General features: G+C 46.6%; 8 protein-coding genes across 12 annotated transcripts in view; 5 read left to right on the forward strand and 3 right to left on the reverse strand.

Annotated features, from left to right (window-relative positions):
• Window positions 1-9,203, forward strand: part of Serping1 (serpin family G member 1) — a 13,521-nt gene extending 4,318 nt beyond the window's left edge. Inside the window, exons 3-7 of the mRNA XM_042676326.1 lie at window positions 797-931; window positions 1,752-1,955; window positions 2,177-2,313; window positions 4,580-4,799; window positions 8,690-9,203. Of these exons, the coding sequence (XP_042532260.1) occupies window positions 797-931; window positions 1,752-1,955; window positions 2,177-2,313; window positions 4,580-4,799; window positions 8,690-8,943 (950 nt within the window). The 3' untranslated portion in view covers window positions 8,944-9,203. The remainder of the gene's footprint in view (window positions 1-796; window positions 932-1,751; window positions 1,956-2,176; window positions 2,314-4,579; window positions 4,800-8,689) is intronic.
• Window positions 9,204-23,378: 14,175 nt separating this feature from the next.
• On the reverse strand, window positions 23,379-34,801 carry Ypel4 (yippee like 4). Of its 3 annotated transcripts, XR_006147021.1 has the most exons (6): window positions 34,550-34,801; window positions 31,786-32,110; window positions 31,568-31,611; window positions 30,587-30,695; window positions 29,448-30,386; window positions 23,379-23,390 (listed from the first exon to the last, which is right to left on the reverse strand). XR_006147021.1 is itself a non-coding variant. In XM_042676646.1 (5 exons), exons 2-5 carry the CDS (start codon window positions 31,924-31,926, stop codon window positions 30,297-30,299), a joined length of 384 nt encoding a protein of 127 aa, XP_042532580.1. In that variant the 5' UTR covers window positions 31,927-31,970; window positions 34,550-34,801; the 3' UTR covers window positions 29,334-30,296. The 3 variants fall into 3 exon arrangements, 2 of the variants coding, with proteins under 2 accessions (XP_042532580.1, XP_042532579.1); XM_042676646.1 differs by lacking the exon at window positions 23,379-23,390 and having other exon boundaries at window positions 29,334-30,386; window positions 31,786-31,970; XM_042676645.1 differs by lacking the exon at window positions 23,379-23,390 and having other exon boundaries at window positions 29,334-30,386.
• Window positions 34,802-38,957: 4,156 nt separating this feature from the next.
• Window positions 38,958-43,274, forward strand: Clp1 (cleavage factor polyribonucleotide kinase subunit 1). Its single transcript, XM_042675959.1, has 3 exons — window positions 38,958-39,041; window positions 40,560-41,187; window positions 42,296-43,274. Exons 2-3 carry the CDS (start codon window positions 40,582-40,584, stop codon window positions 42,965-42,967), a joined length of 1,278 nt encoding a protein of 425 aa, XP_042531893.1. The 5' UTR covers window positions 38,958-39,041; window positions 40,560-40,581; the 3' UTR covers window positions 42,968-43,274.
• Window positions 43,275-47,376: 4,102 nt separating this feature from the next.
• Window positions 47,377-73,837, forward strand: Zdhhc5 (zinc finger DHHC-type palmitoyltransferase 5). Of its 2 annotated transcripts, none has more exons than XM_042676176.1 (13): window positions 47,377-47,678; window positions 49,447-49,566; window positions 51,213-52,375; window positions 61,237-61,358; window positions 64,023-64,180; window positions 65,396-65,568; window positions 65,719-65,821; window positions 67,882-67,973; window positions 68,633-68,777; window positions 69,184-69,307; window positions 69,950-70,062; window positions 70,980-71,839; window positions 72,461-73,837. In XM_042676176.1, exons 3-13 carry the CDS (start codon window positions 52,272-52,274, stop codon window positions 72,624-72,626), a joined length of 2,160 nt encoding a protein of 719 aa, XP_042532110.1. In that variant the 5' UTR covers window positions 47,377-47,678; window positions 49,447-49,566; window positions 51,213-52,271; the 3' UTR covers window positions 72,627-73,837. The 2 variants fall into 2 exon arrangements, with proteins under 2 accessions (XP_042532110.1, XP_042532111.1); XM_042676177.1 differs by having other exon boundaries at window positions 47,378-47,678; window positions 68,633-68,765.
• A 141-nt stretch (window positions 73,838-73,978) lies between these two features.
• Med19 (mediator complex subunit 19) lies at window positions 73,979-81,350 on the reverse strand. Its single transcript, XM_042676181.1, has 5 exons — window positions 80,853-81,350; window positions 76,251-76,507; window positions 76,007-76,100; window positions 75,577-75,671; window positions 73,979-75,402 (listed from the first exon to the last, which is right to left on the reverse strand). The coding sequence occupies exons 1-5, from the start codon at window positions 81,118-81,120 to the stop codon at window positions 75,334-75,336; spliced, it is 783 nt and encodes a 260-aa protein (XP_042532115.1). The 5' UTR covers window positions 81,121-81,350; the 3' UTR covers window positions 73,979-75,333.
• Window positions 81,351-81,433: 83 nt separating this feature from the next.
• Window positions 81,434-88,352, forward strand: Tmx2 (thioredoxin related transmembrane protein 2). Of its 2 annotated transcripts, none has more exons than XM_042676180.1 (8): window positions 81,434-81,686; window positions 84,739-84,799; window positions 84,995-85,108; window positions 86,115-86,191; window positions 86,420-86,526; window positions 86,701-86,770; window positions 86,861-86,986; window positions 87,618-88,352. In XM_042676180.1, exons 1-8 carry the CDS (start codon window positions 81,498-81,500, stop codon window positions 87,765-87,767), a joined length of 894 nt encoding a protein of 297 aa, XP_042532114.1. In that variant the 5' UTR covers window positions 81,434-81,497; the 3' UTR covers window positions 87,768-88,352. The 2 variants fall into 2 exon arrangements, with proteins under 2 accessions (XP_042532114.1, XP_042532113.1); XM_042676179.1 differs by having other exon boundaries at window positions 86,701-86,766; window positions 86,857-86,986.
• A 1,575-nt stretch (window positions 88,353-89,927) lies between these two features.
• On the forward strand, window positions 89,928-92,151 carry Selenoh (selenoprotein H). The gene is made up of 4 exons (XM_042676616.1): window positions 89,928-90,230; window positions 90,957-91,102; window positions 91,207-91,324; window positions 91,975-92,151. Exons 1-3 carry the CDS (start codon window positions 90,118-90,120, stop codon window positions 91,305-91,307), a joined length of 360 nt encoding a protein of 119 aa, XP_042532550.1. The 5' UTR covers window positions 89,928-90,117; the 3' UTR covers window positions 91,308-91,324; window positions 91,975-92,151.
• An 866-nt stretch (window positions 92,152-93,017) lies between these two features.
• On the reverse strand, window positions 93,018-101,215 carry Btbd18 (BTB domain containing 18). Its single transcript, XM_042676365.1, has 2 exons — window positions 101,092-101,215; window positions 93,018-95,038 (listed from the first exon to the last, which is right to left on the reverse strand). Exons 1-2 carry the CDS (start codon window positions 101,213-101,215, stop codon window positions 93,018-93,020), a joined length of 2,145 nt encoding a protein of 714 aa, XP_042532299.1.
• Window positions 101,216-111,194: the final 9,979 nt, after the last annotated feature.

A 111,194-nucleotide genomic window follows, 5' to 3' on the forward strand; every position in this document is an offset into this window, starting at 1 on the left:
CCCCATGGGACTCTTTTTTTTTTTTTTTTTGTCAGTTATGGGGGCTGAACTCTGGACCTGAGCACTGCCCCTCAGCTCTTCAGCTCAAGGCTAGCGTCCTACCACTTGAGCCACAGTACCATTTCTGGCTTTTTTCTGCTTATGTGGTGCTAAGGAATTGAACCCAGGGTCTCATGCATGTGAGGCAAGCACTCTACCACTGAGCCACCTTCCCAGCCCCCCATGGAACTCTTATTTCCACAAGAAAACCAGCGGTAGTGCTGTGGCTCAAAGTGGTAGAGTGTTAGTCTTGAGCAAAGGAGCTCAGGGACAGTGCCCAGGCCCTGAGTTCAAGCCCCATGACTGACAAAAAAAAAAAAAAGATAACCTAACATATTATAGTATATTATAAAACAAATATAAGGTATTTTTACATGAGAGGATTTGATAGATCGTGATTTATTTATTTATTTTTTAGCGGTTGTGCAGCCTGAACTCTGGGCCTGGGCGCTGTCTCTGAGCTCTTCAGCTCAAGGCTAACACTCTACCACTTGAGCCACAGTGCCACTTCCTGCTTATGTGGTGCTGAGGAATTGAACCCAGGGCCTCTACTCCTGAGCCACCTTCCCAGCCCTGCCCCTCTTGTATCTGATATATATATATATATGCACACTATCTTCCAAGCGAAAACTTCCAGCTCTGATGATCTCTGATCCCCGCATGACTGGGAACCTCCTCCATGTAAGCCAGATTTTCCACCTTACTCCCAAGTGATGGGTGCCTTGCTTCTCCTCCTCGTCTCTGTCCTTTGTTGCAGGGGCTGGGGACAGCACCAAGAGCAACCTGGAAAATGTCCTCTCCTACCCCAAGGACTTTGCCTGTGTGCACCAGGCCCTGAAGGCCTTCATGTCCAAAGGTGTCAGCTCCGTCTCTCAGATCTTCCACAGCCCAGGTGAGTGTCAGGGAAGGTGGCAGCCAAGGAGGGGCTTCCTGAGAACATTCTCCCAGAAGTCAGAGAGTCTTTGCAATTCTCTGGGGAAGACAGGACAGAGAGCTGAGTCGGGGGTGGGGGTAAGGGCAGCTGAGGGCCTTGGCAGAAGTGCCAGATGGCTCCAGGAACTGGACTGTCCTCTACAGGAGACCTGGGCAAGTCTCTGTCTACATCGACTCCTTTTAGAATAAGAATGTCCTTGTATGTGTATTAGCAGATAGAATTAGGTGGCTAGAGAATTAGAAACATTAGATGGCTTGAGATCTAGAAACATTAAAAAAAAAATTCGGGGAGTATGTGCCAGTACTAGAACTTGAACTCAAGACCTGAATGCTGTCCCTTAGCCTTTTCATTCATGGTTAGGTCTCTACCAGTTAAGCCACAGCTACACTTCTGGCTTTTTGGTGGTTTAATTGGAGATAAGAGTCTCATGGACTTCCCTGCCAGGGTTGGCTTTGAACCTCAATCTTCAGATCTCAGCCTCCTGTGTTGCAAGGATTACAAGTGTGAGTCACTGGTGCCTGACTAAAAAAAAACAAACAACTTTTTATAGTGCTCACTTGTAGATTGAATCTTAGGACTCTCATTTTTTTGTACTTTGGAGTTGAATGACGCCATTACCATTTACATGTGTCATGCTATTAACTTGATAATAAGGTGTGGTGTTCACCGGAGTTAGTATCCAGAGCCATGGGAAGTGCCCCCAGTCTTAAAGCTTGTTCTGGGAAGGAGTGGAGACATGCAAGGGCCTTATGCCTCCTTCTCTTTACCCACCACTCAGACCTGGCCATAAGGGACACCTTTGTGAATATCTCTCAGAGCCTGTATGGCAGCAGTCCCAGAGTTCTGAGCAATGACAGTGATGCCAACCTGGAGCTCATCAACACATGGGTGGCTGAGAACACCAACCACAAGATCAGCCAGCTGCTCGACAGCCTGCCCTCCGACACCCGCCTGGTCCTACTCAACGCTGTCTATCTGAATGGTAAGGGAGACCTCAGCCGGGTAGTATGCTCCTTCTGAGTGCTTCCTCTCCAGCTTCAAGTCCACTCCACCCCCCAAGTTCAATGCACCTGTTCAAGGCATCCCCAAGCACCTGTCCCACGCATTTGAGAACGGGACTCCTTGCTCCTCAGTCATCCTTTCTTCCCTCCCTTATATCTCTCTTTCTCTTTCTCTCTCTCTCTCCCTCTCTCTTCCCTTTAGCCAAGTGGAAGAAAGCATTTGGTCAAAAGAAAAAGATGGAGACCTTCCATGTCAAAAATTCTGTGATACAAGTGGCAATGATGAGTAGCAAGAAATACCCTGTGGCTCATTTTACTGACCCAACTTTGCAGGCCAAGGTAAATTTCTGACTCACCTCACTCCCATTTTAGATCTAGCAGAATGTCTCCTTCCTGCTATGGTCCCCCTATTTGGTGGTATACTCTTAGAAATTTACTATTTCTGTTCCTTCCATGTGTGTTGCCACTGTTAACCTTTTCTCCTCCATTCTCCAGCCTTGGCTAAGGCAAGGATTCATCTCTGCTGCAATTTGATGCAAAACAAAGTGAACCACCAGTGCCCAGCTGTATATAGAACTTAAAGCATTCATTGTGCTCTGGGGAATAAACTCTATTTAGGTTCTGTCAACAGGGACCCCATGTTCACCCTTCCAAGTTAATTCCTGTTTCCAACCTGCTTCTCTGGGCCATGTTTCCAGATTCTCAACAATGGTTTTGTGTTAGTTCATTTCTTTGTTGCCTAATTGAATCCAGAATTCTTCTATGTTCTTCCTGACCATTTTTCAACTTCAACCATAATGTAATTTAATGATAGTCTGATGCCTTATTAGACTAGGGTTCTCAGTCTTAACACTGACATTCACCATAGAGCGAGGGGCCCTATGCATTGTAGAATGTACCTTCACTCTTGTTTTTGTTTTTTTTTTTGTTGGTCATGGGGCTTGAACTCTGGACCTGGGCACTGTCCCTGAGCTCTTCAGCTCAAGGCACAGGCTCTACCACTTGAGCCACAGGGCTACTTCCAGTCTTCTGGTGGTTAATTGGAGAGGAGAGTCACACAGGACTTTCCTGCCTGGGCTGGCTTTGAACCATGATCCTCAGATCTCAACCTCCTGAGTAGCTAGGATTACAGGCGTGAGCCACCAGCGCTTGGCTTTTTTGTTGTTGTTTTTGTTTTTGTTTTTTTGTCAGTCGAGGGGCTTGAACTCTGGGCCTAGGCACTGTCCCTCAGCTCTTCAGCTCACTAGGTAGGCTAGTGCTCTACCACTTGAGCCACAGCGCTACTTCCAGTTTTCTGGTGGTTTATTGGAGATAAGAATTTTACAGACTTTCCTGCCCAGGCTGGCTTTGAACTGAGATCCTCAGATCTGAGCCTCCTGAGTAGCTAGGATTACCGGTGTGAGTGAGATTACACTAGTGAGTGTCCAGTCACTCTTGTGCTACTGGATGGAGGCCAGTAGCCCTGGCACCCCACCACCACCATATAGCAACCAGATGCCTGCTGTTCCTGAATCAGAACCATGGGTCCTGTACTTCTTAAGTACTTTTTGGCCATCAGTTGAAAACCTTGCTGATGGCAAATTGGAAAGACAGGCTAAGATCAGCACACACTATGAGACTGACACACTAAAGAAACTGGTACTTAATCTCATGAACCATCAGAAGTTTTTAAAGGGAGGGGCTGGGAAGATGGCTCAGTGGTAGAGTGCTTGCCTTGCATGCCTGAGGCCCTGGGTTTGATTCCTCCACATAAGCAAAAAGAAAAAAGCTGGAAGTGGAGCTGTGGTTCAAGTGGTAGAGCACTAGCCTTGAGCTGAAGAGCTGAGGGACAGTGCCCAGGCCCAGAGTTCAGGCCCCACGACCAGACCCCCCCCCAAAAAAAGAAGTTTTTAAAGGGAGTTTGGCAGGGCGGTTCATGCCTGTTATCCTAGGTACTCAGGAGGCTAAGACTGAGAAGCGTGAGATTGAAGGCCAGCAGGGATAAAGTTCTCAAGATCTCATCTTAACAGAAAAAGCTGGATAGCGATGCTGATAATCCCAATTATGGAGGGAAATATAAATAGGAAGATTGTAGTGTAAGCTGGTCCCAGCAAAAAAAGAAAAGGAAAAACTCTATTTCAAAAAATAACAAAAGCATAAAGCCCTGGAGACATAGTGTAAGTGGTCAGTACCTGCCTATGAAGTGTGAGTTCAAGCTCTAGTACCGCTCCCTCCTCTCCTGCCCCCAAAAATAGGTTTTTGAAGAGACTAGTAACTCTGATGGCACATACAGGTTGTATATTTCATAACTAACACTTTTGGGTAGAAGAGAATAGGACCCAGCAACCACCTCCCTGGCTATGATTACATAGCTAGTACACAGCAGTGAGCGACCAATCAGAAATGTGTACTTGTTCTTCTGTGTCTCCCCAGCACAGTTAGACCATCACTTTTCAGTTGGACTAAGTTAGCATCCCCATTTCAGAGAAAGTCACACAGCTAGGCCAGGTCTGGCCGCTGGTTGTTGGACTAGGATAAGCCGAAGGACAGCCCTGGTACACTGAGGGTGGAGATCCAGAGAGTTCTGGGGTAAGAAGACTGCAAAAGCCCATTTCTTATTCCCTAGGTGGGGCAGCTGCAGCTCTCTCACAACCTGAGCTTTGTGATCATGGTGCCCCAGAACCTGAGATACCATCTGGAAGACATGGAGCAGGCTCTTAGCCCCGCTGTGTTCAAGGCCATCATGAAGAAGCTGGAGCTGTCCAAGTTCCAGCCCACATACCTGATGATGCCCCGCATCAAAGTGAAGAGCAGTCAAGATATGCTGTCGATCATGGAGAAATTGGGTGAGCCCTGGCAGTTTGTGGGTGATCTTAGGTCATCAGAGGAAAGGGGGGTGAGTGGGAGAGACCTTAAAATGCAATTTGCATTCTTCTGTAATCCCAAATTATCTCACAAACCTATGATCTAGGGAGCCAGGGCTCACACTTGTAATCCTAGCTATGCAAAAGACTGAGATCTAGGGGCTGGGAATGTGTCTTCATTTTTGCCTAGCATGCATGAAGCCCTGGTTTTGATTCCCCAGTACCACATAAACAGAAAAAGCCAGAAGTGGAGCTGTGGCTCAAGTGGTAGAGTGCTAGCCTTGAACAAAAGAAGCTCAGGGACAGTGCCCAGGCCCTGAGTTCAAGCCTCAAGACTGGAAAAAAGAAAAGAGGCTGAGATCTAAGGATTGTGGTTCAAAGCCAGCCCAGGCAGGAAAGTATTTGAGATGTTATCCAATGAACCACAAAAAGCTGGAAGCAGAGCTGTGGCTCAAGTTGTAGAGTGCTAGCCAGCCTTGAGCAAAAATGCTAAAGGACCGCACCTACTGCTCAGTACTGGCACACAGATGCACACAAGTGCTAAACACACACACACACACACACACACACACATACACAGATTAAAAATACAAATGCTGCAGGGCACCACTGGTGTACACCTATAATCCTAGCTACTCAGGAGACTGAGATTTGAGGATTGCAGTTCAAAGCCAGCCTGGGCAGGAAAGCCTCTTCTCTCCAATAAACCACCAGAAAACTGTAAGTAGTGCTGTGGCTCAAGTGATAGAGTGCTAGCCTTGAGCTGAAGAGCTGAGGGACAGCACACAGGCCCAGAGTTCAGGCCCCACAACCATCCAAAAAAAAAAAAAGTGCTATTATTTCATTGGATCATTGAGGAAACCGAGACACTTTTATGTTACTCTTAAGCTACTTAATGGCAAACCAGAAGACCAACCTAGATCTCCAGTTCTCTTGGCTGCTTCCACTGTGATTCACATAGATCCTAAGAAAGGTGACCAAGATGGCTGCAGATGCTCCTACCCCAGCCACCTTCACGGAAGTCCACCATCCTGTGGAAAATGCGAGAAGCCAGCTGGTTAGGAGGGTCAGAAGGCTTCTGTGTTTTGGACAGACAACAGAGGCTCCATTCCCTAACCTTTGACCTTGTGTCTGGATCTATCACTTCATTTCCTGTTATGAAACTTGACTGCCTGACACATGATCTCATTTCCTAGGATAGGGCATCTGTGTAGGAAAAACAAGCCGTTTTTCTCTATACTCCAATTTTAATATTTCTGGTGTTGTTTTTCCCACCCCCAAGCGATTCTCCACAGATGCAAGACTCAGTGTCTACAGTTTGATTTAATATAAACCCAGAAAGAGTCTCTTCATTAGAGGAAAAACTATTTCATCACCAAAGAAGTTACAAAGGACTTGGAAGTTGAGTGTTAGGGACCAGGCCCAAAGACTAAATATTACAACAAAAGATGCTAAGGAAAATTATAAGGATTTTAGCTACTTTTCTCAGGAATTGCAACTGATTATTTTACTACTTCATAGCATCACGGCCCGTATGATCTCTGATTCTGTCTATCTACAGAGAGCATCAGATCTTATAGTTAAGGAGTTCACACCATTCTGCTATAAATCAAGCATCCCCACAACTCTCTCTTAGGGTTCAGTCTTTGCTAGTATGGCTGACCAAACTCTGAGAAACTCTCATTTACTAGCTTATTACATAATTAAGTATAAGATAAACAGATTAAGAGCTATATAAGGCAAGTTGGCAAGATTTTTTTTTTGGCAGGACTGGGATTTTGAACTCATGGCCTTGTTTACTAAGCAAGTGCTCTACCACTTGAAACACACTCTCAGCCCTTTTTTTCCCTTTCATTTATTTTTCCAGTGTCAGCCTTGGACCATGATCTTTCTACTTCTGCCTCCTACATGGCTGATAGTACTGGCCTAAACTATTACAGCTGGCTTTTTGTTTTTAAGCTAAGGACTCAGTAAGTTTTATGTTCAGGCTTACCTCAAACAGTGATCCTCCCATCTTCCCCTCCCAGGTAGCTAGGATTACTGGTGTGTACTACCAAACTCTGCAGAAGGCAAAATCTTAAAGGTCTCCTGATACAATTCTCTCAGCCTGTGCATGTCTTCACCAACTGGAAGCCCTTCAAAGAGGCTTTTTTTTTGGGGGGGGGGGCGGGGGTCAGGTCGTGGGGCCTGAACTCTGGGCCTGGGCACTGTCCCTCAGCTCTTCAGCTCAAGGATAGAGCTCTAACACTTGAGCCACAGCACCACTTCCGGCTTTTTTCTTTTTGCTTATGTGGTGCTGAGGAATCGAACCCAGGGCCTCAGTTATGCAAGGCAAGCCCTCTACCACTGAGCCACTTTCCCAGCCCTCAAAGAGGCTTTACCACACAGGTGTGATTGGTTACTGATACCCTACTGCTCCTCTAACCTCCAGAGGGGACGTAGGCAGGGCTGAAAGTTCCCAGCTTCTCATCACGACTTAGCCCTTCTGGAGATCAGACCCCATCCAGGAGCCCACCAACAATCAGTTTCAAAGTATTTGGGGGTAGCTGGATACTGGTAGCTCTTGCCTGTAAAACTAGCTGCTCAGGAGGCTGAAATCTGAAGATCACAGTTCAAAGCCATCCCAGGCAGGAAAGTCCATGAGACTTGTATCTCCAATTAACTACCAGAAAACCAGAAATGGAGCTGTGGCTCAAAGTGGTAGAGTGCTAGCCTTGAACCAAAGAGCTTAGGAACAGCACCCAAGCCCTGATTTCAAGCCCTATCACTGAAAGAAGAGGAGGAGGAAGGGGAGGAAGCTCAGAGATAGCACCCAGGCCCTGAGTTCTGACTCCAGGACACACTCACACACACACACACACACACACACACACACACACACACACACACACACACACACAACTTTGAGTGTAGTGTTAGGCACCAGGCTCCAAGACCAAATATTACAACTAAAGATGCTAATGAAATGACATTGGTTTTAGGTATTCCTTATTAGTAATTTGGGCACAGACCAATATACATACATTTCATTATTACACAGCTTCACACCCTGGGTATGATCTCATTCTCTAACACTTGACCTATCTCTAATAGATTACGTCTCTTCCAAGGTCCTTGAGACAAGGAATCAATGACATCATTTTTCAGAGATATTTGGGAAGTGGGTGGGGTAAGGCCCTCACCTCTTTTTGAGAGTGGTGTTTAGAGCCAAGTGTTTTTGACTCACCTCTGGAATCCTTGCTACTCAGGAGGCTGAGATCTGAGGATCACAATTCAAAGCCATCCCAGTCAGGAAAATCTGTGAGACTTTTGTCTGTAAATAACCAGCAAAGCCAGGTACCAGTGGTTCATACCTATAATCCTAGCTACTCAGGGGGCTGAGATCTAAGGATCATGGTCCAAAGCCAGCCTGGGCAGAAAAGTCCAGTGATTCATCTCCAATTAACCTCCAGAAAACCAGAAGTGGTGCTGTGGCTCAACTGGTAGAGTGCTAGCCTTGAGTTGAAGAGCTGAGGGACAGCGCCCAGGCCCAGAGTTCAAGACCCATGACTGACCAAAACAAACAAAGAAACAACAACAACAAAAACCTAAGGGACAGTGCCTAGATGCTAAGCTTAAGCCCCAGTGGGTGGGTATGTGAGGGGTAGAGAGAGAGCAACACAGACACAAACAGACAGAGAGAGAGAGAGAGGAGGAGGAAGAGGAGAAGGAGGAGGAGGAGTTTGGGCCTACTGAAATAGGATTCCCACTACCAAATGAGGAAAAGGAAGAAAGCATAGGAACTCAAGATTAGCTCAGAAAATTGAAAACAAAGGTCTCATCAATTCTGCGTCCTGGTCTCTGACTCTCGTTTCTCTTTGCTTTGGGACTAGAATTCTTTGACTTTACTTACGACCTCAATCTGTGCGGGCTGACGGAGGACCCAGACGTTCAGGTGTCGGCGATGCAGCACCAGTTGGTAGTGGAGCTGACGGAGACAGGTGTGGAGGCATCTGCAGCCACTGCCATCTCTGTGGCCCGCAACCTGTTGACCTTCGAGGTGCAGCAACCCTTCCTCTTCCTGCTGTGGGATCAGGAGCACAAGTTCCCCGTCTTCATGGGAAGAGTGTATGACCCTAGGGTCTGAGACCTGCCAGGCGAGGGCACATCCTGCCACCACCCAAGCATCAGCTGACCTGGCTATAGCAGTCCTGGTGACAGTCCTGCTACTGCCTGCCCTGGGCTTGTCCCCAGCTGCCTCCCACTTGAGGAGCTCGCTTAGAGTCTGACAAAGGGGTCTGTTTTACTCAGTAATCCTCACAGCCCTATGATGCTCTTTGGACCATTTTTGCAGCTTTTGTTGGTTCAAGTTCACCACACTCTACAAATAAAACCTGCAGACTATGACTTCTGAATTCACTTGCCTTTGTTTTGTAGCTGCCTTGAAATCAGAGGTCAAGAGCTATCACGTTTTTTTGTATCAGCCAGCTATCGCAGTGTAATAAGTTGTTCTTCACTGAATGGCTTAAAACAGCAATCTTAGCCAGGCACTGGTGACTCACACTTGTAATCCTTGCTACTCAGGAGACTGAGATCTGAGGATCCAGGTTCCAAGCCAGCCCTTGGTAGACAAACCGGGAGACCCCTATCTTCAAGTAATCAGCAAAAAGCCAAAATGGAAGTGGCTCATGTAGTAGAGCACTAGCCTTGAATGGACAAAGCCAAGCAAGAGCATGAGGCTATGAATTCAAGCTTTAGTACAAGAACCAAAAGAGAAGAAATAAGGAAGGGAGGAAGGAGAGAGAGAGAGAGAGAGAGCAAGCAGCAATCTTTTATTCTGTCACCTAAGTCTCAGGATTGACCAGGGGGCTTGCTGATCTGGGCTGAGTCTAGCTGTGCCTTCCTGGGTACATGCAGTCATCTGTCATCGTTATCTAGCTGGTTGGGAGAGGAGGGGTTGACAGGCCTTTGATGATCTCAGCTGGCACTGCTTGGCTGTCCTCCATGTCTCCTACATCCTCCCACCAGGCTAGCCTGCCATGGCAGGGTTCCAAGAATGGAATCAGAAAGGCAAAGCCTCTTTTTCATATGTCCATTTGCCTCAAATTTACCATTGAGCCACTAGGCAAAGCAAATGACATGGCCCAAACTTTAGTGTGAGAGCAAAATGGTATACCAGAGTGACAGGGTCATACCTACCATCCGTCACACCCCAGGCCCCACACAGCACCGCGACTGTAGCAACAGTAAATCTTCACGTGACTGAAGATTTACAGAGGCATTCTGCTAAGTTTTGTTGACATTTCATCCTGTCAGTAACTTTACAGGACAACAATTCAGGTTGTTCAAAGTCTTGTTCAAAATCATACCGAGCTAGGATTCGAAAACAAACTCTGTGATTCTTTTTTTTTTTAATTATTGCTATTATAAAGGGATGTACAGAGGGGTTGCAGTTACATGTCAGATAAAGAGCACATTTCTCTTTAGACAATGTCACCTCCTCCCTTGCTCTCTCCCAGTTTTTCCCTCCTGTCCCCACCCACAAGTGGTCTAGTTCATTTTCAACATCGTGTCTAGTGAGTAACACAGCTGCGTTTGTTCGCCTTTGTCCTTCTAGTTCCATGATCTCTGTGACTCTTACGTGGACATGCATAGCTATGGTCTTCTCTCTTTTCTTTTCTTTCTTAAAATCTTTGTTTTTGTTTTTTTTTTTGGGAGGGGGGTCCAGTCGTGGGGCCTGAACTCTGGGCCTGGGCGCTGTCCCTCAGCTCTTCAGCTCAAGGCTAGCGCTCTACCACTTGAGCCACAGCGCCACTTCCGGCTTTTTTCTTTTTGCTTATGTGGTGCTGAGGAATTGAACCCAGGGCCTCAGGCATGCAAGGCAAGTGCTCTGCCACTGAGCCACCTTCTCAGCCCTCTATCTTAAAATCTTAACCTCTGTTTTTCATGTGGGTCCTGGGACTTGAACTCAGGGTATGGGCAATGTCCCTTAGCTTTTTCTCTCAAGGTTGGTGCTCTACCACTTGAGCCACACCCCCATTTCTGGTGTGTGTGTGTGTGTGTGTGTGTGTGTGTGTGTGTGTGTGTGTGTAACTGGAGATAATAGTCTCTAGGATTTGTTTACCTGGGCTGGCTATGAACAAAGATCCTAAGATCTTAGCCTCCCGAGTAGCAAGCTAAGATCATAGACATGAGCCACCAGCATCTGACCCTGTGTTTTGACTGAGGTGAAGATATACAGAGGGAAGAAAAAAAAAAACTAAGTGAGGGAAATCCTTGCTATGCTTCATACTGTCATTCATCTACCACCAACTTGCTCCTGGTCTCTACTTCACATACTGGCTCCTTGTTGCAAGACAAGCTAAGTAGGCAAAATCTCAGAAGGCCAGGTTCCAAGTTAGATGCTCCCCTTGCAGTTCATCTTTCAGCCAAGGTTGAGAAGCAGACTTGACCCAGAGTTCTGGGTGCCATGGAAAGATCACTGCTTCACACCAGACTTGGGTGGAAGCGATCACTACATGCTCACTACATGCAGGTTCTGCAGAGAAACAGAGTCAACAGCAAATGCACTGATATATACAAAGAGACTTCTTTTGGTCCGTCCTGGGGCTTGAACTGTGGGCCTGGGCTCTGTCCCTCAGCTCTTCAGCTCAAGGCTAGCGCTCCACCACGTGAGCCACAGCGCCACTTCTGCCTTTTCTTGTTTACGTGGTGCTGAGGAATCAAACCCAGGGCTTCATGCATGCCAGGCAAGCACTCTACCACTGAGCCACCTTCCCAAACCCAAAGAGACTTATTATTAGGGATTTTTCTCATCTGATTATTGTGGCAAAGACCTCTTGCAATCTACCATCTTTAAGCTGGAGGCTCAAGATAATGCAGTCCAAAGCCAGAGGCCTGAGAACCAGAGGAGCCAATGGTATAAGTCCTGGTTCAAGTTGATCTGGAAGTTAGGAGACTGGAAACTTGGTTAAAGGTTAAAACTTGGACTGAAAACTAGATTAAAGGTCAGCATAGGAAGCTCTCAGCTTCCTCTGTCTTTTGGTACTATCCAGGCCCTTGATCAATGGAATGAGGCCACAGATTAGTGAGGGCCATCTTTTATACTCAATCTGACTCAAATGCTAATTTTGTTATTGTAGTTTTGATACTGAGGTTTGAACTAAAGATCTGGGCATTGTCCCTTAGCTTTTTTTGCTCAAGTCTGGTGCTCTGCCACTTGGGTCACAACTCCATTTCTGGCTTTTTGCTGGTAAATGGCAGTTAAGAGTCTTATGGCTTATGTAGGCACTTGCAAAGATTTTTTTTTTTATGTATAATTTTATTGTAAAGATACTGTACAGAGGAATTAAAGTTAAATGAGCAAGGTAGTGAGTGCATTTCCTATTGAGCATTGTTACTTCCTCCTTTGTTTTTTCCCTACCATCCTTTCCTTCCCTACCACCCAAACTCCTCCCTCACCCCCTCAAATTGTAAAGTTCGTTTTCAACATAGTGTCTTGTACATCTCATTGTTACAATGGGTCAACCTGTATCCTTATTTAAGCATTTTGTTATTTCCCTTCTCCCCTTCCCAAATTAGAAAAATGTACATACAAGATACAGGGCACCGGAATCAAATACAGTGAAAACAGGGGTTGTATCATGGGGGAAGAACATACCAAAGGTAAAACATCACATAGTACATTATAAATACATTAAAAACAACAGCAAGAAAGATAAAACCACTTGTGTCCCTATCTTGGGGTTCATTTCACTTAACATCATCTTTTTTTTTTTTGTCGGTCGTGGGGCCTGAACTCTGGGCCTGGGAACTGTCCCTCAGCTCTTCAGCTCAAGGCTAGCACTCTACCACTTGAGCCACAGTGCCACTTCTGGCTTTTTCTGCTTATGTGGTGTCGAGGAATCAAACCCAGGGCCTCATACACGCAAGGCAAGCGCTCTACCACTGAGCCACCTTCCCAGCCCTTAACATCATCTTATATGGTCATATGCAGCTTTTGAGCTTTCCTGCTTGTCCTAGACATATACTAGTTATTGCAAATAAGGGATCTTGCATAGCTCTTGTGCCTTGATGGACTGGAGTCAGTTAACTGGCTGCTCCATGGAGACCTCTCACTTTCCAGGAAGCTAGTCTGGTCTTATTCCTGTGGAGGCTGCATAAATCCTAGAAAATGAGAGGAAGCATGCAAGACCTCTTGAATATCAAGCTAGGAAATAATGCAACATCATTTTTACCTCATTCTGTTGGCCAATGTTACTCAACAGACAAGCTCAGATTCAAGTACGATCCATGTAGTAAAGAAAAAACCTAGGCTAGGTGCTAATATTCAAATCTGTAATCCTAGCTCCTCAGGAGGCTGAGATCTGAGGATCTGAGTTCAAAGCCAGCCCAGGGAAAGAAACTCAAGAGACTCTTATCTCCAGTTAACCAGCAAAAAGCTGTAAGTGGAGGCATGGCTCAAATGGTAGAGTGCTAGCCTTGAAGGAGAAAAGCTAAGTGAGAGCACTGAGGCCCTGAGTTCAAGCCCCAGTACTGGAGCACACACACACACACACACACACACACACACACACACACACACACACACACACACCTTCAAATCTACTCTGCAAAGGGCATGAATATGAGAAAACACCAATAAGAATGGTAAGCATGATGCCTACCTTTGGTCCTCAGCTCCACCCAAACCTGAGCTTCTGCCCTGGAGTTCCGGCCATACAGCTGGCCCCTCCCTCTCTCTGCCCAGACCCACCTGAGCTCCCATCTACCTCACTTCTACCTCTCAGACCCTGCTGCCACCTAGATAGTGAAGGCAGCCATGTGCTCTCTCTCCAGGACAAATATGGCTCCTCTAATAAACCTTGTAATAATCTTTCTCCTGTGCCTGTCTGCCTCCACGTGGTCCCCTGGGATGGATATAACGGATCCTTTCAAGAATAATCATGGGCTGGGAAGGCAGCTTAATGATAGAGTGCTTGCCTGGCATGCATAAAGCCCTGGGTTCAGTTCCTAAGTACCATATACACAGAAAAAGCCAGAAGTGGTACCGTGGCTCAAGTGGTAAAGTGCTAGTCTTGAACAAAAACAGCTCAGGGACAGTGGCCAGGCCCTAAGTTCAAGCCCCAGGACTGGCCAAAAATAAAAATAAAAATAATCGTGTCCAGGTTTCCAGTCTACCTAAGTGGTCTTACATATTTGTAGAGAATACTATTAGCCACTTTCCCTAGACTTGCTGTTCTGAGTTTTTCCTCAAAGAGCTAAGAGGCTTCTTGCCTACATTAGAATATTAGGATATTCTAATATTAGAATATTAGAATAGGGCTGGGAAGGTGGCTCAGTGGTAGAGCGCTTGCCTTGCATGCCTGAGGGCCTGGGTTCGATTCCTCAGCACCACATAGCAAAAAGATAAAAGCCGGAAGTGGTGCTGTGGCTCAAATGGTAGAGCGCTAGCCTTGAGCTGAAGAGTTGAGGGATAGTGCCCAGGCCCAGAGTTCCGGCCCCAGGACCAGACCCAAAAAAAAAAAAAAGAATATTAGAATAAAATAATGTCTTGCAGTTTCAAGTTACTATCTCTCTTCCTTTCTTCTATGTCTGTGGCATATTTAACAACTCCTAATTCCTCCACTAGCATGTGTCTTTCTTGAAATAGATACTCAGATATACACTCCCAGGACCAGTACAGTATAGGCACGGACTTCTATGCTGGCAACCCACTTCTAGTGATTTCTCTGTCCCCAAACTACATACCTAAGAACCCCCAAGGATAAGGTTTCTCTTGCAGTTAGTCATCCTGCCACTTGATGGTGCTGTTGAAGCTTTGTCCTGCATAGCCTCATGGACTTTGCTCTTCCTTTGAGAGACTTCCAAAAGGCTCAGATTCTTCTTTCCTTCCCTCCTTCCTTCCCTCCCTCCTCCCTTTTTCCTCCTTCTTTCCTCCCCTCCTCCCTCCTTCCCTCTTCCCTCCTTCCCTCCCTCTGATTCTCTGCCTTCTCTTCTTCCTCCTTTTGTCTCTCTTCTTTCCTCCTCCTCCTCCTCTCCTCTTCCACCACCTCCTCTTCCTCTTCCTCTTCCTCTTCCTCTTTCTCTTCCTCCTCTTCCTCCTCCTCCTCCTCCTCCTCCTTCTCCTTCTTCTCCTTCTTCTTCTCTTTTGTGCTGGTCCTGGGGTGTGAATTCAAGGGCGTAGACACTGTCCCTGGGTTTTTGTGCTCAAAGCTATCACTTGAACCACAGCTCCACTTCTGGCTTTTTGGTGGTTAATAAGAGAGATAAGAGTTTCACAGACTTTCCTGCCCAAGCTGGCTCAAAACCACAATCCTCAGATCTCAGCCTCCTGTAGCTAGGGTTACAAGCGTGAACCACCAGCACCCAACTTCATCCACCAATTTTGAAATTTTGCAGTAGCCAGGCACTGGTGGTTCTAAACCAGCCTGGGCAGGAATGTCTATGAGACTCTTATCTCCAATAAACTACTCAAAAAAGTTGGAAGTGGCACTGTGGCTCATGTGGTAGAGCACTTGCCTTGAGTAAAAGAAGCTCAAGGACAGGGATCAGGCCCTGAGTTCAAGCCTCAGGATTGGCAAAAAAAAAAAAAAAAAAAAAAGCAATTTTGCAGTCTTCAAAGATTTAGGGAGATTTGTAGCCTTTCAAATTTATAGGATTTATAGGATTAAAATGTATATAATTTATAATTATGTAAATTTTACATAATAAATACATGCAATATATTTTTAATTCAAATATATTTTGAACTATAATTATTAACAACAGAAACAGCATCAACTACCCAACATGTTGTAAGCATTTACTATGCTGTCAGGCAGTGCTAGAAGTGAACTATATGTAATGATTAATATTAGGTGCCAGTTTGATGAGATCAAGAGATTATTTCTGGATATGTCCGTGACGATGTTTCCAGAGGGCACTGGTATGTAAGTCAGTGGCACCAACCAATTTTTGGTTAGGGACATAGATAAAATTAAAAAGTGTAGGAGAAGCTGAGCACTGATGGCTCTTGCCTGTAATCTTAACTACTCAGGAGGCTGAGCTCTTAGGGTCAAAATTCAAAATGAGCCCAGGCAGAAACATCCAGAAGACTCCTGGATTTCTAATCAACCAGGAGAAAAGCCAGACCTGAGATGTGTTTCAAGTGGTTAAGTGCCAGCCAGGAGCAAAAAAGCCAAGAGAGTATGACTCCTTGAGTGCAAGCCTTGATGCTGGCATTCTAAACGAAAAAAAGGTAAAGAAGACAAAGTAGATGATCAGAGTCAGCCCTTCAATCATTCTTCCCATCCCTCCTACCCCTTCCTCCTGGACTCACATTTCCCACTTCCTTGATCACACATGTCCGTGGAGTATTCTGCCTGTACCTGTTCCTCCTACCTTTTCCCACTCCTCTATTGTCCTCCCTAAACCCTCACTGCCCAAACTTGGTTTCAGCTTATTTTTTTTTCCCCATGCAAGCACTAAACTCTGCCACTACCGTGCAGAATAAGACACTCCTAAGTTAACTGCTTGGCATGCTGTGATAGTTATTTGGCTTTTTGTCACAGTGTTTTTAGCATACCTAACTTCCAGGACAAAGCTATTGATTTTGGAGCGGCTTTTTGGCACAGACACCGTAACTTAATGAACTCTGAGATGACATCAATCTGGGATTCAGAAAAATGTTTAAAATGACTGTGCTGAATTTTTTAAATCACACCATTAATGTTATATCATTGTTATGATTTACATGAACAACACCTTGGCTCACGTGACCTGAGCTATCTCTCATTGCGGCTAATATACTGTGTCTTTAGTAATAACTGTGATTATACACTGTATGATTCTACTCATCCACCTTTTTTTTTTTTTACAAAGCCTGTCATAGGACTTAAACTCAGACCTGGACACTGTCCCTGAGCTTTTTTGCTCAAGGGTTGTACTCTATTACTTGAGCCAGAGCTCTATTTCTGGCTTTTTAGTACTTACTTGTAGATAAGAGTCTCACGGGGACTTTTCTGCCTGGGCTGACTTCAACCCATGATCCTCAGATCTCAGGCTTCGGAGAAGTTAGGATTACAGACATGAATCACTGGCGCCCAGTGTAAGTTGTATACATTTTATATAATAAATAAGGTCGTATATCATTAAGACTTCATAATTTCAAAATTACTGAATGGAGCTGGAAGCCAGTGGCTCAGGCCTGTAATCTTAGCTACTCTGAGATATAAGGATCTTGGTTCAAACAGCCCAGGCAGAAAAGTCCCTGTGAAACTCTTTTTTTTTTTTTTTTTTGTCGGTTGTGGGGCTTGAACTCTGGGCCTGGGCGCTGTCCCTCAGCTCTTCAGCTCAAGGCAAGCGCTCTACCACTTGAGCTACAGCGCCACTTCCGGTTTTCTGGTGGTTTATTGGAGATAGGAGTCTCACGGTCTCTCCTGCCCGGGCTGGCTTTGAACCGAGATCCTCAGATCTCAGCCTCCTGAGTAGCTAGGATTACAGGCGTGAGCCACCAGCACCCGGCTTCCTGTGAAACTCTTATATCCAATTAACCACTCAAAAACCAGAAGTGGTGCTGTGGTTCAAAGTGGTAGAGTAGTAGCCTTGAACTGAAGAGCTCGGGGACAGCACCCAAGCCCAAGGTTCAAGCCCCACAACTGCCAAAAAACTGTCAGGTACCAGTGGTTCATGCTTGCAATCTTAGCTGCTGGGTAAGATCTGAGGGACAAAAAAAAAGATCTGAGAGACAATGATTCAAAGCCACCTAGGGTAAAAAGTCTGTGAGCCTCTTATTGTTACCAGCAAAATGCCAGAAATGGATGTGTGGCTCAAGTGCTAGAGTAGTACCCTTAAGCCAAAAAGCTAAAGAAGAATGCCCAGCCCTGAGTTCAAACCCCCAGTACCTGCACACAAAAAAAGGTGAGGGGCGGGGGGAGAAGAAGGGGAAGGAGAAAGAAAAGCAGGAGGAAGAGCAAAATTGTGGAGATTAAAGGTAAGACACTAACACTGGACTTGAGTAAGCTGAGCCCATCTCTAAGACTTTTCTCCATCTCTCTATTTCATAGACATTTTATTAGTCAATAATCTTTGTTCCAACAGAATTCCAACAGAATCTGACATAAGAAGGAACTTGGCTTACACAACCAATTCTTGGACTTTAGCTGTAGGCACCACCTTATCCGATTCTGCAGCGATGTCTTCTCCATCCCATGCATCTGCTTCTCTTAACTATGTTGTCACTCTAGGCAGATTCTCCCACACGTGGCAGAAGACATCGCTGCTGGCAGTGTGCTTTCTTTTACTGATATTAATATTCCTGGACCTGCTACTTCCCTCAAAGAACATCTCAAGCCCAATTATGGTTGATTTTAACTGGTTACGCACCCTTGATTGTCCACTATACTTATAAATCATTGTAATCAATTATTATGATTTAATTAGTAAAGTCTTATGAGATTGACAACCTTTAAGATTGCACCGAGTGATTCTGTTGCATAGTATTCTTATTCTTGTGTATTTCTCTCTTTTTGAGTAACTTTTTTTGTGGGGGGGGTCCGGTCGTGGGGCCTCAACTCTGGGCCTGGGCGCTGTCCCTCAGCTCTTCAGCTCAAGGCTAGCTCTCTACCACTTGAGCCACAGCGCCACTTCTGGCTTTTTTCTTTTTGCTTATGTGGTGCTGAGGAATCAAATCCAGGGCCTCATGCTTGCAAGGCAAGCGCTCTACCACTGAGACACCTGCCCAGCCCCTTGAGTAACTTATTTTTAATCAATAGTACTCTGTCAGTGCTGAAGGGTTGTCACTTGCATGATTAAGACTTGCATCAGAATAGCAGGCTCTCTTTCTTGTTGCCTTGGATGATGCCAGTGTCAATGAGAGCGAGCACAAAGAACTTCAGCTAGTAACTACCCAACAAAACAAAACAAATCCAAGGCCATTAGTCCAACCACAGCCCTGGAAGAATTGAATCTTGCTCCAAACTGTGAAAATAAACTTGAAAACAGAGATTTTCTCCCTTCAAGCCCAGCCCTGATTGCAGCTTCATGAGAAGCCATGATAAGAAGACCTAGCTAAGCCTTGGCCAGATTTCTGAGCCACAGAAACTTTAAGAAAAATACATGTGTGTGGTTGGAAGCCACTAAAGTTTTGGACTAATTGTTGCATAGACAATTAACACATCACAGCTGCATAACTGTCTGTGCAGGGGCAGGTGAGGACAACTCTCCTGTGGAATGGAAGGCAAAGCAAAAGGAAGGTGTAGCCACCAGAAGCAGGGGTGGGGTGGTGGTGGTGGTGGTGGGGTGGTGGGGTGGTGGTGGTGGGGGGTGGTGGTGGTGGTGGTGGTGGTGGTGAGGTGGTGGTGGTGGTGGTTGAGGTGGTGGGGGGGTGGTGGTGGTGGTGGTGGTGGTGGTGGTGGGGTGGTGGTGGGGTGGTGGTGGTGGTGGTGGTGGGGTGGTGGTGGGGTGGTGGTGGTGGTGGTGGTGGGGTGGTGGTGGTGGTGGTGGTTGAGGTGGTGGTGGTGGTGGTTGAGGTGGTGGTGGTGGTGGTGGTGGTGGTGGTGGTTGAGGTGGTGGTGGTGGTGGTGGTGGTGGTGAGGTGGGGGGGGTGGTGGTGAGGTGGTGGTGGTGGTGAGGTGGTGGTGGTGGTGGTGGTGGTGGTGGTGAGGTGGTGGGGGGGGGGGTGGTGAGGTGGTGGTGGTGGTGAGGTGGTGGTGGTGAGGTGGTGGGGGGGGGGGTGGTGGTGGTGGTGGTGGTGGTGGTGGGGTGGTGGTGGTGGTGGTGGTAGAATCTTGTCAGACAAAATCAGCAGCTGTTCACACACCTGTCTGAGAATATCAGAAGACAGCTACAAATACATACAGAGCTATAGACCCGATTCATGACTAAGCAATAGTACGGAATTGTGTAAGAATGGATGAACTGTCCACCAAAAAGAGAACAATCCAGGGCAAACCTCTTGGGAACAGTGACAATTAAAATGGAGATAGAAGAAGAGATAAAAGGAATAGGTGAAGGCAGAGGTAGATGAAGGTTTGTGTTTGTTGTTAGACAAATTCAGTTTGGCTGGTAAGAGATGTATCTGAGGAATCCCAGCCTTCGGTTAGACATTAGTTGTAATCCTAGCTACTCAAGAGACTGAGATCTAAGGATCACACTTTGAAACCAGTTCAGGCAGGAAAGTCCAGTAAGTCTCTTATCGGTGCTGCGACTCCAGCAGAAGAGCACAACAACATCCTAATGCTGATGGTACACACTAGCTGTCACAGCTACTCACAGGGCTAATAACTAGAGATCCAGGTCAACCTGGGCAGAAAAAAAAAATCTGTCAGACTTCATCTCCAATAAAACAATCAGCAAAAAACCTAGTTGGGGTTGTGACTCAAGTGGTAGAGTACCAGCCTTGAGCAAGCAAGCCAAGTGAGAGATGGTGAAATGAGAACATTAGTTATTCAGATCTCATCATTGCACATTGTAAACACATTACTGAACTTTTCCACACCGTACCACACACATAGGTACGATCATCAGGTGTGGATTAAGAATAAACAAAACTAAGTAAATAGGTAAGGTTACAAAGGAGAAATTCAGGGAGTGGACTAGCATCACAAAGTGTTTTGCAACAGGTTGTGTCCTTCTTTGGACGTCTGATTTCATCTCGGTTGCCTTTTCTAAAGTCCTCAGATCATTCTGGGATAACAAGACCTAAACCTGCCCATGAATTAGATGCATGCCAGGCTTCTGAAAAGAACCAGATAGTAAGTACTCTAGGCTTTTGCTAGCCATATGGTCTCTGTTGCAATCACTCAACTCTGCCATTGTGGTGCTTGCAAAGAAGCATCCAGGGCAATACATCAACAAGTGAGTACAGCAGGGTTCTGGTGAACTTTATGTTCCCAAAGACAGGCAGAGGCAAGAGTTGGCCCATGGGCTTGGCTGACCCTTGCCCTAGGCTCATGGAAGGGAGGTGGAAACACAGGAACCAGGGCACTTGTTGTAGCAAGGTTAGGATCTAGACCTCAGGGAAAGGACACTCCTGGGAGAGCAGGTTCTTGCATCAATTTGGACATCGGTTACCATGAGAGTCCTCCCTATGTACCTGCCTATCCTCATCCACTAGGAGCATCCTGGGACCCAATGATGATACTGAAATTTCCCACATCATCAGTTCCCAACACATGAACATTTGTGAGAGAAGCATGGTAGTAAAGATGCAGGGACTGGTCTGGGAATGTGGTTTAGTGGTAGAATGCTTGCCTAGCATGCATGAAGCCTGGGTTCGATTCCTCGCCACCACATAAACAGAAAAAGCCAGAAGTGGCACTGTAGCTCAAGTGGTAGAGTGCTACCCTTGAGCAAAACGTAGCTCAGGGACAGTGCTCAGGGGCTGAGTTCAAGCCCCAGGACTGGCAAAAAAGAAAAAAAGTTGAAAGACTCCTTACTGAGGAAGGAGGGGAAATTAAAAGAGGCCTCCATAGAGAACTCTAGCATTGAGTCAGGAGTCTTGTTAGACATCAGTTACTCCACTGATGTATAAACAGAGAGGTAACTCTTCCTCCCAGTCCTCCGATGGTGAGACCATCTGTTTAAAACCATGGAGATTAATGAGAAGACAGTGAGAGTGGAAGCAGCCAGGTGCATTCTGAAACTCTGGTAGGAGGAGAGAAGAATGTGGAGGTGGAGAAGGGTGGCTAGGAGCCAAGTAGCTCTTTGGTACATTTCTTTTGCACTCCCATAACAGGTTGGACCATATCTAGTTGTTCGTGGCTTCCATTTCAGAATCTTTCCTGAGAAGGGAAAGAGTCAATTAGATGACCACCTGCCTCAAAGTCCCCTTCCTTCCTTCCTTCCTTCTGTGGACATCTGATTTCATCTCAATTGCCTTTTCTAAAGTCCTCAGATCATTCTGGGATAACAGGACCTAAACCTACCTACCTTCCTTCCTTCCGTCCTTCCTTCCTTCCTTGACTCTTTCCTGAGATTGTGAGTGGAAAAGGAAGTCCCTGTGCAGCTCATGCTGGACACTGAGGATCCAAAGTCAGAAGACTCAACCAGGAAGGACCAGAAGAGTCTACCCTCTCATGGAGTCCACCCCACTGTAGGGAAAGATGCTTGCAGACCCCAGATCAGGGGCCTGAAGGCTAAGATAAATGCAGGAGAGAACTGAAAGTAGAGGCACTGGGGCTGTTCCAAGGAATGGGTGGGAGGTATGTCTTGGTAAGACTAAGGGGATGAGTAAAATGTCTTTGGAGTTGAGTAATGTCGACAGGAATGTGCTCAAAACCTCCACAATCTGTCTTAGCCTGCCTGTCCATTCCTCTCTTTATACTTCCTAGTTCCAGGTGAATTTCTAGCCAATCCTGAATGCGTCCTGCCATTTTCCCACCTCTCAAGCCTTTATGCTGCTCCCTTTCTTTGGCATATCCTGGCCCTCCTTCTTCCCATCTGTGTGTGTGTGTGTGTGTGTGTGTGTGTGTAAAATACCAGGGCTTGAACTTGAGCTCTCCTCTAGGCTTTTCACTCAAGGTTTTTCATCGGATCCACACCTCCATTTCCAGCTTTTCACTGATTAATCGGAGAGAAAGACTCTCACAACTTTGTCTACGGCAGCTGTCCTTGAACCTTGATCCTCCAATCTCAGCCTCCTGAGTAAATGGGATTCCTGGTGTGAGTCACTAGTGCCCAGCTTCTTGTGTTCTAATCTTTTTTTTTTTTTTTTTCTATCAAGTCACAGATGCTATTTCCCTCAGGGAAACCTCTTGGATTCCATCTCCCAAGGGGAGAAAGCCTTTCCTCTTGTGACCTCTTTGCCTGTCTCTCTCAACAGAAAAGTGACATGGCATTCTCATCTGGGAATATGTTAAGTATTGGAGACAGAAGCTATTTCCCAGGCAGTTCCTTGTCTTCCTGTAACCCACAGTACAGGACTGAGGGTGGAAGCCAGGCTGGGCAGGAAAGTCTTTGAGACTCTTATCTCCAATGAACCACCAAAAAGCTGGAAGTGGAGCTGTGACTCAAGTGGCAGAGTGCTAGCTTTGAGCACAAAAGCTTAGGGCCATCCCCAGCCCCACAGCTAAGAAAAATGCCATAAAGGAAGCCCTTTTGGTCAAGTAACATACACTAATAAAAATTTTACAGTATAAAATTTTCTTCAAAGGAGAACACTGAGGCTCAGGGAAGGGACATGACCTCTCCAAGCTTGTTATGGGCAGATCTGAGCCTAGCATCACGGTAACCCTACTCCCAGCCTGCCTCGATGTCCCCTTCCTTCCCTCCTTCCTTGACTCTGGGCTCCCTGGAGCTCAGGGCTCACGGTCCACTGGGCCCAGGCCGAGTGGGAGGGGAGCAGGGCTGGACGGAGGGGATGTTTGTGACTGAGGCGAGCTCCAGATGCAGCACATTCCTGGTCGGGTCAGGCCTGCCCGGAGGCGCACTCGGGGAATTAGCTCCTCTGCAGAGCTCCTGCTGTCTTCTTTCAGGAGTTGCCCCGCACGGTGCCCAACCCAAGGGGATGGGGCAGGGAGGCTCTCGCGTGCCTTGGCTGACACGAGGAAGGCTGTGAGGGTTTATTTGGTCAAAGAAGAGTTTGGAGCCTGGCAGGAAATTGCCACCCCTCCCCTCTTTTTTACATCTCTTCCGAGGGTCTCGGAGTCCAGCCATGCCGGGCATCTGGAAACCGATCCGGCCAGCCCAACCCAGGCGTAGCATTTGGCGGGAATTAGATCTGCCTTCACCTGCAGCCTTGTGGGGGGGTGGGGAGGGAGGGGAGGGGAAGGGGAGGGGAGGGGGCCATCCTGGAGTGTGTGGGTGGGAGTGGGGGGGATTGTAAGGGTTGAGAGGCCAGGGGAGGGGGCGCCCAAGAGCGCCCTGACCCGGCGGGCGGGAGGAAGGGAGGGATTGGGGAAGGGGGTGGGGGGAACGGGGCGGGGAGAGGGGGGGGAGAGGGGAGCCCGGCAGCCAATGGGAGGGAGGATCTCCTTTCAAAAGGGTGAGCCCGCAGCCAATGGGAGCGCGGGGGAGCGGATCCTGCTCACTCCATTCAAGAATCCCAAGTATTCAAGATGGACGGCAGGGAGTGTGGAAGGAGAAAAAGGGGGCGAGGGGGAGAAGAGCGCGATCGGCGGAGGACGGGGGCGCCGCGGCCAGCCAGACCCGGAGCTCGGGGTCCCGGACGACGGACGGAGGGGCGCACGGGCGCGGGGCGGGGGTCGGGCGAGGGAGGGGGTGGGGGCGAGGGGGACCCCGAGCCTGGCTGGGGAAGAGGGGCTGGCGGGGTGCGGGAGAGGGCGTGAGAGGGAGATCGGGCCGGGGATCGCCCGGGAAGAAGGAGGTGGCAGGCAGAGGAACGTGAGGAGGAGCCCCGTGGGGGTACCGTGACTCCCCAAAGGGTAAACGCCGCCGATTCTCGGCTTTATTCTCTTGGCGAGGGTGGTCCGGGCGCCCTCCCTCCTCTCCCTCTCCCCCCCTCTCTCTGCATTCTCCGCCGAACACAGACATCCTCTCATTGATTTCCTTCCCCAGCCGTGTTCTTCTGGGGGGACGGGGGTGCCCCGGCTTGGCCTTTCTCAGGTGGGCCTGTCACGCTCCGGCGGGGGGCGTGGTGGGTGGGGGTGGGGTGGGCTCCGGGTACGGCCGAGGCCGGGAGACCCGTGCGGGGTGCCTGGGGTCTGTGTGGGCGGGGGGGGGTGTGGAGCCACGCGGGGACCGGGGAGGGGGGCTGGGGCCGGGGCTCGGGGGGCAGCGCAGGGAGTTTTGAACCTCCCAGAACTTGGCAGGGCGTGAGCCGGTGTCTGGGAGTGAGACTGGCTGCTGGGCGGTGCTTGTGGGGTGCTGGGGGGGGGGTGCGCCCGCCCTCCCGCCAGTTCTCGTCTTTGGGGTGAATGATGAGTGTAGGGCTGGGAGTTTGTGGGTGCTTGTGCACGCACGTGTGTGTGGGGGGGGTGTGTACGGGCCGGCCTCGAGGTGTGTGTGTGTGTGTGTGTGCACTGTTGGGTGTGGGGGGAGAGCGCCCCTCACCCCACACTATCCAGCTGCCTCTCTTCTTCGTCCCTTTCACCGAACAGGGCATTCAGGACCCTCCTGGTCTCCACCTCCCGGTCGCCATGGCTGCGGGGAGGGGGGAGGGGGGAGGAGACGGTTGGAGCCAGCCCTCCCTCCTGCCCCTGCTGCTCCAGCTCACCCCCCCCCCCACCTGCCCTTTCTCTCCCTTCCACAGGCTGGGCCCCATCCCCTGCTGCTCTGGAGGGGGGGGGGCAAGGGAGCAGGGGCCGGAAGATGGTGGCCAATGAGGAGGGGGGGAGAGGGGAGAACTTGAGCCAGGGCCTCCCCTCCCCCATTTCCTCCCCTGTCTCTACACCAGCTTTCTGGAAGGAGCTGGTGGGGAGGGGAGGGGAAGGGGTGATGGCTCCTGGGCCCGAGGTGGGGGAGGGGTCCTGCTGGCTGGTGAGTCACCGGGGCCCCCACTCCTGAGGAATGAGTTGTGGGGTTGGGGAGGGATGGCGCTGAGAGACTCCGAGGGTCCCTGTTTCTTCTTCCCTTCACTCCCCGCGGGGAGAGATCTGGGGAATAATTGTCCCGAGCTTTCTGGGTCGCCCGGTCTTGGCCCCTCTGCCTCCTGTTGGCCGGCTGCATTTCCAAGCAGGCTTGCCCAACCCCAGGAGCAGAAAGGCCAGGCTGCTGACCTTAGCCAGGCCTTGGTTTCCGTCCATTACCACTGTGCACTCTGTGCAGTGAGGCCCAAGCTTTTCAGATTTACAGGAAAAACTCGGCCTGGGAAGGCGAGAGAGAACTTCCGACTCCTTCCTGAGTGTGCGGGGAGAAGGCCAGAAGGAAAAGCCCAGAGCTCCTCCGTGGAATTCTGTCCGCCATTTCTCAGGCTGGCTGTGGAGGGGAGAGGCGGAAGTCTCCCAGCGGCTCTTCCATGGCCTGGGAAGATTGCATGGGTCAGGGCACAGAGGGATCATCCTTTGGCCTCTTCTTGGGCTGCATTTGGGGGTCACCAGGTCAGACCTGTACCTGACTTTCTGGGAATAGTGGCTCTAGCTGGAATGCTGGAATGTGCCACGCTAGAGCTGTGCGTGGTTCTGAGCTTTTAAACGACCAAGTGTCCTTCCAGGATTGGCATCTGGCTTCAGATTTCAGTCAGTCGCTATTGTCCTGGGATTAATGTCCTGTGCTGGGGTAGACTGGGGGAAAACTGCTCAGTCTTAGTTCAGTTGTTGAGTCAGCAAACTGGATAGAAACCTCAGTTTGTAATCCCACTCCCAGTGGAAGATTATCTGCATTACAGTACAAGAGAAGAAATTATTCTTACCATTTTGCTTAATGCCAAATCTGTAAGTTGCTTTGAAAACCTCAGGAGAGGTCAAGTATGGCTTAAGTTGCTTTCACCCCTGCTATCTAGAAGCTTCTCTCTTCTACCTAGGGACCTGTAACCATACTTCCTCATTCTCTGATCTTAGAGGTGCATCTCCTCTTAAGATTATCACCTTGAAACATTATTGAAAGTTACAAGGAAGCCAGGTACCTGTGGCTCATGCCTATCTAACTCAGGAGGGTAAGATCTGAAGATTGAAGTTCAAAGCCAGCCCAGGCAGGAACGTTCATGAGATTAATCTCCAGTTAACCACCGAAAAGCTAGAAGTAGAGCTGTGGCTCAAGTAGTCGGGCATTAGCTTTGAGCAAAAAGAAGCTCAAGGTCAGTGATTGGGCCCTGAGTTAAAGCCCTAAGACCAGCATTTAAAAAAAGAAAACGGAAAGTTAGGGTCTCGGTGGAAAGCTCTCTTCTAGAAAGGCTGGTGACAGACATGCAAATCTAGAGAGGGGAAAAAAAGAGCTCATGAGGGTAGCCTTCAGACTCTTGAGATTTTTACTAGTTACTTCCCAGTATCCCTTCAAAGAAATGTGAATTTCCTGGGAAGAAGGGTGGATTAACACTAGCATGGAAGAGGAGAGAGGAAGGTTGTACAAAGGCAGGCTGTGAGCTGGGTGGGCCAGGGTCTGGGAGAAGGGGTGAGGAGGCGGGGCCGGCATGCCTCTGCTGCTGGCCAGAGCTCTTTTCACATTGTGCTACTGTCTACACCTGTCACGAGCAGTGCAATGTTAAAAGGGCATTGGCCAGGTAGTGCTACCCAGCGCCAGCTGCCTCCTCAGCATTGCCATTTCTCCTCCTAGCTGGGCACCAGCCAGCTACCTTGGTGGGGACTTGGGGAAGCCTTGGTTGTGCTAGCAAAATAGCTCCCCTGTATACAGCCGCTTGTGTGTACAGGGCCTATGCTAGGCATTGCACAGGATGTGAACCCTCTTTTCTTTGGCAGGTGGCATTCCCATTTGACAGATGAGAAGACTGAGGGACAGAAGGTTTAAGCAGATTGGCTGAGGTTTTTTTTTTTTTATGATCACTTTTACGTTAAGCGTAACCCTGTTTTAAGTCCAATGGTGCATCCATCTTTTTGGAGGCCTGTCTAGAGAGATTGGACTTAAGATTCTCTTAGGGGAAGATCTAGAAGAGAGAGGGAAGGAAGGGGGTGGAAGTTCTGGTGCCATCTGCTGGTCATATAAAGGTATCAAAGTCTTGAGTCGAAGGATAAATGATAGTGGTAGCTTTGTGGCAGAGGACGGGCTCCTGGGCACCGTTTACTCTAGAAAGTGGGTGGAGAGGTATGTGGTGGGAGAGTCATGAGTCCTCAGAGAAGGATTTCTGTGATAGATCGGGGGTCCACAGGAAATGAAAAGGGTTGCTCAAAAAAAGAAAAAAAGCTTCCCCAGGGGAGAAAGACCCGTGATACGCCACCCCCATACCTACAACTCCTCCCTGGCTTTTGGAACACGGAAGGAGGTCTCCTCTCCTGCCTTCACTTGCAACCCTCAGCACAACTCCTCTTGGCCACAAGGAATTTGATAGTGAGCTTTCTTAAGAGCAGACCTATCTGGACACCTAAGAGTTGGGTCACCAGGTGCTGATGGATCACATCTCTAATCCAAGCTGCACAGGAGGTTAAGATCTGAGGATTGCAGTTCAACACCAGGTCAGGCAAAAAAGTCTGAGACTTTTATCTCCAAAAGTCAAAGGTGGAGGTGTGGCTCAAGTGGTAAAGCACCAGCCAGCCTTGAGTGAAAAACCCAAGTGAGAGCAGGAAACTTGAGTTCAAGCCCTAGGGCTGGCACACAGAAATCAGAAAAGAAAATGACTTTAACAAGTTGTCTCCTGTAGAGTCCAAGTAACCCTCTTAGAACTGGAGAACCCTCAGTAGATGGAGAGGCATATTTGGGAACTTTCAAGAAGTGGCTAGGTTTTTGTAGGGCAGAAACTAGGGGATAGATCAGCATCCCCCAGCCTCAGTCCTCAGAAGAGTGATGTGTCATCCAGACTTGCTCTTCTCCCCTTTTCCTTCCCTCACCTGCGTGATATCCAGGTCTCTGTCCTGTCTAGATAGTCTCCTTTCTGATGCAGACAGCACCATTTAAGGGCCCTTTACAACTTCAGTCTCTTGAACAGACTTGATGATACAAGAGTTTTCCCTGTCTACTTGGGCTGAAATGTAAGCTCTTTCCAGTTTAACTTTTTGGGGGTAAGAGAGGGCTACTAGGGCTTGAGTGCAGGGTCTAGCCCTTTTTTTTTTTTTTTTTTTTTTTGGCCAGCTCTGGGTCTTGAACTCAGGGCCTGGGCTCTGTCCCTGAGCCTCTCTGTGCTCAAGGCTCTACCACTTGAGCCACGGTGCTACTTCCGGCTTTTTCTGTTGATGTGGTCCTGAGGAATCGAGCTCAGGGCTTCACGCACTACCTATTAAGTCACATTTCTAGCCCCTGCCGGGGCCCTCTTATTTGCTTTTTTGCTCGACTGGTGATCAACCACTTTAGCCGCGCTTCCATTTCTGGCTTTTTTGGTGGTTAATTGGCAACAAGAGTCTCATGCACTTTCCTTGCCCAGGCAGGGCATCGTTGAGCCCTCATCCTCTGATCTCAGCTAGGATTACAGGTGTGAGCTACCAGCACCTGGCCAAAAGATCTCTGATGGGTCCAGTAATGGTAGGTGCCTCTCAAACAGGAATTTCACAGCACTGCCTCCAAAATGCCCATTGTGTCACAGGGCTAACATGAACAATGCCACCTTCAGCTGTTTTCCACTTCCACCCACCTCGACCAAAAGATTCTCCTTTTAGCCTTTAAGTGTAGAGATACACTTAAAGCCAACCAGAATATCATGGAACCAAGGGAGAGAAAAGGGGTCTCAACGGGACTTGAAGGAAGCCCTTATTTTGAGATGAGTCATTTTTGAGCTGCCCAATCCTGGATTCAGGCAAAAGTAAGACTTGTTCACAAGAATTCTCAAAGCCACGGGCGATTTGGGGTGCTTTAGCTTGAAAACTCTTAAAAATCCCATCCCTTAGACAAAGCCAAACATAACCAGTCTTAGTGAGACCTGAAGTGGTGGGGCCACCTGTGAAGTGACTGCTGCCCCCTAGTGGTATAGAAGAGATAGGCCCTCGTGGTTGCTGGCAAACGGGGGACCAGTATTGGGTGCATACAACAAGGAAAGTCAGAACAGCTCCTCACGGGTGCTTCCCCCTTTTTATTAAAAATAGAGCCAAACACTTTATGTATCATACAAAAGTTTCATTCGCTGGTGGCAGCCACGGGAAAGGCCCCGGTACCACTGAAGATCCACCTCCCCACCCAGGGGACTGGGTCCCAGGGAGCAGTGCTTGGGCCTTGGAGAAAACCCCAAGAAGACTGCTTTCTGGCAACAGCCAGCAAAGGGGTGGGGCTGTTCCAGAGCGGCCTTCCCCACCCCACCCAATGGCAAAGGTTAGATACTCCAAAGTGCTTCTTTAGTGCCAAGGTAAACTAATAAGTAGAGTGAAATGAAACCCCTGTAATTTTTACTTAACGGGGTCTGGGATTTGGGTCTTTACTTCCACCCATCCCCCTCCCCCACACACCTGAGTCCTTTCTCCAAAATCAAAGATGGAGGTGGGGGCGGTCTGGGAAACTGACCGTCCCCTCCCTCAGATCCTCAGATTTTGGGTCTCCTTCCTGGTCTCGTATAGTTAGTCTCTTGGTGTCTGAGGCCAAAATTTTACTTCAGAGCCTAAGATCTCTTTTCTCTCTCTGCTAATCAATGGCTTAGGATCTTCTAGCCTCAGCACCCAATATTCATCTTGTTCTTTTTTTTTTTTTTCCCCCTCCTAAGGTCCTTTCTGCCTGAATTCACTCCCTGCCATCACTTCTATCAGGCCTTAGGAACAAGGGACCGCCACCATTTCCTCTCCCCAGTTCTGGGTTTTGCTCTGACCGCTGCCCACTTCCTCCTATGCCTTGAACACCCCTGGGGTTCTACCAGACCCCTGTGCCAATGGGGTCCTGGGAGTAATGTAGAGGCAGGGAAGGCGTTGGTTGGAGCCGGGTTTTTCCCCCAGGGGTGGGGCAGTACTCATGCTGGTATGGACTGCATGGCAGGGCCGTGGGGCAGGTGTGTGAGGAGGGTGGGGCATGCGGAGGAAGGGCATGGCCTGCCTGAGCCCCTCAGTCCCAGCCGTTGTCCTTCACCATGTGTGACATCTCAATGATGTATTTCCCTTCTTTGTATTTCTGGCTTGTCTCAAAAGCTTGTTCCTGATGGAGAGGGAAGCAATGGGCATCGGACAAAGCGGGTCCCTGCAGCTCCCACAACCGCCTCCCACCTAGGCCAGCCCAGTTCCGAGTTCCCTCTGGACCTTGAGAAGACCTGACAAAGATCTGACATGCTCAGTGGGGCCTGGGCTGGCCACTTTTCAAAGATGGCCCGTGTTCCTTCCACCCAAGGAAGTACTTACATATTTCCAACCCAGCGTGGTCTTGCAGCTTTCGCAGAAAATGTCAGCTACCGAGTGGAGCCCTGTGAGCAGGAGGCGCTGTTCCGCTGGCCCACAGCCCACGTTGACCCTGTCTCAGGAAACAGGAAGGACGCAGCACCCAGTAGGGTTGCTCTGGTCAGTCTAGTCCCCAGACAGACCCAAAGGACTCTCATCTAGAGAGGTAGAGCCAGGCCTGGTGGCTCATGCCTGTAATCCTTACAACTTGGAAACCTGAAATCTGAGGATTGTGGTTTGAAGCCAAACCAGGCAGACAAATTCAAAAGACTCTTATCTCCAATTAATTAGCGAAAAAGCTGGAAGTGGAGGTGTGACTCAAGTGGTAGGGTGCCAGCAATTGAGAAAAAAAAAACAAAAAACAAAAAACCAAGCTAGTCAGGCATTGGTGGCTCATACCAGTAAGCCTCACTGCTCAAGAGGCTGAGATCTGAGGATTACAGTTCCTTGAGACTCTTATCTCCAATTAGTTAACCAAAAAAAAAAAAAAAAAAGCCAGAAATGATGATGTGGCCCAAAGTGGTAGAGCATTAGCTATGAGCACAAAAGCTCAGGGACAGCACACACACACACACACACACACACACACACACACACACACACACAACTGAGTTAAAGGTGAGTTGTAAGTTTGAGCCCCAGTACTGGCACAAGAAGAAAAAAAAAGAAGAGCACTAGAAGCTGCTTCCTCCGGCAGTCTACCGTTTTATAACTAGTGCCTGGGTCTTTTTTTTTTTTTTTTTAGTGTTTTGATTTCAGTACTGCCTGAACAACCCACAGAACTGCAGGCTAATGTTTCTGAACCCCTTTGAAAAGAGGAGACAAGGCCTGAGAGGACTTGAACGCCCACCCCCTTTCCCCACAGAGGAAACGCGGTCACATGCGGTCACACGCACAAGCACACACACATACCACCCATACACACGAAGAAAGAGGTAGACTCACACGGAGTTAAACAGGTAGGCTCGGCCATGGCTCCCTTGGAAGGACTGTGGAGACATAGGACAGACAATGACCACTGGGCAGCCCTCCACCCACTGCCTGAGCGAGCCCCCAGCTGAGCTGTGTTGGGGGTGGGGTGGGGAAAAGAGGTGCATTCCTGCCTCACCCCCAGCCTGCTGAGAGAAAGGCCGGGAGTGGAAGGTTCCCCTGCTTCAGCATACCTTGGAAATAAGCTCATCGTGTTTGGCCAGATGTGCGCGGCAGTGGACACAGCTGTACGTGCGGTGGCAGCGGGGCAGGTAGCTTCGGAAGGTCTTGGTGGGTAGACAGGCAGGGGCTGGGCCGGGGTCGCAGCTGGGCATGACGGGTTGAAGCACGATGCCCTGGCGGGCTGGAGGGGCTGGTGCTGTGCAGCCCCCACAGAGCCGGTCGCAGGTGAAGCAGCGGAGCAGGTTGGCTAGAGCCGTGTTTCAGGGCAGGAGAAGTGTGGGGGGGCTGCCCGGCCAGGGCCCCCCCAGACGAGAACCAGATAGAAATGGAAGTGATCTAGGAAGACAGGGAAAGGGCATCAAGGAGTTGTGACCTCATGAGGTAATGGGGGGGGGGGGGTGAAGGAGTTCAGATCACCTCTGTCTCTGCCTCCCCCCATGGCTACCTCAGTTTCCTCCTGTTCCCATCTCCATGGCTCCAGAGTCTCATTCTGCCCCCCTCTCTCTCTCTCTCTCTCTCTCTCTCTCCTGGGAGGTAGTAGCCGCCACCATTTTCCACTGAGAACAGCCCGCTGGCACCATTGCTACTATGGGAGCAGTACCACCTTCTAGGGCTCTCCTGTGTTCGCTTTTCCATGAGGATCTGCACCCCAAAGCCCAGGTAGGCCCCTGTGGCTCAGGGCCTTTTCCAAGTTAGAGCTGCCCCCATGAGATGCTTTCTTCTTTTTCTTTTCTTTTTTTTTTAATGACATCCATTTACAATTCAATTTGCTCCTGAAGAAACTTCATGGGGAGTGAGGACAGGGGCCGTGCTGTAGGTCCTGGGATACATGAGAACTTTATAGAGGTCTCCTTCAGTTCCAAAGCCCTCTTTTGTGGCTGCTCCTCTAGCCTGCATCCTGGGCTACTGTTCGTGGCTGGCATGGGGGAGCCTGTGTCTTCTCAGCCTTCTGGACCATTTGTTCTGTCTTCTGTCTCTCTCCTCTTCTCCCTCTCCTTTCTCTTTCTTTCTCTCTCGGGACTATTTACTTGCCCCATTAATGACAGGCACTCAACCCTAAGAGAGAAAATATCTTTTCCTTGGTCAAATTTGCCAACTGGACCAATGGGAAATGAACAGCACATCAGAGCAGGCAGACTCCAGAGCTGTGTGGAGCTGTGTGTATAGTATATCCACAGTAAGCAACAGAAAAGAGCAAATCCACAGTAAACAACGGAAAAGGGGCGGTGGGGGGGGGGGGAGCAAGCTCCTTATTTTTAAAGGCTGTGCTTTAGGGCATAAGGTGGGGGGGGGGATGTTTCTCTCTCCCAGGAGCTAGGTCAAAACAGCTGTCTGAAGAGAAAATGACTGCTAGGTTCTGATTAGCAATCTCGAGGAAGACGTTGGCCCCTGTGCTGTCCAATCCAAAGTGGCTGAGGTCCTGGACGCAGAGGATACGCAGGGAGGGGTGCTCTGGGGGCTCTGATAAGAGGTGAGGCACTGCTGGCTCTTTCATGGGGCCTCCTGCCCTTGGGGGTGGGGTCACCCAAGTCTCCTGCAAAGATGTCATCCGGGTCTTCTGGCCATGTTAGACACCCCCCCCCTGGGAGGGGGGCAGAGAAGGAAGCGTGGCTTTGGTTGCCAGGGCAAACAGGCTCCCCCTGTACCCCGTGAGTACAAGCGCTCTGGCTGCTCCATTCTTTTCCTGGGTCCCCAGGCAGTCTCTCCACAAAAAACAAAACACAACACAGCAACGACAACAAGCATCGTCAGTTCCAGGTCCTCTCCCCCTGGCTGGGTCCCAAGAAGAGACACCTTGAGCTGAATTCAGGGTGACATTGGGGTTCTGGCTGCAAAAAATGGATCCTCCTCGAGAGGAGATGACAGGTGAGCATCTACCACATACCTCCTTGAAAAAAGTCCTGCTTTGGAGGGCTGGGAGGTGAGGACCAGTTAAGGCCCCCCCTTCCTCCCCCCCCTCTCTCACTTGCTCCTTCCCCAGCTTCCATCTGTCACGCCTCCCTCCTTCTCCCCTAGTTCCTAGTCTAGCTCAGGAGAGGCTGCAAAGAGAGAAAAAGGCTAGGAAAATCACAGAAGGGAGAGTAGGGCTCCTTTCTTTTCTCATCTCTGATCACAAGAGAAAAGCAAATGGGCAAATGATTGGGGGGGGGTAAAAGTGAGCCCCAGTGTGAGCTGAGGCTGTCTGTACTGGGGAGGGGGGGGGGGTAGGAAAGACTGACAGAATGGACTGACAGCTGACAGCAGAGGCTGGGAGGTGGAGGCTGAAAGGAACCAGGTATGAAGCCCCAATGCATTTCCGGTGGGGAAAAGCGGGCAGGGGGGGGGGAGGGGTTGGGGGACACCTGCGCTCACAATACATGTTCTGTTCTACTCTAAGGTTTCACCCCTCCGGGGCTGGTATTTTCAGTATGGTATGGTCCAGATAATTAGCAGCGGCAGCTAGCTCCCAGGGCGGGCTTTGGGGGTCTGTACCAGCAGCAAAACAATAAACACTGATGCCTGATGCTGTAGCCAATGATGCCAGGAAAGAAGTGCGGGAATCATTATGGGAGCTTGGTGAAGGATGGCGGAGCTGAGAGAGAGAGAGAGAGAGAGAGAGAGAGAGAGAGAGAGAGAGGAGAGCAGCAGAGCCCAGGCAGCGGGGAGGGGGAAGGGAGGACAAAGGGTGGATGAATAATGCTTTTTTGCGAAGAAGAGAAAACAACACACAGCAGGAAGAGGAAATTTGCAAAAGGAAGGAAAAAAATTGATTGGGAGAAGGGCTGCCACCCTCACCTTGAAGTCTGCTCCAGAGATCTCCGTCTATCTCTCTCTCTCTGTCTCTCTCTGTCTCAATCTCCCAATCTCTCTGCTCACTCTTCTCTCTTCTCTTTTCAGCTCCTTCAAGGGGGAAAGGGGTTGGAAGGCGTTGGAGGGGGAGGGTCGTTAGGGGTTCGAGATTGGGGCTGCGAGGCTGGGCAGCTGCTGGAGGGGCCAGAGGGTGCCCCTGGTTCTGTACCTCGGTCTGTGGGTGAATGTGGCCGTGTGTTGTGGAACTGCATCATAACACTGTGAGTCATCCGTTCACCCCCCCACCCCCCCCCCCACCTCCCACGTCAGAGCAGGGCTGGGAGACACAGGAGGCGGGTTGGGAGGGAAGGAGGGGACAGGCATCCAGGGACCAGGCTTTGGGGGAGTGATAAGAGGGAGGAGGTGGGCAGAAGAGGGGGTTGGGGGGGGGAGCTGAGGAGAAGCCAGAGGAGAAGCAGGATGTGAAGTGACGGTGTCTTGGTGTTACCAAGGAGAGAGAGAACTCTAGGGAAGGACGGGGCTGGGAAGGATGGAGGGAAGGAGATAGCTAGACTGGTGTAGTGAGAGGTGGATACAGAGAGCCAGGAAGGGTGTGATTGTGTACACACACACACTCACAATTTAACAGAATACATTTTTTTTTTTTTTACTGCAGCTCAGATACCAGCCTTTACAGAAGGAAAAGAAGGCTATCCTAATCGTCATAAATGGCAAAAGGTGCTCCCAAACTGTTATTTGTACCGGACACCCTAACTTCCAAGGCTCAGTTGTATTCCTGAAGCAATCACTGATCACTTAGGACATCTGGTATGTAGAAATCCCTTAACAGTTGCCTTCAAACTGTGTTTCACAAATGGAGATACTTAACATAAGGTGCTGTAAACTTTTTTTTCTCTCTTTTTCCTTTTCTGCCAGCCCTGAGGTTTGAAGTCAGGTCCTGGATGCTGTCCCTTCACTTTTTTTGCTCAAGGCTGGTGCTCAAGGCAAAAACTACACTTTTGCCTTTTTGGTGGGAAATTGGGGCTAAAAGTCTCATAAAGTAGCCCGGTGCAAGTGGCTCATGCCTGTAATCCCAACTACTCAGGAGGCAGAGCTCTGAAGATGGAAGTCACCTGGGTGCTGTCGCTCACGCCTGCTCAAGGCAAGCGTCTACCGCTTGAGTCACAATGCCACTTCTGCCTTTTTTCTTTTTGAGTAATTATTGGAGATAAGAGTGTCATAGAGTTTCCTGCCCATGCTGGCTTCGAACTGCAATCCTCAGATCTCAGCCTTCTAAGTAGCTAGGATTACAGGCATGAGCCACCAGTGCCAGGCTGAGCACTAGTCTCGATCACAAAGAGGCTCAGGGACAGGACCCAGGCCCTGAGTTCAAGCCCCACAACTGATTTTAAAAAAATGGTTCTGGGGATACAGGTAAAATAACAATCCACAATTTGAGTATTTTGAAGACAGCACCATTAGTTTGAAACTGAGAAAAAGATCTGGGTAAAGAAAGAAGAAAGGGCTGAGCACTGGGGGCTCAGGCCTGTAAGCCATCCTAGCTACTCTGAGAACAGTGGTTCAAAACCATCCCTGGCAGAAAAGACTCTTACCTCCAACTAACCAGCAAAGAGCTACAAATAGAACTGTGTCTTCAGCGGTAGCTCGCCAGCCTTGAATGAAAAAGCAAGTGTAAGTGCTAGACCCTGAGTTCAAATTCCAGTAGCGGCGTACACACAAGGAAGAGGAGGAGGAGGAGAAGGGAAAAGAGGAGGAGGAAGAAGGGGAGATGTCTGGCTAGCAGAGGATTTGAAGAGATACTGTTAAGGGAAAAAAAAGAAGATAAATTAGCTTTTAGGACAGTGATTTAAAGTTTGAAACAGTCAAGTTTTAGCTGGCGGGGAGATTGAACACGTATGAGAACAGAGTTCTTTGGAGGTGGGGTGAAGGTGTCAGGAGTACTTGGTGAAAGAGTGAAGGTGAGGAGAAAGCATAGGTAAGCACAGATATATCTAAATAAAAAGGATTTTCTGGTCGTTGGGAGAAATTGCCTCAAAGGAGACATGGTGGAGGTGAAGAAAAAGAGCAGACCTAGGAAATGGGGTATATGGAAAAAGGGAAGGATGAACTCAAGAAGGAAATTTGCAAAGGGAAGTATGGAAGTGAAAGTTTGAAGCATGGTAAGAGCAGAGAGCCAATAATTAATTTTAAAAAATGCATGCAGGGGCTGAGAAGGTGGCTCAGTGGTAGAGTGCTTGCCCTGCATGCATGAGGCCCTGGGTTCGATTCCTCAGCACCACATAAGCAGAAAAAGCCAGAAGTGGTGCTGTGGCTCTAGTGTTAGAGTGTTAGCCTTGAGCTGAAGAGCTCAGGGACAGCGCCCAGGTCTAGAGTTCAATCCCCATGACCAACAAAACAAAAAAACAAAAACAAAAACAAAACCCCACAAATGCATGAACAGTGACTGAATGAAATACTAAGTCTGAGACCAGTGGCTCACACCTGTAATCCTACCTCCTCAGGAGGTTGAGATCTGAGGATTGTCATTGAAGCCAGCCTGAACAGAAGAGTCTGTGAAACTTACTGTAAGGTCCATTCCTGGATGGTGAGCAGACCCCGCGCCCAGTAACTGCATTACCCAGGCCACTGGGACACCTGGAAGAGGTCACATCTGCATCCCATGAGGTCACATCTGGATCTGATGTGGCCACACCTTTCTCCACCTGGTCCCACCTCCTCTTACCTGGTCCCAATTCCCTTTACCTGGACACACCTTTCCCCGCCCCTATCCTAGATAAGGCTAGCCCAGGCCTGGATGCTCTCTTTCCCAGGTATTTCCCAGGTCTCTTCCAGGTCTTTCCCAGCTGCGTGGAGGGCCAACATGGCCTGGTGCCAGCCCGAACGATGAATAAACCTACCCCTTATCTGAATACCACGTGCATGGTGCTGTTCTTACTTGGCCAGCAATTTTTAAAAACCTAACACTTACCTCCAATTAATCAGCAAAAAGCCTAAAGTAGAGCTGTGGCTCAAGTGGTAGAGCGCTAACCTTGAGCAGAAAAAGCTAAGGAATACCGCCCTAGTACCAACATAAAAAAATTAAAATTAGGTGGACATTCCAATTATAGTAACTACTGAACAGGATTCTTGTAGGGATTAAATGACTTTACAGATGTAAACCCCATAAAACAGTATCTAGCATCTAATCCTATATAACTGTTGTCATAACTGGACTCAAGACTACCTAACCCAATTTCCTTCCTAAATGAAATTGGAGATAATAACGCTGATTTCCCAGGGTGCAGTGAAACAAGATATCTGAAAAGCCTTAAAAGTTATGTCTAAATGAATGATATTGTAATAGTCTCCCTCTCACCTATATTAAACTTGCTGACATCAGATATTTTCTCTAACCATGGGTATAGTATTTAGTGACTTATGTACATTATTCCAGCCATTTTCAAAACAATTTTAAGAGGCCATGTATCATTCTTATCATCATCTTACAGACAAGAAATGACTCAAGAGAAATGAAACCTGTGGTTGGTCCAGTCACACTAAGCAAACAATATAAATCTAAGTTCATGAAATGATTATAGACATGGTCGAATCTGTTGAGATAAATGATTGACACTGTATAAAATGTCAGAGATTTATGGGGAGATGTCAGGGAACGAGGGAGAGAAAGAGTCCCTTATAAAAACTTCAACTTGGGCTAGAATGTGAGTTAGTGGTAGAATGCTTCCTACCATGCATGAGGCCCTGGGTTCGATTCCTCAGTATCACATAAACAACAACAACAAAAAATAATAATATATAAAAAATCTGGACTCAGTGGGAGAAAGGTTGGTGAGTAATGACTGAGTTATCAGTAACTGGAAGAAATAATTGGACTTTTATTTTCCTTTACTATAGGAAAAAGTTTATTGGTGCCTTCCATGTGCCCAACACCGTGTACAGAACTCTTTTCCTGCACTTTCAATACCTCTAGGTTTTCTTCTGCCCAAAGGCAGTTTTGCTCATTTCCCCACTTCCTGGCTTGCGTTCCACACAAGTTGGACATGGTAAGACCTCGCGCCTCCATCACGTTCTGACCGCCCTTCGCTTTCCTGGACAGCAGGTGCATGGAGCGAGGCCCAGCATCCTACGCGCTGGCAGGATGGGCGTGTCCGTCACGCCTCCACCCTCCCCTCACCCGCGTGCGTCACCGTGACGTCGGCACCGCGTCCATCGCCGGAGTCACGCGCACAATGCCTAAACTACAACTCCCAGAAGGCTAAGCGGCGACGCCTGTCCACCCACTCTCCCACCCTCCCCGCCCTCGCGCGGCAGCTCCGGCGCGACTACAAATCCCAAGAACCAACGCGCTCGAGTCGCCTCTTTCTACTGCGCCAGAGCGGAAGTCCGCTTATTTCCGGCGTGCAGTTTGTACCGGCGCGGTTTGTAGTTAGGCTGAGTTCCGGTGCCGGACGACTTTTGGTACAAGTGGTTTGTGCAGGTGAGATGATGAGCTCCAGAATGTTGCCTCCCTGAGGCCTGGGCAGATTTTGGTTGTACGTGGGGTGATTGGATCTAGACCTGCGGTTCCGGATCGGAAACAATTACTCACCTTCCGTGTGTGTGTGTGTGTGTGTGTGTGTGTGTGTGTGTGTGTGTTTAAATCTTACCAAGTGCTTGTTCCCCCTCCCACAGACGCTCTGTGGGCAGTGTTCTTCAGAAGTGGAAGTGAGGAAGGGCTAGTGCCACTCGACTGACAGCTGAGAAAAAGGTTCAGAGAAATGATTGTGGATACCACTTGGAGTTGCTGGCTAGATCTCCAAGTTTTTGTGAGGCCTAACTTGATGTCCTCGGCTTCTCATTCACATTGCTGACGTCTTTGTGGGGCTTAAGCTCAAGGCTTCATGCGCTCACTTGCCCTTGTTCCTTGTCCCTGGAGGCTGGTGCTCTACCACTTGAGCCACAGCGCCCTCAGATCTCAGTCTTCTGAGTAGCTGGGATTACAGGTGTGAGCCACTTTCCCCTTCTTCCCCCCCACGGGTTGCAAGTGTCTTTTTTTTTTTGGGGGGGGGGGGGTCCAGTCGTGGGGCCTGAACTCTGGGCCTGGGCGCTGTCCCTCAGTTCTTCAGCTCAAGGCTAGTGCTCTACCACTTGAGCCACAGCGCCACTTCTGGCTTATTTCTTTTTGCTTATGTGATGCTGAGGAATCGTACCCAGGGCCTCATGCATGCAAGGCAAGAGCCCTACCACTGAGCCAACTTCCCAGCCCCAAGTGTCCTTTTCTTTCTTTCTTTTTTTAATTTAATTTTAATTTTTTGTGAACATACTGTACAGAGGGGTTACAATTACATGGGCAAGATAATGAGTACATTTCTTATCAAGCATTGCAGCCTCCTCCTTTGTTTACCCTTCACATCCCTTCCCAGCCTCCCCCCCCCCCCCCCAAGTGTCCTTTTCTTTTTTTTTTGCTGGTCATGGGGCCTGAACTCTGGGCCTGGGCGCTGTCCCTCAGCTCTTCAGCTCAAGACTAGTGCTCTACCACTTGAGCCACAGCACCACTTCCAGCTTTTTCTGCTTATGTGGTGCTGAGGAATTGAACCCAGGGCCTCATGCATGCAAGGCAAGCACTCTACCACTGAGCCACCTTCCCAGCCCAAGTGTCCTTTTCTTAATTAAGAGTTGGTGAGTGAACATCAGTTGCCTTTTCTCCAGCTGCGTATGTCCACAGCGTGACGGGGTCATAAAGATGTGATAATCGAGTCTCCCATTAATCTAGGGTTTTTCCATATTTACTCAGTATTTACTGAGGTGCCTACAGTCAGTTTTTCAAGTGCTATTCTAGGAACTGGTGATACCGTAGAAAACAAGAAATGCCTGACCCCTTCTAGTGGAGACAGTAAGTATGTAGTCAGACAGTTGGTAATAAGCAGAAAGAAAATGTTAAGGGAAAGCATCCATTGGGACATTTTGAGCAGTGGCTTCACTTTTGTTCTCTTATGATCTGTTGTTTGTGTTCTAGACACAGTAGCCGCATAGGAAAGATGGGAGAAGAATCCAATGATGATAAGAAGCCAACGACTAAATTTGAACTGGAGCGAGAAACAGAACTTCGCTTTGAGGTGGAGGCATCTCAGTCAGTTCAATTGGAGTTGTTGGTGGGCATGGCAGAGATCTTTGGCACGGAGCTGACCCGAAACAAGAAATTTACTTTTGATGCTGGTGCCAAGGTGGCAGTTTTCACTTGGCATGGCTGTTCTCTGCAGTTGAGTGGTCGCACGGAGGTGGCGTATGTCTCTAAGGACACTCCTATGTTGCTTTACCTCAACACTCACACAGCCTTGGAGCAGATGCGGAGGCAGGCGGAAAAGGAAGAGGAACGAGGCCCACGAGTGATGGTGGTGGGCCCCACCGATGTGGGCAAGTCTACAGTTTGCCGCCTGCTGCTCAACTATGCAGTGCGTCTGGGGCGTCGCCCTACTTATGTGGAGCTGGATGTAGGCCAGGGCTCTGTGTCCATCCCTGGTACCATGGGGGCCCTTTACATTGAGCGGCCAGCAGATGTTGAAGAAGGTTTCTCCATCCAGGCCCCTCTGGTCTATCATTTTGGCTCCACCACTCCTGGCACCAACATCAAGCTTTATAACAAGGTGAGAGTTAAGCCAAGGCTCAGGTGGATAGCAGGGTGGCTAATCAGGAGACAGGTTTAAACTGCAAATACAGGCTCAGAGGGCCACTCTGAGGCCTTATTCTAAGCAATTTATTAAATGTCTACATAGGATGTCAAACAGGAAGCAGAAACAATGTAAGATTAAATCCACTCTCTACTGTGTGAAAACCACAGGCATTAAAAATACCATTTTTCTGTGGTGGCATGGTGCCTGTAATCCCATCTAAAGGGAAGCCGAGATGAGAGGATCATGAGTTGGAGGCCACCTGCAGCTATATAGCAAGACATGCCTTAAAAAAAAAAATCAAGGCTGCTGGATGTTGGTGGCTCACACCTGTAATCCTAGCTACTCAGCAGGCTGAGATCTGAGGATTGAGGTTCAAAGCCAGCCTTGGAAGAAAAGTCCATGAGACTTAATCTCCAGTAAACAAAGAAAAAGCTGCAAGGGGTAGAGGAGCACTAGTCCTGAATAAAAAGAAGCTTAGGAATAGCATCCAGGCCCTCAGTTCAAGCCTTATACTGACCCCCTGTTTGCCTCCTTACGCCCCCCCCACCGAAAAAAAAAAAGGGTAAACAAGGCACTGGTGGCTCATGGCTGTAATCCTAGCTACTTAGGAGGATGAGATCTGAGGATCATGGTTCAAAGCCAGTCCAAGTAGGAAAGTCGGTGAGACTAATCTCGAATTAACCACCAGAAATCCGGAAGTGGGCCTGTGGTTCAAGTAGTGGAGCCCTAGCCTTGAGCTCTGAAGAGCTCAGGGACAGTGCCCAGGGCCCAGAGCTCAAGCCCCATGACTGACAAAATTTTTTTTTAAAGGCTAAACAAAATGAAAGAATACCTACAAAAAATAATTTTGGGTTAATTGAATGCTCAGGCAGGAACATTGAGAAGTTGAAGACAGGTGGGCTTATATAGTGAAACTCTTATATAAAAGCAAACAAAATACATGGGCTGAGTCTGAAGAGTATCTATGTGAGGGTCTGGGTTAGATCCCCAACTCTGCATAAAAACTTACTTTTCTTGTACCCAATACCCTTTATATGAAATCATCTTATTTCATTTTGTGGTTCTCATCATTCTTTTTCAGATTACATCACGCTTAGCAGATGTGTTCAACCAAAGGTGTGAAGTGAACCGAAGGGCATCTGTGAGTGGCTGTGTCATTAATACCTGTGGCTGGGTCAAGGGCTCTGGTTACCAGGCCTTGGTGCATGCAGCTTCAGCTTTTGAAGTGGATGTGGTTGTGGTTCTGGATCAAGAACGACTGTACAATGAACTGAAACGGGACCTGCCTCACTTCGTACGCACCGTACTGCTCCCTAAGTCTGGGGGTGTGGTAGAGCGCTCCAAGGACTTCAGGCGGGAATGTAGGGATGAACGTATCCGCGAGTATTTCTACGGATTCCGGGGCTGTTTTTATCCTCATGCCTTTAATGTCAAATTTTCAGATGTGAAAATTTATAAAGTGGGGGCACCCACCATCCCAGACTCCTGTTTACCTTTAGGCATGTCTCAGGAAGACAATCAGCTCAAGCTGGTACCTGTTACACCTGGCCGAGATATGGTGCACCATCTACTGAGTGTTAGCACTGCTGAGGGCACAGAAGAGAACCTTTCTGAGACAAGTGTGGCTGGCTTCATTGTGGTGACCAGTGTGGATCTGGAGCATCAGGTGTTTACTGTCCTGTCTCCAGCCCCCCGCCCACTGCCAAAGAACTTCCTCCTTATCATGGATATCCGATTCATGGATCTCAAGTAGAAATCAGCACAAAGCCTTGTATTCCAGGGCATAGAGATCTTCTAGCCATCACCAAGAGCAGATGGACTGAGATGATGATGATCTGAGAGACCAGCTGACTAGAAAACTGGATTCACTTACTATTTTCTTAGATCACTTAGGTTGTTACTTTGAACACTGGAGATCTCCATTTTTTTCTCTGCTACCATATGGATATATATATATTTTTTATCATTTTATAACCTACATATAGGACTTGCTGATTCATTTATCCAGGATGAAAGTGAATTAAATGGACTCCCTCCAATAAATTTGCAACTTAAAAATATTTTAATATATGGTTGTCATATCATGTTAGTTGGTATAATTTTAAAATGTTTAATTCTTCCCCTAAATAATATGCAAATCCTATGATTTATTGCTAAAAATCCTTAAGGGAGGGGAATGCCAAGCTTCTACTTATGAGCCAAGTGAGTTTTCATGATTGTTCCTTTTTGCTGTGCCCTTGGGTGATAAATCATTACAGTGCCGGGGTTAATAAGAGGAGTTAAGAATAATCTTGGGATGAGTTTAAGATCTAGTTTCCTCCCTGTTGCATTATCTTTCCAAGTCCTAAGTCAAAGTGTATCTCAAACCTTTAGGTGGCTTATAAGAAAAGAAATTGAAGAGGAAATATAAAGAGCTGAAGCTTTAGCTGTAGTTCAGTGGCAAAATGCTTTTGGCTAGCATGCTCAAGGCCCAGGGTTTCCTCCCTTCCCCCCACCCCCCCAATACAAATATCTAATACATGTTAAATGTCATTTCCTTTTTATTGTGTATGGTATGGGGTTTGAACTCAAGGCTTTCAGGCTGCTTGTCTTGCTTGGTTGGCACTCTAGCATTTTAGCCATACTCCTACTCTGGCATTTTGCTGCATAATTGAAGATAGAATCTCTTTGACTTTTCTCTCCTCTAAACCTCAGTCCTTCAAATCTCAGCTTCTTGAGTAGCTAGGATTAAAAGTGTGAGCCACTGGTGCCCTGATTCTTTGCTTTCGTTTTGTGCTGATCTTGAGACTTGAACTAAGGAACCGAGTGCTGTCCCTGAGCCTGTGTTGAGCCACAGTGCCATTTCTGGCCTTCTCTGAGTACAGTGGTTTATTAGTGGTAAGAGCCTCATAAGCCGCTTTGAACTGCAATCCTCAGCCTTCTGAGTAGCTGGGATCACAGGTGTGAACCATGGCCTCCTGCAGTATTTACATTTTAAAAACCAAAAAAAGTCATTGTTGGTTTAAATGCCATAAAGGATATTTTTCTTTGATGAGGTGAGCTAAAAGTGACTCTGTGGCTTGTCATTTGTAATCATGAGAAAATAAAGCAAAAGGAATTTGAAAAAAAGTACAAACTGCACTTTAAAAGTATCAGCCATATGCTGGTGGCTCAAGCCTGTAATTCTAGCTTTTCAGGAGGCTGAGATGTGAGGATCGCAGTCTGAAGTCAGACTGGGCAGGAAAGTCCGTGAGACTTATTTCCAATTAATCACAGAAAAAGCTGGATATGGCGCTGTAGCTCAAGTGGTAAAGTGTTGGCCTTGAGTAAAAGGAGCTTAGGTACATTTCCCAGGCCTAGAGTTCCAGCCCCAGGACTGGCAAATAAATAAAATGAAAAACCAGGTATTACTTGATCTCTACGTCAAAGTTTAACTCTAGCATAATGTTTTAAATATCCTTTTGTCTTAGTCTACATTTCACTCTGGACTACTTTTCAAAAGAGATTGGCAGTTTAAGTCTTTTTTTTTTTTTTTTTTGGGGGGGGGGTCCGGTCGTGGGCCCTGAACTCTGGGCCTGGGCGTTATCCCTCAGCTCTTCAGCTGAAGGCTAGAGTTCTACCCCTTGAACCACAGTGCCACTTCCGGCTTTTTTCTTTTTGCTTATGTGGTGCTGAGGAATCAAACCCAGGGTCTCATGCATGCAAGGCAAGCACTCTACCACTGAGCCACCTTCCCAGTCCCAGTTTAAGTCTTTTTTAAAAACAACTTTTTTAAAGTTATAAAAGTGTTACAAGTTACTAAGTTAGGTAACATTTGCATATTTTGAGTGAGTTTTGCTGGGGGAAATTTTCTGAACCCCCTGAGCAGTTTAAATCTTATGCTCTACTAATAGATCCTTTCCACAATATACTTTGCATGGTAATACAAGAATATGAATCTAAACCTTTGGATAATGACTGTCAGTGCTCATCTAGCTAAAACAAGCTGGCAACCCAGTTGTCTAAGGTTCCCAATAACCCAGAGGTGTTTGGTACCTCTTTTGCCAACCAGGCCTTTTGTCTTTAACACTGTCCAGCCAAAAGACATCCCTATTAGCCAGGTGCCAGTGGTTCAGGCTTGTAATCCTATCTACTCAGGAGGCTGCTATCTGGGGATTGCAGTTCGAAGACAGCTGGAACAAGAAAAGTGTGACTCTTATCTCCAGGGCTGGGAAGGTGGCTCAGTGGTAGAGCGCTTGCCTTGCATGCTCCAGGCCCTGGGTTCGATTCCTCAGCACCACATAAGCAAAAAAGAAGAAACCCGGAAGTGGCGCTGTGGCTCAAGTGGTAGAGCGCTAGCCTTGAGCTGAAGAGCTGAGGGACAGTGCCCAAGCTGAGTTCAGGCCCCATGACCGGACCCCCCCCCCAAAAAAAAGAGACTCTTATCTCCAATTAGTCATTAAAAAGCTGGAAATAGAGGTGTGGCTTAAGTGGTAGAACACCAGTCTTGAGTGGGAAAGCCAAGGGAGAGTTATAGGCCTTGACTTGAAGCCCCCTCCCCCCCCCAAAAAAAAATGCTGGGAGAAGGGCAGCATTGGTGAATAGAGAATGAAGGAGAAAGATGGTATTGTAGGATTGTCACCAGTGGCGGGATGAATTTGAGAGGGATACTCTGTGTGCATGTATTAAAGGTCACATGAAACCCTCCCCTCCCTGCCTTGTACAACTAATGTGTACTAACTAAAAATGCCTCGTTTGTGGAATGGAGGAAATGAAGAAAATTTAAAATCCAAGAAAAATATCCAGGAGGAAAATAGCATTGGACTTCATGTAGGAAACATGACTTCCAAGTAGAAAAAACTACAGAAATTATTCTATCTCAAATCTATAATTCATATGATCTCAAAGTTTACAAAAAGAAAAAAAATGTTGCAGTCCACGGTGGATTGAAGTTGGTGGCAAGAATGAAGTAGAACTGTTAATATAGAACATTTCGGAGGAGCCAGACAAGACCATAGAACACAGAAGGAAGATTTTTTTTTTTTTGCTAAACTATCAGCACTAGTTAAGCCATCAGCATTTGAAACCAGACGTGAGAATACAGGGTTCAGGCCGTGAGGGGCCTCGGACTTCTGAAGTAGCTGGTAGGCCGCTTTTTTTTTTTTTTAAGGATTACTTATGTAAGAGGACTGCTTTCAAATGAGAAATGACCAGGAGCTGAAAAAGGAGAGAACGTGTGGTTCTGCTGCAGGGTTCACAGCTGTCTTGGGCTAATGAGGGCGAAATGGATCGCTGCGATCTAGGGAGCGCTAGCAGCTCGCCAGGGACAGGAGCTATTCCAGTAGACCTTGGCAGCCGGTATTCCGCCAAGAGGAGGAGGTCAGGGATGCGGGCGGCCATTCTGGTGTAGCAGGGGACCGCCACTCATCTCGGATTGCAGGGAGATCTCGAGGCTGGCACTGCGGCTCCATGGCCCTCCCTTTTCCTTTTCCTCACCAGACCCGGGCAGGACCTCTGCTCTACACACTGGCTCTTCTAGGCCGGCGCCCCCTCCCTGTAGTGGCCAATCTCAGACTACTCCATCACCCAGGGATTCGGTGGGACCAGGGAACTTGCCCGTCTGAAGACTTCTCCAGCAAAACTATTTTAAATAAAGTTTTAGCCATTAAAAAAGAAAAAGAAAAAAGGGGGCGGAGGGAAGCCAATTTACCCCCACACTATTGGTCAGCGCTTGAAGGGACGAAGCAGGAAGACGAGGAGACCTGGCGTTGATTGGTTAGGTTAGAAGTCAGTCTGGACCATACCACTCTCTATTCGGAGGGGGTGTCGTAAACTCGAGAAGGCAGCCACTTGCTTCTGAGTACTCCCAGGTTGTACACGTATAATCTTCTTCCAAAAGTTTCTCCTTGGACATAGGAGAAATAGAAAATAAGACCAGGAGGCCTCGCCTGGCCATTGCCTCACTCGCGACCCCTGCGTAGTTGGCCAGTCCTCCTCCAGGTCGTCTGCGAAACCCGGCGGTCTTACGCGCGCGCTCCCGCGATCCTCTCCCCCCCTCCCCACCGCGTACGTATGGGCGGGCGCTGTGCTCCCCGCAGCCACTCAAAACGCGAGGTCGCCGCGGTCGCTCGGGTTCGCGCGCACGCCCCAGAGCGGCGTGGGGGTGGGGGTTGTGGGTGAATGGGTGTGTGAGCGGGGGCTGGCGCGGCGGCGCAAGCCGCATGAATGAGAGGAACGTGCCCCGCGCGAGACGTCGCGCGCTCCCGAGCTAGAGAGCCAATGGGATTGCCGAAAGGGCCCGAGACCCGGCACTGAGGCAACGGCCGCGCGCCGGCTCGAAGACGAGCGTCGGCGGGCCGGGAGCGCGCGGGAGCGGGGCGGGCGTGGAGCGTGCGGGGGCCGCGCGCTGCCTCTGCGAGGCCGGACGGCACTGCCGGGAGGCGGCGGCGGCGGCGGCGGCAGCGGCGGCGGCGACGACAACGACGGCGGTGGTGACGGAGGGGGGGGTGAGTACCGGAGACACCGGCCCCTGCGGAACCGGAAGTGCTGGGACACTGAGGTGGGAGGGGAGAGTGACCTCTAGGGAAGGGGGACCAAGGAGGGAGGAGAGGTTAAGGCCCCATCCCTGCCCCCCCCCCCCGGGGGCCGGGGTTATCCGACCGACTGCGGCGGCAGGACCCGAGGGCCCCGAGACAGACGACGAGCGGAGATCGCTGACCCAAGGGCCGCCTGGAGTCGGAGCGGGCTGCCCGGCTCCTGACCGGGTCCGAGGCCGGGACCTGGCACCCCGCCGCCGTTCCTTGGGGCCCCCGGCCCGAGGGGTGGCCCGCCGCAGCCCGCTCCCGGCGTCCTGATGGGTCCCGCCGGGCCCCGGCGCTGTCCGTTCCGTCCTTTCCGGCACCGCGGTGGTCACCTCTGCCCCGTGGCGTGGAGGCTCCTGCGCCCCAGCTCCGCTTCCCCTCGGCCCCCTCGGCGGCGGCTCCAGCCTCTTTACCTGCTCCCTCCTCCCCACCCGCTTCCTCCTCCGGCCCCCCCCCCCCCCCCCCGGGCTGCCGGCTCCCCGAGCCCAGGACCTCGTACTTTTCTGTTTTAAACGAGCAGAGCTTGTGTGGGGTGTCTGCCCGTCATTTCACCGACAGGAAGAATCTGTCCGTCGGGCAGGGAGGTGAAAGTGTTTTTATCTCCTTTGGCCCACTGAAGATCCTGAAATGGGAAGTTAAGAAAGTGACGTAAAGTTCCTGCCAGCAGTTGTTGTAGAATCAAGTCTGTGTTAAGTATATCCCATGTTGTAGACCTTTTTCCAGTCGTCCCCCCCCCCCCCCCCCACTTCTTGGTTAGTGTCGAGTTTTTGTCCGGTTAAATCTTGATTTGCATCTCCATCCTGTTATCCCAGTATCCCTCTGCTCTGTATCAAATCTTATCTTCACCTATTAACCTTCCTCCTTAATATTTATATGTAAGAACTATATTTCCAGGTACTTTGCCAGCTCAGTCTCTTATGACAATGTCATTTACACTAAACTCTAGATGTGGACTATTCCATGTCACCTTTGACTATGTATTCCAGTTTGCTGTACTATTAACAATAATTTATCTCAGCAAGAGTGTTCTGCTCATGCTTATTTACTCCTTTAAGGAAGTACTCATACAATCTCATTAAAGCCTTCAAACTACCTTTCCTGTATTTTCTATTTCCATCCTGTAGTTTCCTCCCTGCCTAAATAAGTCATACCCACTCTTGTACACTTTACTGATAGGCGTCCATCAGAGTGTGACTGATGAACCACACTCACCCTTTTGGTCTTATCTACAGCACATCCTCTTGCTAAGTAACACTTGTGTGTGTATTTATACCCAATAAATTGTTAGGTTTTTGTCCCTTGTAATGTCTGTCCTCTGAACAGCTCAGATGCTGAATCTCCTCTGTATGCCAGTATTGTACTCCAACATTGTATGGCCTTCCATGACTATCTTAGTATGGCAATATTAGCCTGGGTGGCTTTTTTTTCCTATTGAAAACATAATCCAAAATAGTATATGGTTCAAAATGATATCCTGACAGTAGTAGTGTCAGGATTACACTACAAGTTCCCGTCTTCTGTAATTTTGGGGGTTTGAGGGAAACATTTAATAGTACTGTCTATAGACCAAGACTTTGCTTCCTCTTTGTTAAAAGTTACTTAAGTCTAAACATAGAAAGTTGAACTTTGTTTCCTATAAGACACTGAGACATAACCATAGAATCAGGGACTAAAGAGGATCTATCTTTTTTAGGATGCTAACAATTTCTTGTAATCTCTGGGACTTCATTCTAATATTGCTGTTTCGCCTTCTGAAATCCTATTAAGGAGAGATGCTGAATCTTGAAGGAAGGCGCCTGTACTCATGTCACAGGTGAGAGGAAGTGATAAATTTCAGAGCATGTTTATTTTTTGCTATCTGGACCTGCTGGTGTTTTCAGTATCTACCTTTGATATTAGACTGCTTGAGAGGAATAAAACTTTCCAAGTTCTCATAGGCACCCGAGAATCCTAGCTATTCAGGAGGCTGAGATCTGAGGATCTAGGTTTGAAGCCAGCCTGGGCTGGAAAGTCTGTGAGATTCTTAATCTCCAATTATCACTCCCCCACCCCCCAAACAAAACAAAACAAAACAAAAACCAGAAGTGATGCTGTGACTTAGGTGGTATAATGCTAGTTATGAGCAAAAAAAGTTCAGGAACAGTGCTCAGGTACTGAGTTCAAGCTCCAGATCTGCCACACACACAAGAAAAAACAAACTTTTCAAGTTCTAATTTAAGTAAAATATTGGTCTGTAGATTCTAATTTCTGTCATTGGGTTTGTCGTATAGTGGATGAGAATGAGGTAGAAAGGGATTGTGTCAGCAAAGGGGCATGTGAACCTGGCTGCTGGTGATTCAGAGGAATGCCTCAGGCAGTCTCCAACCTTCAATTTTACCTAGTTGGATAAGGGACTCTGTCACCAGATAATGTGAGAAAAGTGCTTTGAGATCACCAGATGAAAAGCATCTTATAAAATCAAGGTGCCAGTGTTATTTTACTACTATTGTCAACAGAAATAATTGTTACTCTTAATCATACTATGTTAGGTGGGGCTCAATTTACTTCCTAATAGGCCATTGTAGAAATTAAAAAAACTATTGAATTGGAAAGAAAAGGACCAACTTCTATGTTGTTGATTTTCATAGAGGGCATTTTACCTTTGAGAAGAAGATTATTTCTTGTCCAGGTCCCTTTATAGATAATCCCAAGAGACCAGAAATTTAACTTCTGCCTCTTAGGGTTATAGCTAAATAAAGGGTAAGAAAAAGAGACAGATATAAGATTTTCTGCCCTACTTTTGAGGTTACATTTTCATGTAGCAACAAATACTCTCTTTGTCCAACGAGAAATCCTAGCTCTAGAATTGCCCTTTACTGCTGTGCTTTTTTTGAAAAGAATATATATTCTTGGCCTTTGTTGCTGTTCTTTTGTGTCAGGTAAGATGGGTTCTGTATGAGAACTAGACCTTTGATGACTTGAGGCCAGATAAAGCCATATTTTCCTTCTTCCAATCTTAGGAGCACTCAGAGAGGTAAAGGGTTTTAAATCAGTTTTCCTCCATATTCAGAAGTCTTTCCACTTTATGTGTAAGTGGAATGGAAAAATAATCTTTTCTTTCAAAAGACACTTTTTCAGAGTAGCCTGTGGGATTGAATTTCAGCCTTCGTCTTTTTTTTTTTTTCCTCGTCGGTTGTGGGGCTTGAACTCTGGGCCTGGGCGCTGTCCCTCAGCTCTTCAGCTCAAGGCTAGCACTCTACCACTTGAGCCACAGTCCCACTCCAGGTTTTCTGGTAGCTAATTGGAGATAAGAGTCTCACAGACTTTCCTGCCCAGGCTGGCTTTGAACTGTGATCCTCCTATCTCAGCCTCCAGAGTAGCTAGGATTATAGGCATGAGCCATCTGCACCTGGCTAGCCTTTGTCTTCTTAAGAAATGCCTTGAAAAATTTCTTTGATCAAGATATTTAATTTTCTCCAGGTGAAGCACTATAATCCAGTGGAACTCTCGGCATCCAGGAGGTCCAGAAGAGAAGCAAAAAGCTCAGAGATATTGACTAACCTGGAAGCTGGAACATCATTGGAACTTTGCTTTTTTTATCCACAGTAATTTTTTTCAAGCATCAAGTGGAACTTTTTCATCTTACTCTGCTTACTGAGAAGAACATGGCTTCAAGGATTTTAACTTTCCCTTTAGTTTTGCATGAACTCTATAGGGAACGGAGCCCTTAAAAGGTTTGAGAAGAAGAAGAAGAGATTGAAGACAGACAAGCTTGCTGTCTCTGTTTTCTCTCCTCCTTCAAAGAAAAGGATTTACAACTGGACTGTGTAACAGCTGTTGTCCAGCCTTGGCCATCAAGAGAGAAATAAATAAAATTAACTACTGTTGCCAGACTACAAGCACTGGTGAAGATAAGGTGTGAGAGACTGCCTAAAAGGAGCAAGGACTGCAGTAAAAACAGCTTCTCTTTAAAGCTAGAAGGAGCTCCAGGTCCCTCCTTGGATTAAAATAGAAACACAGGGCACACCTCTTTTAGGTGCAGCTCTTATTTTGTGGCAGTGTGGTAGCTGTGGAGGTACTATTGTATCTCCTCAGCAAAGAAGTTGTCCTTGCTTGAAGTTTTCTGCCCTACCCTGATATTCTTTCCTTTTGAATACCTGCCTTCATCCATGAGCTATATCTTGGTCTGTCTGACTGTCCGTGTTATCTACCTGCAACGATTTGCATGTGTTCAGCCTATTGTTTGTCTTCAGTTCTTAAACTGTACAAGTTGTGTTTCTTAACCTCCCCTTCTGCTTTGTTCTGGGGCGGTGGTTTTTCATCATTTGAAATCACCTTTCCCCCTCCCATGTGCTTTCCTTCATTTGAGATCTTCTGACTTTCAGCTTTATTTGGGAGGGGGAAGGGTGATAATTTAAATTTCTCCGTTTTCCCTAGTTTCTTTCCTTTCTGTTGTTTCCCTCATCCCATTTTCTTGTCTGTTCTGCCTCTGTGGGTCTGGGCTATGCGGCAGGGAAGATCTCCCATCAGAGCTCCAACATGCCCTCAGAGTCTGCAAAGAGATTCAAACCCAGCAAGTATGTCCCGGTCTCAGCAGCCGCCATCTTTTTAGTGGGAGCTACAACACTCTTCTTTGCCTTTACGTGAGTTTTCTCCCAGTAGTGGTATTTGGGGGAGGAGGTGTGTGTTTGGGGGAGCACCCTGTGGGAGGGGAGGACTGTTTTCTTGTGAGTTTGCTAGTTACTTGCAAAGCCTGAGTGATTGAGCACACTTGGTTTCTGATCCAGGTGAACCCCAAACATGTATTTTTTTTTTTTTGGTCCGGTTGTGGAGCCTGAACTCTGGGCCTAGGCGCTGCCCCTCAGCTCTTCAGCTCAAGGCTAGTGCTCTACCACTTGAGCTACAGCGCCTCTTCCGGCTTTTTTCTTTTTGCTTATGTGGTGCTGAGGAATCGAACCCAGGGCCTCAGGCATGCAAGGCAAGTGCTCTACCACTGAGCCACCTTCCCAGCCCCAACCCCAAACATGTAAAGTGAGAATGTCCTATCCTTTTAGCATTGTTATAAATTATACTCTGTTGAAGCTTCTACTTTCCCCTTCCTCCCTTCCTTTGGAATCATGGATGTTTTCATATTTTTCTGCCCAACTCCATTAGGTGATCCTAAACTAGGAAGACAAACAGAGAAACCTTCAGAGTGGTTTGAAGCAGTGTAAACAGTTCTATGAGGGAAGGAGAACCAGAGTGGACTTCAGTCTTTTATATAGTAGTGGCTCTTCCCTAGGATGTCTGAACCTTGAGTCTGAGATTGTGCAGACCGAGTACTGAAGAGTTTCAGAACTGATTTATAAACTATATGCACTGCTGAGACCAATTTGACTTTTCATGTTCCAATTTTTTTCTCTGAACTCTTAAAAGCTAAAGCCTGGAGAAGTGAAGGCAAGTGGGAAAGAACAGCTTTATTTAGGAAGAGTCCTAAAAGAGTCCCTTTATGTTAGTAAAGGGAATTGGAGTACTTTTCCTATTTGTGGGTCTAGCTGGATAAACTGGTTGGCATTAGAAGATTTTCCACTTTCAAGAGTCTAGGACTTGCATCATTCTCATCTGGAATCTTAACACCTTGTTCATCTAGTTGTTACTAGAAGAGGAGACGGATGGTTTGCCCTTTCTCTCATCTCCAGAATTGTACCTATCAGCCGCCTGGCAAGCATCTTTGTTGTTACTACTTTGTAAATGAACCCGTTCCAAGCTTCTGAGCCTTGTGCTGTTGTGTCATTGAGTTAGCACTCTAGTTACAGCTCTTGGAACAACTAGGACATGTAAGATCTGGGAAGTTCATCTTGACAAGGTTCAGGCTCACACCTAATTTTGAGGTACTGTTGAGAGCAACAGTTTTGCTGGAAGAGGAAGAAAACTGAAGTGGTAGGAAATTAAAGAAGTTTGGGCTCATTGAAATAAGAATTGTTGGGATTGTGCGATGGGAACAGTTACATAGAAAGTAAATCTGAGCTTCCAAAAGCTTCAAGTGTCAAAGGGTTTTTTTTTTTCCCAAGTCAAGGCCGTGCTATGTAGCCTAGCCCATGCTGGCCTTGAACTCTTCAAGAGTCTTCCTGTTCCACTTCCTGAGTGTTGGAATTAGAGGTGTGTCCACTACTATGTCAGCTTGCCAAAAGGCATTCTAAAAGATGTGGGCTGCCTGGCTGAGTCAACAAAATGCTGACTAGATATATCTCTAGGTTTTTGTTGTTTTGTTTTTTCACATAAGAGTCTTACTGTAGCTCAGGTTGCCCTCAAACGTATAATCTTCCTGCCTCCATCTTCCAGGTGTCTATCTGATCTTGTCTTTTAAACAAGGAAACAGTGAATCACTACCTAATGCACGGACATCACTCTGCTTCCTATTTTCCTCCTCTGAACTGTAGAAGTCACAGACTTTTGGTCCATAGCTAAGCAGTCTGAGCATCCTTGCCAGATCCCTCAAGAATCTAGAGAGAGCCTTGCTGATTTTCTTTCTTTACCTTCTCTTGCTTCATTATTTTTTTTCTCCTTTTTAGCTCAGTATGTTCAGTATTTTATTCTTTGTTCTTTGGTTACAAAAAGTCTCAGAACTTGTTTTGGTTTTGCCATTTTGCCAGTATGCATACTAAAAAATTTAACCAAAGTATAGTCATGGCACTTGTGGTACTAGATCAGGAGTGGTATGTACTAGATCAGTTTGATACCCTTAGACCTGATTGGTTGAGGAGGATCTATTTTATTTTAAAAGCCAAGTATTTGGAGAAGCTAAAATCTTCAAGGAAGTGTTTTTTCTCTTTCAAGCTGTTCTTGAGATAGAACATGTAGAATCCTTATTCCTAATTTGTTAATCTGGAACCAGTGAACTGCTTGGCTGGTTATACCAGTTTGCCCATAAAGAGTTGCTCTGAAATAGGCATAGGCATTTTCTCAGCTGATAATTGAAGCTATTTAACCTACTTTCTCATTCTCTGGTGCCAGCACAGTAGAGGGCTTCCTTATTTTATTGTCTCTCAGCCCCTTGAAAAAAGATTTTGGAGAAACTTACTGAGTCTATTTGGAATTTAGAAGAGCCTTATATCTGAAGTTCCTCCTGGCATTAGTTTCCACAGGATCAATTTTTTTAAGTTGCTTTTTCTCCTTAAGGTCTCACCTGTTTACTTTGTGAAGTCATAAATACCTATTTACCTTACCATATATATATCACCTAACTTTCAGTATCCCTGATAGTCCTATCTCATTTCCATCTGACCATAGTGTCTCTTGAAGCTTGTATATGGGCTGAGGCATTCAGCTTATAAGGTCTGTTTCTCCCCATGGAGGGGAGGAACCTTTTGAGGTTCAGTTCCTTGGAGAATACCATTTAAAACCATACAGGCATAAAAAGCTTGAGTTTCAAATGGAGAGGCAAAAGAGAGGCTCTTTTAGAGCAGCTCCTATATAGGGCCTTGACTCTGCAACTACTCTGTTATCCTGTTCTCTTCACTAGGCTACCAGTAACTACTCTTACATCAGTCTATACCCCAGGTAATTACTGTGGGACCTAGAGGAGTAGGAGGAAGAATCCCTTTCAGTTGGCAGACATAATTAGTGGAGGCATGTAGGCTACAACTAATTAGAACAATTTACCCTCCATGTTTCTTTGTCAAGTAAGGAAAGCAATGAGCGGAAGAATTACCAATTGGGCTTGTTTGTCAAAGAAATAGTGATCTTCTGCTCTCGAGAATTCAGCCATTGAGACCCTCTCCACAGAGCTGTATCTAGTCTCATTCAGTCAATGAATTTGTCCAGTACTAAAACTAAGCAGGAGTGGTGTGGCTCTTGTCTGAATCATTTACCTCCTCACTGTTTGTGACAGAGGATCTGCTAAAATAATCCACCCTTTCCCAGTTAGGTCTTGACTCCATATTTAAAATCATGTGTCTTGGTTTTCTATCATGGTTTAGTCTTTGTGAACAGCAGGGATAATGCTAACTAAGAGTAGTCATACTGTTTAGGCCTTAGGATACTGATTTTGGTAAAGTCTACTAATCTTTGTGGAGCTTAGTTCTTCTCTATGAGGAAGTTGACCTAGAGGAGTTTATTTAAGCATCCTGATCCTTTTGTACATAATGTCTTAATGTGGAACTCTATGAGACAAAAATTAGAACTGCTGTGGTTCACATGAAGCTTCATGGAGCTCTAGTAACTTGATGATGGTATCCTCTTTGCCTTCCTGGGGTACCTGGACCTTCTTTGGGCTCTTGACAACATTGTCTGAAATCACAAAGTTAATCTTCTCTAAAGTTTCCTGTAGCTGTGAGTTTGTCCATTTTTACAGTTGAGGGAGCCAGTAGGAGAAAGATCTCTGGTTCATGGGGCTGGGAAGGTGGCTCAGTGGTAGAGTGCTTGCCTTGCATGCATGAGGCCCTGGGTTCAATTCCTCAGCACCACATAAGCAAAAAAGAAAAAAGCTGGAAGTGGCACTGTGGCTCAAGTGGTAGAGCGCTAGCCTTGAGCTGAAGAGCTGAGGGACAGCGCCCAGGCCGAGTTCAGGCCCTACAACCGGACCCAAAGAAAAAAAAAAAAGATCTCTGGTTCAAATAGTCCTTTCAAGGGTAGGATTAAAAATCAGAGTAGTCTGGAAAGAACTCCACATGGGTGTGACCAGTGTCCCAGCTGTGGTACATCTTGCTTGCTTTCAGTTTCTGCCTCTGGCCCCTTCCAGCTCTTTTTAGAGTTGGGCAACCTCAGTGGCTCTCTTTTCTTTTTTTCCCCCTCACAGCTGTAGAGGTGTTAGCACCTGATTTGAGTGGGAGCAGCCTTGTGATCTAGGGCATTAACTGAGTAGTGCTTTTTCCTTTCCTTCCCACATGGTTTTCTCATCTAGAATAAGTGCCCAGGCCCTACCTACCTAGAGCATTCAGCTGCCAGAAAGGCTAGGTTATAGAGGCACCACCAAAAAAAAAAAAAAAAAGTGTTTTAAGAGAAACTTACCCACCTATAGAGGGAGAAAAAGTTTTCCCGTCTTGAAGAAAGCAGTCCTAGATGAAGATTGCTATGGGCAGGAAATAGGGCATTATTCCAGCCTGTTTCATCAACAAAAACCACTAGTCATCTGCTCAGCTAATATACTTGGCATGGGTGGAATGTATAGACCTGTTCTTTAGGAGATTAGTGCCTCTGTTTTAAATGTCCTTGAATCACTGGGACCTCAGGGGAAGTAGAATTAAGGTTGATAGTGGAGCTGAGTAATAATTGATGGGGTGATGATATATATGAGTGGTAATTGATGGTGGTAGTGATATATATATATATATATATATATATATATATATATACACACACACACACATTTATATACACACACACACTTATATTTCTGTTTGTGTTCTATCCAGTAAATGCTCTGTACTAAGCCAGCTGACTTAAAAAGAATTCTATTAGCTTTTCAGACAGTCTCCTTTATTTTCATGTTCCTAGTGTGCAGCTGTGTAAGAAGCCTGACAGTTTGCTGTGGATTACGTAAGGATACTAACCGAAACATTAATGGAGACAGGGTACTTTTTCTTCCCAGGAACTTAACTGTAACTGGAAGTGTTAAGGAGGCCTAGGAAACAGGATTTTGAGAATGTGGATTTTGAAACCCCTTTCACAATTTGATTTGGCCTTGGAAACTGCACTGAATGGTGGGCAGAAGAACCTGTTCTACTTGGGATGGTTTAGGTCTGGAAATCCCATCAATGAGTCAGTTGCCTTTCTGAGCAAAGGCCACTCCCTAAGCTGTTCTGCTCTATGATTATTGCTATAGGCTGAGGACAGGCCCCAACAACTCTTGGCCGCATCTTCCTCCATCAAAGAACAGATTCAGACAGGCCACTTAGGGTGGTCACCAGGAATCTGGTAGAGCACCAAAGCAATGGAAAGTCTTTTCTAGGCAAGCAGAATATGGGATGTGATATGAATAAGCTGTGCTCATACATGTCTTTCCTTGGTAAAGTGTTTCCTCAACTAGAGTACTAAGGTTAGAAGCAGTAGGCCCCAGTGTAGGAGCAAATACTGTTACCAATGTTATTTGTGTCACTTGTAGATTCTGCCATCGTAGGATATCAACTTTATTTTTATCAGCTGGCATTGGAATTAAGTTCCAGGATTACACACATAGCTGGGATAGGTTTTTATCAAGAAGGCTGTAGGGGTAAAGTTCATCATTCAGGAAAAGGTTGGCATAATACCCAAGACACTGGGTGAGTTTTGTTTAGAAATGAAACTGAATCAAGAGTGGGATCAGAAAGATCATTCTTACTTTAGACTCCTTGTGTGGGGGAAGGCAGCTTTGCTTCTTTTGTTTAGAAGCTAAGAAGCCACAGTGGCCGGTTGTAGGAATTTTAAGTCATGGCACCATCATGTTCTAAGGATTTAATTTTATTTTTCCCTTCTAATTATCTTCCCAGCTGTAGGAGTGAAGTGAGTCACCCTTTCTCTTCTTCCCCAGGCGGAAATTGAATCGACTGCTTAGTCCTAGGGAGGGGCTGTGACCTGGATGACTGGTTTTCAGTTTCTCCCCCTCCCTCTCTCCCTCCTGAGGAACCTGGGAGGTCAGGCTTTGGGGTGGGACTATGTAGGGACTCTTTGTATTCTACCTCAAGCCATTGCAAGGTATGGGAATCTCTTTTATGAACCAAAGAACTCACCGAAGAGGTGATGTTATTTGAAGTTAGTGTAGGCATGACGGAAGATCTGTTGTGTATTTGAAATTGGTCTCCACTCTAGCTTCATTACTTCCTTCCCCAATTAGGTACTGTCCTATCAAGTGAAGCACAGAGTTGGCTAGTTATTTATTATCTTAAAAGCAACACACATAGTATTAAATTGAAAAAAATGAATGGTTGAATGGAATTTGGAAAAATGGTGGTTGTAGAAATTTGTGATATGCTTTGTGAAGTTTAGTCTCTTATCTTTGGCTTATTTGTATCTTGTTACTGGGCCCAGTGCTTCCAGAGTCTCCTTGAACACTATTTAGGGCTATGCTTTTCATTTGGGTGGGGACATATCTTTCTTGACAGAATACAGGACTACTGTGGATTAGTTCTCTAGATTCACAAGCTAATTTCTTCCACTGACCCCTGCCTCTCTTTGATGAACTTTTCCTTTCTTCGGACTGGCTCAGATTAAGGAAGACAAGGACAGATGTTGTCCTGATTCTGGAGATTAAGTTCTCAACCACAAAGCAGATTAGGGTATTTAACTACTATCTTGTAGTTCTTACTGAGCTGAGACTGAAGAGGGCAGGTGATACTACTGACAAAGTAAGATTCACATCGGAAGCTCTGAAACTTTAGACTTCTAGGAAATTAGCAGAAAAAAGGAAGTGCTAAAGAAGCCCTTCTACTAGAACTCACATCCTGAACTAACTGGAGCTTAATCCTTGACAGGAGTACTTTTTTTCCAGAGGGAGGGGGAGTCAAGGAAAAGTTGTCTAAAGCATGCCTCTTGATTTGAATATTATAGAACACTGGATATGTTTTGTCAGTCATTTTTCCTATAAGATTTTAGGGCTTCTTTGATCTGATATCCTCTGTTTCTTCCTCCCTCACTCCTTCATTCCATTTTAGATATGTGTATGTAAGAGGGTTTTGTTTCTCTCTCTGTTTTTTGTTTTGTTGTTTTTTGTTTTTTACTAGTCCTAGAGCTTGAACTCAGGGTCTGGACACTGTCCCTGAAGTGTTTTGCTCAAAGCTAGTGAACTTACCACTTGATCCACAGCTCCACTTTCGGCTTTTTGATGATTAATTGGAGATAAGAGTCTCATGGACTTTGCTGCCCAGGCTGGCTTTGAATCATTGATCTTCAGATCTCAGCTTCCTAGGATGATGAACCATTAGTGTCCAGATGTTTATTTTTCAGACAGAGACTAGGCTGTTCTTGAACTCAGAATCCTGTCTCACTCAGCCTTTTTGTGTGTGTGTGTGTGTGTGTGTGTGTGTGTGTGTATGTGTATTCTTGAACTCAGAATCCTGTCTCACTCAGCCTTTGTGTGTGTGTTTGTGTGTGTGTGTGTTCTTGAACTCAGAATCCTGTCTCACTCAGCCTTTGTGTGTGTGTGTGTGTGTGTGTGGTTGTTCTTGTTGGTTGTGGGACTTGAACTCAGGGCCTCAGTGCTGTCCCTGAACATTTTTGCTCAAAGCTAGCACTCTACCACTGTGAGCTACAGCACCACTTCTGGTTTTCTAGTGGTTAATTGAGATGAGTCTTACAGACTTTCCAGCTTGGGCTGGCTTTGAACTGTAAGTCCTCAGATTTCAGCCTCCTGAGTAGCTAGGACCTTAGGCATGAGCCACCAGTGCCCAGCTCCTCAGCTGCTGCTTTTTTTTCCGCCCCTCAGCTTTTTTTTTTTGTTTTGTTTTGTTTTGGTCGGTCGTGGGGCTTGAACTCTGGGCTTGGGTGCTGTCCCTGTACTCTTCAGCTCAAGGCGAGCGCGCTACCTCTTGAGCCACAGTGCCACTTCCAGTTTTCTAGTGGTTTATTGGAGATAAGCGTCTCATGGACTTCCTGCCTCTGGACTGGCTTTGAACTGTGATCCTCAGAGCTCAGCCTCCTGAGTAGCTAGGATTACAGGCGTGAGCCACCGGCGCTGGGCTTCCCCTCAGCTTTTTAAGAGCTGGAATTGTCAGCATGTGCCACATGCCCAGCTTAGTTCTCTGTCTTGATGACCATGCTTATTTGTGTTTAAAAAAAATTTCTCATGCTTATAATCCTGGCTACTCAGGAGGCTGATATCTGGGGATCACATTTTGAAGGCAGCTTGAGCAGAAAAAAATCTGAGAAACTTTTGTCTCCAGTTAGCAAAAAAAGCCAGAAATGCAGGTGTTGCTCAAGTAGTAGTAGAGTGCCAGCCTTGAGCAAGAAGGGCAAGAAGGCCCTGAGTTTAAGTCAGGAATCAATCTCTTTTTCTCTCTCTCTCTCTCACACTCACACACACTTCCCAACCTTGAAAAGTCTCCAGTTGAGTAAAAATTTCAAGAATACTTAACACAGCGAAGAATTCCAGACAGTTGAATAAGGTTGAAAGCCAGCTGGGAAGGAGCAGGGGAGTCAGAGAAGCAGGTGGTGTCTCATGCTTTGGGCCAGTGTGCAGGCCAGTGGGGCATGGCTGGGATCCAAGAGCCTGGGGCTGCTCCAGAAAAGGCCGGCGTCAGTTACATAGTCCCTAGTTCTCATGTCTGGTTAGTAAGGAGATGAGGACACATTCCAAAACATGGAAATACCCACAAAGGAAGAATGAATCTGAGTAACACAGACAGATGAAAAGGGTTAATATTGAACAGATACCAATACCTTGATCCAAAAAAAGTCATTTTGTGGGAAATTGAGCCACTTGGGAGGAATTGTGTAGTAAGTTGGCATGACAAAGGTAAACTACATGTTGGGGGTCTGTGTCTTTACAGAATTTTGTGAGTAAAATTGGTGTGCAATATATTACAGACAGATCCTCATTTTCTTGTGTGCACAGGTGTCCAGGACTGAGCCTGTATGTGTCACCTGCAGTGCCCATCTACAATGCAATTATGTTTCTCTTTGTGTTGGCCAACTTCAGCATGGCCACCTTTATGGACCCAGGGATTTTCCCTCGAGGTAAGATCTTCCTCTCTACTCTCTTGAAAGCTCTTTGCCACCTTTGAAAAATGATTATTTGGGGCTGGCCCCCAGTGGCTCACACTTGTAATCCTAGCTACTCAGGAGGCTGAGATCTGAGGATCATGGTTCAAAGCCAGCCCAGGCAGGAAAGTCCATGAGACTCTTATCTCTGGTTAACCACCAGAATATTGGCTATGACGCTGTGGCTCAGAATGGTAGAGTGCTAGGGGATAGTGCCCAAGCCCCATGACCAACTGAAAAACAATGGGAACTGGAGGTGAGGTGTGTTTCAGGTGGTAGAGTGCCGACCTTGTGAAACAGCTGAGTGGGGAAACAAGGACCTGAGTTCAGAATTATTTGGGTGGCCAGATGCTGATGGCTCACGCCTGTAATGCTAGAACTGGAGATTGCAGTTCAAAGCTAGCCCGGCAGGAAAATCCATTAGACTATTTCCAATTAAACACCAAAAGCCAGAAGGGGCACTGTAGCTCAAGTGGTAGAGTGCTGCTCTTGTGCATGAAAAGCTCAGGAATAGCCATGAGTCGAGGCCTCAGGACCAGCACGAAAATAAAAATTATTTGGGCAAACACAATTGGCTGTTAGGATCCTAGGAATCCTAGGATTATGGGATACTTTTTTTAGTGTGATGACAAAAATAGGTTAAGGTCTTCAGGAATATATGTCATAACTTTGAGCCATTTTGTTTACTTTTTGGTCAAATCTTTGGTTTTCATTCATTCAGCAGAAATTTCTTTAGAGCAGGTGGGGATCCAAGTATTGTGGTTCATACCTGAAATTCTCAGCCTCAGGAGGCTGAGCCTCAGAGGATTGTGAGTTCCAGGCTAGCATGAGCTTTATAGCAAGGTGCTGAGGATGAGCTCAGTGCTAGTCTAGAATACACAATCATGGGTGTGATCCCCAGCACTGTAAGCACTGTAAGTAAGTCTGACATGACAGTTGTAACAGCGTGATGTAACTAGATGAAGGCATGAACAAGATTTTGTGAGAAAATAAGGGTGCAATTGTATCTGGTCTGGGAAATTAAGGAAATACTTCCAGAGTGAGTGATAAGAAAGACTTCACTCACTAGAAGGTGGAACGGTGAAGTTTTATACAAAAGTAGCAGCATGTACAGAAGTTTGCTATGAAATGGTGAACTCTCTGGAGTTGGAGGTTATTATGCATGGAGGACCAAAAGGGGCAGGACATAAGCCCAGACCAAATTGTGATGGAATTTATATTTATATTAATTAAATAATTAATGCTCAAGTAAATAGATTATACTTCCTTTGACTGCAAGAAGTTTTCAAATGTAGAAATCAGGGAATCAGAGTTTCCTTTACAAAAAATAATTCTGTGAGATTAGAAAGTATTTGGATGGCTGGGGGTAGTGATAAAACCAGATAAGAACTCAAGTCAAAGGAAGATTTACAGGTTTTCCAGAAGTAGATTGAACGAAATTATTCATGACAGCTCATTGTGACAGAGCTGTCCAGAGTGAAAAAAGGCTACTGCCACTCTGCCCTGATTGTCTTCATTCTCTTCTGATGGCAGAAGCCCAGCAGGGTTGGGCCTGATTAATACTTGGATGAGAGAAGGAAGTTAATTGTCTAAGTACAGTTTCAAAGTTCTGTGAAGTTAAGTTGAATGGGGGTTGAACTCAAGCAAGGCCTGGGCACTGTTGTTTAGCTTTGTTGCTCAAAGCTAGCACACTAGCAGTTCCACCTCTGGCTTTTATGGTAATTAATTGGAAATGAGTATCATGGATTTTTCTGCCTGGGCTGAACTGTCATCTTCAGATCTCAGCCTAATGAAAAGCTAGGATTATAGTCATGAGCCACTGACACATGGCTGTGTTGTTGCTTTTTTTTTGGGGGGGGGGGGGGGGAATGGTTGTGGGGCTTGAACTCTGGGCCTGGGCGCTGTTCCTCAGCTCTTCAGCTCAAGGCTAGTGCTCTGCCACTTAAGCTATAGTGCCACTTCCAGCTTTTTCTGCTTATGTGGTGCTGAGGAATTGAACCCATGGCTTCATGCATGCAAGGCAAGCACTCTACCACTGAGCCACCTTCCCAGCCCTTATTTTTATTTTTTTAAGATGCTGTCTCACTGAATAGTCCAAGCAGGGTTGAAACTCACTATGTAGCCAGGCTGGTCTTGAATTTATAATCTCCTACCTTGTCCTCCTGAATACTCAGATTTCAGAAATGTTACTATGTTCAATAAAAAAAATTTTAATAAGGGGTGTGTGTGTGTGTGTGTGTGTGTGTGTGTGTGTGTGTGTGTGTGTGTGTGTGTGTAATATATTTAGGGACTATTAACAAAAAGGTTACCTGTAATTTGACAAACCAGAGATAATAGCTGTTATACAGTGGCATATACTTCCTTCTATATGAATTAGATGAATTTAATAAGAGTAGGGGAAGCCATTTGGGGACATATGATTTTGTGGAGGAGGGGAGTGTATAATTTCTGTTTTGTTTGTTTGTTTTGTTTTCATTCTGTTCCTAGACCTTGAACTCTCAGGGTCTGGTTAAAGTGTTGACAGTTAATTGGGGATAAGAGTCTCATGGATTTTACCTGCCTGGGCTAGCTTTGATCCTCAGATCTCAGCCCCCTAGGTGGGTAGTTGTTGTTTAACTGATTTTTTTTTCCTCTTTTTAGCTGAGGAGGATGAAGACAAAGAAGATGATTTCCGTGCTCCTCTTTACAAAACAGTTGAGATCAAAGGTATCCAAGTGCGGATGAAATGGTGTGCCACCTGCCGTTTCTACCGTCCTCCGCGATGTTCCCACTGCAGTGTCTGTGATAACTGTGTGGAGGTAAGACCCAGTACCTCACGAAGTCTTCTTAGCTCTAGCAAAGATTCTCAGCCTTGGATGAAAGGCAGTCCTGGTGAACTGCTGAAACAGCATGGTCTAGCTCAATCGAAAGGTGTTAGCAAAAAAGTACATATGTGGGTCAGAGCATGAGTACTTTATAATTACAGCAGGGAAACTTTGACCTCAAGTAGATATAAGCTTTGCTAACACTCAAGATTTAAATTTCCAGCCTCCTATCTGCTTTTGTTTCTTGGGTTTTTTTTTTGTTGTTGTTGTTGTTCTTGGGCTTAAACTCAGGGCCTAGGCACTAGCTCTGAGCTTTTTTGCTCAAGGCAAAAACTCTCTACCACTTGGAGCCACAGCTCCACCTTCAGTCTTTTGGTGGTTAATTGAAGGTAAGAGTCTCATAGACTTTCCTGACTGGGCTGGCTTCTAACCTTGATCCTCAATCTCAGCCTCCTTAGCTAGGATTATAGGCACTAGCGGATCCCATTGGCGCTTGGCTTCTGTTAATCTTTTTTGATTATTGGTCCTGCCTTTGTGTTATCTCCTGCTTCCAGAAAGTCTCGCCGTTGAAATCAAATTGGACTTTAGCCTTCCTCGTTGTCCTTTTGCATCCTTGTCTTTTTAGCCCTTTTCTCAGTACATATATACTCACCTGTAGGCTGTTGCTTGCCTGATTTTCTTGCTAAAAGCTCATTTCTCAAGAATTGTGAGTGTTTTGTAAAGAAATCTTTCAGTATTCATCCTTTTTAGAGTTCCTGGGTTATATAGGATAAATAAACTTTTGAAACCTTGACCTTTGACCACTTTCTGGAAAGTTGTTTTTTTTTTTTTTTTCCAAAAACCGCTATTGTGCTGGGCGCTGGTGGCTCACGCCTGTAATCCTAGCTACTCAGGAGGCTGAGATCTGAGGATCACAGTTCAAAGCCATCCCAGGCAGGAAAGTCTGTGAGATTCTTCTCTCCAATAAGCCACTAGAAAACCGGAAGTGGTGCTGTGGCTCAAGGGGTAGAGCGCTCGGCTTGAGCTGAAGAGCGCAGGGACAGCGCCCAAGCCCCAAGTTCAAGCCCCACAACTAACCAAAAAAACCCCCAAAAATGCTATTGCCTGTTTTTAATTTTGTAACTAAATGAACATAATCATTAATTACTAAAAGTAAGGTCTAATGCTGTGGAGTAAGGAAGCTTCTCACACTGTCTCTTTTGCTCCTAGGAATTTGATCATCACTGCCCCTGGGTGAACAACTGTATTGGTCGCCGGAACTACCGTTATTTCTTCCTCTTCCTCCTTTCCCTGACAGCCCACATTATGGGTGTGTTTGGCTTTGGCCTCCTTTATGTCCTCTACCACATAGAGGAACTCTCAGGGGTCCGCACGGCTGTCACGTATCCTTTAAGGCCATTGGAGTGTGGGATTGAGGCGGGAAGGAAAGAAAAACTGAGTCCTATAGTAGGGAAGGTCAAAAGGGTATGGTCATTTGGGGTTGGGAAAGGCAAGATAGCATTGCTTTGTTCTCCTTGACTGTTTGGCATCAGAATGGCAGTGATGTGTGTGGCTGGCTTATTCTTCATCCCAGTAGCTGGCCTCACCGGATTTCATGTGGTGCTGGTGGCCAGGGGACGCACAACTAATGAACAGGTACGGGGAGAAGTGATAGGAGACCCCTGAAGAGCAGGGTCATGTCTCAAGCCCTCAGATCATTGTGTAGCATAATGCTCCGACAAATAGAGGCTTAATGAATACTTTATATGGTAATTCAGATATTAGTGGTATGGGTTGAGATATACCTAAGTCCTCAAATATGAAGATAAAACTAGACGTAGAGGGAGGTACCTACAATTCCAGCACTCAGAAGGATTGACAGGCCAGGCACCTGTGGCTCATATGTGCAATCCTAGCTACTCAGGAGGCTGAGATCTGAGGATCGTTGTTCTAAGCCAGCCCAGGCAGGAAAGTCCATGAGACTCTTATCTCCAGTAAACCACTAGAAAACCAGAAGTGGCGTGTGGCTCAAGTGGTAGAGCGCTCTCCTTGAGCTGAAGAGCTGAGGGATAGTGGCCAGGCCCAGAGTTCAAGCCCCACGACCGACAAAAGTAAAAAAAAAAAAAAAAAAAAGGATTGACAGTTTGAGGTCAACCTAGACTCGAGGAAAGTGAAAGGGAAAAAACAAAACATGAGAAAGAGGCTGTTTCTCATTTAACAAATCTTTACTGAACGCACACTGTATACTAGAAGACAGTCTAGGCTGAGTTATGGGAGTAGTAAGAGTTGGGTCAGGCCTTGAAAAACTTACAAAGTCTGAAAAAACTTTCAGACTTTGTGTGTGCCATAAATAGTAATCTTAATTATTTAGGTTTTTTTTTTTTTCTTGCTAGTTTTGGGGCTTGAACTCGGCCTGGGCACTGTCCCTTAGCTTCTTTTGCCCAAGGCTAACACTCTACTCCTTGAGCCACTGTGCCACTTCTGGCCTTTTCTGTTTATGTGGTACTGAGGAATCAAACCCAGGGCTTCATGCATGCTAGGCAAGCACTCTACCACTAAGCCACATCCCAGCCCAATTTAGTCTTACACAGCCATGTACTTGTGGATTTTTCAAGTAACCAACTGTGGACTACACTCAGGGAAAAATTGGATCTGTACTTAAAATGTGATCTTTATTTCCTCATCATTATTCCTTAAGCAATACACCGTATATATAAAAATGTAATGTATGCATATATACATATATTTATATAACATGCTATATCAGGTAGAAAAGGTAGCATAAGTCTTCTAGGGTGATTTAGAATAGATAGCTGTGCATACATTATATGCAAGTGCTGTGCCATTTTATTTAAGGAACTTGAACTGTGGATTATTTTACTGTTATTCAGAAAGCTACTTATGGACTGGAGGCATGGTTCAAGTGGTAGAGTGTAAACCATGAGCAAGAAAGTGGTATCTTGAGACCCTGAGTTCAAGTCTCAGTAGCAGCATACACATACAAAAAATTCTGAACTAGATGATTCATAACTGTAAATCCTAGCCTACTTGGGAAGCTGAGATTTGAGGATCATGGTTAAAAGCTGCCAGGGGCAGAAAAGTCCTCCAGACTCTTATTGACAATTAACAGACAAAAAATCCAGGCTGGAGAAATGACTTGGGAGGTAGAACAATCCAACCATGAACAGAAAAAGCTAAGCTGGAGAGGAAGGCCTTAAGTTCAGGCCCCAGTACTTTAAAAAAAAAAAAGGCAAGCCAGGTGCCAGGGGCTCATGCCTGTAATCCTAGCTCAGGAGGGTGGGATCTGAGGATTGTGGTTCAAAGCCAGCCCAGTCAGGAAACTCCGTGAGACTAATCTCCAGTAAACCTCCAGAGAACTGGAAGTGGTGCTGTGACTCAAATGCTCGCCTTGTGCTGAAGAGCACAGGGGTAGCTTCAGGCCCAGAGTTCAAGCCCCCACTACTGAACCAAAAAAAACAAAACAAAACGCTATTTACTCAATTTATATGAGGAAACAGATGTTTGGGGCCACTAGACAAGCTACCATGAGGTAGATTTAGGATTTGAACTGAGGACCCTGACTGTAGAGTCCTTTTTCTTAGTCATTACATGTATAAGCTTTGAGAGTGGATACACAGTAATTTCCTACTTGTTTACATTTTTGGAGGTCAAGATCCCAGAACAGAACTGTGACTTCATTGTTTACCTCTTTCTAGGTTACGGGTAAATTCCGGGGAGGTGTGAACCCCTTCACCAATGGCTGTTGTAACAATGTGAGCCGTGTACTCTGCAGTTCTCCAGCACCTAGGTATGCCTACCTACCCCTTTTGACACTTGGTTAAATTTTTATCTCCTTTGGGCTTCATCTGCCATTTAGGAAGGGGTTTCTCTAGAACAGTAAGTGCTGCAAGTGAGAGACATGCCCATCCTTTGGTGTGGACCCTGTGAGTTCAACTGATATTCCTCATGTATTATGGCTAACCTCCTTTGAGAGTTGAGGATGAATGAGATACACTTCAGAATGCCTTGGGCACCTATGCATATCAGTCTAATCTTACTACAGATCTTCATGTAATTAAATTCGTTTGGTGCTAACTTTTTCACTAGCCTGATAGAACTTCCTTTTGGTGCTGTTTATCACTGAACCATCCACACCCCACCACAGGATTGTTTCTTATATTTGTAAAAATGTTTCATACATAATAGGGCATTAGTAGATGTTTTGAACTAACTAAAGTCTCCTTTTTTTTTTTTTGCCAGTCCTGGGGCTTGAACTCAGGGTCTGGGCACTGTCCCTGAGCTGCTTTTGCTCAAGGCTAGCACTCTACCACTTGAGCCTCAGCATCACTTCTGGCTTTTTCTGTGTATGCGGTACTGGGGAATTGAACCCTGGGCATCATGCATGCTAGGCAAGCACTCTACCAGTAAGCCACATTCCTAGCCTTGTCTTTTCATTTTTGATACCAGGTATTTGGGAAGACCAAAGAAAGAGAAGACAATTGTAATCAGACCTCCTTTCCTTCGACCAGAAGTGTCGGATGGGCAGATAACTGTGAAGATCATGGATAATGGCATCCAGGGAGAGCTGAGGAGAACTAAGGTGAGGAATTGGGTAACTTGGAGAAATTTCACCCATGCAAAGAAATGGAAACTTGCAGTTACTTTATATCTTTAGGAGCACTTCCTAATTCATGTGACTTACATACAGATCTTTTTTTTCTCCATTATATTTAAGTTTAATGACCACAGACATTGAGTACATTCTCATGACTTCCTCAGAATGAACAAGATGCAGATGAAAGAAGCTCAACAGAGTTGTTGCTTGTAATGAACAAATTAGTGGTAGAAATTAAGCTTTTATTGAAAACTTTTATCTCACAACTGTTGTGCCTTGTCTTCCAGTGCCAGTTTAGAAATATATGATTGATTCTTCGGTACCTTTGCCAGTTAAATAATTTGAATTGTCATACTGCCCAGTTTTTCAAGTCTGGATCTCTCTTTACCCCTCATTTATGTAGTCTAAGGGAAGCCTGGAGATAACAGAAAGCCAGTCTGCAGATGCAGAACCTCCACCTCCTCCTAAGCCAGACCTGAGCCGTTACACAGGGCTGCGAACACACCTCAGCCTGGCTACTAATGAGGGTAAGTGCCCTATTGATCTTCGAGGTCCTAGAACTAGAAGGCAAAAGGTAGGTCTAAGAAGATAGGCAAGGCCTGCCCAAGAATACCCAGCAGGTGCTTTTTTGGGTAACTTGAGGAGGGATGCCTTGTAGCAGTTGGCATTGAATTGCACTTTTGTCGGGGTAGTTGTTAACCTTAGACCCGATAATTTCCTGGAGTATTTTGTGCATTAAATTTGCTAACACTGAGCTCTAAATTTGTATAAGTAGGGTTGTTTTTTTTTTTTTTTTTTTTTTGTCGGTAATGGGCTTGAACTCTGCCTGGGTGCTGTCCCTGAGTTCTTCAGCTCAAGGCAAGGGTCAAGTATAGTGCCAGTTCAAGTTTTCTGGTGGTTAATTTGGAGATAAGACTCTCACAGACTTTTCTTCCTGGCTGGGCTGGCTTTGAACCACGATCCTCAGATCTCAGCCTTCTGAGTAGTTAAAATTACAGGTGTGAGCCACTGGCATTCAGCTGATATAAGTAGTTATGGTTTCATGTTTCCCAGACTTTTCCTTTCGCTGGGTATGTTTGTTGTGATTTATCCTTCCCCTGTATTTTAGGCAGATTAAGAGAATTTCTTGTAAAGTAGTGCCCTCTGGGCCTTTTTTTCCCCCCCTGCAGATAGCAGCCTCTTGGGCAAGGACAGCCCCCCCACACCTACCATGTACAAATACCGGCCAGGATACAGTAGTAGCAGTACATCAGCCGCCATGCCTCATTCCTCCAGCGCCAAGGTATTGTGTACTCTAAGTAGGGTTCTAACATATGTCAACCCTTGGGAAAAAGAAGCTGCGTAGGAAGAAGCAGAAGGGAAGATAAAAAAACCAAGGGCATTTTATGAGTTTGACATTAGTGGAATTGAATTTCTGTGATAGTGTGTTCATCAAAGAAGGAAGAACATATATAAGAGGATTAATTATTGTAATCTGACTTTAAAACCAGGATGTGTAAGTGCCTTATTCTCTCTAGCCATCATTTCCTGCATCTTCAAATGAGATATTATTTATTACACCTTACAGATTTACTTATAGTTTTTTGTTTTCAGTCCTGGGGCTTGAACTCCGGGCCTGAATGCTGCTCCTGAACTTCTTTTGCTCAAGGCTAGCACTGTACTACTTGAGCCACAGGGCACTTTTTTTGTTGTTGATCATGGCTTGAACTCTGGGCTTGGGCGCTGTCCCTACGCTCTTCAACTCAAGGCGAACACTCTACCACTTGAGCCACTGCACCACTTCCAGTTTTCTAGTGGTTTATTGGAGATAAAGAATCTCACGGACTTCCTGCCCAGGCCAGCTTTGAATCACAATCCTCAGATCTCAGTCTCCAGAACAGCTAGGATTACAGGTGTGAGCCACTGGTGCCCGGCACCGGTTTTTTTTTTTTTTTTAATGTAGCTCAAGCTGACCTTGAATTTGAAATCTTCTTGCCTCAACTTCCTAAGTGCTGATATTACAGCTGGCTCTAATTCTTTTGGGCTCTGGGGTCTATAACAAGGGGACCATTAAGAATCTGCTTTATCAAAGAAAGCTGCTCAAAAGCCAGCACTAAATGCAGGTAGAGCTAAGAAATATTGGTCATCTTTGTTGTGTATTCATTTTTCAAATAAAACTGAAAATACTGTAGTAACAAAGAATCTGCTTTACTTCCTCAGTTGAGTCGTGGGGACAGCTTGAAGGAACCAACCTCAATTGCAGAAAGCAGCCGTCATCCCAGCTACCGCTCAGAGCCCAGCTTGGAGCCAGAGAGCTTCCGTTCACCCACCTTTGGCAAAAGCTTTCACTTCGATCCACTCTCCAGCGGCTCACGCTCATCCAGTCTCAAGTCAGCCCAGGGTACAGGCTTTGAGCTGGGCCAGTTGCAGTCCATTCGTTCAGAGGGTACCACCTCCACCTCCTATAAAAGCCTGGCCAACCAGACACGCAATGGAAGCCTCTCTTATGACAGTTTACTCACTCCTTCAGACAGCCCTGATTTTGAGTCAGTACAGGCAGGGCCTGAGCCAGATCCACCTTTAGGCTACACTTCTCCCTTCCTGTCAGCCCGGCTGGCCCAGCAGCGGGAAGCTGAGAGGCACCCACGTTTGGTGCCATCCGGCCCAGCACACCGAGAGCCCTCACCAGTCCGTTATGACAATCTGTCACGCCACATTGTGGCCTCCCTCCAGGAACGAGAGAAGCTGCTACGTCAGTCACCCCCACTCACAGGCCGTGAGGAAGAACCAGCCTTGGGGGACTCGGGGATTCAGTCAACACCAGGCTCAGGCCATGCCCCTCGTACTAGTTCCTCCTCAGATGATTCAAAGAGATCACCCTTGGGCAAGACTCCACTGGGACGCCCAGCTGTACCCCGTTTTGGCAAACCGGATGGGCTAAGGAGCCGCGGATTAGGCTCCCCTGAACCAGGCCCAACTGCCCCATACCTGGGCCGATCGATGTCTTACAGCAGCCAAAAAGCTCCACCTGGTGTCTCAGAGACAGAGGAAGTGGCCTTGCAGCCATTACTGACACCCAAGTAAGTATGATCCCATCCTGGTCCTTAGCCAACTTAAAATTTGAGGTACCACTCAGCAAAATGTATTTGGGCTTTCCTTGTATAATCTGTGGGTGGTGGGCCAAACGGTATTCTCTTTTTTTGTTGTTGTTGTTGGTTGTGGGGCTTGAACTCTGGGCCTGGGCACTGTCCCTCAGCTCTTTAGCTCTAGGCGAATGCTCTACCACTTGAGCCACAGTGCCACTTCTGTTTTTCTGAGTGGTTTATTGGAGATAAAAATCTCAGTTTCCTGCCCAACCTGACTTTGAACTGAGATCCTAAGATCTCAGCCTCCTGATTAGCTAGGATTATCGGGTGAGCCACTGACTCCCTGCTTCAAAGGGTATTCTTGAACTTATTTTTACTCAGCTAACCTGAAGGTGAATACTTCCCCTTAATGCTATCTCCTTTAAAGTATTATCTGCCTGAAGGTAAGTGTGAGAGAGCTACTAGTAGTTAGAAATACATTGTGGAAATAGGGCATCAGCCAGGTTTTCAGTGTTAATAAAACAAAAGCGACTGTTTGGGTAACCACATTGTAAACACTCTTTTGCTGTGCTTTGTGCCCTTTTTCCTGACACTTATCTCTTGTTTTCTTACCAGAGATGAAGTACAGCTCAAGACCGCCTACAGCAAATCCAATGGGCAGCCCAAGAGTATAGGCTCAGCCTCCTCTGGCCCAGGCCAGCCACCTCTGAGTAGCCCCACAAGGGGAGGAGTGAAGAAGGTGTCAGGGGTGGGAGGCACCACCTATGAGATTTCTGTGTGAGCCTTTGGCTCTCCTTCCCCATGCCTCTGTTCCTACACCAAAGGGCCCCGGGGGCCACCTTCCTTCCCTCAAGGGGCTCCCTCCCCTGCATGGACATTTTTTAAACCACCGATTCCAAGAGGATGCCACGGGGTCGGGGAGTTGGAGATTGGGGCTCTGAGACCGGGGTAGCAACCCCTATTACCTTTTAAGACCTTCCCTTCCCTTATTAATCCCTGGACCAGACTCAGTGGACATTTGTGCAATTGCTCGCTCTGGAGGGTACCAGATCATTTTTAAACCAGAAATAATTTTTTTTATTATTGTTACGGATTCTATTTTTTTCCTCTTCTGCGTTACCAGGTGTGTGTGTGTACATATACATATATATACATATATATGTATGTATATAATAAATATCAAAGAAATTATATATCTATCTTGGGATGGGATATATAGATGAGGGATATATGTATGTATGTATATACACAGGCACACACACACACACACATATGCACACACGCACAAAAGGAGGGGGAATTTTGCTCTTCCTTTTCCTCAGACCAGCAGGAAATAAGGGAGAGACATTGAAGTCTTCCTTTTTTCCCATGGTTCCTTCTTTCGTCCCAGTAACCAACTAAGGAAATAGCACCTCCTGTTGGTGCTAGTGATTGAGGAAGAAACCTGGGAAGCAGTGAGTCTGGGGTCTTGATCAGATGTGGGAAGCACTTGGAGAGGAGGGTTGGTTTTCTAGGCTTATAGGCATCTAGTTTCCCCAGGAAAGGGGTTGCAGCTCTGTGGCAGGTGGAGGTGGTGGGGATCAGGAAGAGAGCTTGGCCTAGTTTAAGAATATTGGATAATCCTCCATTCTTGGGGGGAAAAGATTAGGGTGGGCTTCTTCAGTGAGCCCCTCAAAGCTTTCCTGTGGCTTACATTGTTAGCATGATTTTAAAAATCCAAGGCCAGGAGAGAAGAATAAAAAAAAAAAAAAGCAATATTTTTCATCATATGCCAAAAATGGGATAGAGAGAAGGAGTGGCAAGCCTAGGCCCCTCCGATTGTCCCTTGGGGGTTACCCCTCAGCCCACCTAAGTATGGTGCTGGGTAGAGGGGGTACCTGGGTTCTAACCTCTAAGTAAGGGAAGACCCCAGCCTCTATACAGAGGCCCTTTATTTTTTATTCTGATTAGCCATTTTAAACCAACAAGGAATAAAAAGAAATCCTGATCTAATCAGCCTCCCCTGGCTTGTGTTGTTTTGTCTGGTTAAGGCAGGGTGAACTGGTGGGAAGTGAGCACACACAGAAACCTGTAAGCTTCTCTGCCTCCATCTCATCTTTAAGGCAGAAAATAATGAAAACTAACTAAAAGGTCTTGTTTTAACTTGAGTAATTTAATTAAGAAATTCCTGAATGTTTTATAACCATGAAAACATGTCAAAGCATAGAGAACTTTAAACTTGTTTCAGTTGTTCGTTAATTTTGTCTCCACAAAGTAATAAGGCTCCTTTTGGGTATAGCCAAGGATGACTGGCTATGGACAGCACTCTTCTATTTGTTAAAAGCAAAGGTTTGTACCCTTACTTTAAATAGGCATCCTCAGAAACACAATCTCAGGAAACTGGCCAGAACCCTTTGTATTCCATAGAGCTAAAGTATAAACTCATACTCTGAAGTCCTAGATTAAAAGGAGCTGAACAAGTGGCTTTCTGCCCATGTACTTGGGAAAAGCCATAGCACATAGCCACAGGTATTAACAGTCCTGTAGAAAATTTAAAGTCAGATTACATTACTTCATGTTTCCCTGCGCATGTTTTCTGCTACTTAGCCTGCTCCAAAAACTAAAGGAATCTATTTTACATTTTCATTGCTACCTCAGGCTGCTGCTTTTGATGCTGTCTTAGAAGTTTAGAAACACTTTCACAACCTTAAGTATTTTCATTGTCTGAATTAAAGAATAAGGCAGGTTGGATGTTCTTTACAAAGACAAGAGCATTTATCTTTGGTTGCCAGAGGTTAAATCCAGTCTTAGGCTTCTGACCTAAGAACCAATCTTGTTGATAAACACTGGTAAGTTGGTGCTTTTTCATTTGACTATTCTGCTTCAACACACAGTTTACCTAGAACACAACTCAACCTTCACTGGATCAGCTCTTCAGGCGTGGACCCTGGAAATCATCCAGGTGCCTGGCTCTCAACGTGGGCAGTGTGTTATGTGTCTGCTTGGAAAAGTAATGTCAAGCTCTGCCTTTGGAACCATGTCTCCAGTCTCACTTGGTTGCTTCCCTGCCTGCTAATGAGATACTGTAGTGACAAGACCCAAATCAAGTTAGCAATGCTTTGTCTTAACCCTGACTCGCATAGAAAGGCACTTACCTCTTAACAGGCAGCCACACTTCAGCCAGTTTGATAAATACAAAAAAAAATTTTTTTTCAACGAAAATCCCTAACAAGTCCTGAAATCAGACAAATAGCACAAAAGAGGAAAGAAATAGCTTCCTGGGAGAGGAAAAAAATGTCCATGAGAAAGCCAACTGGCTGAGCCTTTCAAAACCATTGCCTTCTAGTATGTATTGATCTTGACCTCAGTCAAGCACAGCAGGAGCTGGCAGAGCTCTGTCCCAGCTGCTAGGTTGCCCCCAAGGCAGTGTCCCAGAGCCTGGGAGACAGCTTTTGTCAGCAGGTTCAGTACAGCAGGAAAAGTCATCCTGGCAAAGTCCAGTGGTTCTATTAGCGGAGACTGCTACTGCTGCTGGCCTGGGAGCTGCCCATACCTGGGTGGTCTGGACTGTGTCGGTTCTGGGAAGAGAGGAAGAAGGTATTAGGAAATGTAGGAACTAGCCTTGGCCAGTTCTGCACAAGAAAAAAGCCAACTTGCCCTGGGTTTTCAGTACTGAGTCCCTCTTAAGGCAAAGGACCATTTTAGGATGAGAGGGAAACTCACTGCGCTGTAGCACTAGGCTTCCACCCTACCTTCTTTTTCTTCTTCTCTTTCTTCTTCTTCTTCCGTTCAGGATCCTCTTCTTTTTTCTTTTTCTTCTTCTTGTGATCCGAATCGGATGGTGTTTCTGTAGGAAACAGATGCCTATCACCTGTACAGCTGAAAATCCTCTGCTGCTATATAGACTCAAAATTCTGCAGGATAATCTCATGTCAGCACAACTGCTTTTTGCCAGATGGATAGAAAGGATACAGAGGTTTGAAGATAACAGAAACAAAAAAGGATACTAAGATGCTGTCAAAACCTCTGTGCCAAGTCCCTACTTGCCTAAGAGACCCCCAATATGCCAGTCCCTTATACAGGAGGACTTGGGTGTTCAGGGCTTCTAAAAGATACTTAGCTGTATTTAAGTGGAAGACTAGGGCAGACAGTATTCTTGCTATGAACAGAACTGCTTCTTACCTGGGGGGACAGGATCCTGGGTACGGCTCTGTTTGTGCTTATGCTTATTCTTCTTGGGAGGCTGAATATGCATCAGACGACACTGTTCTGGCAACTGAAGGAACCAAAGGAAGGTCTAGGTGAGTCTCTACTCATCTGGAGATCCTATGCAGAAATCTACTCTCAATAGATAGATTTTAGAAAGCCACCTCCATGCCTTTTAGGCCTCCCCATTTGCCACCTTCCTCCCCAATAGGGGACTCACCGGGCCAGTGTGGAGGCGGAAGCCAGACAGCATGGTCCCTGTGATAGGATTAAAAGAACCACCAAGAATAGGCGGCTTCTCAATGAGGGAGCGGAGGCTGCTGTTATCATGGGAACCAGGCAGATCAATCATCCCTGGCAGGTCAGGCAGAAAGTTACTTAGCTTCTCCTTCACCTTCTTTCCACAGAACTTATTATAGTCATGTTCCAGTTTGTAGTGTGTGATCAGGTTAGTACTGCCTGTCAACTCTGTGCTACCTAGAGAACACACAGAATTAAAAAGTCAGTACCAAGAGAAGAGATTCTTTTTTTTGTCATTGATCTGGAGGGACAGTGAAGGACTGTAACCTAAATAGAAAAGTGGAAATATTACAAAACTTTAAATTGACTTGTATAATAAGAAACTGAGCAAAAAATAAATGCAGGTGAACATACCCTAATTTGAAAAGTGAAATTTGGAAACTTGGAATCTGCAATTCTTTGAAATCAAGCTTATTGAGCTCCTACATCATACAGCTGTTGTGACTCACACCTGAAACCTGAAGCTAATTGAGTAGCCAAGTTATCCTTTGGGGGGATCATGGTTTAAGGTCAGCCCATACCAAAAGCAAGTGAAACCCCATCACATCTGCCTCTTATGTGGTATGCACAGGCCTGTCATACCAGCTGTAGGAGGTCCATGCCAGCCTGCACAAAATCACAAGACCCTATCTCAAAAATAAAACATGGCTGGCATTGGTGGCTCACAGCTGTAATCCTAACAGGAGGCTGAGATCTGAGGATAGCAGTTTGAAGCCAGCCAGATAGGAAACTGTGAGACTGTGAGATTCTTATCTCCAATTAAGCACCACCTCCAACCCCCACTCCCCCCCCCCAACCAAAAAAAAAAAGCTGGAAGTAGAACTGTGGCTCAAGTGGGAGAATGCTAGCCATGTGTGAAAAACCTCAGGGACCATGCTTAAGCCCTAGCCCCAGAACTGGTACCCCCAGCCTCCAAAAAAGGTGGGGGAAGAGGGGCAGTGACTAGAGGCATGGGTCAAGTGGCAGAGCACCTACCTAGCAAGCACAAGGCCCTGACTTCAAACCCTAGTACACCCACACAATTTTAGAACAATCTGAATTTCAGATTTTCAAAAAAACGGAAGGTGGTTAATTGGAGATTCAGAGATTGACAGACTTCCTGCCTAGCTTCAAACCTCAGTCCTCAGATCTCAAGTCTCCAGAGTAACTAGGATTACAGGATTGAGCCACTGGTACCAAGATCCAGATGTTTTTAGAAGGCAATATTCCTCAACTCAAAAAATCTCAACGGGACTGAGAATATATGGTGTGTTTGACTACTATTTGGAAGGTGCTGGATTAATATCGAGCATCATTAAAAAAAAAATTACAGAAAGGAAGAAAGAAAGAAAGCTAGAAAGAAATGGCTCACTCCTATAATCCTAACTATTCAGGAGGGTGAGATCTGAGGATCAAGATTCAAAGCTAGCCTGGGCAGGAAAGTCTAGGAGACTCCTATCTCCAATTAACCACAAAAAAGTTGAGCTGTGGCTCAAGTGGTAGAGCACTGGCCTTGAGCATAAAAGCTCAGAGCCGTGTCCTGAGTTCAAGCCCCAGCACCAGCATAACAAACAACAACAATAATAACCCCAAGAAAAAAAGTCATGATTATAAGCCACATTTGTACATCCTTAATTAAAATAAGCTTCTTAGAAATTAAAGACCAGGCTCATTAATCTATCTCTCCTTCTCATCACATTTCCCACTCCCATCATGCCTAGCATTTGCTCAGAAAAAATGTATTTGTCAACTGGTTGATATAAATCAATAAGAAGAAGGTAAGGCAAAATAAAGGTTAAAGAAATTGCTAGTGGATACCAATCACCAAAAAAAAACCCCAGAACTCCCCGCCCCCCAAAAAACAGCCACTCTCTTTATACTTATGTGATTGTTTTCATTTTTTTTTTTTTGGGGGGGGGTCAGTTGTGGGTCTTGAACTCTGGGCCTGGGCGCTGTCCCTCAGCTCTTCAGCTTAAGGCAAGTGCTCTACTACTTGAGCTACAGTGCCACTTTCCGTTTCCTTGTGGTTTATTGGAGATAGGAGTCTCACAGTCTTTCCTGCCCAGGCTGGCTTTGAACCTTGATCCTCAGATCTCAGCCTACTGAGTAGCTAGGATTACAGGCGTGAGCCACCGGCTCCCTGCTTGTTTTCACTTACAAAGTACAGAAAGCAAATCCTATCTCATAGGACTGTTTTTTTTTTTTTTTCTTTTTTTCCCCTTGGTGCCAGAACTGGGGCTTGAACTCAAGTCCTGGGTGCTATGCCTTAGCTTTTTCTGCTCAAGGCTGGCATTCTACCAACCTGAGCCACACAGCTCCATTTCCTCCTTTGGGGGATGATTAATTGGAGATAAGAGTCTCACAGACCTTCCTGTCTTGGTCTGACTTCAAATGATAATCTTCAGATCTCAACCTCCACAGTACCTAGGATTGCAGGCATGACCCACCAATGTCCAGGGACCTGTGTTTCTAAATACTATCACACATCAATCATCAGTGTGTTGCAAACTTCCAAGTACTTTTCTAATAGTTATTTCCTTTCAGTCATGATGTGCCAGTAAAGCTTGGGATGAATGAAAAGGTATCTTAGAGACTTACCAGGTCTAAAAACAAGTTTCTAGCTCCTTGAACTTAATTCTTCGTCTTCCTAGCCTCCCTTAGACTTCCATCCCCAAAAATATTCCTGCTGAAATCTTATACATCATTCTCAATTCCTCTTTCTCTTTTATTTCTATCAATTCTTCATTCCTGTCAGCTGTTCCTGTGATATGTATCCTGCAACACTTCTTCACTGCTAAGACCTAGTTGAAACCAGCAATTCTTTCTGCTTGAATAATTTGAATAAATGATTGTTAAAATGGCTTATTTTAATTGGTCTGTGTTAAAATAGCTTCTCTCTGGATTCGGTTTTTGTGTGTGCCAGTCCTGGGGCTTGAACTCTGAGCTTTTGTGCTCAAGGCTAGCATTACAGCTAGCAATACAGCTCCACTTCTAGCTTTTTGGTGACTAATTGGAGATAACAGTTTCATGGACTTTCCTGCTCATGCTGGCTCTGAATGGAGATTCTCAGATCTCAGCCTCCTGAGTAGTTAGGATTAGATGAGCCACTGGCTTCCTTTGGACTTTAAATGCTTTAGAGACCTCCGCTTTTCCTGTGTACTTTATCTAGAAGTCTTCACTGGGATCTAATGGATTTTCTGAACCTCAGATATCACAATCTTTTTGTCCCAACAGGGCTTCTGATCTTTTTTTCTTGATCCAGAACTGTCTGTTCCTCTTAGTTTATGCTCAGTTTTCAGTCAAGTGTTATCTACTGGGAGAAAGTTGTGATCATTCTAGGTTAAAACAGTTCTGCACCTTCAACTATTTATTATGTTTTCTCTTCATGTTATTAAACCAATATCGGATTTATATTGCTTACACCTCTACTGCTGACAAGAAAACTTCAAATGGTCAGCATCTTATCAGTCTTGTCACATTTAACAATGCTTGGATTATATAGTGGTAAATAAATACAGTGGTAAATAGCAGCTTGCTGTTCTGGTAACTGCATTCAAAGCCTCAGACACACCAGGTAGAGTTTGACCTAAGCCAGCCCCTCCTCCCCAATAACGAAAGAATTTGGTTCGATTGTAATCCCTTCTCTGAAGAGAAGAACGGTTAAGTCCTTGGTAAGGTAGGCAATTTGTCCCAAACAAATTGTGGAAGACGAACCTAAAACCTCTCTAGTGGGCCGCTGGTGGCTTACACCTGTTACTCTAGCTACACAAGAGGCGGAGATACGAGGATCGCGGTTCAAAGCCAGCTGGGGCTTGATATTCTTATGTCCAATTAACCACCCCTTCTCTTCCCCCAGCAAAAACTGAAGTGGAGCTGTGGCTCAAGTGGTAGGGAGCGCCGGGCGCTGGTGGCTCACGCCTGTAATCCTAGCTACTCAGGAGGCTGAGATCTGAGGATCGTGGTTCAAAGCCAGCCCGGGCAGGAAAGACCGTGAGACTCCTATCTCCAATAAACCACCAGAAAACCGGAAGTGGCGCTGTAGCTCAAGTGGTAGAGCGCTCGCCTTGAGCTGAAGAGCTGAGGGACAGCGCCCAGGCCCAGAGTTCAAGCCCCACGACCGACAACAACAACAAAAGTGGTAGGGAGCTAGCCTTGAGCAAAAGAAGCTTAAGGTCACTGTCCAGGCCCTGAGTTCAAGCCCCAGTACTAACACAAGGAAAAAAAAACAAAACCACCCAAAAACCCCAAACCCAGATCTCTCAAGTTCTAAACTCAATCACGGATTCTATTTTTAGGTAGTCACAAAATAACAAACGTCAGTGACGAAGCCCAGATTTAGTGAAAGACAATATTCCAGGGATGTTCACCAGACCCGTGGAACCCAGGAGTTTAAATGATCCCTTAATCCTAACCTTCCGATTTAGAACTTGTTGCCTAGGTTACCTCTGTACCCCCCCCCCCCCCTCGCGGCAGGCCGATAGCCACGCCCACAACCTGGTAGCTCTAACACGATTGGCTGGCTTCGGCCAGGCCTAGTACTCACCTGGCAGTTCCCTCATGAGGTAGAAAGGGCCACAACCAGCCGCAGATTTATCGGCTCCCGGAGGGGCCGCAGTCGCGGCTGGGGGCGGGGCCGCCCCAGGACCTCCACCCGGAGGAGGAGGAGGCGGGGGTGGAGGCTTCCCAGGTCCGAAGCCGAGCGCAGTGGGAGGCGGTGGGGGGTCGGCTTGAGCTCCGAACAGCGCCGTGAAATTCTCCATCGTCCCCTCGGCCCTGGCGCTGTCTCGGTGTCTGGCGTTAGTGATTTTCATTGGACAGTCCTCTCATCACGTGCCGCCCACTTCCTTCAAGCGACGCCTGTGATTGGATACTTCAGACTGCACCGTCCCTCTCTTCCTGCAACTATTTCCGTCGCTCTGTGAGAACGTTCCGGAAGTGCTCGCTAACCGTCCCTTCGCTGAAAAACACCCAATCGAATGACTCAGTTGGACTAGCGACTGGTAGATCGTCCAATAAACTATCAAATCCCCCTTGGCAGTCTCGGCCTACCACAGCAGCCCATCAAAATCACTTCCGGGTTCGGAACCGGTGCTTCTGAGATTTGACCCAATAGAAACCTTCATAAGTGAAGGAGGCGGAGCCAGACCTGCAGACGCCGGACAGCGGCAGGGCCGCCGGGGCCTGCAAGATGGCGGTTCTGGCACCTCTCATTGCTCTCATCTATTCCGTGCCGCGGCTTTCACGATGGCTGGCTCGTCCTTACTGCCTTCTGTCTGCCCTGCTCTCTGCTGCCTTCCTTCTCGTGAGGAAGCTACCGCCGCTGTGCAACGGTCTCCCTACCCAACGCGAAGATGGCAACCCGTGTGACTTTGACTGGGTGAGCGCCCCCTGGCTCCGTATCCCGCGACCTTGACTGAGCCTCCCGGGGCTCGCTTTTCTGTAGACACCGTGGGATCTTATGTCTTTAGGGGTACATGTGCCAGCCCTGGGGTTTGAACGCAGAGCCTGGCGCTCTCCCTGAGCATTTGCACGCAAGGCTAGCGCTCTACCGCCTGACCCACAGCTCCGCTAGAGCCAGTTCATTGGAGATAAAAGTCTTATGGACGTTCCTTCCCGGGCTGGCTTCAAACCAAGATCATCACATCCCAGCTTCCTGTGCAGTTAGGATGACAGGTGGGAGCTAATGGTGCCCAGCTAGTAGCTAGTTTTTGTTATAACGGGTAATTGATGATAACTGAGTAACCGTGGTGATCGGGAACTTAAGAGAATGAGGTGAATAACATTGGTTTTAAGAAGGGGGGAGGAGCCCGGTGCCGGTGACTCTTGCCTGTCATCCTAGCTACTCAGGAGGCTGAGATCTGAGGATTGCGGTTCAAAGTCAGTCTGAACAGGAAAGTTCATGAGACTCTTATCTCCAATAAATCACTAGAAAACCGCAAGTGGTGCTGTGGCTCAAGTGGTAGAGGCTAGCCCTGAGCTGAAAAGCTGAGGGACAGCGCCCAGGCCCAGAGTTCAAGACCCACGACTGACAAAGAAAAAAAAAAAGAAGGGGAGAGGGCTGGGAAGGTAGCTTAGTGGTAGAATGCTTGCCTAGCATGCATGAATGAAGCCCTGGGTTCGATTCCTCAGTACCACATCAACAGAAAAAGCCAGAAGTGGCATTGTGGCTCACGTGGTAGGGTGCTACCCTTGAGCAAAAGAAGTTCAGGGACAATGCTCAGGACAGGTCCTGAGTTCAAACCCCAGGCCTGGCAAAAATAAGTACATAAATAAAAAGAAGGGGAGAGGATAGAGAGTGGTAAAATGGTTGAGATTAATTTGGATACATTTATACATGTGTGGAAATGTCACATGGAACTTAATGTGCAACCAATGTATGCTCATTTAAAATTTTTCTCCCAAAAGATTCAAATTATATGTTACACACCAGGATGTGTACCTATAGCCCCAACTACTTAGAAGGCTGAGGGTGAAGTATCATCATTTCAACCTTAGAGTTTGAATTCAACTTGGGCACCATAGACCTTGTTGGCCCTGAAGAGGGAAGGGCAGAGATCCAAACTATAGGAGCACCCAAAGGTGCATTACTCCAGAGATTTCAAGAGTTTCAGAAGTGGTATGACACAGTATGATAATGCTATTGTGGTTGAGTTAAAGTGGATAATACAGTGGAATGGATATAGGTATGGGGTGCCATTTGTAATCCCAGCAGAAGGCTCACAAATTAACTGCCAGTCTAAGATATATGGCAAGACATTGTCTCCAAAGACGAAAACAAAAAATGAGGATGTGGGTATAGCTCAGTAGTAGAGTACCAGTCTAGTATCCATCCCCAGCATTAGAAAACAAAGTGGAAACAAAAGCATCTTTATGTGTAAAGGTTATTTTAGCCAGCTGGGCACTGGTGGCTCATGCCTATAATCCTATGGACAGGGTGAGATCTGAGGGTGGAGGTTCAAAGGCAGTCACAGTAGGAAAGTCCATGGGACTTTAATTCTAGTTTGTCACAAAAAATCCGGAAGTAGAGCTCTGTCTCAAGTTGTAGAGCACTAGCTAGCTTTGAGCAAAAACAATCAGTAGGGCTGGGAAGGTGGCTCAGTTGTAGAGCGCTTGCCTTGCATGCATGAGGCCTTGGGTTCCATTCCTCAGCACCATATAAACAAAAAGAAAAAAGCCGGAAGTGGCGCTGTGGCTCAAGTGGTAGAGCGCTAGCCTTGAGCTGAAGAGCTGAGGGACAGCGCCCAGGCCCAGAGTTCAGGCCCCACGACTGGACCCAAAAAAAAAAACAAAAACCCAAAAACCATCAGTAGCACTTAGAAATAGTGTTTAGTAAAGAAAACCTGTTTGATATGGTGGTACACGGCTGTAATCCCAGTGCTTAGGAGGTAGAGACAGGAGGATTGGGAGTTGGAGTGAGGCCAGCCTGAGCCACATATGAGATCCTGGCTCAAAAATGGAAAAGAGAGCCGGGTGCTGGTGGCTCACGCCTGTAATCCTAGCTACTCAGGAGGCTGAGATCTGAGGATCGCGGTTCAAAGCCAGCCCGGGCAGGAGAGACGGTGAGACTCCTATCTCCAATAAACCACCAGAAAACCGGAAGTGGCGCTGTAGCTCAAGTGGTAGAGTGCTCGCCTTGAGCTGAAGAGCTGAGGGACAGCGCCCAGGCCCAGAGTTCAAGTCCCACGACCGACAAAAAAAAAAAATAAATAAATGGAAAAAGATGGGCTGGGAAGGTGGCTTGGTGGTAGAGCGCTTGCCTTGCATGCATGAGGCCCTGGGTTCGATTCCTCAGCACCACATAAGCAGGAAAAAAAAAAAAGCCAGAAGTGGCACTGTGAGTCAAGTGGTAGAGAGCTATCCTTGAGGTGAAGAGCTGAGGGACAGCGCCCAGGCCCAGAGTTCAGGCCCCATGACTGGACCCCCCAAAAAAATAAGGAAAAGAGAGCCTGGTGCCAAGGGCTCACATCTGTAATCTTAGCTACTCTGGAGGCTGAGATCTGAGCATTTCAGTTTTGAAGCCAGCCCAGGCAGAAGAGTCACCATGAGACTTACCTCAATTTGAGCTGTGGCTCAAATGGTAGAGTGCTAGCTTTGAGCACAAAGAGGCTCAGAGACAGTGCCCAGGCCCTGAGTTCAAGCTCTAAGACTGACAAAAAAACAAAAACAAACAAACAAAAAGAAACAGAAAAGAAAAGAAAAATGGAAAGGCATGGAGAGAGAGAGAAAGAAACCAAAGCTCAGGGGTTAAGTGATTTGCCTGTCCCTTCTGACTTGTTTTCCCCACTACACCCTAGCCAACTCCAGTTCCTTCTTTATTATCACCATTCCCTATTTGGATCTCTGTTGTCTTACTCCATATTTGGATCACTTACCCCCTTTTTTCCCTATCAGCTCTGTTTGATGCATTCCTGTTACTGATTTTGTTCCAGAGAGAAGTAGAGATCCTGATGTTTCTCAGTGCCATTGTGATGATGAAGAATAGAAGATCCAGTAAGTCTAATCTTTTTCTTAGTCTATCAGAGTTAGACCTAATGCCCTCTGGAAGTGCTTTCTTTTTGTCATAAGAAGGAAATTATTTGCTGAACATAGGCCTACACTGTATGCTAAGGCTGAGTTTGTTCTTGAGTCCTATCCCATACATCCCTCTCCAATGTCAGCCTGACCTATGGTTTCTCTCTGTTTCAGTCACTGTGGAGCAACATGTAGGCAACATCTTCATGTTTAGTAAAGTGGCAAATGCAATTCTTTTCTTCCGCCTGGATATTCGAATGGGACTTCTTTACATCACACTCTGCATAGGTGAGGAAACTTGCCTTTATTAATGAGTTCTTCACAAAGAACTTTATTATATGAATTCTTTGACAAAAGACTTAATTGGACCAAGTTCCCATTCAAAACAGTTTCTCTCTCTCTCTTTTCATTTCATTATCTTTATTTTTCTTCTTTCTTTTCTTTTTTTCCCCAGTCCTGGGGTTTGAACTCAAGGCATGGGTGCTGCCCTTGAGCTTCTTTTGCTCAAAGCTAGCACAATACCACTTGAGCTGCAGCTCCACTTCTGGCTTTTTTGGTAGTTTATTGGAGATAAGATCCTCACAGATTTTACTTCCTGGGCTGGTTTTGAACCTTGAGCCTCAGATCCCATCCTCCTGAGTAGCTAAGTTTACAGACATGAGCCACTGGTGCCTGGCTTTATTATTATACTTAAGTAATTGTACAAAGGAGTTGCCATTTAGCAAAGTGGTTTATGGATACAGTATATCTTGATCAATGTCACCCCTTTCAACATTCTCACTCCACCCTTCCCTTCACTCTTCTTAATTTTCGAGGATGTACATTGGATTCTAGTCTGCATTTTCCCCCTCTTCTCTTTGCTCATCAATCCTTTTCCCCTTGACCTACCCTACCCATTTCGAGAACTAACACCTGATTCTTTAAGAGGAAGGGACTGTCAGTGGGGGTGGGGAGGGGTATCAATTGTGGGGCTTGCACTCAGGGTCTGGGTGCTGTCCCTGAGCCTCTTTGTGCTCAAGCTAGTGCTCTACCACTTGAGCCACAGCACCACTACCAGTTTTTGAGTGGTTTATTGGAGATAAGAGTCTCATAAGGGCTTTTCTGCTGGGGCTGGCTTTGAACCATGATCCTCAGATCTCAGCCTCCTGAGTAGCTAGGATTACAAGCATGAGCCACCAGTGCCTGGCATGAAAGTATAGATTCTTTAGTGACTTAAATTCTTAAGATGGTCTAAAAGTAAATGCTCTAAGTAAGGCCTAGCTTTTCCCTCTGACATCTTTTTTTCTGTATTCAGTGTTTCTGATGACCTGCAAACCTCCTCTGTATATGGGCCCTGAGTACATCAAATACTTCAGTGATAAAACCATCGATGTAAGTGTTCTTCCTGCCTTTTAGTTCTTGGGTCCTTGGTTTGTAATTTTTGTGCTTTCTGCTCACTAGGAATAAACATAGTACTTTCAAATGGAAGTCAGAGGTATAATGGTTCATTGTGGGAGCTAGGGGAGAAGGGGAGCTGGGATAAGAAATTTGAGTATAAGATTTGAATAGTTCCAGATGCCTAGGTGATCCAGTCTACTGTTTATTCCATTTGTGTGGCAGGAAGAACTGGAGCGGGACAAGAAGGTCACTTGGATTGTGGAGTTCTTTGCCAATTGGTCTACTGATTGCCAGTCATTTGCTCCCATCTACGCTGACCTCTCCCTCAAGTGAGTGGATAAAGAGAGGGATGGTGGAACTTGAAATGTTCTTCCCTGTCACTTTTGGCTGTGGTTTTGCACCTTGCAACCAAAGATGTTTTTCTCTCTCGTCCTGAGATACCTATATTTCTACTCATCTTGATCCATTGTTTCTTTTTTAGTATGTTAATAATATATTCTTAGGTACAATTGCACAGGCCTAAATTTTGGGAAAGTGGATGTCGGACGCTACACTGATGTTAGTACACGGTATGTAAAGAGCTGGGGGCAGAGGGTCAGCGGGGATGTGCTTTGAGCAATGTATACAAGTGTACTAAGATTCCTTTCTGGACCTTGTAGTTACAGAGTGAGCATATCACCCCTCACTAAACAACTCCCCACCCTGATCCTGTTCCAAGGTGGCAAGGAGGTAATGCGGCGGCCACAGATTGACAAGAAAGGACGAGCTGTCTCTTGGACCTTCTCTGAGGTATGCTGAAGTGGTCTGGAAAAGGGAAGAATAGTGGACGTTAAGCCTAACCTAGGTTTGATTCCCAGCTCTGCCATTTGCTTAGTATTGTGAGGATCTAGACTAGTTACTAGACCTCACTATTCATTCACTTCGAAAATTTATGTTACGTGCCATCTTTCTAGTAGTCTGGAACAGTTAATAGTAAAGATCACTAAGCCAGGCATGGTGGCACACTTTAATCCAAGCATTCTGGAGGCTGAGAGAGGAGAATCGTGAGTTCAGTAATAGCTGGAATACATAGTTCCTGGCCAGCTTCAGCTACATAATAAGCGTGCCCCCCACACTTACCCCTGGTCTGGGGGGAAAAACAAAACAAAACAAAAACAAGATTCAGTCTCTAAGGCCCCTAAAAGTTCCTTTAGTAACTTGTAAACAGTAACCTGGCTCACAGAATTGCTTTACAGTTGCATGTAGGTATCATTGTTATAATTGTTAGCATTTCAGTTGTCTTTTCTGGATACTTGAAGAAGAGGAACAATTAGGGCAGATTTCCTCCCTTGTTCCTAGACTGTAACTACATATTTGCTTCTCAAGCTCAGAGCCAAGGTCTTCCAACCTAAATTCTGATGTATGTGTCTCTTTTGCATAGGAGAATGTGATTCGTGAATTTAACTTGAATGAGCTCTACCATCGAGCCAAGAAGCTATCAAAGGGTGGAGACCAGGTCCCCGAGGAGGAGGAGCCCAAGGCCTCCACTCCTACCACAGTGCCATGTAGAGAAAGCAAGAAGGACAAGTAGGATCTCTTCAATGGCTTTGCATCTTCTGTCAATTCCTGGCACCTTGGAGGCTGAGCTCCTGTGGTACACAACTCTTGACCTAAGGCCACAGCCTTTTATTTGTTTCTCTTGTTTGGCTGTTCTTGGGTCGGGCAGGTACTGTTTCTGATTTTAAAGAGGCTGATGGGGGAACTTGTTGAGGACCCTACTGGAAGGCCTGCCCACCTTGCCAAGACTTTGAGATCTCATGGAGAAGGAAATGGGTTCCCACTAAGTTAGGTCAGTGTGTAAAAGCTACCCACCCCTCAGGATATCACCAGTCTGTGGTTTCATTGTTTTCTCCTAGTGGACCTGCTCAGCCAAGGCTAGACTAAACCCTAATGCTAGGTGGCCAGAATATAGAACACTAAGCACCCTTGCTTTCCTTAGGCCTTTGTGGCTTGCTCTGTGGCATTAAAAATATTTAAGCCTAAATTTGTCAGTAATCCCAAGAAGAAACCTTTAACCACAGAGTTTTCATCTTTGAAAATAGTATTGATCAAGCCCTCTGTTAGGAGGGGGTTCAGAGGAAGGGGAATTTTGCATAATAAAGAAAGTGGGATTGTCTTTTGAGTCTTATGTTTCTCAGCAATACATGTCCAGCCCTTTCCTGTGTTTCCATTGAGCTATACACTTCCAACCCTTTGTTCCCCATTATTTTTTACTTATTTTGGAGCGGAAGTGTTACCAGTGGGTGTTCACAGAGGTGAAGATTCCAGATTCTTTTTTTTTTCTCTTTTGTCGGTTATGGGGCTTGAACTCTGGGCCTGGGCGCTGTCCCTCAGCTCTTCAGCTCAAGGCTAGCGCTCTACCACTTGAGCTACAGCGCCACTTCTGGTTTTCTGGTGGTTTATTGGAGATAAGAGTTTCACGGACTTTCCTGCCCTGGCTGGCTTTGAACTGCAATCCTCAGATCTCAGTCTCCTAAGTAGCTAGGATTACAGGCATGAGCCACTGGCACCTGGCTAGATTCCAGATTCTTGACAACAAAGAACTGAATAAAGACACACACAAGGGCTAGGAATATGAGTTAGTGGTAGAGTGCTTGCCTAGCATGCATGAAGCCCTGGGTTTGATTCCTAGGTACCACATAAACAGAAAAGGCCAGAAGTGGTACTGTGGCTCAAGTGGTAGAGTGCTAGCCTTGAGCAAAAGAAGCTTAGGGACAGAGCTCAGGCCCTGAGTTCAAGCCCCAGAAGTGGTGTGCCCTCTCCCCCCCCAAAAAAAAGACAAAAATGCAATTTGGTGAAGCAAGGAGTTTAGTAGGAAAATATTTCCTGCTCCCCACGCAGGAAATGGGCGTCAAAATCTCAAAATGACAAAACACTAACTGCTGCCTTTGTTTCTGAGCTAGGGGAATACACGTGTTCTTAAGGTCCAGCAACCCCCAACCCTTAAGCATTCCTTCTGGGTAGCCGAGTTGAGTGTTACCTAGTATTCCAAAATACAGAGATGTCTCTGGGCCTACAGCCTGCCCATTTAGGGATGTCAAATTACCATTTAAAAAGATTAGGCAAGTTCCTTTGTGTCATCACTGTCCTTAGAATATTAGCATTTAAATGGAAGAAAGTTTAAACTACTTTGTTGCTTCCTGGTTCCAACTTCTTGAGAACTGGCCCTCTTATTTACTGAAAATAATATAATTTCCCAGTCTCCTCACTTCATTTCTTCTCCCACCCCGCCTCACACTTTGGACCCTTTTAATCTTAAAAGGAGGTGCAGAGGGAAGAGAAAGAACTCCTAGGTGTCCCCTGGGGCTGCCCAGGAGAGGGGGTGGTTTCAGCCTGCTGATCCCTTGAGAAGGATCTTTCTGCCTCGGCACGGGAGGATCTGGGGCTTGAAGCACCTGCTACTCTACCTAAATGCGCTTTTTTTTTTTTTTTTTTTTTTTTGATCATTCTCTATTACAAAAGTGTTTGGCTGGGCTAGGGCTGGACGCCTAATTCCTAACAAGGAAGGACAGACACTGCCGGGTTCGTTTGGGATTGACCTACGGGCCGCAGAGGGGAGGGCTTTGCGGGACGGCGGAGGTACAAAGAACTCGGAGAGCCGGTGGTTGCATTGCAGACCCGCCCCCAGACTTGAACGGGCGGACGCTGCGCTCGGAGCCGCCGTGGCCCCTCCCCCCGCCGGCCGCGTGGTGGCGCCCGGAAGTCCCGCCTCCAGCGCGCGCGGCCGCCGGGCCCCTTGTCTGTGCTCACCTGGAGGCGGTCTGGCTGTGGGAGCTGGGGCTCTGCTCCGCGCTCGGGGCCCGGCACCAGCTGAGCCCGCGGGTGTTCCCCCAGCAGTCGCACCCCTCGTCAGCCCGGCTCCGGGCCGTGTCGTAGGCGCCATGGCTCCTCGCGGGAGGAAGCGCAAGGCCGAGGCGGCGGAGGTGGAAGCGGCGGATAAGCGGGGGAAGGCGGCGGAGGAGGCGCAGGAGGCGGAGGTCGTCATCGAGCATTGGTGAGGCGCCTGGACAGGCGCGGGGCGGCGGGGCGCGGCGGGGGCCGGCGGGGAGGAGGCGCAGGAGGCGGAGCTCGTCATCGAGCATTGGAGAGGCGCGGGGCGGCGGGGGCCGGCGGGGGCGGGAGGCGGAGGTCGTCATCGAGCATTGGAGAGGCGCGGGGCGGCGGGGGCCGGAGGGGGCCGGCGGGGCGGGAGGCGGAGGTCGTCATCGAGCATTGGAGAGGCGCCTGGAGAGGCGCGGGGCGGCGGGGCGCGGCGGGGGCCGGCGGGGAGGAGGCGCAGGAGGCGGAGGTCGTCATCGAGCATTGGAGAGGCGCGGGGCGGCGGGGGCCGGAGGGGGCCGGCGGGGCGGGAGGCGGAGGTCGTCATCGAGCATTGGAGAGGCGCCTGGAGAGGCGCGGGGCGGCGGGGCGCGGCGGGGGCCGGCGGGGAGGAGGCGCAGGAGGCGGAGGTCGTCATCGAGCATTGGAGAGGCGCGGGGCGGCGGGGGCCGGCGGGGCGGGAGGCGGAGGTCGTCATCGAGCATTGGAGAGGCGCGGGGCGGCGGGGCGCGGCGGGGGCCGGCGGGGAGGAGGCGCAGGAGGCGGAGGTCGTCATCGAGCATTGGAGAGGCGCCTGGAGAGGCGCGGGGCGCGGCGCGGGCGGCCGGGGCCGGCGGCGGGGTCTCCGGGGTCTCTCTGTGTCCGGGCCCCGTTCCCCACCTCGCTGTCTCTCCCCACCCAGCACGAGCTGACGGGTGTACGGGCGCCACGCCGAGGCCGTGCGCCAGGCGCTGCGCCGGGCGGCCCCCGCGCTGCCGGTGAAGCTGAACCCCGCCAAGCCCCGCCGGGGCAGCTTCGAGGTGACGCTGCAGCGCCCGGACGGCAGCAGTGAGTGGGGCGAGCACCCCGGAAGCGGGAGTTTCCGGCCCGAGGCCGCGGGGGAGGCGCGTGCGGCGCTCCCAGTGACTGTTTTCGTTTGGGTCCGCTCCTAGGCGCCCAGCTCTGGACTGGGATTAAGAAGGGGCCTCCGCGCAAACTCAAATTTCCGGATCCAGGAGAGGTGGTGGAAGAACTGAAGAAGTGCCGCGCCTAAGGCCGCCTCCTGCCGAGGTTTGAAATGGGAGACGCGAGGTTCCCTTGGGGAGTCTGCCCGGATGGGACACCCTCTAACAAAGAGGCCTTTAAGGAACGCCGCCCTACCTGGCACCTCCTTCTGTGGTGCTGCCGCTCGAGCTAGGCCGTGCCATAGTGACGGCCATGAGCTGCCTTTCGGAAGTGCCCTGTGTCCTCTGCGGATACTGACCAGACTTGAATTTGTTTGAGTATTCATTTTTTTCGAATTCCTGATGGTTATTTTAATTCCTTGAATCCCCTAGAAATATTACTGGTCTTCCATGAGTTAAAACGCCCTATTTGACACATGCTTTTTTACTTGCGTTAGTGACTTTTCCCTTTTACTGGCAGATCTTTCTTGTTACTTCACCTGCACCTACCCTAAAACTCTTCTGGTTTTTATTCCTAATGTGTTACCTGTCCCATGTGATAACCCCGAAGGAATCACAATACTCCACTCTTAGCCAACAAGCATTTGATTCTCTGTACTCTGTGCATCATTTGGGGGTTTGGAGGGTGGCCTGGCACTTGGGTATAATTGAATGTGGGGGAGGATACAGTCCCTGTGTTCTGGGTTTGAACTCAAGCCTTCTTGGTCTTTGGCTGCCTGGACACCTTCTTTAACATTTCCCTTCTCCTTTTTGCAGCTTTCAGTCCCTGATGTGTTGGAGCATTTATGACGGGACATGGCCAAAACTTCAGTCATGTACCTGAAATCATGGTTCCTTCATCTCTAGAAATGATGGCTCAGTTATGAGGCAGCTCTCCAGTGAGGCATTGTAAAAGTGTTTGGATTTAGTTTAATAAAAGCTGAAATAAAAGTATCCTGAGTAGAATTTAAATTTTATGTGAAGGGATGGATGGCGCCATCCACATGGGATTGGTGCTTCTTGCATTTTTCAGAGTGCAGAGTACCATTTAGCCTGGAACTCACTGGGTCTCTGGTAAAGCATGCAAAATACTTGAAAAAACCGGAAACACATTCAGGTGCTCACTGACTGAAGTCAGCCTGGGAAGAAAAGTCTCCGATTCCATCTCCAATTAACCAAGGAAAAAAAGCCAGACTGGAGATGTGTCTCATGTGGTACAGCACCAGCTCTGAGCAAGAAAGCCCAATGAGAACAGGAGGCCCTGAATTTAAGCACCTGGCAAACAACAACAAAAAAACCCTATGGGAGCAAAGTAACTGGTAACTTTTTTTTTTAAAGGGAGGAAGGATTGTCTTCCGGAGATATCAACTAGACTTCTCTATTGGCATTGAATAAGCCCACAAACATTGTGTGCTGGGCCATGTCCCTCTCATTCACTTATTGTTCATCTTTATGCCTTCTGGAACATGGTTTTTAAAGCTAACCCTACTGAGAGTTTTCTTGTATTTCCTGAGTTTGCAATGACTAGATACTGGTCTTGGCTATTACCTATAACACACTCCACTTGGGGACCATACAGTTTTATTATTTCACTTGTCTTGTCAAAACTGAAAGATTGCAAAGAAATAGTTCAAGTTCATAATTTTCTACATATATTATTACTACTTATACCTGTGGAGGGGAGAAAGGGACTTACAAAGAGCCAAGGTACACTTGCCTCTGTGCTAAGAGGAGAAGGCATGTGCTAGTTTGCCAGTAAGTCTTTTTGCTGGTCAACATATCCACTCTCCCGGGGCCCCTAACCTGCCCTCCCACCTCTGCTACGTTAGTATATCTACTTCTGTTTCTGACTCTGAGGAAGGGTCAGGCCGTACAGAGGGAATGCCAATGGGCTCCAGCCTCTCTGCTGTCCAGTCCACCACATCAATCTCTTCCTCTTCAGGACTGGTCGGGTGTGAGCCTAGCAGCTCGGAGTTACCAAATACTTCTTTGCCTACTTCGGGAGCAGGGTACAACACCTCATTCATAGTTAAGGACATGTCTAGCCCAGTCTCTGCCCAGTTTGAACATGGAGGTGAGAGGTTCCCATAAGACCTTTGTGGCGGGTCAGAGGAGTGGATGTGGAGCAGTTTATCTCCCTGACCATCCAGTGGCTGGGAGTTGGCAATTTCAAGATGTGGAGTCCAGGAGCCTCCCACAGAAAGAACCTCTCCTTCACTCACCTCAGAGGGCATGACAAAGGGGCTCAGGGGCTCAGCTGGCTCTTTGTTTTCACCAACAGGTTCTTTTTCCAGTCCTGTGAGCTCCCTGGGCCAGAGTTCCATGTCTGGCAAACACCATTCTTCCCCTTGGATCCAGTCCTTTCCTGTTTCTGTCAGGTGATAGCTGGGGGTCCTACAGCCCTCAGCCCCAGGACTCTGGAGGGACTCCCCAGGTGGTTCAATGTCTGAGCCACATAGCATGAAGTCCAGGATCTCTTCCAGTTCACTGGTGGCTGCGGCACCTGTGATTCGGTACTCCTCAGCTTCGCAGGGTTGCCCCAGCAGCGTCGTGTCAAATGCATAGGGTTCTCTGCAGTCAATATTCAGCACAGGTTCTTTCCCTAACAGCTCTGGACTGGATGCAAACTCAGGCTTCATCACAGCATGGTCTGGGGACTGGCTGGCAGACAGAAGTATGTCTTGTAGCCCAGGCCCCTCGGGGGAGTCCTGACACAGTTCTATTCTGGCAGGTAACATTTCCTGCTCATTAATTGATGATGACTGAGTTCCTGGAGGTTCTTCCAAGTCTCCTTTGGGTTCTGGAAGCTGGGGGCTATTTTGAGAGTTTTTGAGGGGAGGCTCTTGTACCACTTCCCAGCAGGTCCCATTGACAATCTTCCTAAGTTTCACGATCCCAATCTGCCCTTCCTCTGCTGGGTCTAAGTTGGATGCTCTGACTTCAGGGCTCCGCTTCTTGCACCCACCTGTCCCAAGACCAGATGGATTTGGAGTGCTCTGCAGAGGACTAACTTTTCCTGGTTTCGTCTTGTCCTCTCCCTGCACTTCTTTACTCACACTCCTCTGCCGCCAAAGACGCCGGCCAGGGGCTGTGGGCACTGAGCTGGGTCCACTTAAAATGTTGGAAGGTTTTGATGCAGGGACATCAGGAGATAGCTTTGAGCGACTTAGCCTGATCTTTCTGGGCAACAGGCGCTCATCCACAGAGGGATATAAGCTGGGAGGGGAAAGTGTTGTCGAACCAAGGACAGGGTCATTCTTGTTCTCCTTAGGCCCCTGGCTGTGGCTTGATGGAGAAGAGCTTTTTTCTTGCGGAGAAGGACAGACTCTGGCCTTCCTTTTGAGCAGAGGAGCATCAGACAAGTTCTCTGCATTTGGCAGGCTGCTTTCTTCCTGGAGCTCCTCCTCCTTCCCTAGGGACTTCAACTTCACTGCCCCAAGAGGACAGGGAGACTGCGTAACAGGCAATGGAGTTCGAGGGCGGCGGCCGGGTGCCACCACTCTGGCAGAGATTGGTGCTGGACTTGGTGGCTGTAAACACTCTCGGTTCAGTCTTCGGCCCTGTGGAGCCTTCACTAACTTTCCACCTTCTAGCTGAAGGGTTTCCAGCTCAGATACACGGAGCTGACGGGCAGCAGAAAGCACATCTTGGGCTTCTTCTCGAGATACTTCCATCTCTGAGGTATACAGGAAGTCTACCAGCTTCCTAAGTGTCCTGATTTTCAGGCCCCCCAGCTCCAGCACCACCTTCCGACCCTGAATTGGCCTTTCTCTCTCCAGGCGTTCTGTGAAGAAGGGGCTGCAAGCTGACAGGATGCAGCAGTGAGCTGGTACGGCCTCACCTGGGGAGGAAACACACGTTTTTCTTATACAGACTGGCATGTTCATAAACTATACACAGACCACCCCCCCCCAAAAAAAAAAACTGACCGCTCTGTGGAATTTCAATGAAAAGAAAATGATTCCTTTTGCCTGCCTGGGACCTACCAATAATTTTTGCTAGCTAACTTGATTCCCCCCCCCCCCCAACCCACTTTATTCAGCACTAAGATCCTGAACCACAGGGTGGGGGCAGGGCAGACTCAGTCCTCACACTCAAGGCCAGGGAAATCCTGGAGAAAATGGTCACCCACTGAGGTGTTATCCCTGAAAAAGTGAGTCTAAACATGCCTGCATCTATAATCCCTGAACTCGTTTCTGACTACCTGTGCTGGACTTTCATCCCTGGGACTAGATAATCTACACACAACAATGCTGCAGGAAACCACACTACTGCTACATCACAAGTTTTGTGAAATTCACTTACTGGAGAAAATATGAAGCGAGGAGAAGCCAAAGATACAGCAAGGTGACGCACCAGAGTGGCCTGGTGATGCCTGGGGGAGGAACTAACTTGATTTTTCATCCTCTAAAACCTAGCTTACATCATTACCTTCAGAAAGCCTTTCTTTAGCCCACTGCAAGCTTTGGTTAAGTGTTCCTGAGCACATAGAGGTCCTCTAGCTATTACCATTTCCACTATTACACTGAAAGCTCTATGGAAAAGATGTCTGTCTTACTCACTGAAGTATTTCCAGTACTTGCCTCAAAGTGGGTATAAAAGAACAGGCAAAGAGTTCTAAGTAAGGCCAACCAAGCTCAAAAACAAAACAAAATCAAGATACCACCTAGGCACTAGTGGTTCACTTCTGTAATCCTAGCTACTCAGGAGGCTAAGATCTCAGGATCCCAGTTTGAAGCTAGCTCAGGCAGAAAAGTCCCTAAGATTCTTCAATTAACCAGCACAAAGGCAGAAGCGGAGCTGTGGCTCAAGTAGTAGAATGTCATTCTTGAGACTAAATGCTTAAGGGATAGCTCCCAGGCCCTGAGTTCAAGCCCAGTACCACCATAAACAAAAAAGAAAATTAATATTTTTTTCCACCAAAAGATTTGTGTGTGTGTTTGAATCTTGAATTCAAGGCCTTGTGCTCTCGCTTCGTTTTTTCACTCAAGGCTAATGCATTACCACTTCTAGCCACAGCTCCACTTCCAGTGTTCTGGTGGTTAATTGGAGAAAAGAGTCTCACTAACTTTTCTGCCTGGGCAGCCTTTGAACTACTATCCTCAGATCTCACCCTCTTGAGGAGGTAGGTTACAGGGATGAGCCACTAGTGCTAGACTTTCAAAGATTTATTAGCATGTATTGTACAAGTATGAAGGAGGTTCATTGTGACATCTTCATAAATACATTGGACCCCTCTCAAACTCACCCTCATGACTACTTGCAACAACTTCAACTGTGCTCATACATGCATATTAAGTACACGTGTACTGCTTGCTGAATGAATTTTATTGACTCATTGAGAGTTCAAAGAAATATACAGGAGCAGCTTATGGGTCTAACTCGAGGGAAGGTGGAGGACAATCGGTTCAGTTCAAGCTAATTTTCATTTCAGAGACACTTCCCACATACTCATAGTTCTTTCCATGGTTTCAATTACCAAAACATCGATGATGACTCCCAAATCCATATCTCTATGTAGACATCTTTCCTGAGATACCAAACATGTTACAACCTGCATGTCTTCATGGATGTCCCACCAGTACAATCTTCCTAGAAAAATATCACTAGGAGTGGTGGTAATAGCAGTACTCAGGAGGTGAGGCTGGAGGGCTCAAAGTTCAAGCTTTGAGAGACCGTCTCAAAATACCAAATAAAGCCAGGTGCCAGAGGCTCTCACTTGTAATCCTAGCTATTGGGAGGCTGAGATCTGAGGACTGCACTTTGAAGCCAGTCCAGGCAGGAAAGTCTTTGAGACTCTTCTTTCCAATTACCTACCAAAAAGACAGAACTAGACTGTGGCTTCAGTAGTAGAGTGCTAAGCATGAGCACAAAAGTTCAAGGACAGTGTCCAAGCTTTGAGTTCAAGCCCCAGAACTGGCACAAAAATTAAAAAATAAAAAGCCTGGCTCACACCTGTAATTCTGGCTACTTAGAAGGCTGAGATCTAAGAGTGAGATTCGAAGCCAGCCCAGGTAGAAAAGTCCCCAAGATTCTTTTTGTTTTGCCAGACCTGGGGCTTGAACTCAGGGCCTGGGTTCTGTCCTGAGCTGCTTTTTTTGCTCAAGGCTAGCACTCTACCACTTGAGCCACAGTGCCACTTCTGGCTTTTTTTGTTTATGTGGTACTGAGGAATCAAACCCATGGCTTCATGCATACTAGGCAAGCAATCTATCACTAAGCCACATTCCCAGCCCCAAGTCTCCAAGATTCTTATCTCCAATTAACCAGTAAAAAGCCAGAAGTGGAGCTATGGGTCAAGCAATAGAACACTAGCATTGAGCAAAAAAGCTAACAGAAAGCATAAGGCCTAGTGTTCAAGTCCAGTATCAGCATAAAAAAAGAAAAAGCTTTTATTCCATTCCATACCTCCAAGTCTCCCTACTATCTACATCAAATAAGGTACTGTATTCATTTATCAAAGCCCCAAAACTAGAAGTCATCAGATAGTCCCTTACCTCCAATATCTAATGAAATATCAGTTTTACAAATGACCAATTCTTCTTGAGTCCTTATATGTGCAACCTGGCATTGTTCTAAGGGTTTTACTGGTATTAATTCATTGATTCTTTTTTTTTGTTGTTGGTCATGGAACTTGAACTCTGAGCCTGGGCACTGTCCCTCAGCTCTTCAGCTCAAGGATAGTACTCTACCACTTGAGCCAGAGCATCACTTTGGCTTTTTCTGTTTATGTGGTACTGAGGAACCGAACCCAGGGCGTCATGCATGCTAGGCAAACACTTTACCATTGAGCCACCTTCCCAGCTCAATTAATCGATTCTTTACTGCAACCTTGTAAAATACCTAATGGTACTGTAAGTTACTAAACAGGCAGAGTTAAGTAACATGCCCACACTTACGCAGAAAGTAGGAGAAACAAAATTTGAAGCTAGAGGGTATACTACAAAGTCTATGCTCTCATGGTGAACAAATTATAAATTCTCATCAATAGCTTACTCTATTCTCTCCTAGTTTATAAAGTGGCTTTCTACCTGAGCTCAATACCATCCAATAATTCTCATACAGCCTGAATGTCATTTCTAAAGTGGGAATATGAACCTGACCTGCTTAAAGCTATTCTGTAGTCTCCAGTGTCATAAGGCAAACTCCTACTTCCTTTATATGACACTGTAGACCTAACATGATTGCTCATGTCTACAGCCACCTCCAGTCAATAAACATATAACCTGTGTTTAGGCCAGATGAAGTATTCACAACCCCCAGGTCCATCTCTCTCTCTGTCCATGTTCTCTCTCTCCAGAAAAACCTTTTCTGAGCCGGGTGCCAGTGGCTCATGCCTGAAATCTAGCTACTTAGGAGGCTGAGATCTGAGGATCAAGTTTCAAAGCCAGCCTGGGCAGTAAAGTGTGTGAGACTCTTTATCACCAAGAAAACTACCAAAAAAGAGCCAGAAGTGGCGCTGTGGCTCAAGTGGTAGAACATCCCCTTGAGCTGAAGAGCTCAGAGACAGCAAAAAAGCCGAAGTATAGCCGTGTCTCAGCTTAAGTGGTAGAGTGCTAGCCTGGAGCTTAGAGCCCAAGCCCAGAGTTCAAGTCCCGGAAGGCAAAAGAAAGAAAAACCTTTCTGCACTTCCTTCTCCTGCTGTTTGTCCTTTAAATCTCACTTTAGAGATTATTTCCTCCGAGAAAATTTGTTTAACCTTGTTCCTCAGGCTCCCCAAGTCTGTGAAGAATTCTTTACTTTTGTGTTCCTATTGCAACCGACATTTGCCAATTATACTTTTAATATACTGCAGTTACTTGAGTGCATTGACTATTTGAATATCATCTTTAGGAGAAGGGACTTTATCTATGAATGAGCTAACACAATGTTTAACTTACAACAGACAACTGATGCGTTTTTTGTTTGTTTTTATTTTTGTGAGTCATGGACCTTAAACTCAGGGCCTGCACACTGTCCCTGAGCTTTTTTACTCAAGGCTAGTGCCCTAACATTTTGAGCCACAGCACCACTTCGTTTTCTGGCAGTTAACTGGAAAGTCCCACGGACTTTCCTGCCCCAGCTGGCTTTACACCATGAGCCTCCTGAATAACTAGGATTATAGTGTGAGCCACCAGCGCCTAGCTCTGATGTCTATTTTGAATCAGAAAGTTAATCTGGGTTCTACACTTACTAAGAAAACCAATTCACTTATCTGTAGAAATAGAATCAAATGATAGTGATTATCTCACAAAACTGTCAGATTCAAATCAGACACAAAACTCTGTATTCTGTTAACTGTATAGTATATTATGTTAGCCATCAAAATCCTTTTATTTAGGCACTGGGGTTTGAATTCAGGATGCTGTGCTGCCTGGGTCATGCCTCCTGTGTGTGTGTGTGTGTGTGTGTGTGTGTGTGTGTGTGTGTGTATGTGTGTGTGTGTGTGTGTGTGTGTGTGTGTGTGTGTGTGTGTGTGTGTTACCAATACTGGGACTTTATTCAGCTCTCTTGATATTCTACCACTTGAGACATACCTCATGATTACAGATATGAGCCAACATTCCCAGCTTGATTTTTTTTTTTTTTGTCAGTTGTGAGGCCTGAACTCTGGGCCTGGGCGCTGTCCCTTAGCTCTTCAGCTCAAGGCTAGCACTCTACCACTTGAGCCACAACACCACTTCTGGTTTTTTCTGCTTATGTGCTACTGAGGAATCAAACCCAGGGCCTCATGCATGCAAGGTAAGCACTCTACCACTGAGCCACCTTCCTAGCCCTTCCCAGCTTACTTTTTAAGAGGAAAAAGTATAATCATAATTTCACTTTTTTTTTTCCTGCCAGTCCTGGGGTTTGAATTCAAAGTCTGGGTTCTGTCCCTGAGCCTCTCTGTTCTTAGGGCTAGTGCTCTACCACTTGAACCACAGCACTACTTCTTGCTTTTTCTGTTTATGTGGTACTGAGGAATAGAACCCAAGGCTTCATGCATGCTAGGCAAGCACTCTACCACTAAGCCATATTACTAGCCCCAATTTCACTTTTTTTGGTGCCAGTACTAGGGCTTGAAGTTAGGGCTTGGGTGTTGTCCCACACCCTTTTTTTTTTTGGCCGGTCGTGGGACTTGAACTCTGGGCTTGGGTGCTGTCCCTCAACTCTTCAACTCAAGGCAGCACTCTACTGCTTGAGCCACAGCACCACTTCCGGTTTTCAGGTGGCTTATTAGAGATAAGTCTCACTGACTTTCCTGCCTGGGCTGGCTTTGAACTGTGATCTTCAGATCTCAGCCTCCTGAGTAGCTAGGATGACAGGTGTGAGCCACTGGCGTCCGGCTTTGTCCCTCAGCTTTTACAGTCAAGGCTAGTGCTCCACCACTTGAGCACCAGCTGTCCCTTTTTGTTTGTTTGTTTGTAGTTAACTGGAGACAAGCGTCTCAAGGACTTTATTGCCCAAACTGGCTTCCTTCCGTGATCTTCAGGTCTCAGCCTCCTGAGTAGCTGGGATAACAGGTGTGAGCCACTGGTGCCCAGCACAGTTTCACTTCTGAAAATAGTAACTACCTTAGAAACAAACAGCTTTTGACCAGTTTATAGTACTGAAAGGTAATAACCTTCTCCTAATGTTGTCCTTCACACTGGACCTTAACTCATTTTATCTTTTTTTTTTGGTCCGGTCATGGGGCCTGAACTCTGTGCTGGGGCACTGTCCCTCAGCTCTTCAGCTCAAGGCTAGTGCTCTACCACTTGAGCCACAGCGCCACTTCCGGCTTTTTTCTGTTTGCTTATGTGGTGCTGAGGAATCGAACCCAGGGCCTCATGCATGCAAGGCAAGCACTGTACCACTGAGCCACCTTCCCAGCCCCAACTCATTTTTATCTTGTTCAATGGTGAACTTTCAGTTCAGTTCCCCCCAGTCTCTTACCTTCTGCCTGCAGAAGGACATCACAAAACACACCACTCTGCTGCTGGTGATGAAGCTGGAGAAATGCTAACCGGAGGAACCGGGAGTTCCTATATAGGATTTTGGGATTGCCAGAAGAGCACATGTTGGTATTCTGTTAATAAATCTAAGTTTTCATGGATCCTGTGGGAGAGACAATATATTTTAGAGCATAATTAACCTAATTTGTTTTTTGTTTTAGAAACAGAGAAACTGAATACATGGTTTCATGTTCTTGCTGGGCATTTTTGCTCAATGCTGGTACTTTACCACTTGAACCACAACTCCACTCTTGGCTTTTTAAAAGGTTATTATAGGGGCTGTGAATATGGCTTAGTGGTAAAGTGCTTGCCTAGCATGCATAAGCCCTGAGTTCGATTCCTCTTTACCACATAAGAGAAAAAAGCTGGAAGTGGCTCTGTGGCTCAGGTGGTATAGTGCTAGCCTTGAGCAAAAGAAGCTCAGGGACAGTGCCCAGGCCCCAAGTTCAAGCCTCAGAACTGGCAAAAAAAATATTATAAAGTTTATAAGTTATATACAGAGGGGTTATTGTTACATGAGTCAGGTAAAGAGTTCATCTCTTTTTTAATTTAATTTTTTTATTGTTGTTATCAAGGTCATGTACAAAGGGGTTACAAAGGTAGAGTACATTTCTTTTTAGACAATATCACCCTTTCCCTTGCTCTGTCCAGGTTTTTGCCTCCCATCCCCACCCACAAGTTGATTAGTTCATTTTCAACATAGTGAGTATGACTGTTGCACCCTTCGTCCCTTATACCCTTCTAAAGACAGAAAAATGAACACAAAAGACAAAACCACAAGAAAACAAAAACAACAAAGAAAAACCTCTTGATTCCATTTCTTGGAGTTTATTTTAATATGATTTTATGTGATCAGAGACATATAGGCATTCTACCTTTTTGTTCCTCCCCTAAGAATATCCTCCTTTGATCTCACTGTATGTGAATGCCCAGAGACCTGTATAATTTATCAAGTCCTGGTATATTTTAGATCCAGCTTCTGCATATGAAAGAAAACATGCACTGTCTATCTCTCTGAGCTTGGCTTACCTCACTTAACATGATTTGTTCTAGGTCCATCCATTTCCCTGCAAATTGCATAATATTACTCTTTCTAATGGCTTGTAAAATTCCATTGTGTTTAGGTACCACATTTTTTAAAATCCACTCATCTATTGTAGGGTATCTGGGATGTTTCCATAAGTTGCCTATTATAAATAGTGCAGCAATGAACATGGATGTAAGTGTCTTTATGGCTTGCGATGTTCTGGTTAGATGCCCAGGAGTGGTATGACTGGGTCATAGCACTTCTGGCTTTTTGTTGGTTAACTGGAGATAAGAATCTCATGGATTTTCCTGCTCAAACTGAATTTGAACTGGGATTCTCAGATCTTAGCATCTCAAGTAGCTAGGATTATAGGTATGAGCTACTGGGGCCTAGCTTTGATAGAGCAGAGAAATTTTAATAGTAAGAAATAATAGTATGAATTGAGGAAACATAAGTCTGTGAGGGAGCTGTGCCAAGTATATCTCAAGAAAGAAGATCAGCTGGTGCTGGTGGCTCACAACTATAATCCTAGCTACTCAGGAGGCTGAGATCTGGGGATCATGGTTCAAAGCCAGCCTGGACAGTAAAGTCCCTAAGACTCATATCTCCAATTAACCACCAGAAAACTGGAAGTGGTGTTGTGGCTCAAAGTGCTAAAGCACTAGCCTTGAGTAAAAAGAGCTCAGGGACAGATTCCAGGCACTGAGTTCAAGTCCATGATGGACAAAAAGAAAAAGAAAAGAAAAAAAAGAAACAAAAAGAAAAAATAAAGGGCCAGGCGCTGGTGGCTCACAGCTGTAATCCTAGCTACTCAGGAAGCCGAGACCTGAGGATCATGGTTCAAAGCCAGACTGGGTGGAAAAGTCTATGAGACTCTTATCTCCAATAAACTATTCAGAGGACTGGGCATATGGCTTAGTGGTAGAGTGATTGCCTAGCATGCATGAAGCCATGGGTTCGATTCCTCAGTACCACATAAACAGAAAGGGACAGAAGTGACACTGTGGCTCAAGTGGTAGAGTGCTAGAATGCTAGCCTTGAGCAACAGCAGCTCAGGGTAAGTGTCCAGGCCAAGTTTAAGCCCCAGCACTGGCAATAAACAAAAAACAAATTACTCAGAGCCAGTAGTGGCACTGTAGCTCAGGTGGTAGAGCACTAGTCTTGAGCACAAATTGGCTCAGGGACAGTGCCCAGGCCCTGAGTTCAAGCCCCAGGACTGGCACAAAAAAAAGGGGAGAGAGAGAGAGAGAGAGAGAGAGAGAGAGAGGCCATCATAGTGTTACATGTGGAAGCTTAGAAAGTGATCATATTTGAATCTTGGCTCTATTATTTAATAGTCACAGTGTATAATCTGACATAGGTAACCTAAATTCTGGAAGTTTTGCTTTCCTTATCCATGAAATAAGAGTAACTACTACAATGTTAGTATTTACATAAGAGTACTTACATTGTAGTACTGTTTTCAATGAGTAAATACAGATAAAATTGCTTAGCACAAAAGTAACTACCATTCTTCAAATGGTAGCTATTATTTACTATCTTGCTCATTTGTATCAACACTAAGACTCAATTCCTTCTGTACTAAATACTCACTTGCTTCCTGGGCATATCCCAGTTTTACAGGTATTACCCTCAATCCAACATTTTAATAATAAAGCACTGTGTATAAAACTATCTCCAGGAAGTGTGGTGTACTTTCTTTTGTCTGTGCTCACTCTTATCACACTAACCAGTAGAGGGTGCACAATAAAGAGAAGACTGGACTACAGCAGTAAGACAATAAGGATATTGCCACACCTGGTCCAAACTTGTCCTGCTGGGTGCGCTAGAGGTTCACACCTGTAATCCTAGCTACCCAAGAGGCTGAGATCTGAGGATCACTTTTCGAAGCCAGGCCAAGTAGGAAAGTCCTCTTACCTCCAATTAACTACAAAAAGCCAGTAGTGGAGCTGTGGCACAAGTGGTAGATTGCCAATCTTGATGGAAAAGGCGAAGGGAGACACACAAACAAAATGTGGACTTTAGGGCTGAGGCTATAGCTCAGTAGTAGAGGGTTTGTCTAGCATGCACAAGGCCCAGTGTTCACTCAGGTGGGGAGGGGGAAGAATGGCCTTTAGGTCTATTAGATTAATGATCAGACCAATGATGGAGCATTATACTCCTCCCTACACTGAAAATCCTGACATCTGGCCTATTACATCTTTTGCTTTGTTGCACCAGACCCTTCACCTCTCACTGCACAGTTGTATTCCTTTCCTGGCATGAAGTTTTCTGGCAGGTGGCATTGACGGTCCACTAATTCATGGCAAAACTATCGGTGCAGAAAGAATAGTGGAAAAGGCAAATTAAGATTGGGCAGATTCAGTTCCAATGTGAGTGGAAGAAGCAGCTGTTGCAAGGGTCCTGGGGTACGCTTCACAAAACACCAGTGCCTGGCTGTGCCCTGAGACTCAAACCTGAAATATTCTTTGTTGTTGTTGGTGGTGGTGATCGTGGGGGTTGAACTCAGGCCTGGGCGCCATCGCTGAGCTCCTTTGCTCAAGGCTGGCACGGTACCATTTGGAACCACAGTGCTACTTCTCATTTCTGGTGGTTAGTTGGAGATAAGAGTCTCAGGGGCTTTCTTGACCGGGTTGGCTTCGAACCGCAATCCTCAGATCTCAGCCCCCTGAGTAGCTAGGATTATAGGCGTGAGCCATCGGCGCCAGGCTCTGAAATAGTTTTGCAGCCGGATTTGCTCCTGTTGCTCTCTCCTTCTCGCTCTCGCTTTCTCTATGCTTGAGACCTCTGTCCAGCCAGCCCCATCTTGCCTCCTGCGAGTATCAGCCCAGTGACCAGAGTCTGAGGTTCTGTCTAGAGCCAAGGGAAGGAGGTGCGGGTGTCGGGAAATGAGGGTGTCACTTCAGGCCCTGCAGAGCGGGGTGCCCCCACAGGCTCCATCCCCTGCCCCTCTGGCCCCCTCCCCGGCCCAACTCCTTTGAAGAGAGCGATTCGGCGCGAAGGTTTCTGGGAATGGAGCGTGGGGATCCCGGAGGCCCGAATCCAGGGGTGGTTCTCACGGCCACCTACGGGGCCACACAAGCTTTGCAGTCGCTCCCTGACGCCCTGGTACCACTGTGGGTTCCAGTCAACTCACTCACATGCACTGGACGATGCTGACACTGAGGGCTTGAGTCCACGCGGCTGACGCCACAGACCGCGCGCGCCGCCACCCTGGCGCACGGTGCGGTGCGTCGCCGGCCCCGACGTCCTTCTTCCTCCGCGGGAGCTCGTAGTCTACGTCTTCCTGAATACGTCATCCCCATTGGCCGAAGTCTTCCGAGACAACCAATCAGAGGAGGAGGAGCGCTTTGGGCGGGAGGCTAAGTCTCGAGGGACTTGAGGGCGGAGGGAAGGCTGCGTGGCCTCGGCCCGGGAGAGGTTAGGGGGGGGACGGGTCTGCTGGGAAGGGGATCCTGTGGGAGCCGTCCACACACTGAAAAGAGGGTCAAGGTGCTCGAATAAGTTGGGACCCATGAAATTTAAGGACATCTCCTGGTTTCTGTTGAGGAGACTGCAGATGACCTTTGGCCCTGGTAAGATGGGCCTAGGCTTCATGGAGGGAGAAGCCTCTGCATAACTGGACTTGCACCTCGTCCCTCCCATCCCTCAGGTGAGGCCAGAGGAACGAGATCTTTGGGCTCGTTTCTTGATTAGTCTTTCATTTTTTTTCCTTTTTGGCCTGTCTGGAACTTGAACCCAGGAGTTCGCACCTGCTAGGTAGGTGCTCTGCCACGCGAGCCACACGTACGGCTCTCTGTACTAATTTCCTTTTTTTTTTTTTGGTGCCGGTATTGGGGCTTGAACTCAGGGCCTCGCCTTCATGCTTAGCTTTTTCACTCAAGGCTGCTGCTCTCCCACTTGAGCCACACCTCCATTTGTTGCTTTTTTTTGGTGGTTAATTGGAGATCCGCGTCTCATGGACTTTCCTGACTGGGCTGACTTGGAACTGTGATCCTCAGATCTGTCTCCTGAGTAGGTAAGACAGGTTCACAGGCTTGCGCCTCCAGCACCGGATCCAATGGTAATTTCTTAATTCAGATATTCACTGAGTCTATTCCAACTCCAACGTCAGAGAACTAGGGTAGGAAGAAAGATGCCTAAGATAAGGAGAACCTGCAAAGAGACCAAATGTAGAGGAGTGTGCTCAGATATGCCTTTATCTAAAGGTATCTAATGCGTTTCCCCAAAGCTTTTGAAAGCTGGGGATGTAGCTCAGTGGAGAAGGGGAAAAGGGATTTGAGATAGTTGATTGAAATGCTGGTGTGGAGAATGCATTTCCAAGTCTCGTGTTTTTCTAGTTTGAAACTTTTTTTTTTTTTTAAAGTCACGGGCCTAAGTGCTGTCTCTGAACTTTTACACTCAAGGCTAGTGCTCTGCCAATTTGAGCCACAGTACCACTTCTGGCTTTCTGGTGGTTAAATTGGAGCTTAGAGTCTCATGGGCTTTCCTTCTCGGGCTGGCTTTGAAAAGCGATCCTCAGATCTCAGCCTCTTGGGTAGTTAGGATTACAGGTGTGAGCACCAGCGCCTGGCCTTTTTTTTTTTTTTTTCCCTGATGGTAATAGTGGTGATGGTTGTACTGGTATTGAACTTAGGCTCTTGTGCTTGCTAGGCAGGCAGTCTGTCAGTCTGTCACTTGAGCCATGCCTCCAGTCTGATGAAAAAGGAAACAAGGAACAAAAGAAACTTTTAGTTGCAGTTGTCATATTTTTGAAGAGGAAGCAATTTGTGAAATGACATAAAATTTAGCAGGAGGAGGACAGATTTTAGATGTTGTCAGCAGTCATGGCAAACACATGCAGAACAATACTTGTGTGTAGCCTCTGTGTCTCTAGAATATAGATGATTCTGTGCAAGTATAAGGAAATTGTAAATATTATGTCCTAGAAAATATAAATATTATATCCTATAACAATTATTATTGTTGTTGTTATTATTGTTAGTTGTGGGGCTTGATCTCAGGGCCTGTGTGCTGTCTCTGTGCTTTTTTGCTTAAGGCTAGTGCTCCACCACTTTGAGCTACAGCTTCACTTCTGGTTTTTCTGTTGGTTAATTGAGATGACTCTCGTAGACTTTCCTGCCAGGCTGGCTTTGAATGGTGAACCTCAGATCTCAGCCTCCTGAGTACCTAGGAGCCTAATAGCCTTGTAGCTCAGTTGCCACTAGTGCCTAGCTTTGATTAATTATTTTATGGCTTATTATTTTTTATGATTTATTTATTATTTTTATAATTTTCAGAAAGTGGAGAGAGGACTTAGTTCTTTTTTTTTTTTTTCCTGTTGTCTGTACTAGTGCTTGAACTCAAAGGCTCCGTGCTGTCTGTCCCTTAGTTTTTTGCTCAAGGCTAATACTATACCACTTGAGCCACAACTCTACTTCCGCCTTTTTATTTGTTTATTTATTTTAATTGAATACCATTACTTGTGTTGGTAGAAATTCTAAAGAGAATGATAAATGGCCGTTCTCTTCAAGGTTTCAAAAAAAAATGATACACTTTGACTGGGCACTGGTGGCTCAACCTGTAATCCTACTCAGGAGGCTGAGATCTGAGGATTGCCATTGGAAATCTGTTCAGACAGGAAAGCCTGTAAGACTCTTCTCAAATAAATTACCCAGAAAAAGCCCAAAGTGGCACTGTGGTTCAAGTGGTGGTAGAATGCTAGCCTTGAGCCAAAGAGGCTCAAGGACCCAGGCCCTGAGTTCAAGTACCAGGACAAGGACACACACACACCAAAAAGAAAAAAAAAGAAAAAAACAAAACCAACTTTGGACATGTAGCCACCAGAGGGTAGAAAAGAGTAAAAATGAGTAAAAATGCTTTGTATAGATAGCCAGGGTTTTTTGAAGTTGAATTTTCCTCATTTCTTCAGTTTATTTTAGAACTAGAATCAGAGCTTATTGTGCTGCTATGTGCCCATAATCCCAGCACTTCAGGGGCAGAGGAGGAATAGGAGTTCCAGTCCAGCCTGGGCTTCATAGTCAGATCTCCCTCTCTCCCTCCCCTTCTCTCTTTCTCTCTCTATTTCTCCCCCCCTCCCCACCCCCCCAGTTGGTTGTGGGGTTTGAACTCTGGGCCTGCGTGCTGTCCCTCAGCTCTTCAGCTCAAGGATAGCACTCTACTGCTGAGCCACAGCCTCACTTCTGGTTTTCTGGTGGTTTATTGGAGATAAGAGTCTCATGGACTTTACTGCCAGGGCTGGCTTTGAACTGTGATCCTCAGATCTCAGCCTCCTGAGTGGCCAGGATTACAGACTGATTTTGTTTCTAACATCCTCTCTAGGATGGACCATAAGTCATTGTCATCAGTCTACTTTAAATCTAATGTTAGATAATGTTCCAAATGACATTCTCTTTTTATGTTTTGGTACTGGGGATTAAACTCAGAGCCTGGACCATGTTAAGCATGAACTCAATGACTCAGCTATGTCCCAACTACTATCTTATTTACTTATCTGCTCTTTCATCTCAAAATGTTACAGGAACTTCTCTACTTATCCTTGACATTTCATAGAGAACCTGGCTCACAGCAGGTACTGGAAATAGCTCAAGTAAAATGCGTGTGTGTGTGTGTGTGTGTGTGTGTGTGTGTGTGTGTGTGTGTGTGTGTGTGTGTGTGTGTGTGTGTGTGCTGGGACTTGAAGTCAAGGCCTGTGCACTACACACAGCTTTTTGGCTCAAGGCTAGCATTCTACTACTTGAGCTACAGCTCACTTCTTGATAGTAGAAGCTAAGAGTCCCACAGACTTTTGGGCCTGGGTTTGTTCAAACTATCATCCTAAGATCTCTTCCTCCTGATTAGGTAGGTTTACAGATTGGAGCCACTAGCTCAGGGCTCCTATTGTGTTTTTCAATTAACATTATATATAGTTTATCTTTCAGTGAGTACCAATGATTGTGATGTTTTATATGAAGCCAGTCTAAATTTAAATAACAAGATTATATTTAGATTTTAACATTTTTTCACCGTGTACTTACAAATTGTGATTTCTTTGACTTTAATTTGAATGTTACGTATTCTTTTATGTTACATGATTGGTTCAGGATTATTTAACTACTAAGGAAAGAGCACTTTATTCACTCATTCGGCTGTTTTTAAATATGAAATATAAAGCTGGGTGCTGGTGATTCATGTTTGTAAACCTAGCTACTCAGAGGCTGAGATCTGAGGCTCAAGATTTGAAGCCAGTCCAGGCAGGAAAGTCTGTGAGACTCTTATTTCTAATTACCCGCCAAAAAGTTGCAAGTGTAGCTGTGGCTCAAATGGTATAGCATCAACCTTGAGCAAAAAAAAGCCAGGGGAGAGCGAGAGGCCCTGAGTTCAATCCCTGATACCTATGTGCGCACGCACACACACACTCACATGCACACAAACTTTTGTACGTTTTAATTCCTGAAATAGCCTTGGGAGAAAGATACATTATTATCCCCATAAAGTTAGGAAAATTGAGCCTCAGAGATATTATATAATTTAGCCAAGGTCACTAGTTGAATGAGAGTGTTTACAGAGGAGTAATTTGAAGCCAGGCAGTCTGACTGCGGAACCTATGCTCTCAACCATATTCTAAGTTATGAAAACTTTATGAAGGTTAATCCGGCAGCAGTCCCCAGGATAGGTTTTAGATTTTACAGTTAGCAAAAAAAAAAGAAGCCTTCTAACTCATCATTATCATTCTTATTTAGTAATCAGTGAGTAACTATCAACTATAAAATACTCGTTTTTCTGAGAGTGGTGGCATATACCTATAATTCTAGCAGTTTGTTGGCTCAGGCACAAGGATCATGAGTTCAAGGCCAGACTGGGTTAATGTAGTGAACCCCTGTTCTAAAAAGCCATTGCCCACCAACCAAAACAACAAACAAAAAACAACCCACCCTCAACCCACCTTAGCATTTGTTAAGCTTGTTTAAAAACAAACAAACAAACAAACAACCCACACTAACAAAAACCAGCAACTGTCTAAAGATATGTCAAAATATTTTTTGCCTGAAAAGAAGGATACCCCTGTAATCCTTTATTTAGGTCAAATGAAAAAGAATTTATGCTGGGCACTGGTGGCACATCTGTAATCCTAGGTATTCAGGAGGCTGAGATCTGAGGATCACAGTTTGAAACCAGCCTGGGCAGGAAAGTCCATGAGACTCTTATCTCCAATTAACCAGCAAAAAGCTGGAATAGAGCTGTGGTTCAAGTAGTACAGTGCTAGCCTTGAGAGGAAAAAAAAAAAAATCAGTGCCTAGGCCCTGAGTGTAAGACCTAGGATAGGCACACACTCACACACACACACACACACACACACACAATTTATGAACCAGGGCTGGGAATGTGGCTTAGTGGTAAAGTGCTTGCCTAGCACGCATGAACCCTTGGATTTGATTCCTCAGTACTGCATACACAGAAAAAGCCAGAAGTGGCGCTGTGGCTCAAGTGCTATCCTTGAGCACAGGGACAGTGCCCAGGCCCTGAGTTCAAGCCCCAGAACTGTAAAAACAAAAAGAAAAAAGAAAAAAAAAAAGAATTTACAAACCAGATATCTTTAAAATTGAAGTTCAGAAGGAAATCAATTGTTGTTGTAAGACTTACTTTACTTATGTTGTTATCTACTCTGAATCTATTGTTCATATCTTGGATTTCATTTACTGTCCCTGACAAGTGCACATTATTTTGATTTCTGGGTAAATAGGCAGGCAATGATTTTACAGTCCAGTGGATTCTACTCTCTTCTAGTTCGTAGTATATAGACACTAAAACCTATTAACAAGTCTGGACAATTATTTCTAACCAGCTCTAATTCAATTAAGCCAAAGCAACGACACGGAGAGTTTCCTTTACATATTGCCTAACATCCAATCAACACACCAGAAATCTATTTCTAGGATTTCTCCGTTCTTCTTTGCTGCTCTCCCTATGGGAAAGTGCTTTGGGGTAGAAAGCAGCAAACCAAACAGCAGCAAATACAAGCAGCTCTTTTCTCCACC

This window comes from Dipodomys spectabilis, unplaced genomic scaffold (assembly GCF_019054845.1).
Source record: "Dipodomys spectabilis isolate Male_0828 unplaced genomic scaffold, ASM1905484v1 ptg000030l, whole genome shotgun sequence".
In the NCBI taxonomy this organism is placed as follows: Eukaryota; Metazoa; Chordata; class Mammalia; order Rodentia; family Heteromyidae; genus Dipodomys; species Dipodomys spectabilis.

Bases quoted from the DNA above. Each gene is read 5' to 3' on its own strand.
- Ypel4 (XM_042676646.1), bottom strand. From the start codon at position 31,926: ATGCCCAGCTGCGACCCCGGCCCAGCCCCTGCCTGTCTACCCACCAAG. The intron at 30,696-31,567 runs GTGAGTCTACCT...TTCCTGAGACAG, and splicing joins GCCTACCTGTTTAACTCCGT to GGTCAACGTGGGCTGTGGGC. The intron at 30,387-30,586 runs GTAAGTACTTCC...CCTCTCCATCAG, and splicing joins CCACGCTGGGTTGGAAATAT to GAACAAGCTTTTGAGACAAG.
- Clp1 (XM_042675959.1), top strand. From the start codon at position 40,582: ATGGGAGAAGAATCCAATGATGATAAGAAGCCAACGACTAAATTTGAA. The intron at 41,188-42,295 runs GTGAGAGTTAAG...ATTCTTTTTCAG, and splicing joins ACATCAAGCTTTATAACAAG to ATTACATCACGCTTAGCAGA.
- Zdhhc5 (XM_042676176.1), top strand. From the start codon at position 52,272: ATGCCCTCAGAGTCTGCAAAGAGATTCAAACCCAGCAAGTATGTCCCG. The intron at 64,181-65,395 runs GTAAGACCCAGT...TTTTGCTCCTAG, and splicing joins TCTGTGATAACTGTGTGGAG to GAATTTGATCATCACTGCCC. The intron at 68,778-69,183 runs GTAACTTGGAGA...TCATTTATGTAG, and splicing joins GAACTAAGGTGAGGAATTGG to TCTAAGGGAAGCCTGGAGAT.
- Med19 (XM_042676181.1), bottom strand. From the start codon at position 81,120: ATGAAAATCACTAACGCCAGACACCGAGACAGCGCCAGGGCCGAGGGG. The intron at 76,508-80,852 runs GTGAGTACTAGG...TGTGTTCTCTAG, and splicing joins CCTCATGAGGGAACTGCCAG to GTAGCACAGAGTTGACAGGC. The intron at 76,101-76,250 runs GTGAGTCCCCTA...TGGTTCCTTCAG, and splicing joins TCCGCCTCCACACTGGCCCG to TTGCCAGAACAGTGTCGTCT.
- Tmx2 (XM_042676180.1), top strand. From the start codon at position 81,498: ATGGCGGTTCTGGCACCTCTCATTGCTCTCATCTATTCCGTGCCGCGG. The intron at 86,192-86,419 runs GTAAGTGTTCTT...TTTGTGTGGCAG, and splicing joins TCAGTGATAAAACCATCGAT to GAAGAACTGGAGCGGGACAA. The intron at 86,527-86,700 runs GTGAGTGGATAA...ATATATTCTTAG, and splicing joins TACGCTGACCTCTCCCTCAA to GTACAATTGCACAGGCCTAA.
- Btbd18 (XM_042676365.1), bottom strand. From the start codon at position 101,215: ATGTGCTCTTCTGGCAATCCCAAAATCCTATATAGGAACTCCCGGTTC. The intron at 95,039-101,091 runs GTAAGAGACTGG...TTTCCTCCCCAG, and splicing joins TGTCCTTCTGCAGGCAGAAG to GTGAGGCCGTACCAGCTCAC.